The 144,179-nt window shown below is 33.8% G+C and overlaps 7 protein-coding genes and 1 non-coding gene across 8 annotated transcripts; 1 reads left to right on the forward strand and 7 right to left on the reverse strand.

Moving 5' to 3' along the window:
• Nucleotides 1-4,147: 4,147 nt before the first annotated feature.
• Nucleotides 4,148-38,264, reverse strand: LOC137925773 (organic cation transporter protein-like). Its single transcript, XM_068769242.1, has 13 exons — nt 38,244-38,264; nt 31,981-32,319; nt 20,641-20,828; nt 19,041-19,128; nt 14,852-14,947; nt 14,082-14,185; nt 13,296-13,489; nt 11,533-11,653; nt 10,530-10,665; nt 9,047-9,617; nt 8,098-8,229; nt 7,025-7,206; nt 4,148-4,321 (listed from the first exon to the last, which is right to left on the reverse strand). The coding sequence occupies exons 1-13, from the start codon at nt 38,262-38,264 to the stop codon at nt 4,148-4,150; spliced, it is 2,346 nt and encodes a 781-aa protein (XP_068625343.1).
• An 8,808-nt stretch (nt 38,265-47,072) lies between these two features.
• LOC137925774 (uncharacterized) lies at nt 47,073-50,414 on the reverse strand. Its single transcript, XM_068769243.1, has 2 exons — nt 49,614-50,414; nt 47,073-47,159 (listed from the first exon to the last, which is right to left on the reverse strand). Exons 1-2 carry the CDS (start codon nt 50,412-50,414, stop codon nt 47,073-47,075), a joined length of 888 nt encoding a protein of 295 aa, XP_068625344.1.
• A 2,253-nt stretch (nt 50,415-52,667) lies between these two features.
• On the reverse strand, nt 52,668-56,561 carry LOC137925775 (uncharacterized). The gene is made up of 3 exons (XM_068769244.1): nt 56,557-56,561; nt 55,193-55,326; nt 52,668-52,831 (listed from the first exon to the last, which is right to left on the reverse strand). The coding sequence occupies exons 1-3, from the start codon at nt 56,559-56,561 to the stop codon at nt 52,668-52,670; spliced, it is 303 nt and encodes a 100-aa protein (XP_068625345.1).
• Nucleotides 56,562-58,012: 1,451 nt separating this feature from the next.
• Nucleotides 58,013-64,243, reverse strand: LOC137925776 (uncharacterized). The gene is made up of 2 exons (XM_068769245.1): nt 64,093-64,243; nt 58,013-58,176 (listed from the first exon to the last, which is right to left on the reverse strand). The coding sequence occupies exons 1-2, from the start codon at nt 64,241-64,243 to the stop codon at nt 58,013-58,015; spliced, it is 315 nt and encodes a 104-aa protein (XP_068625346.1).
• Nucleotides 64,244-64,317: 74 nt separating this feature from the next.
• Nucleotides 64,318-67,173, reverse strand: LOC137925777 (uncharacterized). The gene is made up of 3 exons (XM_068769246.1): nt 66,454-67,173; nt 65,812-65,829; nt 64,318-64,347 (listed from the first exon to the last, which is right to left on the reverse strand). Exons 1-3 carry the CDS (start codon nt 67,171-67,173, stop codon nt 64,318-64,320), a joined length of 768 nt encoding a protein of 255 aa, XP_068625347.1.
• Nucleotides 67,174-70,443: 3,270 nt separating this feature from the next.
• LOC137925778 (uncharacterized) lies at nt 70,444-75,860 on the reverse strand. Its single transcript, XM_068769247.1, has 3 exons — nt 75,674-75,860; nt 75,226-75,316; nt 70,444-70,492 (listed from the first exon to the last, which is right to left on the reverse strand). Exons 1-3 carry the CDS (start codon nt 75,858-75,860, stop codon nt 70,444-70,446), a joined length of 327 nt encoding a protein of 108 aa, XP_068625348.1.
• A 994-nt stretch (nt 75,861-76,854) lies between these two features.
• TRNAV-AAC (transfer RNA valine (anticodon AAC)) lies at nt 76,855-76,927 on the forward strand. Its single transcript has one exon. It is a non-coding gene; the product is annotated as a tRNA-Val (tRNA).
• A 2,657-nt stretch (nt 76,928-79,584) lies between these two features.
• Nucleotides 79,585-96,274, reverse strand: LOC137925474 (oocyte zinc finger protein XlCOF6-like). The gene is made up of 14 exons (XM_068768921.1): nt 96,109-96,274; nt 95,060-95,191; nt 93,070-93,561; nt 92,247-92,374; nt 91,650-91,724; nt 90,317-90,449; nt 89,743-89,864; nt 88,871-88,934; nt 88,258-88,280; nt 87,717-87,804; nt 86,260-86,382; nt 84,173-84,283; nt 81,143-81,258; nt 79,585-79,831 (listed from the first exon to the last, which is right to left on the reverse strand). The coding sequence occupies exons 1-14, from the start codon at nt 96,214-96,216 to the stop codon at nt 79,585-79,587; spliced, it is 1,962 nt and encodes a 653-aa protein (XP_068625022.1). The 5' UTR covers nt 96,217-96,274.
• Nucleotides 96,275-144,179: the final 47,905 nt, after the last annotated feature.

The raw sequence follows: 144,179 nt of genomic DNA on the forward strand, positions 1-144,179 counted from the left end.
CACGTATACCCAGATGAGTTTTTTTGTTAATATTTTTCCTTGATATCTATAGTGGAGCAATTCATTCCATAGGTTTATCACTAAAATATACTTCATATTATAAATAGAATTTCCAAGCAAATTTTTATAAAATAACATTATTAAATTTAATAAATGATTAGGAATCGGTATCTTTAATTATTTCTATTATTTATTCAACGATATACTGCTTCGCTTACAACGAATTATTTATATATCTACATCATAAATGTCAAACCACAGTGACATGCCGCCATTTGTAAAAATTAAGTCGCGTTCACATTATAACATTACTTTTCCGTCAACTGTTATAACTCCACGAACAAAGTAAGTTCAATAACTTGGAATACATTAAACATATAAAACATATTTACAACTACTATGATATTTATGTAAAAAATAAAATTTTACCTTTTGTTATATAACCTTTTTAAACTTATTACATGATAATTTACAGACATAACATGAAGCGAATACTGGGTTTGAAGTTAAACGCCGTAGTTAATAATCACTGAACTAATGACATCATAGTATGTCTTAAGCTTTTAATACAAAAATTGCCGATGCGCCACGGTTTGTGAATCGGAAAGTTTTATTTTATGAGCAGCTGTCCATGTATTTCTTATTCAGTATTATTGAAAACAGGTGTTAAAATTTATAAATTGTACAGTTCAATTGTCAGCAAAAGGCGTTAACTTTTATACATATTAATTTTTTTATTGTTATGCGAAAAGTCAATTATTTCAGGCAGTACAGTCTGCAGATAATAAACAATAATTAATTTTAATACGTAGTATTTTATATATTATTATTATCATTATTATTTCTGAAACTATAGATTTTCAAACAGCGTGCAGCTTAAATTAAATTGACTTTACTTTCACCCCTTTAAAACTTTTGTACCTATTTCCAATCACCTGTATTTTCATGCAATACACCAACAAATTTATTTTAAAATAAATAAGAATAGTCAAAAAAGTAAAAATAACGCAAAAATCAATTTAAAAAAAAATTTACTTGTTTTAAAAAAATACAATAATTTTTTCTTATAAATAATGCAGCTTATGAAATAGCATATCGACCGCCATTTATAAGTTATGCTATTTCTGTTGCAACATATAAAGATTGTTGTTACGCTATTATTAAGTTATTTTATTTTTAAAATGGCGCTTCATCGGCATTCGCTCCGCTTACTCCCCCTGTCTATTTTTATTTTGCTTGAAATGGAAAGTTGCGGTTCAGTCTACCTTCAGTAAAATAGTTCGAAGTGTGAGCTACATTCGACAGAGGGCGTCACATTGAATGGTGTTGACATATGACAGGAGCCATCGTCAACTGTTGCGTTGACATTTCTATGTAAACAAACAAGAGTTTAAGTTTCTTTGTGGGTTTTCTTTAATAACTGGTAATTATTTTAGTAATTAATGTCGATGTTCCTTAATTCACGATGTGTGACGTCGAGTTAAACAAATACGGTAACTTCAAAGAAACTTACTCGTATCGATAAATCCGTCGATAAAATCTTTGCCTTGGTTTCTGTGTGAAAAAAAAGTTTGTGACTACATTCAAGGACTATGTAAATCTACTGTAAACTTGTCAATTTTTCAAAGCTTGCTGAAGATTCTGAAGAAGTTTCGTTGGTAGAAAACAAGTACTTGAATGTGGTTTCGAAATTAAACGTATGCATAAATTTGCAATCGCAAGAATCCACGTCCTGCTATTTTTCCACTATTTATTGTCGAGATCTTAATGCTTTAACTATTTATAATGTGTTTAACTTAGGTTTATATTATTTATTGTTCATGCTAGAAAATATATACATTATTGTATAATAGTAAAGAACAAAGCACAACGGGTGGTTGTAATGTGCAACAAATGTGCACAAAAAATGTGCATAAGTGCAATTTCTTTCCGACAATCATATTATGGAAACCGTAGAACTATAAATAACATTTACATAAAGATAAAACATATATGTAGAAACATACATACACATGTATATAGCATATACTTATAGTAAATATGGTATAGTAAATAATTATTAATACAATGATAATAAAATAAAATCAAACTGACTTGCCTCACTTGCCTCAGAAAAAATATAGAAACAGAGCATAGAAAAAAATATTAATTAAAGGATAAATAATCATTGTTCTTCTAAATATTTCTTAACCACTTCCCTAAAAATAGGTAGTGATTTAGCACATCTTATATCCTGTGATAAATTATTCCAAAATCAAATGGCATGCGTGATAAAAGATTTGGAATAAAGAAGAATACACGGGCATTTTATAATCCAGATTTTCTGATGATTTTAAAATCTCTCATGTATCATGAAGAAAATGTAATCTTAATTTCAGGTAGTAGAGAGCGAGCGGCCTTTGTTTGACTTACAAATATTTTATTTAAATTAAGGTTTCTATATTCAATGACATCTTAGCAGTTATTATTAATTTGCCTTTGAATAAGTCATGTTATAAGGCAATGAATTAATCAATGGCAATGAAATAATGTTATCAAATCAACCATAATATGAACAAAAAAGTCGGCGCCCTGTGACTCTCCTTTAGTTCAACTATCCAGTAATTTCTATGAGATTCACTGTAACACTACTATTTGATCTAAATGATGTTATGGCCATATCTTCTATCTGTTCTTCGTGCTATTTGGTCTCCAGTGGGCTTAACCTGTTGACTGTCTATGGACGTATCTGTCTTAACTCCCTGGGTGTATACGGGTCAGATCTGCTCAAAATAAAGTAAGGTACATTATATCCTATCATCTTAAAAATACAGTTTAAAATCGCTTGCTCTGGGTGTATTACAGATCTCAAGATCATAAACAATAATAGTTCATTTATCATTTAAAAAAATTCATCCCTGACACTGACAAGCGCCATGTTGCGGTAAACTAAGGGTAAAAGGAGTTCAATCTAATTCTAATTTCTCTCAAATTGGGTTTCTCTAACATTGTTTCTTTATACATATACAAGTCACTGTAAATGAAACTATATGGATTCTAGTATGAATAAAAAAATAAAAACAACATATTTGTTCTATTAAAATTTTATTTGGTTACACTCTTAAAGCGGAACGCATCGATTTCCTTCACAAAATTCTAGATAACTTACTATCGAAACATAGTTAATATAAATAAATTTAGTTTTAATTTTTGTTATCATTGAGTTGTTAGTCTGTTTTTGTAATTAAAATAATACATTTTTATTTTCGTTTAGTTTTAACGTAAAATAAAAAAGCACTACACTTTTATTACAAATCTCATTAATCACAAGTAAGAATACACATTTTTTTTAAATTACGTTTAAATTATATCTAAATATGACAGATAGAAAAAAAAATTGTTTTTTTAATTTCTTTTCGGCCTTTACGTGAAATGGAATACCCCAATATTTTCTTAACAAAATTTATTGCTTAAAACAACCGAATTATATTTTAGAATAATAAATTAAAAAAAATTTTCGTTTAATTAAATTACAAGTAGGAATTGACATGCGCTTTTGAAACGTCAATTATTTTTAAATTACATACAGTAAGCAACACTGGCTCGGAATGCTGATTTGTTGAGAAGGCCAGAAATACAACAGATGCTCTTTTTAAATGAATTTTTACAATTATGTGCACACTATAATATCAGTCATGTAAATGAGTCAACAGAGTTCCACACATTTCGAACTAAAAACTCTTGAATGCTATAATAAGAATTATTTAATAATCCACTTTTAATTTTATGTAAAAAGTGTATTATGCTAAAAAGGAATAAATATAATTCTTAGCGTAAAACGGAACGTATCAAAGTTCCATTTATAAAAACATAGCACGTATTTGACATTTATGACTAAACGAACACACGTAACTGCAATTAACTACTCTATGAACTAATATCAGATCTTTATAGTAATAAAGTTAAACTAAGAAAAACATCAATTAAATCAAAGATTCATTGAAGTGATTAAATATAAAACCAGTTTGTTTTACTATCCTTTTGTCATTGGATAAGCAACGGTTAATATCTATTAGTCTTTGTTAGAGAGACATGAATATGAAACTCTATACACGTAATATAGTATTAATCAAAAAATATCACAGTTAATTTTAATAGTATATAAGTTTTAACGCCAAACCACCCAGCCGAATACTTTGATTTTCTTTCCAAATTTCTCTCCGTCTATGATAGTCTGTGGCAATGGTTGGTTAAGAGTCTCTGGGACGAATAAAGGCATCAGTCCGGCCATTACACCAAGCACGCCCATTGTGACCAGCGGAAGTGTCTGTACATACACAGCCTGGAAAAGAAATAATACAAATATTTTCTTTACATACACTTCTTGGACACAAAAATATTTGTACATTATTATTGGTGTATTTCATGTGACAAATAAAAGATAATTAATATTTAAAAATTGTAAAATTAGACATAGCTTTCCGCCAAAGATATCTATCGAGCAGTGGTATCCTAGCGCTAAAGAAATGAGACTTGCCGGAATCCGGAATACAATCGTATAATTCACACTTTGTACATTAATTATATATGATTACTACTGCTCACAAAAGAAGTATCCAGATAATGGGTAGCAGCGCCCTCTGCATATTAAACCACACTGCGATCAAAAACCCGTCTATCAAGCGTGACGATTGTGGTATATCCCTTCATAAATAAATATATGTACTACGTAATACGCAATAAGAGATTTATATCGAATTTTTCGTCTGTTGGAGCTGCATTACGTCATCGTCGGCGCATCGAAAAGGGGAATCCCACAGAAATATAATTGTTTATATACATCGGCCAAAGGAGGGCGCTCTACAATATTTCTCTACTTGTGATTGGCTGATGATTTTTATTAATTGAAAATTGTTTTCATAGTATTAAATTGCTATAAATATGGACTAAGCTTGATGAATATACACTTCTATTACGGACTTCGTTTTGTTATTTTCTCCAAGATATACAAAGCTGGGAAGAATCCCACACTGTCATTTGTTAAGTTGAACTGACAGTGGGAAAGCTTTAAGTTTCTGAAGTGGAAACTACAGATCGATAAACACAGCGCAGTACTTCCGCCCACAAAGTGAACAGACGACCTTATATTAGGGGCACCCAAAGTAATGTCGTTTTAGTTAAATTCACACGACTGCATTTTTAACAAGTTCTATTTCTAATCAACAATATATCCATCTTCTTTATCAACCTTTTGCCATCTAGTATACAAATCAATGCTGGAGTGGTAAAAACCAATCGGTTTTTCCGTGAAATATGTCGACAAAAACGATATTACTTTCCGTTCTCCCTAATAGTTGGAAGACGCTGAATGCAGGCTGTTTTTAGCCGACCTTTACGGAAGGCTAGTAGCTTGTGGAGGTTCTACAACTGACATGTTGAATGTATTGTAAACAGTAAACTTATATATGAATACTATAGCATCTATTTTTAAACGGTTTTATTTAGTTCGACCCGTACGGAATTTATTTAGATCAAAATTAGAAATTGAAATTTAAGCACCTTCCCGTTGTCAGATTGATCTGAAATTTGGTACACACATTTAATTTAGATGACAATACAATATAATAAAATCAATAACATTATAAATCTAAGATGGCCGCCGATACCAAATGGCGGATTACATATTTTTCCTTAACCCCCTCAATATGGGTATCAAATGAAAGGGCTACACTAGTAAAACACGATGATTATGTCAAAATTTAAAATTCAAGATGGACGCCGTTCCAATATGGCGGACTAGGTACATATTTTTCCACAACCACCACAATATGGGTATCATAAAACCGTTTAACTTATAAGTTTTTTAAATGTATTTATTTATCACATACGTCGCTTTGTTTCTGTTTACGTATGCAAGCCCCGTAGTTAAATGATTACTCTAACAGCTATTAAATCTCAATAGACTATCTGTGATATATAATTACATATACAAATAAAATATATGGTTATAGTAGAAATCCTTCGAGAGGATATATAATTATTTATTAGATCGACTGCCTGTTCTAATGTCGTTAATCGCGTCACATATTTTATAAGAACAATGAAGAATCTATTTAAAACACACACACACACACATATGTATATATATATATATATAAAGTCAAATGGTTTCGGAAATAATAAATAAAGAAATATTAATAAAAAAAAGTGTTTACAAAATTCGGCCTGTCATACTCTAGCAGAAAAATAAACTAATGTTACATATTTAAGAGTGATACAGTATACAGTATGATTAAAATTTAGTGTTAAAATTTTTCCTGATGAATGAGCATACATCTACTTATTTAAATCTTTTAAACCCATAACCAATTACTCTTCATAATTTATGATATGTTTCTAATGTATATGCTATAAAAATTATGTCAAAGTTTAGAGTGGATGCACAAAGAGCAGTAGCTCAGCGGTGCAGGTCTGGGATTCGAATACCGGGATAAAATCTTATATAATTCTCAAGTAACATTCCAGAGGATGGTCAGAGGCGTCCTCTGCGTAATATAATACCAAACTGTCATCGACCTGCCTGCTAAGCATGGTGATTATGCTATATCCCCTATAGATATCTTCCGAAATGATGAGAGACAATGGAAATACAGTGTAAAATTTTTGTAAGCATTATTAACTTACAATAATCACTTCCGCACATGCAGTAGTAGTCGTGCAACAAAGTGCACCGCCCGCCAGCCCGATGATAAATGCGTATGCGGCAAACAATGCGAATCACACAACTGCCACCGCCAAATCACTCAACACGTGTTTCACCCCTCCACGGGGTATCTTCAGGAGTTATGTTTTACACCGATTAGTGACTCTATGTTTGGACTCTCTGTGTTGCACGACTACTACTGCATGTGCGGAAGTGGCTAAATATTGGTCCTTTTCTTACTTACAATTATCCTATCACACCTTTGAAGCCTTTTCTGTCTATTTCTAATCACCCTATAGAATTTAAAACGTGGTAAAAATTGTATTTTTTTTTTAAACTTACCAAATGTGCTATGTAAGGGCAGGCTAGAAGACCTAATCCGGTTATGAAGGAAGACAAGCCAATGGCCTGTGCCCTCAGCACTGTCGGTAGAAGTTCTCCTATCAGCACGTATGAGACGACAAGAGAGGCAGCTGCACATAACTTCCCAAGCATGGCGAACGCAACAACCACCCATGGTAAATCTGAAACAGTTACATTTACATTTTTAGTGTGTAAATCACACACACCCACACATACACACGCACACACACACCGTACGGTGCCGTGGGAACCAGGGATACCGAAGAGAGAGGATTGTTTTTAGTCTTTAGATCGAGTCCGTCATACGGGGCACCCCCATCAGGCCCTATGATACGTAAACGTTTTTTTAAACCCCTTCGAGAAACACACAGACACATATATGTATGTATATATATATATATATATATATATATATATATATATATATATATATATATAGTTACTAGGATCTATATTCCACAGGGGCGCACGTCCCATAGGAGGGCAATCCGAAAATGAATTCAACACTAGTTTAACCCTTTCGCTTTAAAAAGTTATGTATATATATAACTAATAAACCTATATACCAGGGATGGCCAAGCTCCTTGCTAGTTCACTCCATTCCGAATTTGATTAGATTGTTCCAAATTTGAAATTTTTTACGAGCGGCAATTTAATACGCATTTAAAACACACAAACGAATATTTTTTTTTAATAAAAATTATATTTATTAAACTTACATGACAAAAGTACAAAATATGTATGAGGTTAGATATAATGTTACACATATATGACAGCACTCCTAATGATACTTAAGATGCCGGTTAGTAGTTATGATCGGTGTTTGGATTTCGCTAACTTTATAATGGAATAATAATAATAATAATAATTATTCACACCAGTAATTTTTTAAGATTTCCCAGCAGCTGACATGGGTTATATAAATTCAAATATTGAAATAATTCGACAATCAATCGGAGCCAAAAACAGTCGTATAAAAAGCCGCACGTGGTTTGCAAGCCGCAGTTGGCCACCTCTGATATACCATTTGGATAAAAATAAAATCAAGTTACCTTCCGGAACCAGTCCACAGCATAGACACGAAATACCACCGATTAGCATAGAGAAGCAAAGTACGTATCTCCTACCGAAGCGTTCCATGCAACGCCCGACCAGCAGATATGATGGTATTTCTACAACCCCACCTGAAAATTTATTTTATTTATTTAATAACATTTAATACCAAAAGTATACCAATATAGCCAAGGTAGGCTAATTGAAGAGGCAATGGGTAAAGATAAAGGATAAAATACGTTTATTCAATATAAGAACTTTTAACAGAACTCTTATCGACCAAAATTATTATCTACAACAAAATGTAACATACAGTTGAAATTTAGACGCTCTTGTCAAGATTGTTGGGAGATGCCGGGGACACCATTGGAAATCTAAAAGTGGGCCTAAATCCAACAACACTGTTAAATATAGGCCTACATACATGTCCTTTTGATGAAATGACGAAGAAACTAAAGATATATGAAGTACATGAAACAAAACTAGGCGCATGTCTTCCTAGAACTAAACATAACATGTAATATAAAGTAATATAGGAAATAATTATTTATGTATAATTATTCAGAGCTTCTTTAATTAACATATATTAATATTAACAATATCTGTTTGTTGGTACATAATATTGTAAGGTTTACACCTACGCAACAACGGCAATTCGTATCTATAACTGGTTCGCCGTGAAGGCAAGTTGAGAGTCATACTGTAATGCAGACGGCTCTTGGAGCAAGGTACATCAAAGTTTTATCATCTTATCGATGCTATAAATCATTAACTATTACTAGAAATTATCTGTGACAATGACCAAGATATTGTGATATGTGATCAAGATATTGAACCGTAAAAGGAGAATCGATTCTCTACCGCGTCGGACAAAGCATAGGCCAAGATAACGCTTGACTATAAGAAATTATGTGAAAACAAAGCAAAAATAGCAAACAATATACTAACTAATAAAGAAGGCCATGTAATCATCAACTCCGAGGTTAGATGTATTGTAACTTAAACTGTTGTAAATAACACCAATCGATAAACAGTTGAAAGTTGAAATCAAAAAGTTCCTTCTTATAATCGGATATCTGAAAATATCTAAAATTGATGCAACATTGTTTTCTGCACTTTCATCTTTAACTGCATTTCTTGTGTTCTCATCTTGATTTTTTTTACAGAATAATCTGGATAGCATTTTATTTGATACACTTTTAATACTTCCAACTGTAGAATTATTTGAGTTTTCCATCTCTTTTTGCCTCAATTCTGTAATTCGTTGTATATCTTCGTCTATATTACAATCTTCTCTTAAATCATCTTTTCTTACATCTCTAATGTTATTTTTGAATACTTTTCCATTACTCGGAAGAAGTTTTTCTAGCGTTTCAATTTTATTTTCAGTCTCAGATACCATGGTCATATTTGATTTTAAGTTAACCATAGTATTCATTGCATTCACATCTTTAATACCTTTTGGAGATGTCGAATTTTCGTCATTACATTCGAATAATTCTTTATCTGCAATGTTATTCTGAAATGGTAGAATAAAAATTAAACATGGCGTTTTTTTTAATATGAAAATAATAATTTTTTGGAAGTAATTTTAAGGCTCACTTTTCACTCGAAATATCGAAACTCATCTATTTAGCCTTAATGCAACTTCTACTCACGTCATTAAAAAATTGTTTTTTATAATGGATTTTATCATGGTATAATTTTAAATTCTGGACGCAAATTGGACACAACAGACCAATGCAAATATTGCCCGAAGGTTCTGGAGTAATGATTATAAACAAGTACACGGGAGGTCATCTATCTGATGGGTGGACCATCTCTCCTTGAGGTCGTCAGAAAAAGGTTGGATGTAACCACTTACTACCGGCCTTTTTGAAAATATAACATCTATGGAGGAGACCTAGGTCCAGTAGTGGATGTCTTATGGCTAAAATAATGATGATGAAACGGATAGAAATAGATAACATGCATACACTGACAAACATGCACACACACGGGTACTATTCCGTTGGAACGATTTAAAACTTTTTTTGGTGTGTGCCTATTTTGTATTAGTATAGTGTTTGTATATTTGTGTTTTCCTAAGTAAAATTACTAAAAATATTGTGTAATAAATATATATTTTGTATTTATAATATAGTTTCATATATTTATTACATTAAGCATATGTATTTAGTTCGTCAGAAACATATACTCTTATATCAATATAATCAAAGTATTCTTCTAGAACTAATTTTCTCACGAACCTTACTTGATAAGGTGACGATTTAATTTTTCGAACATTGTTTTCATAGTTTTAAAACTATATAAATATGTAATATGCTTGATGAATATATACACTTTTACTTCAGACTTCGTGTTGTTATTTCTTCCAAGATCTAACAGCACTAGGAGTAATCAAACATATTCAAAACTATGATTTAGTTACCTGTATATCTAAAAGGAATCCTGGATATAGTTTAATGCCATTCTTTCTTGCGATTGTTCTAATTACTTTTTCAGCTTGACCCACTCTATTGTTTCCAGCCAACCAGCGCGGTGATTCTGGTATTAACCAGTAGTAACTGAAATCAAAAATTTATATTTATTTATTTATTTATTTATATGGAAAACTAATATCAATAGGCTGTAGTAAAATAACAACAGATATGTTTGTATTATCTGTGATAATTAATGTAAAAAACTGTGATCTAGAAACGTAAATGAAGGAAGGAGATACAAAAAAGAATATCTGCAAGCGAAGAATGACAGATCTAGTGTAGCATAAAAGGAAAGAATAAAAGATAACATGAATGACAAAAGAGAATGTAGAATAGAAATTGACAAACTCGTTTTGCCTGGATTTGTAACTTCTCTCCCCCACATAAGGCAGAAGGAGATGCCTCCAAAAATAGGGATCATTTGATAAACAAATATGTATAGGATATAAAGAGATGAAAAAAGCTATATATTTGCCGTCAATTAATATATGAATCACTCTAAATTGGTAAACTTCAAAAGTCAATGGTTTCAGAAATAATAAACAACGTAATAATAATAAAGCAAGAAGAAGCAAGAAAAAGCGTAAAATTCGGTGTTTGGCAGAGTTCCTCTTATTGGATCGCTTGCCTTCCAAAAGGGGAGTTGATAGTTACCACACGTCTTAAAAATTGAGGATTCATATTTGCGCAATCTATTTCCGAAGAAATTCGGATCGCTTCATGTTAAAATTAAACTGTTTCAAAAATATCTCTGCAGTATTTACACCGCCAGATGTTACCAGCCAGTTGCATTCCAATAGAAAAAATTAACCAATGTAATATACTTCAGAGTTATCACTATACAAAGTGATCGGAAATAGTTGTAAAAGCTTTAAAACTTTTTGCTGACAAATTAAGTAAACATTCACCCCTGTCATTTTTTGTAGTGATAAAACATCAACTTGTATTTACCTAAATAAAAGTATAAACGGAACACTTGTAGCTAAGGAGAGGAGAAACCAGTCTCGGATTCCGTAAGCGATGAGGGATAGAAGACTCGTTCCCACAGAATATAGCACGCCGGCTGCAATCCCTGTGAAGAAAAAACTTTATTAAGAACTAGAGAGACAACCATGTATCTTGGATAAACTACTCGTAGTAGGTGGATGTTGATAGTAAAAGACCATGTGGGAGATTACCTATCCGATGGTCTGATCAATTAATATCTGGACTCTCCTCTGACTTCGTTTAAAGCACAGATGATATATTTTAAAACAGACAGGACCTTTAGAGATGATGAGACGAATAAGGAGGATAATAAACCAGGCAATGACGTACAATTATAATTTATGTCAGATTTCATTATCATCGTCGCCATTTCTGTTATATAATATCCGTTGCTGAATTCATCTAAAAATCAGATGAATTCAGCAACGTTATAGACTCTGTGTTTGGCACTAATCGGTGTAACATAACTCCTCAAGATGCCCCGTGGAGGGGTGAAACACGTGTTGAGTAATTTGGCGGTGGCGGTTGTGTGATTCGCATTGTTTGCCGCATACGCATTTATCAGCGGGCTGGCGGGCGGGAGCACTTTATTGCACGACTACCACTGCATGTGCGGAAGTGGCCAAATATTGGTCCTTTTCTTACTTAGGATGGACTTCCGCGAGGTAACGCCTGATTCCATTAAATATATAGATTTTTAATAAGAACCAAGAAGAGAAAGTGGGCTGGATCTTCCAATGGTATTAATAAGATTCATATCTTTGGTATACACGGACGTTCTAAGCATGTTGTTTCTACTGCTATTTGTTACGCGGGCTGTGTGACTCCCAACCACATCTTCTATTTTCCAATCCGCTAGACAGTATGGATTACTTATATTCATCTTGGATCTTCTGATCCCCAATATAGCACGTGAAGCGACCTTGGCAATGAAGCTCTAAGCGAAAGGTCGTGTCTGACTACCGTATACCATCACAGATGCAAGTCCTATTGGAAATATATGGGGAATGTAAAAAGTCTTGCAGTGGACGGAAAGCAGAAGTGATGATTACAAATGTATCATGTTAAAGTCAAAAAGGGAATAAGTTCTCAAAGCTGAGACACTTCTTCATAGATAAACACTATGTATCTTTCATTTTTTTCTAGAAATTTCCAGATTTCTAATGGTGTAATAGATGTAATGTTAACTACCTTTTCATTTCATCCAGTTAAAGGTGGTTGATAGATAAAATCACTTAGAATAGAACTTTTGTTTGGATATTATGAAAATTACAATCCAATTCTAACACAAATGATGAAGTTATTAGTGGAAAACTTGGTGACTTTTTCAGATATGTACATGTTTTTTATATGTATTCACATTTAGCTGTGGTAGTCCAGTTGAGACTTGCATTCGTAGATCAAACTCGAATCTAGGAATACGATTTATAAAAAAGTTATTATTTGCGCATTAAATATACAGGACTGCCACTGCTCACAAGAAAGTTTTCAGAGGATGAGCAGCAGCGTCCTGTGTATACCATACCACCACACTAGGATCTCCAACCTACCTACCAAGCGTCGCGATTATGGTATATCTCTCCCAAGATATGTTAGGAGGGAGCTTATGTTTTGCAGTGGTCGTCTATGGGCTAAAACGACGATTTTCTTTTATGCCGTCTCTATTCAACGCACAAAAACAGGTTTGAATGCATTTAAGTTTGAAAAACCTCAAGGAATATACTTACCAACATCAGTTCTTCGAGATGGTGGCATCAATTCCATGGCCAATACAAACGGCTGTTGATATAAAGCTGGGAAAAATAGTCCACTGAATAATCTCAAGACAGTGTAGGTTGTGTATGAATTGGAAAAGGCTGTTCCTATAGCCAATGGAACCACGAGGTATATCATGAACAGTATTGTAAATCTTCGACCGCATCTGAAACGTTTTCAATGACTCTTATAACACTGAATTTTTTTTTTTACTTTTTTCAGAATCATTATTTCGCATTTCTGCATGTTAATGTTTACTAGGTCTCTTAAAGTATATCTTAACTTAAATAACTAATGCCTATCCTTCAACACTAACGGGTTCGCCAGTGCGGATGAGCTGAGGTCTTAAATATTTAATGGAATCAGGCGTTACCTCGCGGAAGTCCATCCTTATTTAGAAAAGGACCACTATTTAGCCACTTCCGCACATGCAGTGGTAGTCGTGCAACAAAGTGCACCGAGCTGAGGTCTGATTCATCTGGTTGAGATGATCTCGTTAAAGAAGACTCTAGACGTTGGTCGCTTCGAACTAGTCTTATTGGAAGTCTATCGAAGGAATCTATGTCAAGTAGTGAACTTACTAGGACTATTTTTACTTTTTTTCACTGCTTTGCGTGGAGTTTGCTTTTGAGCTCATTCCATATAAATTATTGAATGTCAAGATAACAATTTATAACAAGTAATTATGTTTTAAAAAAGTAAAAAATAGAACAGAACTAGAAAGAATGTGATATGTTTTGTTAAATTTAAAAATCTACCTGTCTGACATACATCCGAATAAGACATTCCCGAACATGGATCCAAACCAGAAGAGTGTGTAGCAGAACGGAGTCAACCATTCCTTTTCACATACCAAGTTGAACTGAAAGAGATATTTCAATTGTAATATATTGTATTTAAGGCTTTATAACATGGTATTACAATACACTCATGTATCTAAATTATCATGTAATACATTTAAGAAAAATCATTAAATAAATCAAAGAATGATTTTAAAGTGACATTAAAGCTTTGGAATGAATTGTTTCACAATTATAAAATGAATGTTTACTTCCATTTCTGTCAATTAATATACATTACAAGTACACAATATACAGTAATATACCGTCGAAAAGTCAAAAGTTTCAAAAAAAAATTATATAACTTAATGATATACATATATATATATATATATATATATATATATATATATATATATATACTCGGTGTTTGGCACTAATCGGTATAGCATAACTCCTGAGGATGCCCCGAAGATATATATATATAAATAAATATATATATATATAAATACATATTTATATATAAATAAATGTATACTACTCGCAGGCTTTGTGCTAACAAGTTATTAACTTGACGCCTATAAAGGATATAATAAAATTTCTTAATGTTTATTTGGAATTCAAGACATATTTTTTAATGTACTGGTTTGTTAGTTATACAATGGTTAGATATATCATACGGTATTTAATTACTGTTACTACAATTGTGTGTCAAAGTTATATATGTGTAAAAAAATATCTTTACTAACCTCCGTTACCAGAGTGTTCTTATATTGCTGCCGACTGTATGTCCAACCATTGGCACAAGATTCCTTTCTCCTTTGTAATACGATATCATTTATTATCTGTTAAATAAACAAATTATTAAAACGTTTAATTTAATGTATAACATAACTTGTGAGTTAACATATAAGTTTACTAAAAATTGGTGTTACTGTCATTTGAAGGTACATGTATCACCCCATTTGTTAACCCTGGAATTCCTGCAGAACACTTTCTACCATTGTAATACAACCTTTTTCGTATCATGCCGCATCTTAAAATTTTTACGCCTCACCTATGTAACATATATAACTTATATCTAATGGATTCAGGCGTTATTTTTTGGAAGTCCATCCTAAGTAAGAAAAGGACCAATATATAGCTACTTCCGCCATGCAGCAGTAGTCGTGCAATAAAATGCACCGTAATGCGCATGCGGCAATGCGAATTACATAACTACCACCGTTAAATGTAAACACGTGTTTGATCCCTCCACGGGGCATTTTCGGGAGTAATGTTATACTGATTAGTGCCGACTCTGTGTTTGGCACTAATCGGGCTGGCGGGCGGTGCATTTTATTGCACGACTACTGCATTGGCGAAAGTAGCTATATATTAGTCCTTTTCTTACATATATAACTTTTATTAACAATAAAATTGCCTCACTGTGATGTATGGGTCTTACTTTGAGAAACACTACCTTAAAAGAAGACAAAATAATCGTCTTGTGGTAGTGGTAAATTAAAATGTAAAATGAAAAAGTATTTATAATATTAACCATGTCGCTAAAATAAGATTGGACAAGGAGAGGCGCCCATTGGCTGCATTCAAATCCTAAAATATAAAACTTAATAATACAAGGGTCGTGCAAAACCCTAAGTCAAGTAAATTAAACTAAATTGTAAATATCGTAAGAAATAAAAATAAAAATAGTGCTATTTAAAAATTGTAAAAATGATAAGTTAAAAAATAGGAATAAATGTTCATAAAAATGAGTCAATACTGTGATATCAAAATAAATCTGTTATTCAAACTGTGATCTAAGAGCGAAGATAAGTTAGGAATAGAAGGAGAAAGAGAAATGAAAATTTTAAATAAAAAATTATTGTCCCAAATATGTAAGTCCCTGTCCCACGTATTTTAGAGGAAACAAGAGGTCTCCAAAAACATGGTCGATAAAAATATAAGAAAATATTCAAAAAAAATCGATGTAAGAAAAACCACATATGAGGTAAAGAAATTGACGATTCATACTACCAACATTAGATTTAAATATCGCGGCATGTGGTAACGGAATTGTGGTTTGGAATTCCAATTTTAAATTTAAATCAAAACAAAAACAATTCTATTCAGAAATAATTTATTCATTTATTTTTCCGTCGCATCTTTTTATTCTGAATAGGGCATTGTTTCGATATTAGTGATTCATTTGTTTTTTGTTTTGAAATTGATCTGTTTGTACGTAGGTATACATTAAAATCTTGCGTCATGTTTATATATATGATACACCATAAAGCTAGTATATTTATATAGCATTCACCCTTATAGACAAACATTCTCTATTAGTTAATATATGTTAACGCATAGATAGTTATAAGGGAGGAGTATAAAAGATATAAACTTTATTAATTATATTAACATATACTATTATGCTACATATACATGATAAATGCTACACTTAGTTTCAGCTTATAGACATCTACAGAAAAGCATAGGATTTCCAAAGATATCTATAGAAGGATATACACCAATACATCACTTTGCGTCGTGGTCACGTTCCAAAAAAACACGACGCAAATTGAAATGCCGCAAAGTGAATTAAGATTTTCTATACCAAACCATGTAAAGATCGAAGATAAGTTCCAGAGTCACGAAAATATTACCATTTAAAAAGAAAATCGAACAAAGTAAACATTTAAAAAACTAAAATAATATAACTCTGCCAATAAATGAATTGGAAAAATATTTACCTTTTTTGTAACCAGAAACAACACGTAAAAATTTATATAAATTTATTATTCTCTTTTTAATAAAGCACAACACACTACGTAATTGAAACTGAACTCTAAAATTAGCAAAACAAAGTGAAAATAAAACTGTATTCAAATTGCGTTGTTTTTAGTTAGAAAGGGAATCCCCGAGTTTTGATGGCATGGCGCAATTAGAAACAAAAGTGTTGCCATTTTTTAAAAAATAAAAAAAAATAGACTCGATTCCAAAACAACGCAACCTCGAAAATCTAACGACGCACAGTGAAAATTAGTACTTACTAAGCAGCGACGCAACTTCGAAAAAAACGCAAACCGAAACGACGCAAAGCGAGGTATTGGTGTAACATAATCACCATGCTTGGTATTATAGTACGCAGAAGACGCTGCTGCCCATCCTCTAGAAACTTGTTAGTGCAGTGACAATACTATATTATTAAAGCACAAAGTGTGAGTTATAAAAGATTTTATCTAAGAAATCGAATCCGTGACCTACGATCGCAAGTATCTTTCCTCTACCGCCCGGCTACCACAACTCAATGAAGTTTTTAATGGAATCAGGCGTTACCTTGCGGAAGTCCATCCTAAGTAAGAAAAGGACCAATATTTAGCCACTTCCGCACATGCAGTAGTAGTCGTGCAACAAAGTGCACCGCCCACCAGCCCGCTGATAAATGCGCATTCGGCAACCAATGCGAACTACAGAACTGCCACCGTCAAATTACTCAACACGTGTTTCACCCCCCCACGGGGCATCTTCAGGAGTTATGTTACACCGATTAGTGCCAAACGCAGAGTGTTTCTCACTAATCTCTCTCACTTGTTGCACGACTACCACTGCATGTGCGGAAGTGGCTAAATATTGGTCCTTTTCTTACTTCAATGAAGTTTGAATCACAGGCCTAGAATGGAGTTCTGTGGAACATCCATTTTTGGATTAAAACCAGACGATTTCAAATTGTTTACATCAAAAAGTCTGTAGTTCTATCTATCTATCTGTCTCTGTAGTTCTATCCTTCTCTGGGCTATGCAAGTTCCATAGCACGGAATGAGAGATCACGTTTCAACTTTATAAATCATTATTGTTAATTATCCTATGTGGAAATTAATAAATATGCTGATCGAATTGTAATTCCATTTTCAAATATACTTTGATCATAGTTAAACCTTTTGATGTCGATGACCTTTCAATTTTTTTTATACTAATACAGGTTTCGTGTATGTTTTCCTTTACGGTGAGGCGATGTTATACATACTAAGTATATATGTCTGTAATTGGACCCTAAAATGAGCGGAGTGTGTAATTATTGTCGGTCACTGTATCTTTTATACGATAATTTAAAGCAGTGTTTCCAAACATAGGGCCCACGCTCCATAGGGCAGTTCGATTGTTAAAGGAGAGTCTATACGACAGCGAACTCGATAAGAGTAATCCTTTTGCTTTAATATAAAAAGTACATATATATAAAATAAGACGTGTGAATTTGAAAATAGAATCTTGAAAATTATTACTAAGTAGTGAGCTTTTTTGGTTGCATTTGCTTCCTAATAAGCATTTTATGTCTTTGTCATGAAGCACAAAAAAAGCTAAACGCCCGCGCGTGTGATGTCGTCCCAAAAAACCGCAGCTTACATCCGTCTCTCTCTTTTACATGTAAATTGATTGCTATATAAGCCCATCTCTTTCTCTCTAACTCTGAAAGAGCCGTAACACATCATGAAAATTGAGTCTTAAGTTTAAAAGTATAGAGTTACAATTGCAACACACGAGCGCTGGAGAGTGATTATATCTTTTGAAAAGATATACATCTTTCTTTTCTTTAGCTCGCGAGGTACCTATCTCTAATACTACAAGCTAGATGTCTGGCGGTCATCCAGAGAGCTATGATAATGGTTTAGCTAAGAAATAGAAAAAGAAAATAAGGATATAAGCAGAAGAACTTAGATCACCGAGGTAGCTCGAAAAATTTCTATAGCCGTTGGAGACGAAATATTCTAGACTCACACAAGGTGTATCGAAAACAATCCAAGTTCAAGGGCAAGACTGGTGGTCATGGCGTTGTTAGGTGAACGCTTATACCTGACAGTGGACATTTATCGATTCACATGATAGTGATTATATAATCTCTGTGCAATTTCTTAATCGACTCTAGTTAAACTAGGTAGGTACTAGTTATATGCACTATACCTGTTCCTCGCTATCCACTAGTTCATCTGACTGTACACTTGAACGATCGAATATCCTTAGCGCGTCTCCTTCATGGCGTATTTCAGTCCTGAAAAAATTCACTCATGTATATAAATATAATATTTTCAAACTGCATTTTTATAGATGTCTAAATTTAACCGTGGAATGATGGTAAAAATTACAAAATAGAATGCCTGAAAGTAAAACTTACAAAATAGCCTGAAAGAAGATGGTTACAAGGAAGTGACGAAGAAGAAAGCCAATCGTAAGCAAAAGGTTTATAAATGTAAATTGATTTTGGTCCAAAAAATTGCCGATTTTAGCTATAATTGTCTTTCGCCCTTTATGTTATATCTCCTAATGTTGTGATCTACTTTTACTCTACTCTAACTACTAAGCCTTAACCTAAGTCCTACTTAATTCTTTAGAATCTAAGTCCTAAGCTAACCTTGATGTACTAAGTCGTAGACGGGTAACATTTTTTCAAAATAAGGTTTATAACATAGAAAACACGTCATAATTTGTTTTTTTTTTTAAATATGTCTAAAATAATTTGAGACCTATCTAAACGTACACACAATTTTATTCTAGACCGCAGTTTCGTAAAAACTCTTTGGCATATTACTAGTTGGATCGTGAACATTTCTGGAACTGGTCTTTGAGCTGAGTATTCTTCTTTGGTTTATTTACATATACATGGCTCTTGTGGTACCGAAAGGTAAAAGAAAACTAATGTCATGAGCTCGAGGGAGGCCACAGAAAGTTCATTAGATTTTTTAGAAAAAGAAATATTTAATATAAGGTTTTTCAAAAATTACTTTGTTTATATGGATGTCACTTGGCCACCGAATTTAATCATTTAACAAGTGTCATTGACCGCTTAGATAACGCATTTAAACACAACTGGATTTTCTTGTTAGGCCACGTAAATATATAATAGTAAAAGTCTTTATACTTTTAACAAATTTTTTTGTAACAAAACCTAGGAAAGTTGTAAATAGAAAAAAAATTGGGATCCGACCTGATCGAATTGACAATCAGGCGATTCGTAAAATAGAGACAGTAAACAACAACATAGCAGAGGTGAGCAACAAGCGGCCTGGAGGGAGTTTTTGTCCCATAATTAAATTATTATAAAATGCTATTCTAGACCGAAACTTTTTTTATTTATTTGTGACATGTTATTCACTCGTCGGCATTATTTTCAAACATACAATATAAACGCGCTACATGTGCGCAATTTTCTTTGTATCAAATTTGTATACGAAATGTTTACTTTTAAGTAAAATTATAAAATTTAAAACGCCCTTTAATAAAAAGGTTGCTCACCCCTGGCTTAGCGGATTGGGAAGTTGAAATTGCAATAGCTAAGCCGCATAACGCGCGGAACAGATAATCGCAGGGTCAGGTTTTGGAGGTTTGCCAAGAACTTCAGATTGACTTTCGGTTTTATGTCAACGTAACATTGAATATGGAACCTTCAGAACCTCCAGCTGCAAGGTGGACTGAGTCTGCTAAGATCATCAAGTCCTTGTTGGAAATCTATGAGAGGCCTACGTCCAGCACTAGACATGATGATGACAATGAGATATTTAATCACCTTCCATTAGAATAGTTTTGAAGAGCTGCTAAGAGAGCATTCGTATCGTATACGTATGTTGAACACTTGTCATAGTGCCCGTTTTCCTCTGGAACTGTCAGATTCTTGAGCAGATCTGCGGGTAGTCCAATATCTTGTATCTCTGGTGGTAGCGCGCACCAGTGATCTGGTGTATCATTTGTAAATACCTGCAAGATAACATTAATTATGTATATTTAGTTTATTACATTAGACGAAGTAATTCACACGGACCAGGACTGGCATATGTGCCATTTCTTTCGCGGAAAATTTCCAAAAAGGGTAACGATCATTAGTAAGGGATTTAGGGTATCAAAATTTCTAAAAGATTCTTCTCCATTTTAGCCGATAGACGCCCATTTTTTTTAATGGCCCCCACTATTAGGGGCCTCTCGTACCCCTATCTTTGGTGGGACAGGGACTTTATTGGCAATTTAATATTTTCACATACTTTTTTAATTTTCTCTCTCTTTTTTCATACTTTACTTTCTCTTTCGGTCTGTTATCTTATTTTTAATGCTACATTTCTGCTTTCTTTCCCTTTTGCTCTGTTCCTCTGTTCATCTATCATTCATTCCCTTTTTCTTTTTACATTTTAAATTTACATTTTTATTACTTATATCCTATAATTATTTTCTATCACAATTTTATGTATCATTTTAGTTCTATTTTGTCTTTTTTTATCTATTTATCTATTTATTTACTGTGTTTGCGATTTTTTTGCAGAGGGATACGAATGACTGTTTATCTTTTCCGCCTATCAGGGAGGCTATTGTCTCTTCCCTGATTTTAACGCCAGGATAGACGCCCATTGCAAGGCATGGACTTCCTCGACTGTGACTTGTGGGGTGCCTATCCAAGTCGCGTCTACCGGCACGTGGTAGCCTCTCCAGAACCAACAGCCAAAGTTGCACAAATGTTCTCCGCACACTGTCATTTCAGGCGAGCTATTTTTTGAGTTACGTTGGTGACATTTACATTGTTGTACTTTCCTTTACAAAGTGAATTATATAAGATTGTTCTCCGGGAACCGAACCCACGGTCTACGATCTTAATTCTTAGAACTCTACCACTGGACTCTATGTACGGTTTATAATGCATTCCCGTAAAATATCTTTTAGTTTTCGTGTTATGTGCGTGCTCTGTGTTTGGCACTAATCGGTGTAACATAACTCCTGAAGATGCCCCGTGGAGGGGTGGAACACGTGTTGAGTGATTTAACGGTGGCAGTTGTGTAATTCGCATTGTTTGTCCCATACGCATTTATCAGCGGGCTGGCGGGCGGTGCACTTTGTTGCAGGGCTACTACTGCATGTGCGAAAGTAGCTAAATATTGGTCCTTTTCTTACTTAGGATGGACTTCCGCAAGGTAACGCCTGATTCCATTAAATATTCGTGTTATAAATTTAAATATTTTTTTGAATATAGTGCAGCTTGGAAATGTATCGCTCTAACTGTAAAGGATGTATGTGAAAGTGGTAACAAAAAAACCCTTAAGAGTACGTTGTGGGTTTTTACAGATCAGAAAGTCTCGGTAAAGCAAATCCCGAGAATCGGCTCGACTGAATCTCCTAATTTTAATTCATGTTTTCCTTGTGATACTAGAAAAGTTTTTATTATGAGAAAAAATGGTTGACGAGGAAAATGAAACGAAATTAATTACCGATGCCTTTGCTGTCAAAATGGAATTAAAATAAAAAAAATATATAATACACCATAAAGTTTTACAATGAAAATATAAACAAGTTATCACTTAAATCTTTCAAGTAAACAATAGATAACTTAGTTTTGTACGTAATTGTAATTAGTTATTACGATATTAAATCAATTATTTATTTAAACACATATACAATGTATGAATAACGACGAACTTAATTCTGAAGGTATTCTCTACCAGTTAACCATTTAGACCTGTGGTTTTAAACCTTTTTGTACCATGCATACCTTAGCCTTTTTAAAATCTTTACTCTCCTCTATGTAATTCATATAATTTTTAAATTAAAGCTAAGGGGTTAAACCAGTGTTTCCCAAAGTGGTCTATATCGACCTCTAGGGGTCTATGACAACCTGCAAGGGGTCTACGTCAGCGAAAAATAATTTGGGGGTCCATGAAATGAAAATGGGGGTCCACGATAGTGAATCTCAACACATACACAGATAGTATATGTATAGTATATATGAATAGTACATATTTAATTACATCATACTATCTAATAATATTAAAACATTTACATTATTTATAAAAGTACCTAGAAGTAGTATTTTAAAAAGCTTAAATTTAAATTCAATTAATAAATATATAAATTAACATGTTTTTACTTTAAGTTTTTAAGTTTTTAAGACTAAACTTCACTACAGTTAGAAATTTACAGGAAATCAATATCAGGTAAGTAGGGGGTCTACCCAACATGGAAAAACTTGGCAAGGGGTCTACGACACAAAAAAAGTTTGGGGAACTCTGGGTTAAACTCATGTCGAGTAGACTTTATAATTGCAAACTGGATTAGGCAGAGCAGACAAGTTAATGAAGGTAGGTTAAACAAGTAAATGTCGTAAAAGGCAAAATAAAAAATTAAAAGAAAAATAAACATTAAGATTAAAAAAAATATATAAATATATTAATGGCTACTACTTACTGTAATTATATATAAATATAACTTAAAATATATAATTAAATATATATTATGGAATATTTATGTATAAAACGAACTAATGAAGTGATATTTCTGAATTGCGTTTTAATAATTTATTTGTAATCAACTCTCTCTATATATATAAAACACAAAATACATAAAATAGACATATTGACATATAAATTAGCATTAGTTGTATGTACAGTAACGAAGTTTTTAACTATATTCAAAAAAAATTGTTTTGTACATTCGAATGTATCATTTAATTATTACGTTGTATAAGAAGGACATTCACGAATGTAATAGTTAAATATTATAAATATTTAATAAAAACATTTAAATGCGACAGACTTATAGAATTTTTGATTGCCATTATTTTAGAATTTAAATAAAACTTAATTGTTTTTGTTGTAAAACAACGATACAATATAAATAACTCTTTTTTAATATTACATCAGATTTCTTAACGTAAATGGATCAAATTTTATTAATTGAAAATATTTATATTAACACCTCGTCATAGAAATAAAAAAAATCATTAGAGAATTGCGTTTCAAAATTCCTTGTTAAGAAAAAAGAAAGGTTAAAAACGTTCATTAATAGTTATTTAGATTTTCAAAAGCACAAAGACGGTATGTCCAACGCAATAGCATATACCACTCCCAGAGATCACGACCATCAGCTCTTGGATTACCAGTAACCAGCGAATACCGGTAACCTTGCCTATGTCACAGGTCCACGGAATTAAAAAGGCTTACCTGTGCAAATACTATAATAGCGGTAGGAATGCCTGCCAGTCCACATAATAAATAAAATAGAATCATATGCCAGTATCCTTTAGCAGTGGACAAAACTGCGGCTTCGTCTAATTCTCGCGTCCATGACGTCATCTCTTTCTCTGTCCAAGTCCTTCTATTGCCAAACGGTAAATGTATTTCTCTTCTTCAATCTAAAACAAATTGATTATATTTACAAATTTAAAAAAATACAAATATATCTTCATTATTCTATCAGCCAATGTACAGCTGTACAGCCGTCTTCCTCAATCGATTTTCAATAGTATTGATAGAGAACAGCCTTTATCTAGCCTCTTCCGGCGACTTTAAGGTTGACTGTCCACCACGTGGATGAACATCTTACGCTACGCTTGCCGATATTATGTCCTCACTCCACAACTTACGGCATCAGCATTTTAGCTGACCTGATTGGATGAGTACGTGGAACAATATTGAAAAACCTTGAGGATATAGTTATAGTGTCTTCTAGAACATTGAAGAATGTAGTACAAATAGAACTTACTGTTAAGACCATATAAATATAACAAGTGGTACGACTTATTTTGTTACAATCCATAGAAGCACATTGCATGGCATAGACCTCCCATAAAGATATCTATAGGGGAAATACCACAGTCGTCATGCTTGGCAGACGGGTTGGCGATAGCAGTGTGATATTATGGTATACAAAGAATAACAGAAGCAGCAATCCTATATAATTAATGATCAAAGTATGAAATATTTAAGATTGTCTCTCCGGAATCGAATATGGGACCCCATTTGGGGTCGCGACCCATAGTTTAAGAAGCCCTGCTCTAAACTTTACGATTCCGGAGATATGTCATTAGTCAATATGTAGATGGAAATGTCTTTCATAGATAGATATACATAATAAATAATAAACTTATTATATAACTGATAAACATATATATATATACTCGTACATAAGAGGAAATTATACATATAAAATATACCACAGTTTTCTAGGTTTCATATAATTAGTAAATACTTTGTGGCGAACTGTTTCGTCGAAGTCTTCAGCCTGTAAAAGCCTACAGCAAGGTCCCCAAAGATATCTATGAGATGATATACCATAATCGCTTAGCAGGCGAGTTGACAATCGCAGTGTGATATTATGGTACGCAGAGGACGCTGTTGTCCATCCTCTGGAAACTTGGTTGTGATGAGTGGCAATTCTTTATACTTCCTGGATTCGAATCTGAGTCATAGGACGCAAGGCTCATTCTACCACTGAGCTATCACTGTTCAACTGTGTATAATATATTTTTAAAGTTTATTACACAAAATCTGGTAAAAATGCTACTAAAATGACAGTTTTTCTATATATAAAACTTGACATTAAATTAAACTCCTACTGAAGTTAGGATTTAGTAAAAGTGAACACAAAAAAAACTCATCTGAGTTGGCTGCGCGCTCTTCACGCGTTAGAAATCCACGTAGTTTAAGTAATTGGATTTCATCACAGTGGATTTCATTCAGATTCTAGCTTATATCAAATTAGAATCTTCTAGCATTATTCACGTGACGTAAATATTCCAAAGTATATAATAACACAAATAAGTCAATATACAAGTAAAGTTATAATAATTACACAATTTTTTCCGATAATTGTTCTCGAACTGTCTCTTTTGTACAAATGACGATTTGATGGCGCTTTAATTACTAGAAGGAGTTTATCATAAACTATGTCGCTTTGAACAGTAAAAAAAGATTGCATTATTTACACATACAAATGCATGGCGCAAAAGTAATGTCATAATGTGAACGCAGCTTAATTTTTATAAAAAGAGAAATTTTTTACTGTGCTTTAACATTTATGATGTAGATATATAAAGAATTAATTTTCAATAAGCGATGAAGTATATCTATATATTAAGATATCCATTCTATATATATATGTCAACAGTACATATATATATAGTAGTTAAAGAAGTGGTCGTTTTAGCCTATAGGCGGTCGCTATAAGGCATAGATCTCCCCCATATATTTTGATAAACCAAACTTACAAGTGCACATGACTTATGAGATATGGGAAAATTTATCCTCGGATTATCTACGAGATCCAATCATAAATAGGAAAATCCGTAGATGAACAAAAGTGACCGTTGTATCCCAGCAAATTGGTGAGTTGAATTGACGAAAGTTAGTTTATAGCGCGCGGAATTACCCGGTGAAATTTTAAGGTTCTGTGGTAGACCATAGTTGGTAAACTACCTTGATGCATGATGATGACCTCAAGGGCATCCTTGTATTACAGGTGAACCTAGGTCCTATCTTGGGGGCTAGTAACGCCATGAAACATTCACCGCGAAAGCCTTCCAGCAGTGACAGTCCAGACCAAAAAAAATTGATGACGTCATTATCTAAATTTAACATCAACGTTATCAACTTTTATATAAATAAACAGCTGATTAGCATAATTGTAAGCAAAACCTTCGTCCGGGGAATACCCATGACGGACAATGTCCCGTAACTTTTCGGATGCTGGGTCGTTCCCTTTGAACACAATGCTTTCACTTACCGTTCACCTAACGGTGATTATATAATTCACTCATACTGTACAAATGTTGAATATTGAACCGGCAACCTTAGATTATTATCCTATGTATTTAACCACTGCTAAAAACCGTCAAAAACAAAAACACACAACACTTCACTTTAATTTACTTACACATATATGTTTATATATATGTGTAATAATATATATATATGATGTCCACTTTTTTGTGTGTATATATACAAATATCATATGGGATTAATGTTAAAGAAATTCGGAAATTTCGTTGGAGAGAAACCGAACAGCATAATCGGGGCTGACGGCTCACAAAGCAAGTTCAGGGAGGCTTCCATGTAATGCATTGTTGTCCACCTTCAGTAAAAAGACCCTTCTGCCTATTTAACTAAACTATTATATGCTCCTAGCCATGATTGCTTTTAAGTCCCGTTTCAAAAATGTACTAATGTTCTATTTTGGCAATCATAATCCTTCACGGAAAATATAAATTGTGCAGTATGAGAGAGAAGACAGTAAAATATATGCTGAAAAAATTATTAGGAAATAAGTGCCCCAGCTATAGGGGTGAACGAAAGGTTCTCAAACGGAGGCCTTTAAAAGCCTTTAGCGAGTCGTATAGATTTCACTGTTACATCACAAGCTCTCATTAATATTTGATTTTATACATGGTGTTTGGTAATAGGCGTAAAATTTTTAAGCGTTGAATATATAGTAAGAATTTTTTTTTTCAGAACAGGTCATTAGACTCTTGCAATATAATAAAAAAAAGTTATATTTGATCGCTTTGTACAGAATGATTGTAAATAGGTAAAAATGCTTTGATCCTTCTTGTTGACAAATGTGATATACATTCACACTATACATCTTTTACATCCATAACCAATGACCTTATATGTTTATATTATAATAATAATAGATATTTGGGCAAAAATATAATGAGTGCGTTTTGAAATTCCCGAGGTTTTGTTTAAAATAAGAAATAACAATTCGTTCAGAAACAAGGTCCCAAAAAGTTTATTTATTTTTTTCACTTGTAATTTATAAACAATGCGATCACTGTGCGATATGTTGCATATATATATATATATAAATTCTACATGGCTTTTACTTACATTTCAACAAAGCCATTCGGGACAACTAGTATGCTTTAAAACTAATATATGTTTGTATATATATATATATGTATATATAACTAAAATATACACATTTCTTACTGAATATAACGCAAACGAAGCACAACTGTTACTATTTATAATTAAATTCACTTATATATGTAGTTTAGATAATGAAAAAAAAAATAATTGTAAATATATGTAAAACAATGCACAAATATTTAGACGTTTTTTTTATTTGGCAGTTCAATAAAGACATCCGTTGATAGATAAACCAAATATATTAACATATATATCGTACCTGAATAACTGAAGACTATTTAAATTTTGTAAAATTTGTTCCACGGCGTCTAATGAAGATATGCGATGGTGTTTAATTAGAATACACACACAAATACAGTACATTTAATACACAATGAAATAATGTTCACTCGACGGACGCAAGACACGAACTCCATTGATACAACACGCGGCGTCGTATTTTGAATAAACCTTGCGGAAAAAATCGCCAATAACTCCTCCTATGGGGGACGGAAGCACATACGTATGTTTCTCATTGATGCTTTTTCATTCTTCATCAAATTACCAGATTTCTTAAGGCATATATTCAGAACATTTTTACTGAAGTCAAACATAAATATCCACATAAATCCAGGCTGGATATGTCACTTAAGCTATATATTACGTATTACGTATTATATATATGCATATAAATGTATAGTAGTGTATATATTTGTATGTATATGCTCCCTAAACTGCCCTCTCCTTCATGTCTCTCATCTCTATCCAAAGGTTGTCTGGTAGAGATCGCCTCGAGCGATAAGATCGCCTCTTGTACCTCTATTTAAATTGTTTTTTTTTTAGTTATTATCTCTAGTGTACAAAAAAGGGTAAATAAAATAAATAAATACTAAATATCCCACCTAGAACGGAAGTTAATACGACTCGACTAGTAAATAAAAGTTATTTTATTAACATTTTGTGTAAATTAAAACTATATTTTTATTTTACAAAATAGTACGGTATGGAACGTAAAAGCTAGAGATTCCATGTTGTTTTTAAAAAAGTTTGTATGCCTTTGGTTGTCTCTCAATATTTTATAACATATTATTTATGCTCCATAATTTAAATTCTTATATATAAATTGTGACAAGCAGGTAATAAATATAAGAAAAAAAAAAATAAACTCGTAACGCAATACATCTTCCTCTTTTCAGCTGATGGATGCCCATTGCAAGATATCGACCTTTCTCAAAGATGACTGTTCTTTCGCTGTTCGTATCCAACAACATCCCGCGACTTACCTTTCATTTTTAACATTTTTAAACGGTTTTATTTAATTCAACCCGTACGGATTTTATTTGGGTCAAAATTAGAAATTGAAATTTAAGCACCTTCCCGTTGTCAGATTGATCTGAAATTTGGTACACACATTTAATTTAGATGACAATACAATATCATAAAATCAATAATATTATAAATCTAAGATGGCCGCCGATACAAAATGGCGGATTACGTATTTTTCCTTAACCCCCTCAATATGGGTATCAAATGAAAGGGCTACTCTAGTAAAACACGATGATTATGTCAAAATTTAAAATTCAAGATTGACGCCGTTCCAATATGGCGGACTAGGTACATATTTTTCCACAACCAGCACAATCATATCAATCCACCACAATCGTATCAAAAAATCTTTAACTTAAAAGTTTTTAAATGTTATTATTAACTTCCTTTTTAACGCAACACATAAATACAAAAGAATTAAAAATATATAACGTCTAAATTTCTTGTTTAAATCATAACAAATTCTTTATAAGTCTGAGTGTACATATGTTATATACAATAAAGTTCCACAACATATCTCAGACATTCCTTATCTTAGTTATTAATATAAAATTAAAAGTATACTGATTAAATTTTACTATAGAATTCAAGAGTTTTTAGTTGATCGAAGTGTAGAAATTCTCTTGTTGACTCATTTACATGATTGATATTATAATGTACACTCTAAAAAAAGTGTTAAATTTCATTTAAAAAGAAAACTATTTCCCATGTCTTGTTCTTCCCGACTCTTCTCAATAGATCAGAGTTCCGAATCGACGGTAGCTTACTACTTTTTATGTGGAAATAATAGACGATTCAAAAGCGCATGTAAATGACTTTAGTTTAGTAAATATACGTAATTTATGAAGTATTTAATGGAATAAGGCGTTACCTCGCGGAAGTCTATCCTAAGTAAGGAAAAGGCCAATATTTAGCCACTTCCGCACATGCAGTGGTAGTCGTGCAATAAAATGCACCGCCCGCCAGCCCGCTGATAAATGCGTATGCGGCAAACTATGCGAATTACACAACCGCTACCGCCAAATCACTCAACACGTGTTTCACCCCTCCACGGGGCATCTTCAGGAGTTATGTTACACCGATTAGTGCCAAACACAGAGTGAGCTCAGTCCGTCGCCGCTATTTATGAGGTGTTGTCATTTAAAAAAAAATTAACCGTTGCCCGTAAGGTTGCTAATGTCAAGGCCAACTTGAAAAAAATTCCAAATTTAAAATATCTTTATTCAAGTAGGCACTTACATGCGCTTTGGAATCATCGATTATTATACCATTGTAAAGAATAAGCTACCACCGGCTCCGAACGCTGATCTGCGGAGCCCGGATGAACATCAGCTCTTTCTTGGAACGGGCTTTTAAAAGCAATCATAGGTAAAAAGGCATTTAAAAATATTGTCCGAAAAGTCTAATTAGTATAGATGAACGCCAACTCATTAAATAGAGGGCTCGATTAACTTGTTACGTGAGCCGTCAGCCCTGAGAATCGTAATCAACTTCTTTCTAACTATACCTCTTATGTATATATATGTATATAGATAATAAAAAAAATATATAACTCATAGTATTTCGTCTTCAAAAACATAACAAATCCTTCATTGTTTTGAGTGTACACACACACACACACATATATATATATATATATATTAATAACTATATATATATATATATATATATATATATATATATATATATATATATATATATGATAAAAACGGTTGAAAATATGTTCAGGTACTTTATACTCGTAATATATGTAGACACTCAAAGTTAAGTAAGTAAGTTTTTGTAGACGAAATTCTATGACTTATATATTTTTTTAATATTTATATACATATATATAAGTAGTAAGCTACTATCGGCTAGAACAGATAATCTGTTGAGAAGAACCGGCTGGAAACTCAACAGTTGCTTTTTATAAATACCAACCATATAAATATATCAATACACCAAGATCAACATATTTCAATCAACTTAAAAAATAGTAAATTCTATAGCAAGATTGATGTAATAATATACTTTTATTTTAGATTTAAAGCAAAGAGACGGTAGGTCTAAGAAATATTGTGAAACTTTATTATAAAACAAATTAATAAAAGAAAAATTTTGCGGTAATTTATTACGGATGGATAGTGAAGAGTAGATACATGCAAATCTCATTTTACCGGTTCCATTGGAAATCTACAGAGAAGCCTTATTCAAGGTTACGCCATAAAAAATGAAATAGACTTAATGAAATATTTTTGTTTTAAGAAAAACTTCATTATGGATAAATAAACTATTATAAATGTATAAATTGATTCCTTGGATCTCTTATCTGTATATATAAAGATGAATATTTGTCTGTATGTAGTTTATAGAAACGAAAACTATGCATTCGTGTAATGATCTTTAACAAAGTTGTTTTACATGAGCGTACGAAGGTTTATAATTTGGTATGATCAATTTTCGACAGATGGCGCCACTGTCCAATGAATTTCATGTCACCGTGACAGTTCATGAATTGAATTTGAATATGAATTGAAACCAAAATAGCGAACAAACGATGACGTTCTGTTTTTTAATGGTGTCCGCTATCAGGTCCCCTCGTTCCCCTATCTATTATGGAACAGGCACTTTGTATCTAATATTTTTTTTCACGTAATATGTTTATTATCGCGCTTTTCTATCGTTACTCCTATGATCTTTAATTCCTTTATTTCTTTCTTTCTACAATTCGTGTTTCTTTCACTTTCTTGTCCATTTTTCCTTTTATTCGAATCATTCTTTCTTCTTCTCATACTATAACAATTGAAGTTTCTTTGTTTTTATATCGCATTTTTGATCTATTCTAGACTATTATTTTATTTACTTATTTATTTAATTATCGATTTTTGCACTTTTATTTACAATTTTAATGTTAACTTCTTGTTTCTTTTAATCACGTTTTTCGCGAGCGTTCTGCACACTTTTAGGAACGTTGGTCTTGCTTTCTCGTTGTTGATTAGCGAGGACATAGAGTCCTCTCTAACCTTACTGCCTAACCGGCATTCAGAGTCGACCCTGAGTCCTCCGAATGCGGGACAGTGGGCTACCAGGTGGACCACGATCTGGTCCACGCCCGGTTCACAGAAGCACGATGGGTCATCTTTGAGCTTGAACCTGTGAAGGTACTCAGTGAGGAGTTTGACCAAGACCGCGTTCACCTCGATACTGCGGAGCGAGTGATGACGTTTCAAGTTGTGGGTGACATAAGGATTTATGTGAATTATGGAATCAAGATCCTGATCACATAATTAAAATACTTTTTTTTTAAATTCCACGCGAAGACGGGGGGCACAGTTAGTTATATTATTTATGATAATGTATGTAGAACTCATTTTTCCGGTACTGTCGGAAATCTATGGGAAAGTGTTATGTCAAGCTTGCGTCATACGAATGAAACAATGATGAATTCTTTTCCCGACCGTATTCAAATAAATCGATTTGATTTTACACGCTGTCAGTTTCTAGTGAGTCAATAGTGATAATGTATCTTTAATACAGATCGGATATATAACTGGCATTTTCCTCGCTGACGATGAATATGCGCACGCGTGGTTTCCACTTACACCAGCAAAATGTGCTTAATATTATATAGGTGATTTGATAAGTCTACCATGATGCTGAATAATTATATATCTTTACTGCCAGTGTCTTAAACATGGTAGTCAGTTACAAGCCAAATTTTTCTTGTTTATTTGTTAAAAAACTATTCAAATATTGTTAATTAAGTATAATTTGCATATATAAGGTACACCAATACCTCACTTTGCGCCGTGGTTACGTTGCAAAAAAACACGACACAAATTATAACGCCGCAAAGTGAATTAAGATATTCTATAGCAAACCATGTAAATATCGAAGATAGGTTCCAGGGTTACGAAAATACAACTTTTTAAAAATAAAATAGAACAAAGTAAACATTTAAAAAACAAAAATAATATAATTCTGCCAATAAATAAATTGGAAAAATATTTACCTTTTTTGTAACCAGAAACAACACGATAAAATTTATAAAAAATTATTATTCTCTTTTTAAAAAAGCACAACACACTACATTACAACATACTACGTAATTGAAACTGAACTTTAATATTAGCAACACAAAGTGATAATAAAACTGTATTAAAATTGCGTTGATTTTTAGTTATAAAGGGAATCCCCGAGTTTTGATGGTATGGCGCAATTAGAAACAAAAGTGCTGCCATCTTTTAGAAAAAAAAAATTCAAAAAAAAAATTAAAGATTCCAACCCAAAACAACGCAACCTCTAAAATCTAACGACGCACAGTGAAAATTGGTACTAATTAAGCAGCGATGCGGCCCGCCGAGCTTTCCTAAAATTAAGTCTAATCGATTTTTTCCCGTCAACATATTTTTTTAAAAATTATTTAGTTTTCAAAAACTTAATTGACAGAAACTGACATGCAAATTATTTTGCTAAAATTAATATTGATTTAAAAATATATTAATCTCAGTTAACTTTGAAATTTTTTAAACTTATGTGAGCCCTGGGAAATTTTCGCTTTTAATGAAATATACCTTTAACTTTTTCTTCAGTTTTTTTACTACGCGCTTGCAGTGTCCAATTTTTAATTTTACAGTTCGTGCGACAACTTCCTCATCCCTCCATATTCCCCTTCCTCAGGTTGTGCGCCAGTATCTGTGCGGCGGTTGCCGTATTCACATGGATGAATCTTGCGATCGCATCTTGAGTCTTGTCCGTGTAATACACGCACGTGTGTGACGATGACATATAGAGGGTATTTTTTATTCGTATCTATAGCCCCTGAGCCTCGTAATGTAATGTCCTCCGATACAATGCACCCATAGGTCTACTTGATACATCAATTAACTATATGCAAAATATATAGTTATATGTTGCAATTAAGCAATTACTTTTAATTAACCTAAAGTTGTAAATGAAGGTTGGTAGTTTTACAACAACGTTACTATATATAATTAATAATAACTGTTGATCTTCCGTATGAATATATATATAAAATTCAAATACATTCAATTGTACTGTACTATACAACTGTAAAAAATGTACTACCTGACTTGTTAATATGTATAAATTTTAGCTTTATTTACCCATAAGAGAAAATTGTATAAAAAATATTGTAAATAATAATAAAACGCTGCCGAGTCTCACAGCTGGGAGAAGAAAGATCCGTATCAAATATGCCCAAACTTTCTCTGCTGTCATTCAATATACAGATGGAGTCCTTTCGTTCTGAACGTCGGATGGCTAGGTTCAGCGAGTGCTTTTTTGTTGAATAATTATAAATGATTTTTTTAGATTCACGTATAGACCATTTTTCTAGAAAAAGTTTCAAAGATTTTACACCTATTTACAATTATTCTGTATAGACTTTATATAGAATTATGGGAAATAATAACAGAAAATTCATTTGTTGTTTTCAACCCCTGTATATCTATGAGGAGATATACCATAATCGCCACACTGGGCAGGTTAGTTAGCGATCGCAGTGTGGTATTATGGTACGCAGAGGACGATGCTGTCCATCATCTGGAAACTTCTTTGTGAGTGTGACAATCCTATATAATTAATGCACAAAGTGCGAATTGTACAACTTTGTATCACGGGAATCGAACACGTTACCTACTATTGCATGAAAAGAAAGGAATTTATTATGATATATGTAACATTAATTTATTTTTTCTGTTCTAATTTTGAAAACGCTTTTTCTTACTATATCTTCATTACGTTTTAAATGTCTAAAGCAATTGATTTCTTGCAAATGACTAATACACGTTACATTACCGCGTTTAAACAGATTCACCCTGGAAGCTTTTACATCTAAAAGCAATCACCCTGTATACAGGATACACATTACAGGATACATTCAAATTGTGAAATAGATTTTTTAAGGAAACAGATGATGAATGTAGGAAATTACTCTAATTATATATACAGTATGACACAGGAAAAACACATATCATTTTGTACATGATACTGTTTAAGGATAAATGATTATCCTTGTAATTTCTATGCTATCCTCTGTCACTTGGTAATTTTGAAGCCTTCATATTCTCGCAAGAGGTATGTTTAATTTTTTATTATTGATCTCTTTATTATCTAAGAAAAAAATCTTCGAAATGTAAAGTTGATATAGATTTTAATTTCACTTACACATATTTAAAAAGATGAATAGCGATTTTATTTTGTATTGTACTGTAATATAAGTTGTATATGTATATATTTGTATATATATATATATATACACAAACAATATTTTGTATATATATATATAATACAAGATCGGTCATTGTGGAGACCTTCGGGGGAGGCTTATGCCTTGCAGTAGGCATCTATCATCAGATATGGTGATGAATATGATCATCGTTTATTATTTTCTTTTTAGATATATTTAGAGATTTAGCTTTATTACAATGAAGATTTGAGATTAATGCATCCTCTAGTAAATACCCATTGAGTTTAAATCTTAACCGGATTTTCCATTCTGACTAACTTGAGGAAATTGAGAAGCGCGCTAGGAAAGCCCGGTAAGATGGAAAACAGATTTAAGTTGTGCTTTCCTCTAGCGACATCTATGAGCTTTAAATAACACTACGTGGGTTCCAAGTGTGTTTTTAATCCTGTGCGGTATTGTCTCAAGTCCTTTATATGTATATATATCCAAATATACATAAATATATTTGTATATATATATGTGCTCACTGAACTCTAAGGGCCTATGGAACAGTAGAGCACCGCGGTCCGTCCATACTTCCAAGCTGAATAAAGAGACCAACATATACATATATTGATATATGTTATTACTATTATATAGTAAATGAAGCTTACATACAGTTGAGTATTTTAAGAGTTCTTGCTTTTGAAAAACATTTAAAGATGCAGTATACATGTAGTTTAGTAAATATATATATGTATGTTTGAAAATTAATTTATGTATTAGTATATATGTTCATGTGTATATATATGTGCAAGTGTACTTTTCTCTGAAATGTGTAGAATATTTTAAAATTTTTATTTTCTTATTATCTACACCTATACTACCCTCTCTCCTTCATGTCTCTTATCTCCATCCATAGGTTGTCTGGTAGAGATCGCCTCGAGAGATAAGACCATATCTTTTACCTGTAAATAAATAGTTTCTTTTCGTTTAGTTATAATTTCATTTAGCTTTTCATATAGAGTTTTAGTGCACAATAAAGTGTAATTAATAAATAAATAAAGGTGCTCATTAAAAAACAGATAGCTGATGATGACTTAAGCTTCTGGTGTGGAGAGACGACAGATAGTCAGACAGACAAGCGACAACAACAAACAACAACAACAACAAAAAAGGGCTTGACAAGGTTGACAGACCTTATTAAAGAAGGTGCTGGCCGGTACCAACCGGTCCTATTGGAAAGAGAGAGAAAGAGAGAGAGAGAGAGAGAGAGAGAGAGAGAGACCTATGTCCAGCAAACAAGACAAATGAACTTCATTTTGAGACAATACTGAAAAGTGAACGCATTAAGATGGCAACTTGACCAAACCATAGTTTTTGAGTAACAATTATATTTAATGTAAATAGTTTTACATAAATCAGTGTAAATTAAAAAAAAACTGTAACAAAACCTACTTGTAATCATTGAGACGACAAGCCTTGTTGACAACAAAGGCTTTAAACATAATTGTTAAGTCTTAATTTATGTTTCAATTATTGAATCATTTACATACTACGTCGCTTCTGACTTTGCACTGAGTTATTGGCCTGCCGCATTCCATAATAAAACACTAATTAGTTTAACATCATTCAGTACAACTGTTTTGTATATTCATTAAATTTACATTATCATTATGTCAGCGGATACATGCCTAGTGCAAAGTATAAACCTCTAGTATACAAATCAATGCCGGAGCGGTAAAAATCAATTGGTTTTTTCGTAAAATAAGTTCTTTATGTCTATATAAAACTAAAAATAAGTTCCCCTTAAAGATTTAAATAAGATCACTTAATTACACTAATACCTTATATTGCGTCGTGGTTACGTCCCAAAAAAACACGACGCAAATTGAAACGCCGCAAAGTGAATTAAGATTTTCTATAGCAAACCATGTAAAGATCGAAGATAAGTTCCAGGGTTAAAAAAATACTACTTTTTAAATAGAAAATTGAACAAAGTAAACATTTAAAAAACAAAAATAATATAACTCTGCCAATAAATAAATTGGAAAATATTTACCTTTTTTGTAACCAGAAACAACACGTAAACGTTATATAAATTTATTATTCTCTTTTAAAAAAGCACAACACACTACATTACAACACACTACGTAATTGAAACTGAACTTTAAAATTAGCAAAACAAAGTGAAAATAAAACTATTCAAATTGCGTTGTTTTTAGTTAAAAAAGGAATCCCCGAGTTTTGATGGCATGACGAAATTAAAAACAAAACTGTTGCCTACTTTAATAAAAAAAAGTAAATTTAAAAAAAATTAAAGACTCGAACTCAAAACAACGCAACTTCGAAATTCTAACGACGCACAGTGAAAATTAGTACTAATTAAGCAACGACGCAACTTCGAAAAAAACGCAAAACGAAACAACGCAAGGCGAGGTATTGGTGTAACTAAAAAAATAAATTATAAAAGCATTGTTAATCAATGTTAAATTTACTTTGAAAATGATAATTATAATCGTCACTGCTACGATAGATACAGAACCAATAATAACAGCTCTAAACTGTGCAGGGAGTGAAAGAAAGCTCTTTCAAATAGGAATTTACATGGGTTTTTTTTATAGTCAATTATTTTATAAGCAACAAGCTACCACCGGCATAGAACGCTGGTCTACTGAGTCGATAAGAAACTCAACAGTTGCTCTTTGTAAATGAAATTTAACAATTTTTGATGTATTAATTATAATATCAACTATTTAAATAAGTCATTAATCTAAGTTTCGCACATTACGATAATTAAACACTCTTTAATGATATTATAACATTTATTTTAATATTATTCTATTCATTTTATATTTAACCGTTTCACTGCTGCATGGTGCAATAGTACTTCGTTTTTATCTCGAAAAACACGACGCAGCGCTTTTGCGCTGTAAGTTCCAATGCGTCTTGCTCATTAATGTGCGACTTCAATGCTAAACCCATAACATACTTTAATTTATTATTTACCGTGTCTCTGCTTGAAACCATCGTAAAGCAAAATCTAATGAATACGATTATTTAAATTGATATATATTTGTCTAAATGAGAGTGTTTCATTTGACAAGTTAAAATATGTCCCGCAGTTTTGGTGTGTTCTTGCTAGAATTGCTCAGCAGTGAAACGGTTAGAATTGAAATTCAAATTGCAACTTTGTTATCTTTACTCTGTGATGATTGCTTGGTGATGAGTATACACCTGGCGGAAATGATGGATTATTAGTTGATCAGTTATCGAACATTGATATTTAAACATTGTTATAAAGTTAAGTGGTGATAGGTGGGTAAAAATTATATGTTATATTTTCAATGTCAAAACACAAGAGCAATAAAATTAAAATAAATTTACAATCGGTCATACTTATAACTTAGTCCAGGGGTGAGCAACACGCGGCCCGGTAAACATGTTTATGCAACCCGCCAAACATTTCTAAAACTGAATTTATTTTACCGACTTTCTCCCATCAATATATCCTTATAAAATTAATTATAATTAAATAGTGGTATATGATAAACCGAAACGATTACTTAGTAATATATACTATATATATAGACAGATACACATATATACTTATATGTTTATATATGTGTATCAATATATGTATAATATATATACATATAGCTGTGTACGTATTATATAGGCGCTAGTATAAAAAAAACAGTTGAAAAATTTGTCATTAAATATGTTAGTTTTTCCGTTCTTATCTTGTTAATTCTTATTTTGCAGTTTTGTAAGTGTAAGTTAAAAATTTAAAATTTAAATTACTTCCTTCATTATAAAGGTTACTCACCTCTGATTTATTATAAAAATAGTTTGTAGTCAACTCTCAGACCTACCGAATATGCAAGAAAAATTTCACAAAATTCGGTAAAACTGATTTGAAAATAATTAGTTTATTAACACGAGAATTTTGTATATTACACATTTTTATAACAAATTTTCCGAGTTGAGAGTTAAAAACTGAGTAATTTATAGCAATAGAATAATTTTTTTACAAAGTAACATCTTCGCATTTACGTTACGAGATAATGTTTCGCTGTAAAATGACTCACAGTCTTGCGTTTTTCCCTTAACTCCTCTCACAAATCGAGTTGGAATTCCCTAACCTTGGGCCGGTTAGATAATAAATACATTTGGTTGCCATGTTATGACACACATAATCAAAAATAACTGTATACATTTTTGTTTTCATGCAGCTATATATGGTGAAGTTTCTTTTATATTTAATGTCCTTATTCTTAATGATTCATTGTTTTTTGCACAATAATATACAATGTTATTTCACAATATTTTATAAACCATCGTTACCAATGGCTTGCATAGCGCTGGTCGTGTATACGAGTTACCCTATCCCGTGACGAGAGCTTCTTCAAAATGACCAGTTGGCGATCTCTTCCACCAGCACGCAGGCTTGAGTAGATTTAAATAGAGACTTGTGAAATGGAAAGAGATATCGAGACGGACAAAGTAAGAGTGATGAAATAATAAGATATTCAGTAAAAAACTGTCCCTGTGAACTCAAGACGGGATGTACGAGTGGTTTCAAATAGCGGAAGCCACAAAAAAGAAGAGACTCATGTACCGTATCGCCTCCCTTTCTTTCTCTCACTCTTAGATAAGTTACCTCATATAGCATAAATAGTTTGTATCAATTAGCTTTTGTTTGTATGTAAACTATTGTATATACTAGTTTTATTATGTATTCACAGTGTCAAGAATCGAGTTTCTTTTGATAGCTAACCATACGTGTCATGCTACAGTTGAAAAAAAATAAAAGTGGTCGCCTCTGTGCAGCACGGCAGATAGCGTTGGAACCATACTTTGTTTCCTTTGTTTAATTTTAGTTGACTATAGGAGTGTAGATATGAGTTCAGTGTGTTTGTGGCGTGCATATCGCGGGCCCTCAAACACCAAGCTCTTACCCACGTGACCGTCAATCGCATCGCGGCGGCAGTGAAACAGATAAATTACAGATGGCGCCACAGTAGACGCAACGAAAATCTGCATCGCGCTGTTGAGAGTCTCCGCGCTCATTATAAGGGCTAGCGGAGGTGCGGTCAACGCAGGAAGAAGCAACTGAAGATCAAGAAGCAACCGACGAACAAGAAGCGATCGACGAACAAGATACAACCGACGAACAGGAAGCTACAGTACTACGACCACTCCTACTCCATGTTTACTAGGACTGCACGACTATGGGAGAAGGAATGAAAGTTTTTGGAAATATTTTGAATTATCTTTAATTGCCACGCGAATATGTCACATAAGTACACGCGATGGGTGGGAACGACAGGCGACACAGTTCGTCTGCTGTTTACGCATGGTTAATATAAACCCGAGAGTATTTTAGGATTTCAACAAAAGAAATACTATACTTGATCGAATCAAATGTGGATATACATAAACTAGCGAATATATAGTGCAGCAATAGTATTCCACACAGGAGTTTTAATAATTAGTGGACTGCAGCATGGTCTAGATTCGCGAGAGCTTTGAGATCTTCGGCAGGAGTGCGACCAGGTTTAAGGCTTCTCAAAGAAAAAGGTTAAGATATGATTTTGGGAGTGGAAGGTTGGTTAGTCTTGTCGGGCAGAGAGGCTGATGTAGCCTGAGGCAGGGAAGAAGATTTCGAAACGTGCTTCGAAACTTGCTACGGGATGGTACGAAGCTTGCTTAATGACGCCCTTAGAAGAAGTCTGTGCGGTGCTTTTTGGCAACCCCTATAGCTGGAGGGGTGGCCCGAAGGTAGTTCCTCTATAATCGCGGGGCGGGAGTAGTTGGTAGAACCGTACTTCCCTAGTCACTTAGAAGCAATTACTAGCGGAGTTCCTTTACTCTTGGCTCCGATGGCATTTGGCCAAAGATACCCTTCCTGTGCGGAGCTTCAAAGGATATTCCCAAAAGGAAGCAGAACTCTTAGAGGTCGCGATAAAACTTCAGATCGGTCCAAATTACTTATGTAACCAGCTCTATACAAATGCCAGCACAATGTAAAATACAACTAGCGCCATCTAGAGTCAAATAGAGGAACTACACGTGTCGTAAGTAGACATTCTTTGTGACAATTCGTATTTTGCATTAAAATTTGAAAAATATCACTTTTAAAAAATATCACTTCGATCATTACTGTGAACATATATGCACAAAGAAGAATACTAACATATCAACAAAAAACACTTTTATATATATAAAACAGATGCATATAAAAACTAATAATAAAACATATATAAAATGAAACACCTAAAATTTATTTCACTTTTATATTAAGAAAAAAAGACGAATTACAAAAAAGCAAATTGGAGCAGTACAATAGAGTAAGTAGCTGTAACAGATATGACGGCCAGCGGTAAAGATGCGTTCACAGTGATAATCCCACCGTCAGCAGAAATCGACTTGCAAGCCTCCAGGGATGCACGGGACAAACTTTTGAACACCAATTTCTTGTCTTAAACAAAAAACAATCATATAAAGATTATTTTCATACTGTGGCCAAAATCCTAATTTTTTCAGCTGATAAACGCCCTTGTAAGGTATAAGTATACACCAAAAGTGGTGATGACTGATCTTGCGCTGAGTCCAGCGACTCCCGACAACTTTAGCTTTGTCTTCGACCTACTTGAGGGGTGGGGGGAAGGAGTGTCCACGCTGCATTCACCAGCTCGTGGTAGCCACTTGAGAGCTTTTCGGTAATAACAGCCATTAGTTGCCCGCGATATGCATCACCCACTGCTACTTCGAGCTGCTTCGGTGATCTTAGTTCTTCTACGTGTCTCCGTATTTGTGATTCGATCTCGCAGCGAAACTCCGAGTATAGGCCTCTCCATTGCTCTCTGGGTGACCTTGAGCCTTCTATGAAGCCTGATGTAAGAGATCACGTCACGGATTTGTATACACACTGGTTAAACTTGCGAACTTCGATCCCTATAGTCATCAGTTGCGTGAGCGATGTGCCCAGTTCTCTGTCACTTCATGGCTTCAGTGTTCTACATATGACCAGTCTTGTGCTATATACAGAATCAGTAGGTGTCTTTATACAATTTTATTTTTTAGAGTCATGTAAACAATTGATATAGCACTTTTTATTGTTCTATGCCTTTTAAACCCACATAATGTCATTTCATATACTTTCTTACGTAATTATAAAATTTATTAAGTTTTGCCAAGAATTTTCAAAAAGAGACAAACTTTTTACTATAGGAATTTTTATAACGAAATAAATCTTTGATATCTCAGAAACCATTGGTTTTTGAATAGGGTATGTAATACATTAATTGACAGCAAATGAGCTATATATTCTCTTCAATAAAGGTTTACATCAATTTGAAATCAACCTGTACCCAACATATATATGGAAATTTTAACTTAGTAACAATTGAATATCAACAATTGTAATTTTTTTATATGGTTGTAATGGAATAGGCGTTTGTCTTCCATCTCACCTTATGGAAAGTGTAGATGAAGACGAAGATGGTTCACGCCTATCCAAAAGAAACCTGTTCACTCTACTGTCAAAGGCTCCAGAGTTCAACTCATCAGGTAAAATAGACCCCGGCAGGTCGTTCCGAATCTTAGCGACACTCAACAAGCTGTCAAATCGTTTATTTCGTAAATCAGAAACCGCAATCTCATACGTTGGCTTTTAACAAATACAAAGGTTCATAAACGATTTATAAGGAATAGCGTGTATATTGCGATGACCTTTACAATATACACAAAACTGTAACAATTAACTTTGGTAAATGCTCGCGGTACGACTGATAATCAAATACTTGTTAATATGTATAAATTTTAGCTGTATTTACCAATAAGATAAAATTGTGTAAGAAAAATTGAAAAAAATTATAAAACGCTGTCGTGCCTCACAGCTGGGAGTAGAAAGATCCGTATCAAATAGCGGCAACCCTCTCCCAACTGTATGCGTTTAGTAAAAGCGAAAAAAAAATATTGTTAAAAAAACACTAGCGATACAAATTAGAATTAATAACAAAAGGTACGGGTTTTTTTTACACCTAACATTAAACAAAAATATATTTAATGTAACACATCGGACGAAAGACGACCATCTTCCAGATGGAGTTAAATACAACAGCTGAAATGTGAAAGACATTGAGGAAATGTAAAACGTTGAAAAAGATGAACGAAAATTCTCACCTGGACATCGTGTGCATGATTTCAGCATAAGAAACGTACAATGGCAATTCTTGAGTGTTATAATTAACTTCTCAGATCCAAAGCTCAGCAAAAACAGCAGTAACGTAAGTTTAAATGACCATAATGCTGCCATCACAACTAATATTTGTTCCGTTGTAATCTGAAAATCTCAATGAACGTATAAATAAAACGAGTAAGGAAATAAAATGGAAATTGGTAAAGAGTTTATGAATTTTACATACAGTAAAAGCGCCTTCATACGCGATTTCAATTTAAATATTTTCGCGGATTAAAAAATGTGACCCAATTTCTATATTCGTGGCTGAAAATTTCTTTAATCGCGGATCTAATAAGTACATAAATAACAATAATAAATAATTCCAATTGCTACCCAACCCAATATCCTTTGTAAATGCCGTCAAATGGACTAATATAAAAAGTTATGTAAAAAACTTAAATTCACAGCCCATTGAAAAAGAGGCTTCAGCAAACACTGAAAACGTGGCATATATTTTGTACAATTTTAGTGAAGATTTAAGAAAGGCGAATGAGCTAGGGATTTCTTTATGAACATTAACCAGATTGAAGCAACCTTATTATTGAGAGGCAAAATGCTAACGCGACTGTTACATATCAGAATAAATTAAAGAAACTTTTAAAAACTGCCAAGTTAGAGAAAATTCCAATTCTTCAAATCATTGTTTAAACTTTAACAAATCATTTTTAAACCTTAAGATAAAAATAAGAATCAAAAGAATGATCGAAAGCTTCAATTAAATCGATTTTCATATTTTTTTATTTTGTCACCTAGGAACGTATTCCCTATAATCCCATATAAATTATATTACTATTTCGTATTCACGGTTTCTGTATTCCGGCATATTTATGAAACATATATCCCGCGAATAAACAGCTTTTACTGTACTTTATCCCAGAATAATAATAAAAAAGACACCAGTTAGAAAATCAATTGAAATAATGCAAAAAATAAAGCAACAAATCTAGAATAAATTGTTAAATAATGAGATGAGTTTAAATACATCTACTACTGATACAGTAGAGCAGTGGATTCGTAAGTTGAAGTGGCAGTGAGAAGGCAGATAGCCTTTAGAGCCTTAAGGTTCTGTAGTGAAGACAGAATCAACAAACACAGTGAAGAATGTCCACCCACAAGGACAGATGTTCATAATAACGTCGTCGAAATACACTAAATGAAAGCAACCTTCGACCGGAAATCTGTACGGAAGGCCTGTGCCCAGCAGTGGAAGTCCAGCAGCTAAAATGATGATGACGATGATGAAAAATATTCAAATCATACTAACCACGAGCATTATTTGTAAGTTCGTTAAATAATTCAACAGTATGATGCAATTATAGCAGAAACTCTGAAAATTAACACACAATAACTAAAAGCATACTTATCGATCATGTCACTTTTACAATTTTAAATTTAGACCACATCTAAAAGTTTAAAATCAATAATACCACTATAATCATCATTTAAATTGAAATTTACCAGTTTCTCAATGAGTTCTCTGTAAATATTCGAAGTGTTTATAATTACGAGAAAAGTTTCGTTTAAGTCATTCCAACGTAACAAATGTTTATCATATTCAACATTGTTCCAACACTTTTCATTCAAACACTTCAGCTCCGTCATCCATTTTTCGATACTATACACCAACAGCTTATTGACTCGTATCATATATATTATATTTAAATCCAGAAGTAATAATATTATATAATAAAAGGACAGAGTAAATGAAAAATTTTCTAAATACACGAGAACTATACTCAGTGATATATAGAAACAATAGATGACGAAAATGTATATCCAATTGACGAAGACGAAATCTCTGTAGTTGATCTTTACTAGTTTAATGGACCTTTGCATTCGCTGGATATACAAGATAAGTTTAACATGGGATTCACTTTGCAGAACGTTAAGAATAGAGTTTACAATGCAGGCGAATATATAGATAGTGTGATTGATTAAGATAATGGAAAGAAGTGGTGTCTGTACGTTGCTATTATTTATAATTTCCAAATAAATAGCAATAATATACATAATAATGAAGCAAAAACAGAAGATAAAAGAAAAGCAACTAGTCTTTCGATTGTTAGGAGTAATAAAGTTACAACTAATGCTATATCTACATGAGAACGGAATATATCTGATAAGGGTAAACGGACGAAGAAACATTTGCAAGTTAATTTCTAGAAAATTCTCTTGATAAAGTTGATTTGGTATATTTTGTCTGTTGTAATTAACACCGAACATTGCGAACGAACGTGTATGCGTTCCCAAGTCACGTACAACATTGATTAAAATACATTAGTGTAATGAAAATTCTCCATTGCTAGCTTTTTCCAATCAATCTAAGTAGTAATTGTAAATATGAAATGTCTTAATTATATTTTTTAGCATTGAAACCTTGACAGCGTTGTAGATCAATAACGTGTAGTTACAAATTGAATGATTATAAGATATAACTATTGTTTCTGGACGCAATGGGTAAATATAATTGATTCTAAAATTGAAAATCTTGCATCAGATAAATACTTATCTAATAGATTGAGGCGTTACTTTGCGGAAGTCCATCCTAAGTAAGAAAAGGAATAATATATAGCTACTTCAGCTACGTAGCAGTATAAATGCGCGTGCGGCAAACAATGCGAATTACACAACTACCACCGTTAAATCACGAGTGATTTATCAGCGGCCTGGCGGGCGGTATACTTTATTGCACGACTACTGCTACATAGCTGAAGTAGCTATACATTAGTCCTTTTCTTACTTAGGATAAATACTTCTTTAAGCCAATAATGCCAACTACGATAAAATGCGAATTTGAAAAGAACTATAGTGTTGGTGACGACGATGGAGATGTAAAAGGTAAACAAGCAGGTCGATTATTCTTCTTTTTAGCAGATGGACGCCTACTGTAAGGTCTTCCTTAAAGATCAATACGATGTACAGTCCTTCGGTGCCTGTATTCAGTGACTTTGCAACTTAACTATGTCGTCAATCCACTTAATAGGGGACCAACCCACGCCGGTGATCGCCATTCGTGAACATTTCAGCCCCAACAGCTATCGATTGCACTACCGATGTTCCTCACCCGTTGTCATTCAGCGGATCTCCACTCTACACACCACAACTCTACTTCTGTACTATAAATACCCGAATTATTTTATCATTGAGTTACAGTAATTTTTTTTAAATTTAAATTATATTACATTTGCTTTTCTACATAATTTTACCATATATCATTAAATATTAAAACTGATAACTCACATAAGAAAAAGTAAATTAATATATATTTAAATTTTTTAGTGTCACTTCGATTGTGTACACATTTTTTTCAGCATACATACGAAAGTAAACCTTTTAAAATCGATAAAGTAAAAGTACATTTTGTATTAAATTGTTTAATCGAAACCTTTTTTGTGATCAAAACAATAGCGACTTTTGTATCCATACAAAGACTCTACCATATTCACAAAAAATACAATTGCAATCGTAGAGTAATTAGATTTAATTAAATTGATACTTTACATAAAAAATAAATTATAAAAAGGCAATTTGAAGCAGTACAACAGAGTAAGTAGCAATGACGGAAATGAGAGACAAAGGTAAAGATGCGTTCACAGCGAGGATACCAGAGTCGGTGGACATCGCGGTGCATGCGTCCCAGGATGCACGGGACAAGGTTTTGTACAGCGATCTCTTGCCTAAAACAAAAATATCAAGTCAAAATATTAATCAAAACCTTACTTATAAAACTTTGTATTAATATTTTAGACATATGTATGAAAGTTACGTAGTAATATGAAAACTGTTAAAAGAATTGGAAGAGGGAAAATTTTCATACAGAATGTTTCACAAAACTAATTTTTTAACGTCTAAAAAACTGGTCCAAACTAATTTATAACCTCAAACATAAAGTTAAATATACGCTGATATTGTATTATGTATACATTTAACTAGAACGTATCAGCAATTTCATTCACTAAAATATTTAAAAATGTATTTAAAATACCTGTAATATCTAACGAATGATTTATTTCGATGTCCTTATTCCAAGCAATCTTACTTGATGACAACGGATTAAAGTGGGTGGAAGGCTTTGAGAAAATCATATTACCAATTAAACAAGTTCTAACCTTGTACACTCGAAGACTTTCGTTTTGGCACATAAGAACATAGAAACGATTTTGTCCAAAATAAAGAAGCGTTTCACATGAACTTCTAGCAGCTACATTACGTCATCGTCAGTGTATCGAAAAGGGGAATCCCACAGAAATATAATTGTTTATATACAACGACCGAAAGAGAGCGCTCTACAATATTTCTCGACTTGTGATTGGCTGACAATTTTTGTTGGTTAATCATTGTTTTCGTAGTTTTAAATGGGTATAAATATGGGCGAATATAAATATTGTCCTATCCATAGCGTCTTTTCTTCCATTGTTTTGTTTGGTATGCGTAAAACTTTTAGCTCCGTGAGGTCATTGACTAGCTTGGCTTTAAGAAAAATATTACCAGCAATATGAAGAATATTTAAAATGATATTAAATAACAACACTCATTGGGACCTGAGATAAAAACAAAACACGCACCTAGACGTCCGGTAGATTCTTGCAACATAATGAATGTAGAATTGCAATTCTTGAGTGCTATAAGTAAGTTTTCAGATCCAAAACTCAGCATGAATAGTAGGAATGCCAGTTTAAGAGTCCAAATAATAGATATCAGTATGAATATGTTTCCAGCTGAATTCTGTAAATAATTTTACCCAGATTCTTACTATATTAACATACACATATAGATAACAATAGGTAAATGCGAATGAATTTATATTTTTTAATCTAATCCAAAAAATCCGAGATGAACCTTGTGTGTAGACATAGGTATAAAAGCCTTAAAGTTAACAAAAGCTCCATTATGATCAAAAAGCTTTGGACCTTTTATACCTATTTGAAATTAACTTACATAAAATAATTACTCTAATTAGAATGCCGGAGACTAAATACTTCTGGCAGTACAAAGATTGCAATAACAAATTGTAAGATATGATTAAAAAAAAATTTTGTTCTAAATTTTGAATTTTGAAAACGCTCTTTTATACTACATCATCATTACTGTATTAATTATTGCTGAAAAAATTAATTTATGAATAGGCTTTACCTTATATTATTTGACAGCAAATATTTTTACGTTTTTACACCTGTGATCAATCAAAGTTTATTGATAAAATTATTGAACGGATTAGTGTATTATTGAAAGTAAAATTGTATGTATAAATAGATATACAATGTCACTTTAAAAAAAAACAATTATAATAATAAATAACCGATAAAAACCCGTCTTAGTTATAATATGGCGGAAGTCTATGTAAAGCCTAACCTTTTTTTTTTCTTTTTTTTCGGTTGGGGAAATCTTCCGGTATTCAAGATGCCCTGCCTCTGGGGGGAGGACAGGGGTATGTGGGATTCCTACCCACTAAAAACCCCCCCGGTGATCGCCCTCTGCGCTAAACGACCGCGGTATTTCCCGGTTAGGGATCGCCACGCGGTCTTCCCTCGCGCTGTGCTATTTTTCGATAGCCCGTCCCGGGGTATGCGCGAATACGCTACCCCCGAAACCCTCGTGGTGCTATCGCGATGGTTCGAGACCACGTCGAACCTTCGTCCGCCTCAGAGTTGCCGAAGCTAGTGGGAATTTAGGGCCCTCACCCTAAACTCCCGCGACTCCGAAGGCCCCGTTTATGGTAGATGTAAAGCCTAACCTAACCTAACCTTAAAGTAACCGTCAAGTTAAATTCAAACCTGTGATCCACTTTCATATATCAAAGACATTTCTCACTAATAATATTAATAATAAATCTTTAATTCAGACCATATTTTCAGTCCATATTTATGTTAGTACAATATTCTTACACTATGTTAGTTGTTTAGTATACCACTAAACATATATTGACAATGGACAAATAACAATGGTCTAAACATTATTATGTACAAAAAAGTCACTAACCACGATCAGTATTTGCACATTTGTCAAACAGTTCAACAGTATGACGCAGTTGTAACAGAAATTCTGAAAGTTAAGCAACCATTACCAAAAACTTATCGTCCTGCGAAACGTATTTACAAACTTTGATTGTAACCTTTTAGTTTTAAAATTACCGGAATTTCAATAAGATTTCTGTAAATTATAGAACCTTCTAATATTTCAAGGAATGTTTTAACAACGTCATTGAATCGGACCAAATGTTGTTTGTATCCAACTGCGTCTTCGATGCCGTCGTTCCAGCACTTTCCATCCAAACGCTTTAGTTCCGACATCCATGAGTCTATGCTATAGACGAGCAGCTTATTGACTCGTATCAAATATATTATATTTGAATCCAGAAGCAACAGGGTTATGTAACTAAAGACGAGAGTAATCGAAATGTTTTTTAAATATATATGAAGTATACTTAGAAATATATAGAAAGAGCAAATACTGAGAATGTAAATCCAATTAACAAAGATTAGACCTTTGTAGTTGATTTTGTCGAGTTTAATAGATTTCTGGAGGCGTTGAATTTTCAATATGATATCGACATTGGCTTCACTTTTCGTAGCGTTCAGAATGGAATTCAAGATGCAGATAAAAATGTAAATAAAGTGGTTGATTAGATGAATAGCCGATAGAAGTGATTCTGTTGTGTTTTTATATATATTGTCAACATGAATTGCATATCCGTAAATGAAAACGTAACAGATAGAACAGATAAATGAACAGCAATTTGCTTTTCGATTGTTGGGTGTAATAAAATTACAACAAATGCTATATCTATTTGAAAACAGAATATAACGCGTGAAGTTTAACGGATAAAGGAACATTTGTAATTCGTTTTCTAGAAAGTTCTCTAGAGCAAGTTGATTTATATAGTTCAATGACAATCCGGGTCCAGTTCGCCTGTAGTTGTTAACACTCAACATTATAACCTCGAGAGCTACCACATGTACGGTTCACAACACGGTCACATCAATGATTGAACAATAGAACAATGAAAATGTTCTTTCCAATTTTCGTTCAAACACTTCAATTAATCTAAGTATCTTGATAGAATATTACATGTCGTTGTACATATATTTGATTTATTATTGTATATGTAATAACATTTTAAATTGAAAGCATATATATTGTCATTTGAAATAACATGTACAATCGGTAACACCACACAAATCAATGATAGAACTTCAATACAATAATTGAAACCTATTTAAAGTTTTAATTACTTTTATTGTTTTCACTCCAATAACAATTGTTATGCATAGTAATAAAACTTCAATGAAGAGTTATTATGATAATGAAATAGTGTTTTAAATGGACACCATATAATTATGTTACATAGAACGAGTTACAGAACCCTATAAACAATAAACACGGAACCCTACAATCAAGAAGCGCCGGAAACACACGTGACCTTGAAGTTATTTATAGAATTTTGTGTAAGTTTCTCGGAAATTCTAACCGAGTACTATCTCGAACTTACTATAACCTTCTCCGTAGTATAAATAGGTGTTCTCCCCATGTCGACAGTTCAGTGTTGTTTTTCGAGTTATAAGATTAAGATCTACGATCAGTGTTACAAAGTGATTACTTGGTAAGTTATTTGGACAGTGATTTCTCGAGCGATTTGGAAGCGAAGTTTGTACTAAGCGAAGGTATACTTTGTGTTAAAGTAGGATGACTATCTGATTTGTGAATAAAGGACTCCTTGTGAACCAGTAGTGTTCTATTCCGAGTCAGAACCCATAGTACGTAACAATTACATGGTGTCTTGATATTGGGATGCAGACTATATTCTTGAAGTCATTGACTCGAATGTATATCTGGAATGTAATTCAAATTAGGTAAGTCCAACGTTGAGAAAAATGCACGCAATAAAAATTTGTCCCGTATTCGCAAAAGAAAGATATGAGTATGAAGTTGAGCTGTAGGAAAGAGTGGAATATGGCACCAAGCCTCCCTTATGGCAGATAAAGAATTCCTAGATTATTACCGGAAAGTCATCGAGGATGTTATAACCAAAAATAAAGATTAAAAAAAATATCGGTCGGATATATTAATCGATGATATGTTAAGTTAAAATTAAAGTAAAAAACGTGAATAAGGAATTTAAAATTGTAAATTAAACGATTTGAAAGAATTTTGTGAAGTAAGAGAGGCAATGCATGTAAGGATTATAAATGAAAGGAAATAAACCAAAGAGAATGTAATGAATGAAAGAGCAACAGAAGTTATGAAGGATGAGAGAGAAGTACGAAAATGAATAGTGACAATGAAAGAAAACAATTTGTTAAATAAAGTCCCTGACCCAAGAGAAACCCCTAATAACGGAGGTAATTTAAAATACAAAAAAAGACGTCGAAAAAGAAGTTAACAGTCAAATCCAAAGCTGGGCAGCGTTCGGGAAATTACGAAACAAGCTTTCGTCTAACATCTCTCAGTACATTCAGATGAAAGTCTAAGACCAATGTATGTAAACTGAGATGACCTGTGGTACAGAAATTTGGCCTCCTGCTTATGGCTTCATTGAGAAAGCCATAGTAATGAGTATGCTCGCAATTTCTTTAAGAGATATATTCAGGGGGAAATTCGTAGAAGAACAAAAGTCACCGATGTACAATGGCTATGGGTGAGTAATATGGCGCGCAGAACAGATAGCCGTGGACGCTTTAAAATTATTTCTATATTTAAACATGTTAAAAAATAAAATGAGTTTGGGTATTTTTCGTTTTCTTTTCAGTCGATTGCCAATATGACCGGTTCTTTAACCTTAACTATACCTTCATTCCATTTAATAAGGGCTTACCCACGTCGCATATTCCTGCAGCCAACGCCCAATTTCCATGAGTAATATGTCCGTCCTTGACCTTCTGCGGATCGCCTAATTTCGCAGCAAAACTACAAACATAGTCCTGTCCATTGCTCTCTGAATGAACTTGAAACTTCCCAAGAGGCCCGTTGTCTCGTATCGAAAGCGATGGGTCTATTGGTGTAATGCAGCTACTCAATACAAAATACATTTAAGTTTCAACTGTTTAATTTATTTTCATCAACAGTACAATAACAACTTATATACTAATTAGAACACAGAGTTATTTACAAATCCAGATTTATATATATGATGGAGATATAAAACTTATGAAAATAAACTAAAATAACTCTTGGTAAAAAAACCTGAATTACAAAAAAGCAAATTGAAGAAGTACAATAGAGTAAGTAGCCACGACGGAAATTAGGGACAGAGGTAAAGTTGCGTCCACAGTGAAGATACCAGAGTCGGCGGAGATCACATTGGAAGCCACACGGGATGCACGGGACAGAGTTTTGTACACCGATCTCTTGTCTAAAATCAAAATTTAAAACTCATAATGCTTTATACATCAAAAAATATTTTTAAACATGAAGCTACGAAAGTAGGATCATAATACTAAATTCGTGTATCGAACAAAAGAGGGAATATTTTCATTTATTTGCTTCGAAAAAGTCAAAACAAACTAATTTATACTCCCAGTATTCAAGTATAGCTTTGAAATATTTTGTGCATTTCCGCTAATATTGTGTTAGTTTCGCGAAGTTTCGGAAGAACGCACGAAAACTGCGGGACTTATTTTGACTTTATGTTGTCAATTAAAATACTCACAATTGTAATAATTATTTTCGTACGATTTTCCCTACAGATGGTTTCAAGCAGTGATGTGGTAAAAGTATGTTAAAATATGTTATAAATGTAGCACAGGGAGAGGCACATATTTAGGTCAACTAATACACACTAAAACTTGCAGCGCAAAAGCGCTGTGTCGCAATTTTAGAGAGAAAAGTTCGGTCCGCTCGTGTTGTGACTTGAAATTAGTACCGGTGTAGCTCGAATACAAAATAGTTAATATTGTCAAACATCAAAACACTCGTTGAGATCCTAAGTTAAACTATAAACTCGTACCTGAACATCGGGTTGATTCTTTCAGCATAAGGAATGTAGAATGGCAATTCTTGAGTGTTTTAAATAAACTTTCACATCCAAAACTCAGCAAAAACAGTAGTAACGCCAGTTTGAACATCCAAATAACCGCTGCCATTACGCGTAATTTATCCGGTAATTTCTAAAATTGTTTTCGCAATGTTATTTTTTCTGAACTAACATACATACACATAAGCCATGGAATTTTTTAACTGATTGGTTTAATATTGAAACTAAAAACTTGTGTAACAAATTAAGACACAAAGTGTTTCTACTTTCGAAACAGAATTGTCCTCACGAAGAGAAGATTCATGTTTAGATTAAACAAAGATCCTGGAATATGTTTCTATTCACAAATTTTCCCAATTCAAATCTCATATAATTTACCTCAAAATCGTTTGCAATTTCAAACCTGTTCGCTTCCAGATCATCGCTTAAAGATCTTTGTCACTAGAGTACCATTACCATCATCATCATTATCATCATGTGAACTGATAGACGTCCACCGTAAGGCGAAATGATTACTCCACTAAGTGAGAATCTACCTATGCCGCGTATATACGTGCATACATATCTTCATCGGCAACACACATTGATCAAAGACCCTCTTTAGACTCTGCGGTTTTTTTGACGAGAAAATGTTTCAGAGCTTTGCGAGCGCTACCCATGCGAATGTAATTCGTCGAGTGATCTCTTTCTCGAAGTCCGATTTACGTACATCGATGGTTTGTACCAGATATATACATAACAACATATACATTAGCCATCAACTTCATCTTGTCCATGTTTACTTTAATACCTTATCGGAAGTAGAATAGATTACCTGACTTAAGACTTATTATGTTTTCTTTCTACCTACCTACTCTGGACAGTCCCAAGATACCTTAATATAACCTATTTAACCCCTTCTCCAATTGAAACAGCTTCTCGTCTGATCGCAATGTCTGCACGTGCATGGTTTCTGGGATTCTACCAGGAATTCTTAGCAGACTTTGCAAGTGTAATCAGGAACAGCATGGGATTAGGAGCTTATTTGCATGATGGTATATCATCTATGGGTGATATGCTATAGATTTACTGCTGTGGTGCGAAGACGCTGTTGCTCATTCTCTTGAAACTGATCCCTCTGTCATCGCTACCTCATGAAAAATCGGGGTGATCCTATCCTGCACCAGGTCCACACGAATATAGATCTATTATTATTGTATAAATGATGGTACTAACCGTGATCAACACTTGTACATTTGTCAAACAATTCAACAGTACGATTGAATTGTAACAAAAAATCTGAAAATATGCACACAAAAAACCAGTATCAAACTAGTTATCGTAAAAAATATGTTAAAAAACTTTTGATTGAGGTTATTGAAGTAATATTAGAATGAACATCGACTTTTTAGGTGACCATTAAAAAGAATTTTAAAATTACCGGAATTTCAATAAGTTTTCTGTAAATCACTGAACAATCTATTATTAGGGCAAAAGTTTTAATATCGTCATTCAAACGGACCAAACGTTGTTTGTATCCAACTGCGTTTTCGATGTTGTCGTTCCAGCACTTTTCATCCAAACGCTTCAGTTCCGACATCCATTTATCTATGCTATAGACGAACAGCTTATTGACTCGTATCAAATATATTATATTTAAATCCAGAAGTAACATAGTTATTAGATAAAGAGCCGAAGTAGTTGTAAAGGTTTTTAAATACACGTAAATGAGAATTATTAAAATATAGAGGAAAAGGTAACCGAGGACGTAAATCCAATTAACGAAGATGAGACCTCTGTAGCTGATCGTAACGAGTTTGAGGGACTTTTGCAGTCGCTGGATGTTCAAAATGATATTAACATGACTTTCACTTTGAAACGCGTTCGTGATTGAACTAGTGATATGCACAAAAATAAATATAAAGTGACTTATCAAGAAGAAAGTCCAAAGAAGGTTTGGCACAATATTTTTATTTGCAAAGTCCATATATATTGCTGACACATAGATGATAACAAAACAGAAAGAACAGATAAATGAATAGCAATTTGCTTTTCGGTTGTTAGGAGTAATAAAGTTGCAACTGATGCAATATCTTTTTGTAAAAAGGATATAACGTGTGAAGGTTAACGGACGAAGGAACATTTGTAAATCGTTTTCTAGAAAATTCTCTAGATCAAGTTGATTTATATAGTTCAATGACAGTACGGGTCCAGTTCGTCTGTATTTGTTAACACTCAACATTATGACCTTGAGAGCTACCACATGTACGGTTCACAACACGGTCACATCAATGATTGAAAAATAGAACAATGAAAATGTTCTTTCCAATTTTCATTCAAACACTTCAATTAATCTAAGTATCTTGATAGAATATTACATGTCGTTGTACATATATTTGATTTATTAACGACAAAATGTAATAACATTTTAAATCGAAAGCATATATATTGTCATTTGAAATAACATGTACAATCGGTAACACCACACAAATCAATGATAGAACTTCAATACAATAATTGAAACCTATTTAAAGTTTTAATTACTTTTATTGTTTTCACTCCATTAAGAATTGATATGCATTGTAATAAAACTTCAGTGAAGAGTTATTTTGATAATGAAATAGTGTTTTAAATGGACACCATATAATTATGTTATATAGCACTAGTTACAAAACCCTCTAATTAATAAATACGGAACCCTACGATCAAGAAGCGCCGGAAACACACGTGACCTTAAAGTTATTTATAGATTTTTGTGTACGGTTCTCGGAAATTCTAACCGAGTACTATCTCGAACTTACTATAACCTTCTCCGTAGTATAAATAGGTGTACTCCCCATGTCGACAGTTCAGTGTTGTTTTTCGAGTTATAAGATTAAGATCTACGATCAGTGTAACAAAGTGACTACTTGGTAAGTTATTTGACAGTGATATCTCGAGCGATTTGGAAGCGAAGTTTGTAATAAGCGAAAGTATACATTGTGTTAAAGTAAGGTAACTATCTGATTTGTGAATTAAATACTCCTTGTGAACCAGTGTTGTTTCATTCAGAGTCAGAACCAATAGTACGTAACAAATTGCATGGTGTCTTTATAATTTCTATGAAAGCTATGTCAAACGCTCACGACATGTCCACCGATATTGGGATGCAGGCTATATTCTTGAAGTCATTGACTCGTATGTATATCTGGAACGTAAATCAAATTAGGTAAGTCCAACGTTGAGAAAAATGCACGCAATAACAATTTGTCCCGTATTCGCAAAAGAATGATATGAGTATGAAGTTGAGCTGTAGGAAAGAGTGGAATATGGCACCAAGCCTCCCTTATGGCAGATAAAGAACGCCACCGCAAATTCGTAGATTATTACAGAAAAGTTGACAAGGATGTTATAACCAAAAATAAAGGTTAAAAAATATAAGGTCGGATATATTAATCGATGATATGTTAAGTTAAAATTAAAGTAAAAAACGTGAATAAGGAATTTAAAATTGTAAATTAAACGATATGAAAGAATTTAGTGAAGTAAGAGAGGCGATGCATGTAAGGATTATAAATGAAAGGAAGAGAAAAAAGAGAATGTGATGAATGAAAGAGGATGAAGCAATAGAAGTTATAAAGGATGAGAGAGAAGAACGAAAATGAATAGTAACAATGAAAAAAAAATAATTTGTTAAATAAAGTCCCTGTCCCAAGAGAAACCCCTAATAACGGAGGTAACTTAAAATACAAAAAAAGACGTCGAAAAAGAAGTTAACAGTCAAATCCAAAGCTGGGCAGCGTTCGGGAAACTACGAAACAAGCTTTCGTCTATAATCTCTCAGTACATTCAGATGAAAGTCTAAGACCAATGTATGTAAACTGAGATGACCTGTGGTACAGAAATTTGGCCTCCAGCTTATAGCTTCATTGAAAAAGCCATAGTGATGAGTATGCTCGCAATTTCTTTAAAAGATATATTCAGGAGAAAATTTGTAGAAGAACAAAAGTCACCGATGTACAAGTGGCTGTGGGTGAGTAATATAGCGCGCAGAACAGATGGCCGTTGACGGCTTAAAATTATTTCTATATTTAAACATGTTAAAAAATAAAATGAGTTCGGGTATTTTTCGTTTTCTTTTCAGTCGATTGCCAATATGACCGGTTCTTCAACCTTAACTATGTCGGCGTTCTATTTATTAGGGGCTTTTCTACTTCGCATATACCTGCTGCCTGCAACGCCCATCTATCATGAGTGATATGTCCGTCGTTGACCTTCTGCGGATCGCCTAATATCGCAGCAAAACTACATAGTCCTGCCCATTGCTCTCTGAATGAACTTGAAACTTCCCAAGAGGCCCGTTGTCTCGTATCGAAAGTGATACTTCTATCGGTGTAAAGCAGCTACCCAGGTTAAAAGGTCAATACAAAATACATTTAAGTTTAAACTGTTTAGTTAAAACTATTCATCAACAGTACAATAACAACTTTTATATACAAATTAGTACACAGAGTTATTTACAAATCACAAATTTATATATATGATGGAGATATAAAAGTAATGAAAATAAAATTAAAATAATTCTTTGTAAAAAAACGTTAATTACAAAAAAGCAAATTGAAGAAGTACAATAGAGTAAGTAGCCACGACGGAAATTAGGGACAGAGGTAAAGTTGCGTCCACAGTGAAGATACCAGAGTCGGCGGAGATCACATTGGAAGCCACACGGGATGCACGGGACAGAGTTTTGTACACCGATCTCTTGTCTAAAATCAAAATTTAAAACTCATAATGCTTTATACATCAAAAAATTATTTTTTTAAACATGAAGATACTAAAGTAGGATCATAATATTAAATTCGTGTAAAGAACAAAAGAGGGAATTTTTTAATTTTTTGCTTAAAAAAAGTCAAAACGAACTAACTTATACTCCCAATATTCAAGTATAGCTTCGAAATATTTTGTGCATCCCCGCCAATATTCTGTTAGTTTTGCGGACTCAGTTGTCCCTTGCAACTTTTTTTTAACATTACTTTCACAAACAATTCGTGTCATGAGTTCATTGATGAAAGGCAGTTAAAAATGACCATTGGTTGTTTCTATTCGTAATACTGTATATGTATATAGGTTGTACGTTTGACGATACTTCTTCATGCTCTTTTTCAATTTCAACTTTGCTTTCTCTGTATTATTCTCACTTTTTTGAGTCTCACACCTGTTACTTCATCACTGTCTTCTGCTCGTGGATCATCCGCTTCCTGACATAGGCTTTTGAAAATCAATGCTATTTCTTCATTAAAAGTGACAAAACTAAATTCTTCTGAACCAATCTGATCCTGATCTATGTTGGTGGGGCTTAAATGCTTTTAGTTGCAATATTCACTAAGACTTTTTACAGTGAATGCTATGCTGACATTAGCTATATTAAAAGAAGTCTAGGAGATGTATGTAAACCAAGAATAAAGTATTTCCAAGAGAAATTTCTTATCACATCTTCACTGTTTGTCTGCTAATTTTTGGAAGAATGCACGAAAAAAATCAATCAATTTTAATAATTATTTTCGTACGATTTTCCCTACCAATGTTTTCAAGCAGTGGTGTGTTGAAAGTAAGTTAAAATATGTTATAAATGTAGCACCGGGAGAGGCACACATTTAGGTCAACTAAGACACTCTAAAACTTAAAGCGCAAAAGCGCTGCGATACAGTTTTGGAGACAAAGCTTCGATCCGCACGAGTTGTGACTTTAAATTAGTACCGGTGTTGCTTGAATACAAAATAGTTAATATTGTCAAACATCAAAACACTCGTTGAGATTCTAAGTTAAACTATAAACTCTCACCTGGACATCGGGTTGATTCTTTCAGCATAAGGAATGTAGAATGGCAATTCTTGAGTGTTTTGAATAAACTTTCACATCCAAAACTCAGCAAAAACAGTAGTAACGCCAGTTTGAACATCCAAATAACCGCTGCCATTACGCGTAATTTATCCGGTAATTTCTAAAATTGTTTTCCCAATGTTATTTTTTCAGAACTAACATACATACACATAAGCGATGGAATTTTTAAACTGATTGGTTTAATATTGAAACTAAAAACTTTTGTGACAAATTAAGATACAAAGTGATCCTATACTTTGGAAATAGAATTGTCCTCATGAAGAGAAGATTCATGTTTAGATTAAACAAAGATCCTGGAACATGTTTCTATTCACAAATTTTCTCAATCCAAATCTCATATAATTTACCTAAAAAATCGTTTGCAATTTCAAACCTGTTACTCTTTATCGTCGCTTAAAGTTCTTTGTCACTAGAGTACCATTACCATCATCATCATTATCATCACGTGAACTTATAGACGTCCACCGTTTGGCGAAATGATTGCTCCTCTAAGTGAGAGTCTACCTATACCGCGGATACTGCCTCGTGGTTGATGTGCATACATATCTTCATCGACAACACACATTGATCAAAGACCCTCTTTAGACTCTGCGGTTTTTTTTTTGACGAGAAAATCTTTCAGAGCTTTGCGAACGCTACCCATGCGAATGTAATGCGGCGAGTGATCTCTTTCTCGAAGTCCGACTTACGTACATCGACGGTTTGTACCAGATATATACACCTTCGATGACTCATTGAGTATCACAACATAGACATTAGCCATCAACTTCCTCTTGTCCATGTTTACTTTAATGCCTTATCGGAAGTAGAATAGATTACCTGACTTAGGACTTATTATGTTTTCTTTCTATCTACCTACTCTGAACAGTATCAAGATACCTTAATTAACCTATTTAACTCCTTCTCCAATTGAAACAGCTTCTCGTCTGATCGCAATGTCTGCACGTGCATGGTTTCTGGTATTCTACCAGGAATTCTTAGCAGACTTTGCAAGTGTAATCAGGAACAGCATGGGATAAGGAGCTTATTTGCATGATGGTATATCATCTATGGGTGATATGCTATAGATTTACTGCTGTGGTGCGAAGACGCTGTTGCTCATTCTCTTGAAACTGATCCCTCTGTCATCGCTACCTCATGAAAAATCGGGGTGATCCTATCCTGCACCAGGTCCACACGAATATAGATCTATTATTATTGTATAAATGATGGTACTAACCGTGATCAACACTTGTACATTTGTCAAACAATTCAACAGTACGATTGAATTGTAACAAAAAATCTGAAAATATGCACACAAAAAACCAGTATCAAACTAGTTATCGTAAAAAATATGTTAAAAAACTTTTGATTGAGGTTATTGAAGTAATATTAGAATGAACATCGACTTTTTAGGTGACCATTAAAAAGAATTTTAAAATTACCGGAATTTCAATAAGTTTTCTGTAAATCACTGAACAATCTATTATTAGGGCAAAAGTTTTAATATCGTCATTCAAACGGACCAAACGTTGTTTGTATCCAACTGCGTTTTCGATGTTGTCGTTCCAGCACTTTTCATCCAAACGCTTCAGTTCCGACATCCATTTATCTATGCTATAGACGAACAGCTTATTGACTCGTATCAAATATATTATATTTAAATCCAGAAGTAACATAGTTATTAGATAAAGAGCCGAAGTAGTTGTAAAGGTTTTTAAATACACGTAAATGAGAATTATTAAAATATAGAGGAAAAGGTAACCGAGGACGTAAATCCAATTAACGAAGATGAGACCTCTGTAGCTGATCGTAACGAGTTTGAGGGACTTTTGCAGTCGCTGGATGTTCAAAATGATATTAACATGACTTTCACTTTGAAACGCGTTCGTGATTGAACTAGTGATATGCACAAAAATAAATATAAAGTGACTTATCAAGAAGAAAGTCCAAAGAAGGTTTGGCACAATATTTTTATTTGCAAAGTCCATATATATTGCTGACACATAGATGATAACAAAACAGAAAGAACAGATAAATGAATAGCAATTTGCTTTTCGGTTGTTAGGAGTAATAAAGTTGCAACTGATGCAATATCTTTTTGTAAAAAGGATATAACGTGTGAAGGTTAACGGACGAAGGAACATTTGTAAATCGTTTTCTAGAAAATTCTCTAGATCAAGTTGATTTATATAGTTCAATGACAGTACAGGTCTAGTTCGCCTGTAGTTGTTAACACTCAACATTATGACCTTGAGAGCTACCACATGTACAGTTCACAACACGACTCACATCAATGATTGAACGATAGAACAATGAAAATGTTCTTTCCAATTTTCATTCAAACACTTCAATTAATTTAAGTATCTTGATAGAATATTACATGTCGTTGTACATATATTTGATTTATTAACGACAAAATGTAATAACATTTTTAATCGAAAGCGTATAATCATATGATTTTATTATCATCAAACACAAATCGAAAAATTGATAACTTTCGACTCTTAGTCAAGTTTTCAATAAGTAAATTAACTTTAATAAATTTGTTGAAGGTAAAAAGATTAATATTGAAAGGTATTTGTTACACAAAGTCTCTGACGCCGTGAATTCGAAAGCTAGAAGAATGTGAACTCAAGATACACTAGAGTGTAAGTAACGGAGACGAAAACTAAAGTCGGGAACAAGTACGCAGGCTTACTGCACTTAAACGCTCGCATGATGCAATTGCAATAATCCTGCTCGCTTGTTTATAATTTTTTATAAAATTAGCTCTATGACCCGGTTACCAATCCTTATGAAATAGAAAACATGCAATAACAATAATAATTCAAAATTCTAAAACCAATATTTAGAATGTTTACGAGGAAATTTTTAAAGGCCCAAACTAATAAATCTGAAGACAAATGTTTATAAAACAATTTTAATCCAAATAGATATTTTTTAAAATCTAATAAAAATACAGATAAGATTAAAACGCAAATATATATTTTACATTTTTTGATTAGAAAGATAAAAACGTAAATTACAAAAAAGCAAACTGAAGTAGTACAACAGAGTAAGTAGCTACTACGGATATGAGGGACAGAGGTAAAGATGCGTTCACAGTGAGAATACCAGCGTCTTCAGAGACCGCCTTGGAAGCCACCCAGGATGCACGGGACAAGGTTTTGTACACCGATCTTTTTTCTGAAACAAAATTTTAAAGTAACTTTACTTTATTATTAAATGTTTATTTATATACAAATGATAAGTCCAAGATATGTTATTATGAAAGTGAATTCCTAATATGAAAGTTGCTTAAAGAACAGGAAGACAGGTATAGGATTTTTTTTCATTTATTTTGCTTCGAAAGCTTAGACGGAACTAATTTGATCTGCTAAAATTCAAGTTTAGTTTTGAAAACATGTTGTACATTTACACTAATAATGTATTTGCTAAATATTTACCAAATAACGTTACGTTTCCATCATAATTTCCGCCTATAGATGTCCAGTACAAGACATAAGCCTCTTTTAAAGACATCCATGGGTGGATATGCTATAATCGCTTAACTTGGTAGGCGGGTTGGCGTTCACGGTGTGATATCATGGCACTACGAGGAAGCTGTTGCCCATCCTCAGGAAACTTGTTTGTAAGTAGTGGCAATCCTATATAAATGCGCAAAGAGTGAATTGTATAAGATTGTGTCCGAGAAATCGAAAACGTGACCTATGATTGCAAGTTTCAGTCCTCTATTGCTAGGTTACCAATGCTCAGGCAGCATTAGAAGAGACAGAGAGACAGTAGAAAGAGAAGGAAGGAAATTCTGGTGGGTGAAGGTGAAAAACGCGGGCAAGCCTCGATCAACGTACCCAGCCCGTCTCCCTACAACGCGATTTATTTATTTATTTTAATCTACTTTATTTTATACATAAAACAAATACATAGTACGCATTACAAATTTGATTCGACACAAGTTGTTACAAATGAGTTTTAAATAGTTGAAATGATGGACGACGCGGTATTTGATCCTAAATCCAGATAGAAAGAATTCGTGGAAATAAGAGCTAGAACTAGGTGAACAGCATTGAGGAAAACATTACCAGCAATAGTAAGCGGTTTTAACCTTTTGCACTTGAAGCCTTTTCCGCTTGCGTCAACAAAGTAACACGAGATGATTTCCTTCAAATTACGGAAACATTTAACATGTAGTTTAATATTGCAGTATCGAGTTTGCAAATAGCGTCTTCTCTCCTAAATTTTGTTTCGCTTGTGTAGATATTTCACGGTTTATTCATTGTTATTTGTGAAGATCAGTTGAAGTCCATTGGTTGTTATATGTTGGCATTCGAATTTAGGAAGTATCTAGTTTGAAACGATTGCATCCACTGCAGTTTCAATTGCAGCTTCATTTTCATTCTTTGTAATTGTGGATTCTCTGGATGTCACGCTTCTTACTTCCTCATTATCTTTACTACGTGGACCATCTTTGTCTACGTTTCCTGGTTCAATCCGTCGGTGATCGATGCAATTTCTTCATTCAAAATTGAGAAATTTGATTCTTCCGATAAAACCTTTGCGAGCAAAGCTATGGTGGGACTCGCTAAATTGAGCTACTAATTAGCTATGCATGGATATGGTACCTAATTAACGAAAGTCTTTCCAAGAGAAATGTCTCATTACAAATATTAAATAAGCAAATAGAGTAACAGACGATCACCGTACCTGCGCCGGTCTAGTTACGACTTTCAGATTGGTGCCGCTCGAGTTAATATTGTCCAACATCAAAAATCTCGTCTAAATCAGAAAAAAAATCTCACCTGGACATCCGGTAGATTCTTTCAGCATTAGAATATCAGATTGGCAATTCTTGAGTGTTTTAAATAATTTTTCTGACCCAAAGCTCAGCATAAATAGCAGTAAGGCCAATTTAAAAGTCCCAATAACTGTTATCCATATGTATATGTTCATCGATGAAGTCTGAAAATAGGTTCTCCTATATTTTTGCTCTCCCTGAACAAATATTATCATCATCATCTTTTGATTCACTGGACGTAGACCTCCACTGTGGATCTCTAATAAGACCGTAAAGAATTTACATCTACCAATTTTCTATGACCTTAACAAGGTCCTCGATCCACATCATAGTTGGATGTTCGACCCTTGTCGGTCAGTAGAATTCACTCCATAACCTACAGGATCAAACAGCCATCTGTTTTGCGCGCTCTGGCATGCCCATTGCTACTTCGACTTATTAATTCACTGAGATATGTCAGTTGCTTTCGTTTGTCACCGGATATCCTCATTACTAATTCCATTTAACACTTAATAGCCTGATTTACGATAGTGATTTTTTTTAATATTACTGTTTGCTTGAGGGTCTAGATGAAGGGAAAAATAGATTTTTAGAAAGAATATTATACAACAGTAAAATTCGTACAGCCTATAAAAAAAACTGTAATGTGAACATTCGGTTTAAAATATTGGTATCAAAATTGAAACTCTACGCTATTAAGAGGTAACTAAAATATTTGAATGATGACTTCAACTTGTACAAATAAAAACAAATATATATACAAATAAAAACAAATATATAACAAATATATATATAAATATATATATAATATAGTTAACTTAGTGATTTGTTTCACTTGTGTATGTTCATTATTGATGAAATTCAAGCTTTTACCAAACAATTACCGATAGAATTATCGAATGACTTATTGTAGCATAGAAATCAAAAGCGTTCGTGTAATAAGACAACATATATTGTATTTAATGGAATCAGGCGTTACTTTGCGGAAGTCCATCCTAAGTAAGAAAAGGACCAATATTTAGCCACTTCCGCACATGCAGTGGTAGTCGTGCAACAAAGTGCACCGCCCGCCAGCCCGCTGACAAATGCGGCAAACAATGCGAACTACACAACTGCCACCGTCAAATCACTCAACACGTGCTTCACCCCCTCCACGGGGCATCTTCAGGAGTTATGTTACACCGATTAGCGCCAAACACAGACTTTGTGTTTGGCACTAATCGGTGTAACATATTGGTAGTGGTGCTAAATATTGGTCCTTATATTACTCAACATATATTGTTTCTACTTGTTAGCAAGCGTAAGGACTGTACAGATACAGATTAAATAAAAAAATGGTGGTGGTGATTTAGTTATAATTTTACAAAACTAGGTAACAGCAAAAAAATACGTAACAATACGACAGAACAAAAGAACGTGTGAAACTGGCAAGCGACTTAAACTGTCAAAATAAAAAGTATAAAAACAAATAAAAATATTAAAAGGTTTTAAATGATCCAGCCAACACTGCTTTTAGAGCAAAAGTATCTTCTACGGACACAGGCCATCGCTAATTTCTTACAAGGTTTTCATTTACAATTTGCATACAGTATCAATATAATTTATATTGAAATTAGTTTGCATCTAATCCTACAGCTTATTGGCTTAAATAACAGGCTTTCGTCAAAGCACCATTGTTTACACAATTATATAACTTTATTATCAATAAATAAATGATACTTACCGAGATCAATGCTTGCACCTGTGACAAACAGTTCACCATTATTATGCAATTGAAACAAAAACTCTGAAAATTAAAACATAAATTTATTTTATATTAGTATTATTTATCACGAATTGCCATATTGCAGAACTAATGCAATTTAAATTACAAGCAACAAAAATAATATAAATATCAAAATAATTACAAAATCAAAATCGAAAATTTCCATTTTCGAATTGACTATTACAAACACTTTTATAAAATGTCGTTATTGTTGTCCATACAGGAAGCTACCACCGGCTCGGAAGGCGGTTCAGCTGAAAGGCGGCGAGAAACTCAACAGTTGCTCTTTACAAATATAATTTCATAGATGCGCGACAATAATTAGCTTCACGAGTGAGCACCAACAACATTTAATTCCACGCATTAACATCAATATAGTATTCTTGGATACAATAATATACCTTTTTTAATATAGACATAAACATTTTACACATAAAAATCTCTTGACCATCTAGATTATTGAAAAAATCTTTAATACTAAGTTTTAAAGCGACAATCACATTAAAATACTAAAATTACCGGAATTTCAATAAGTTTTCTGTAAATTATTACACCATCTATTATTACGAAAAAAGGTTTAACAACATCATTGAAACGGACCAAATGTTGTTTGTATCCAACTGCGTCTTCGATGTTGTCGTTCCAGCACTTTTCATCCAAAAGCTTCAGTTCCGACATCCATGACTCTATACTATAGACGAGCAGCTTATTGACTCGTATCAAATATATTATATTTAAATCCAGAAGTAACAGAGTTATATAACAAAAGGCCGAAGTAGACGAAAAACTTTCTAAATACACGTAAGTTAGAGTCAACAGTACATAGATCAAGAGAAAACCGAGAACGTAAATCCAATTAACGAAGATGAGACCTCTGTAGCTGATCGTAACGAGTTTGAGGGACCTTTGCAGTCGCTGGATGTTCAATATGAAATTAACATGGTTTTCACTTTGCAGCGCGTTCACGATAGAATTAATAATATGAACAAAAATTAATATAATGTGACTCATCAAGAAAAATGCCCATAGAACTGTTTGCATACTATTTTCATATATGTAATCAATATATATTGCTATCCCATAGATGATAACAAAGCAAAAAGAACAGATGAATGAAAAACAATTTGTTTTTCGGTTGTTAGGGGTAATAAAGTTGCAACTGATGCGATATCTGTTTGTAAAAAGGATATAACGCGTGAAGGTAAAAGGTCGAAGGAACATTTGTAAATCGCTTTCTAGAAAGTTCTCTAGATCAAGTTGATTTATATAGTTCAATGACAATCCAGGTCCAGTTCGCCTGTAGTTGTTAACACTCAACATTATGACCTTACGAGGTATCACGTGTACGGTTTAAAATGCCCAAAACAACAACGATTGAACTACAGTAGAATAATGAAACAATCTTACATTTTTAATTATTCTAGAAGCTTCCACTTCAATCACTCTAAGTATTAATTTTAATAAAACAGTACACGTTATAGGTCAAATTGTTTACTTTTATTGCGTTGAAAATGAAACATTACATTTAAACATATACCCACGCATGATTACATGCGACACTGAGATAAGGTTTCAATTAGTAAATTAATTTCAATATCTTTGGTGAAGGTAAAGCTAAATAAAAGATGATAATAAATGTCGTGTCAACTATATGGCTTACGTTTTAATACTATTCGGGCGTTACATCTTAAGACTAATTGGAATATATGGCATTTGACCAACAGGCATTCCACCAACGCGGACATTTGGTTGGCAGATATATTCTCACGCATTGGACTTCGTGGAAGATAGACCTCTTCGAAATAATCCAAACATTTTTATTAAGATAGCTTTTGATTTTACTGATATCGTTTTTCTGGTATCTTGGGTAAATCTTCTGGACGGACAGAAGATACCTTACCCTCTAGTGGAAAGACAAGGTTATGTGGGATTCCTACTCACTACAACACTCTCGGAGGTCAACTTCTGTAACTTTGCAGAGGCCGCCGGATCTCCAAAGGACCTCACTGCAGCCCCTCAGTACTGTACCAACGCACATCCCGAGGAGGAAGCTGTTCTTCCTCGGCATGCTCTTTATGCCATAGTAACACGAGACCACTTCGCGTTGCTTCTCTTCGCAAGTTTGCACTGCGTGGACAATGAAGGCTTCTACTCTCAACAGGCAGGGGATACCTTAGCCCTATTTTAGTGAACCCAGACTAAAGGGTTAGGGTTTTCTGAAATACCTTACCCATATACATGATGATATTATAAGTGTTAAAGCTTAAAAAGGATGTAAGTAGAAATGTTTCATTCGTGCACCCTGTATAATCAAATGATTTATAAATTCCATCAATATAAGAAAAAACTTATAGTTACTTATAAAACATCAACAAAGTATCAGTTGGACCTCATGTCTTTAAGCGTCTTAAAGCATTATGTGTTTAAGTATAAGTAGTTTATTCGAAACTTTCGTGATAAGTACAATAGCAATTTATATGAATAAAGAAACATACAAACGTATTCATAAAACACTCTTTTATGTATGTAATGCAGATGCATATAAAACTAATCACAATACAGATATAAAATGAAACGCTTAAAATTTATTTGAAATTAAAAATACTTTTATTACAAAAAAGCAAATTGAAGAAGTACAACAGAGTAAGTAGCTACGACGGAAATGAGGGATGGTGGTAAAGATGCGTTCACAGTGATAATACCAGCGTTGGCTGAAGACACCATGAAAGCCGCCCAGGTTGCACGGGACAAGGTTTTGTACACCAATCTCTTGTCTAAAACGAAAAATGCTCTATTTATGAAAATGCTATTAAGGTATGTACACCTGAAATCACTTTGACTTGCAGTTATGAAAGATATACTGTCGTCTAGAAATTGTCTAAAAAAAGGAAGATAGACGAACTGATATGTACTCATATATACATGTATGTTAAACTGCGAAAAAATTGGACATATACGCTTACAATTAATTAGGTAAATATTAAACTCATCAAATAAAAGTTAGGTATCAGCAATAAGGTTCGATGCTATAGGCAGATATGTATTTGAATTAAGCAAAATATCGAAGTGGAGCAAGATTTTCTTGCAGATGAATAGACTACCTGAAAAGAACGGCCAAAATAGGAAAAGGTTTTAAGGGAAAACATTACCAGTATGATTCATAAATACACGTAAATACCTACTTTAATTAGGACATTCTTTATTTGAATTTGAAAAGAAAGCAGTTTTAAACCTTTGTACTAGTATGGAGCCTTTTCCCATTTACATCCTCTAAAGGCGAAGCATTTGACCTCTGTCTCGCCTTATTTTAAGCAATGACGAGGTCTATCATGGTAAATGCTTGACTAGAAGAAACCTTTTGTTTTGAAAACTACTAAGTTACAACTGATAACAATGACGCCGACATGTTGATCCACGCCTAGGCTGTTCGCATTATAAAAGAATTAGCAAAACACTCAATGAAACCATCTGTGCATCTTGTTACTCGAAGGAATAAAGGAAATGGGAAAATTATTTTTGTAACTATCGATGATTTGTATCAAATTACGGAAACACTTTACACGTGATTTAAATATCACGAATTTGCAGATAGCATTCTGCGCCTCCAATTTTTTTTCCATATGTACAGTTTCCTCAACCATTTGCAACTCAATGTAAAAATAGTTTAAAAAGTTACATATAAAAAACTATTATTGATTCTGTAAGTATATGTTGTGCACAAAGTATAAAATTTAAATCGCTTGCATCTCCCAGAGGTTTAATTTCAACTTCTCTTACACTCTCTACCAATCAAAAAAAATCAAAATATTCTATATTTGAATAGTTTGTTACAAGTACTTTCGAATAGTTTCGCCATACACGAAACTACCGCCGGCCCGGAAGGTAGTTGTGCTAAGAAGAGCCGGCGAAAAATTTAACATTTGCTATTTACAAGTACAGTTTTAAAAGGGTGCGCGACAAGCTTCCTAAGTGAGCTATAACAACATTTAATTCCACACATTAACATCAATATTCTCGGATATAATATACTGTTTCCAATAATATTTTTTAATATTACTTTTTCAATTTCTCCAGTGGCAGATCTGAAATTGTTTGTGGAATTTTATTGTGCATACGTATATAATTCTCTCTACTCCGAGTCTCACACCTCTAACCTTCTCACTATCATCACCACATAGATCATCTGAGTAAGAAAAGGACCAATATTTAGCAGAGTGAGCTCACTCAGTGTTTGGCACTAATCGGTGTTACATAACTCCTGAAGATGCCCCGTGGAGGGGTGAAACACGTGTTTAGTAATTTGGCGGTGGCGGTTGTGTGATTCGTATTGTTTGCCGCATACGTATTTATCAGCGAGCTGCCGGCGGTGCACTTTGTTGCACGACTACCCCTGCTTGTGCGGAAGTTGCTAAATATTAGTCCTTTTCTTATTTAGGATGGACTTCCGCAAGGTAACGCCTGATTCCATTAAATATAGATCATCTGATTCATTTCATTCGGAGATCGATGAAATTCTTCATCCAAAATATTGTATTCATCAGAACTTGAACTTACTTGATCTTGATTCATGTTATTGAAGTTCAAATGCTTTTAGTTGATTAATTCACTGGCAAGGCCATTGCAAGCGAAGCTATGATGAGACAAACTAAATTGGGCTACGATTTGGCCATGCGTGTAAGCAGATCCTAATGACATATATTAAATAGTTGCGACACTAGATAAACCGATCATATCGGTGCGACTCGATTGTAAAGGGTTTATATTGTCTAACATTAAAACACTCGGCGCGATTCTAATAAAGAAAAGAATCGCACCTGGACATCCGGTAGATTCTTTCAACATAAGAAATTTACAATTGCAGTTCTTGAGTGTCTTTAATAATTTTTCATATCCAAAGCTCAGCAGAAAGAGCAGCGACATCATTTTTGAAGTCCAAATAACCGATATGATTATGAATATGTTTTCCATTGAATTCTGAAAATATTTCGCTATGTTATTTTACCTAAACATATATCATCATCATCATCATTTCAAGTATAGGACGCTCAATGCCGAAGATCTCCTCCGTAGATTTTCAATAAGACACTTTTGTCGCCTTCTTCCCAGAATACTACAGATTTATATTGTGTTTTATTTTATCTTATTTTATTTTTCTTTGTTTTTACATTAACATTCTTTTCAAATTCATCATTATCATATTAATTATTGCTCTCCTATTTTTCTAAACAATGTATCACATGTTTTAGTAATTTATCTCAACTTGTTCTTTGAGGTTAGCTTGCTGATGGGTTCAGAAATAAGTTTCCAGGTTTCTGGACTGCAGGCGATCACTGCTGACACACGCTGGTTGTAGACTTTTGTTTTTGATTCTGAGAGCTGTTAGGATGATGATATGAAAATATATTTATTGACAAAAATAGATAAATGCGTAAAAGGCAGTAACCTTTTCGTCAAACCAAACAGGTCTTGGGTTCAATTCAACTAAAAGGTCCTTTGCTTCAATTCAAACCTACGACTTGTTATTATACCACACAGACTTCCGTCACCAAAGAATTATTGCTTTCATAATTATCTAACTAATCACTGTATAAATGATACTAACCGTGATCAATGCTTGTACATTTGTCAGACAATTCAACAGGATGATGAAGTTAAAACAAAAACTCTGAAATAGACATAACCTGTTTATAAACGTTAATTTAGATCATTGAAACATATTGGATATCAATGTTTTTAGCTATCATTAATGATAATTATTATTACAGTTACCGGAATTTCAATGAGTTTTCTGTAAATCATTGTACCGTCTAATATTTCAAGGAAAGTTTTAACAGCATCATTGAAATGGACCAAATGTTGTTTGTATCCAACTGCATCCTCTTCGATGTTGTCGTTCCAGCACTTTTCATCCAAACGCTTCAGTTCCGACATCCATGAATCTATACTATAGACGAGCAGCTTATTGACTCGTATCAAATATATTATATTTAAATCCAGATGTAACAGAGTTATGTAACAACAGGTCAAACTAATTGAAAAACTTCCCACGTACACATTTAATAGACATAGTAATACATAGATGAAGAAGAAACCGAGAACGTAAATCCAATTAACGAAGATAAGACCTCTGTAGTTGATCGCAACGGGTTTGAGGGACCTTTGCAGTCGCTGGATGTTCAAAATGATATAAACATGGTAGTCACTTTGCAGCGCGGTCACAATAGCGTTCGTAATATACACAAGGATAAATAAAATGTGATTGATTATAAAAACAGTCCAAATATTTGATTCCACGGTATTTTTGTATATATAATTCATATATATTGCTAACACGTAGATGATAATGAAACAGAAAGAACAGATAAATGAAAAGCAATTTGATTTTCGGTTGTTAGGGGTAATAAAGTTACAACTGATGCAATATCTGTTTGTACAAAGGATATAACGCGTGAAGGTAAAGGGTCGCAGGAACATTTGTAAATCGCTTTCTAGAAAATTCTCTAGATCAAGTTGATTTATATAATTCAATGACAATCCCGGTCCAGTTCGCCTGTAGTTGTTAACACTCAACATTATGACCTTAGAAGATATCACGTGTATGGTTCAATGGTTAATGATTAAAGTACAATAGAAAAATGAAAATGCTCTTTCCAATTTTTTATTTAAAAAATTCAATCAGTCTAAGTATCTTGATGGAATAGTACATGTCATTCAATATATAATTAATTTGTCAGAGTTGAAATGAAATAGTATTTTAAATCGATAGCTTATAATCATAAAGTTATTATTATACATAAAAATGATTACTTGCGATTTCGAGTTAAATTTTCAATAAGTAAATTAACTTTTATATCTTTGATAAAGATAAAGATAAGTATTACAGTTAGACTTGATAAAGTAAAAGTAACACATTATTCTTCTCTAAGACTATGTTGTAAGCTATAGGAATGCGAATTGAAGAAGAACTACAGTGTAAGTGACGAATACTGAGATGAAAGCCAGAGGTAAGGATGCGTTCACAGCGACCACACCTCCGGCCCTCAGAGAACTGCACTTCAAGTTCGTCGCACGGTACAGTTGTTTAAAGCACACTCGCTTATCTGTAAAGTTTAAATTCGCTGTATGATTTATATAATAAATATAAAGTAAAAATCCATTGCCCGATTAATATAAGCTCCTAAAATTAATCAAACGAATATATAAAACGACTAGATCTTCGGTATGGAGAAAATTTTCCAAATGGATTTTAAATTTTAAAACGATTATATCCTATAGAGATTAATTTCTTATTTTTAGCCGAGGGACGTTCACTGGGGGGGGGGGTTGCCCACGCCGCGTCTACCAGCTCGAGGTCGCCACTTGAGAAACTTCTGGCCTCTAGGGCAGTCAGTAGTATTCTTCGAGCTACGTCATAATCTTTGTTCTTCTACGGATCTCCTTACTTCTGATTCGATCTGGCAGCGAAACTTCTAGAATAGGCCTCGTCTTTGCTCTCTGATTGAGCTTCAGTCTTCTCATAAAGCCGGTGGTAAGAGACCGAGGGTTGCTAAGAGTTAGATGTTTTCAAAATGATAACTTGTCGGTCAGTTTAAGCATTCATCAACGGTCTACCTTAATATTATCAAATTAAAATTTCCGATACGGTTATCTTCTATTTTTTAAATTACTGTCAGCAACGTCATATTTTATCATGTGTTTTGTTTTATTACCTGTCACGTCATTTGACACTTTCGTAATGTTTTCATTTATTATTTAACTCAACGAACCATGGAAAGAGATCCGAGAATGATAAGATTTACGATATAAGAGAGAATCCATCCGGTAGTCTAATAAGGTTACTTTTTGTAACAAACAATCCAGCAGATTGAAAAGTAACAATGGGCGGACTAATAGCGCTCAGAACAGATGGACCCTGAAGCCTTAATACCCTAGAGTAGAAATAACGGACTGATGAGCGCTGCGTGAGACGCTCAACTGTAAAGCGGACAAGTGATTTCAAGTCAGGGTCATTCCAGAAAAGCTTCCAACAGACATTATTGGACATCTACGGAGAACATCTACATCTAGTGGACGACAAACAGAACTTGTCACCAACAAAAAAGTAAACATCGTCCAATACTAACCAGGGCATCCAAAACACTCCATTATTCGGAACATAACTAAAGTATTTTTCAACGTAATATAAATTCTTTCTGTTCTGATACTCAACAAATAGATCAGTATCGTGTTTTTAATAGTCGTTACAATTGCTATAACTATGACATACACCTTCCCGTGTCGTTGAATCTGTGAAAGGGTATAGAGGTATTAGTTTATCATCGTCATCACCTTTTTCATCGTCATGTCTGTCATAGACGCTCACTGCAAAACAAAGAACTCCCTTAAAGATCGCCATAATGACCTGTCTTGCGTTGCCTGCATTCAGCAACTTCCCAAGATCACAACTATGTCTTCGCTCCCCCTAAGGTAGGCAAGGTAGGCTCCCCACTACCCACGGTTTGTGATCGTCACTAGACCTGTCAGCTCCAATAGCTCATCTTTACACTGACAAGTTAATCTTTAAGCTATATCGGCGACCTTTAGTACTTTTGCGGATCTCATATCTGTTTCGAACTCGCATCGATGTTCCGTGAAAATCTCTCTCCGTTACTCTCATTAATATTTTAGTAATTTTAAATTTATCTCTATTCATAAAAGTAGGATAGAAAATATCTCTACTCCTGAATCTCTCGACTTCTAAACGGCCTTTATAAAAAAAGCTAAATATAATTAAGGAAGCAGTGATCGAAACTTTAACTAGGGCATTTGAGAGACTATATATATTCTTTTCTTCAGCAACACTAGGTGATGAAAACCTTATTTTTTTTATTTTATCATGAGATATATATGACTGATGTTGATGGCAATGACTTTTGTGAAATTTATAATAAAACACATCAGGATAATGCGGTTAAAACTTTAAATCAAATATTTAAAATATAAATCATTACTTATTCTCTGTTGAAGTGTTTGGTGTTATCTCGAAGACTTTTACAGCTTCGTCTGTGTTGAGTTCACGGAGCGGAAAGATACGCGAATTATTAAATTATGTACTATTTCCACTTACCATTATAAAAGCTTGCATGTTAGTTAGAGAAATAAAAAATGTATATGCAATGTAATAAAAAATCTGAAATCAAATGATATTTGTTAAATTATATTCGACAGAGTTAATATATCAAAGCTCATATAATATTACTTACAGGTGTTTCCACGATGTGTTTATTGCTATCCAAAGTTTTAAGTATCTTTAAGAAAACTTCTGTCATTATATCCGAATGCTCTCTAAGCTGGCACTTGTTTAGCGCTTCGAATCCGTTATCTATTTCGCTTAAACGTTTCATTTGTGACACCCACGTGTCGATGATGTGATTTATTAACTTTTGTAATCGAATGCCATAAATTAAATTCATGTCGGTAACAACTTGACAGAAGTAGGTCAAGACTAATAAAACTGACAATTCCTCTTGATACAGATGAAGGCAGAAGAACAATAAATGGAAGAAGATAACGATGATAAAGTACACCCAATTACCGATGATGAAACTATATAAGTTTATTTTGATGAATTTGAAAGAGTTGATTATTCTCTGTATAGACAAAATGAATTCGACGTGATCTTCGCTATGAAATGCGGTAATTACGAAATGGATCACACAGCCAATACAGTAAATGATATAGACAAACAACATTAGCGTTAACATAATAAAATCAAACTGCTTTAAGGTATTGTCATTAAAAACATTGTAAATGATAAGAAAAATAGAAAGGAATGCGTAACAGAAAGAAAAGAATTTAGCATAACGATCGTTGGATGTAATAAAATTATAACGAATGGAATACTTCTGTGAACATAACACCCACTGAGCTATATTCAAAGGAAAAAGAAAATTTCGAAGATCCTTATCAATGTAATTATCCAATAGAAATTCACTTCTACAATACTTCCTTTGGTACATACCCTTCATTTCTCACATTTAAATATAATCTATTTAAACAAATGTATATATTTGTCTATTAAATCATTTATTAATCTCTCTTATATATTTTATAGTAGATAACACTAGGCATATACACTTATAGTTAATTATAATGATAATTGTAATTTATAAATCTATCAAAAACTTGAAAACTTCTTTGTTATACATACATTAAAAAGTACAACAAAATGGATCATTTGAAATTATAAAAGTTTATGTTCTTCCAATGTCGTCGTAGTGTTGGTATAACAAGTAATACATTTGTCAAATGCGTTTGTTTTAGTTCTATTAACATAAGTAATGAGTAATGTTTTACAATAGTAACTTTATTGTTACCTTAATGAACGTGTACAGCCTTCTATAGATGATATGTGAATGATAAAATACTAAATAAGGTCGAGTTAATATTTTTAAAAGTTAAAACATACACTTTAATCTATTTTATTTTACTGTTTTTATTTACTTTGTTTTTATAATATTTATTGCAGGTTTTAATTATAATTTCACTTTTTCTGATAATATTTTAAAAATTTCATACATTTTTAGTCTGCGAATTTTGATATCACCCTGAACTATTGTAATTCAAATAAAATTGTTGCAGATTAGTCGCGACGTATATAAAAATGGTGACCGCAAAATAGTTTTGACACATTGAAAAGAGATACAAAATATATTCTAAACTCTTAACAAGTAGTGTTTTTTACAAAAAATCTTTACATGGATTATTGTAGGGTAGATATATATTTTGTTAACATGTGATGTTTAAAAATAACAAGTAATATTTGCTGGCGATAAGTAAACACATGGAGACCGGCGTGAAAATAGTTGTCTTTTGGTTTGCCGGAGCAATCGTGTCTTTCAAGACATGACGTTGTTACAAGAATGTAATAATGCATTGTATTGAAAGTCTGTAATAAAAATTAAAATTAAAATATATTTTGAAAGTAATATATATGAATTATTTTAATTAAGTCTTTCGTTGGTTTCCGTGGTGTAGCGGTTATCACATCTGCCTAACACGCAGAAGGTCCCCGGTTCGATCCCGGGCGGAAACATATTTTTGTTAACTTTTTTTTCTAGAACCAAACCAGAAATCAAATATTTGAATTAATATTTATTTTAAGAAAATATTTATAGGAAATTACGGAGGTGGCTTCTGTGAGTTAAAAGATTAATTTAAATGAACTATTTTTACACTGTCAAGTATGTTAGTTGTCTCACTTGACCATTCGTATTCCGAAATATATTTGATTTAAAATTGCAGTAGTAATAAATTTTCAACAAGACCGCAAACAACGTTAACAAGATACTCTCTACATTTTATGAGTGGATGTCCTTCGTTGCACTTGTCAGTTCATGGTATTCAAGACCCCAATCTTTAAGATATATTTTAGACCCCAGCATCCATCTGTTCTGTATACTATTTACGGCCCACTGCTGCTACTTCTTAATCCACTGGATTCTGTCAATTCTTTCGTCTACAAATCTCATTCCTGGTTTATTTTGTGGAGAAATTCCGAGCACAGCCCTCTCCACGGCTTGTTAAGCGACTATGAAATTGCCAATGAGACCCGAAGTGAAAAGTAAAGTTTCTAATTCAAAATATCATTTACGTGCACTTTAGAATCATCGTTTATTTTGAAACTATAAACTACCACCAGCTCGAAGCGTTTATCTGTTGAGAAGTTCCGGCCAGAAATTCAACAGTTGATCTTTTAAATCAGAGTTCCCCAAACTTTTTTCTGTCGTAGATCGCTTGCCATATTTTTTCGTATTGGGGGTCTACCCCTTACCTGATATTGATTACCTGTAAATTTCTAACTGTAGTGAAGTTTAGTGTTAAAAACTTAAAGTAAAAACACATGTTAATTTATACATTTATTAATTGAATTTAAATTAAAACTACTCAAAATAAAATTTTGTATCTGTTATATGAAATATATGTAACATTAAATAAACATATTTTTTTATTTCATAGGTACTTTTAGAAATAATGTAAATATTTTGATATTATAAGATAGTATGATGTAAGTAAATAGGTACTATCAGTGTATGAGTGTTGAGATCCACTATCGTGGGCCCCCAAATTTTTTTTCGCTGACGTAGACCCCTTGCCGGTTGTCATAGACCCCTGGGGGTCGATATAGACCACTTGGGGAATCACTGTTTTAAATTAACTTCAACAATTTCTGATGTGTACATTATAATATCAACCATGTAAATATGTCAACAAATCAAGTTTTACACATTTCGATCAACAAACTCTTGTGTGCAATTAGATTTATTTAATAATAAAGTTATATTTATAAATAAAGTTTTATTTATTTATTTCGTCGTTGTTTCAGCCCATAGATACATGATATATCGCTACGCAGGGCGGTGGCGGGTTGGCGATTGCACGGCTACCACTTTGTCTGAATATTAGGTATTGGTGTATTCTTTGTGTCGTTTCGTTTTGCGTTTCTTTCGAAGTTGCGTCGCAGTTTAATTAGTACTAATTTTCACTGTGCGTCGTTAGATTTTCGAGGTTACGTTGTTTTAGGTTCGAATATTTTTTTTTAATTTTCTTTTTTTTTCTAAAAGGTGGCTACACCTTTTTTTATAATTGCGCCATGCTATCAAAACTCGTAGATTTCTTTTCTTACTAAAAATCAACGCAATTTGAATACAGTTTTAGTTTCACTTTGTTTTGCACATTTTAAGAGAAGAGAATAATAAATTTTTACGTGTTGTTTCTGGTTACAAAAAAGGTAAATATTATTCCAATTTATTTATTGGCAGAGTTATATTATTTTTGTTTAATTTTCTTTTTAAAAAGTAGTATTTTCGTGATCCTGGAACCTATCTTTGATCTTTACATGGTTTGCTATAGAAAATATTAATTCACTTTGCAGCGTTTCAATTTGCGTCGTGTTGTTTTGGAACGTAACCACGACGCAAAGTGAGGTACGTATACAACTAGTTTTGTTTTCAACAATAGATGGCGCTGTGATGTATTTATTTATTAAATACTCTTTATTGTATATTTAAAAAAATAAATACGTAATAACTAACGAATAGTACGATGGACGGTTTTATTATTAAGATCGAATATCTTACAGGCAGAAATACAAGGACAAGTAGAGGGTATTCAGTGTTTATATATATATATATTATTAATAAATATATCATATTACATTAGCCAGTACGACGGTATCGCGCGAAGTAACACGCCAATGTGTCTCTACTACCATTGAACCTTCTAAATTCAACGGCGAAATCGGTTTTTAGTTAACCTTCATAATTGTATTTTTATTTCACATGCAATATGAGTACTAGAAATGGTCGGCCACATAACAAAAAACGCAAGACCCGGCACTGATAGAGAGAATTCCTTACACAGTGCCGATCTCGCGCCGGTGCGTGATGTTTTTATTTCTTATTTTAATGACCTTATATATGCAAATGGTACTTAATAACATTTGAATCTTTTTCAAACAAATAAACAACAAAAAAAGTTGACTTCTGACTGTTTCCTATATTCAAGACACAGTGAAGCTGTATAAGTTTAAAAAATTTAATAATAAAGTTGCTATCCACCCGTGATAGGAGTTAAATGAGAGGCCCTAAGTTCAATTACGACCATTTAACAGTGATCATCACCTGTGATGAAGTAACATCAATTGTTCTATAAGGATTATAAAAACTAGGGATAAATAAATAAATGACAATTTCACGCCAAAGTCAAATAATGTATATTTTCATCAGCTATATGTCTATCCGGTACGTCGTGTACCGCTTGCAGACCGTTCGAACTGGGAACTGGTATTTCCGTACCCAATCCCGTCTCCGAATCGGGTTCACGTGTGATGGCTAGTAAAGGATTTTCCAAGTCTTGTTCCGGTAGACTGCTGTCCGAGTCATCTGACGTTTCCTCAATCTCGACCGCGTCATCTTCTTTCTTCTTCTTCGTTCTTGTTCTATAAACCAATATTATTTTATTAAACGCGACTGCTTTATTTTTTCAATTTAAAAACCTTTTATAACTAAAGAAGAGCAGATATAGAATCAATATTTATCTACCAACTCAAGTGGTGAAAGGTTGTTTGTTAGGAGAAAGTTTTAAACCTTTTACACCTATTTTCAATCACCCTATATAAAGTTATCTCTCTGATATATATATATATATATTCACATTAAAGACTTTCTAATGCACTGTGTTAGGTGATACCTTTTAGAGTTTGGAGATTGTAGAGTGCTCCAATTAATATCAATAATATTCGCAAAACTCAATTATTTCAAACAATGCTTATTACGTCGTTGTCGCACTGGCGTTCTCATGTCATTTGTATTATTTATAAATTTATATGACATATGTAGAGTTGCCTACAACAGTAAGAGGTATCTAGAGCCAGCTTTATTCTTTATTGAACAGTTTTGAGGACCAAACTTCACATAACAATCATCATCATCACCATGTCAGCTGATAGACGACCACTGGTATAGACCTCGTCCAATGCTCGCCACGATGAACTGACATAAACCTCAACTACCTCCTGCGACATTAAATAAGACGTTGGACCTCCTAGTGTGGACTTACACATCAATCTTCGCACAACAGTCATCATCATCATCACCATGTCAGCTGATAGACGCCCGCTGGTATAAACCTCGTGCAGTGATCGCCACGATGACCTGACTTAAAACCCAACGACTTCCTGTGACCTTAAATAAGACGTTGGACCTCCTAGTGTGGAACTTACCCATCAATCTTCACACAACAATCATCATCATCATCATCATTATGTCAGCTGATAGACTGACATGGTGATGATGGCATGACTGGCATAGGCTTCACCCAAAAATCATCCTGATGGACAGACTTACGCTACTCCAGAGACTTTCCTCGACCTTAACTATGACGTCGGACCTCCTAATTGGGACCTCTCTTATCATACTTCACACAACGGTGACTAAGTTTAGACAACTATTATTTTATAGATAAGAGAAAAAAAGGGAAATGAACGGAACATATTAAGGAGGACTAGAGAGCAGCATGATAATAATAATAAATAAACTTTATTAATTGTATATATAGACCCAGATTTACCATATGGAAGAACGAGAGGTCCTCAAAAGGAGGGAGCGGGGGGGGGGAGGATAAAAATATTTTATATGAAATCAGTACACAACCGTAATGCAAAGAGGAAATAACTTTTCTTTAAGAAGAATGAAAGCCTTAGCCAAGTTTGGCAATAGCATCAATCTTCGATATTTTTATATATTCTTACCTTTTAGGGTAGGCTTGCTTGAGGTGGAAGGTCCTGTAGTGCAGCTTCATGCTGTTGCTCTGCGTGAACCGCTTGTCGCACAGCGGGCACGCGAAAGGCTTCTCGCCGGTGTGGGTCTGAAAGCGCGTGGGAGACGTGTGAGAGTGAGTCCTTGTACAATGCGATTAAAATAAGAATAGGGCCGGCCTAGCGCCATGTCGTGACGTCACAACGGGAACTTGGTATAGTGTGCAAAAAAAGCAATGTAAAAAAATAATAACCTTCGAAGCAGTTTCCAAATGCTTAATGAAACTTCCAAATACATCACGCGATATATGAATATTGCCATCTGGCCCTGGTACAATTCTTGCTTGTTTTAACTGGTCCAACAACATAATTCCTCGAAGTACTTATCAACATTGCTGATAATCTCTCGAGCTCGCCGATGTAAAACACTACCTCTTTTGCTCATTGTAGAACAAATTAAACAATCAACAAAAACAATTATTATTTTTTTATTATATATATTTAATGCTGACCGTGTACTTATATGAGTGAAGTTAGCCGAGAGCCCGTCCTATTCTTATTTTAATCGCATTGTATATTTGACTTCTTCATGTGTCTTCTCAGCAGAACTACCAAGAGGGTAATAGCTTCATATACGGCAACAGACTATTCAAATAAAAAATATTACGATTTCAATGTATGTGTTTGTGAATACCTATACGTTGTGCGAGTGTGTGCATGTTTGTATGTCTTTACGTGCGTATAACTATATGAATGCGTGTATATATATCTGCTAGTGCTAGTTAGTGTATGTATGTCTGTTTGAACTTGTGTATATCCTTGTTTGTATTTGTGCAAGGCCATGCATGTCTCGGTGAGTGCGTTTATGTTTTAGTGAGTGTGTATATGCATATGCGAGTGCGTGTATTCTATACGAGTGCGTTTATGTACACGCAATATATATATATATATATATATTTGGGAATATATGTCTAAACGTGACTTTATCTATTTGCGTGTAAACCTATGCAAGTGAGTGCACATATATCAGTGCATGCAAGTGTCTGCGTCTGTGCGAGTGCGTGTATGTATGTCTGTTTGAACGCATGTGTCTCTACATTAATATCGGTACGAAGTCATGTATATCTCGGCGAGTGATTCTGTATTATAGTGAGTATGTTTATGTATGTACGAGTGCGTTTATGTATGTCTGCGAGTATTGGTCTGTATATCTATATACACGCAATATATATCTTTGCGAGTGTGTATATCTAGGCGTGACTTCATATATTTGCGTGTAAGCGTATTCAACTGAGTGCATGTATATCTGCAAGTGCCTGTGTCTATGCGAGTGTATGTATATCTGTTTGAACGCGTGTATGTCCCGTTGTTTATATCTGTACGAGGCCATATATGTCTCGATAAGTACGGCTATGTTTTTGTGAATATGAGTGTATTCTGTACAAATACGTTTGTGTATTTGCGAGTGCTTATATTCTATTCGAGTGCGTTTATGTATGTCTGCGATTACTGGCCTATATATTTATATACACATAATATATATCTTTGCGAGTGCGTGTGTTTTAGTTGTGTGAATTTATATATTTGCGTGTTAGTATATGCAAGTGAGTACATATATATATATATTATATAAAATTCTCGTGTCACGGTGTTCGAACTTGAACTCCTCCGAAGCGGCTTGATCGATTTTTACCAAATTTTACATGCGTATTCAGTAGGTCTGAGAATCGGCTACTATCTATTTTCCATACCCCTAAGTGATAAGGGTGGTCCACCGCTAAATTTGAATTTTTATTTTTTAGACAATTTTTTTGGTTTTTATTTTATTATGATACAGCATACAAAAATAAACACAAACCTAAATTTTCACCCCTCTACGATCAACCCTTATCTAACATTTGTTAATTAAAAACTTTAATTTTTTTTGCAAAACAACGTTTGCGGGATCAACTAGTATATATATATATATATATATATATGTATATATATATATATATACTAGCACTATGTATATATATATATATATATGTGTGCGCGGCCACATAGGTTTGGTGAGTGCGGCCATGTTTTTGTTAATGTGCGTGTATTCTGTAACAGTTCGTTTATGTCTTTGCAGGTGCGTTTATGTATGTCTGCGATTCTATTAGTTTTTGTCTATAAAATTGCATTTATATTTGTACGTTTGTAAATGTGTGTAAATCTGTTAGAGTGCGTGTATGTTATGTATATTTCAAAAACACATACAGCTACTGAATACATATACATGTGTACATGTGTTGCAAATGTGTACGTTTGTATGAGTAAGCTTGTTCCAATCAATGCATATGTGTGATTACAGTGTATGTATTTGAAATATGAAGAATTTCGTGAATTGTAACGTTGCAAGTTAACGTCCCATAAATCTTAGTTAAAATTTTAACCAAAAAAATATAAACACAAGAAACATGTCATAAATCGCAATACAGCAAAAAATTGTTCAACCCTTGGCGGGAAACGGTACATATCAAATGGCGATCTTTGTTTTTATAACAAACTAGCTGATCCTGCAAACGTTGTTTTGCAAAAAAAATTAAAGTTTTAAATTAACAAATGTAAGATAAGGGTTGATCGTAGAGGGGGGAAAATTTAGGGTTGTATGTATTTTTGTTTGCTGTATCATAATAAAATAAAAACCAAAAAAATTGTCTAAAAAAATTAAAAATAAAATTTAGGGTTGGACCACCCTTATCACTTAGGGGTATGGAAAATAGATAGTAGCCGATGCTCAGACATACTGAATACGCATGTAAAATTTGGTAAAAATCGGTCAAGCCGTTTCGGAGGAGTTCAAGTTCGAACACCGTGACACGAGAATGTTATATATTAGATATTCCAATGCGCCCGCGCACCAGCCACAGCAGTTTACATCGGTGCTCGGGTGAAGGATCCTGGCCTTGGTCGCAATCACTAGCTAGGTGTCGTCTCACGACAGTATGTGAGGGCGTTAGTGTTTGTGTGTGAGGAAAGGTGATGGGTGATAGTCACCACGAGGTGCCGCTTGAGGCCCACGCTGGAGTAGAACTGCTTGCCGCACGTCGCGCACGGGTGGACCTTGGAGCGCGTGTGCATGTTCTGATGCGTGGCCACGCTGCCCGGCTGTGATAAAAGTTCCTTTTGGTTATACACTATCAAGTAGTAAAGAGTTAGTGGCTTATTAAAAGACGTTTGTAACACTTTATCAATTTATTTAACACACGAACAAATTTTTATTAGCGCTTGAGTGCGAGCAAAAAGGACGTGCATTCGTCGTAGGACTCTGGGGCGCAATGTGCTCCGCGACCGAGTGAAAGCGGGCAATAGAACAAAGGCGCAAAAGAAACAAAAGAAACAAAAGTAACAAAAGGTCTGCGCCCGCGTCGCCGGTGCGTGCATGTGCTCGCTGCACTAATTCGGCACACTAAGTTCGCCCGTCGGCTACGCTCGCCCACAAAATCTTACACCTATTATTCATTCAGACGTCACATCAGTGTATATACGACTCCCACAAGTAGTGGGAGACTGTAGATGATTGAGATTTACGATCGTAAGTAATATAGGTTTGGCACTGTGTATAAAATAGTTGGATCACTTTAGAGCAGTGATTCCCAATCCCCAAGGTCTATATCGACCCCTAGGGGTCTATGACAACCTGCAAGGGGTCTACGTCAGCGAAAAAAAATTTGGGGGTCCACAGACTGGACATCATTAGCCGAGGAGATTTAAGATTAACCCTTACAAAATTGACGCCAAATGTTGATAATTTATTATTAAAGCATCAGGTTCATCCTTCTCACTAAAAACATTAACTTATTGCATATGTTATTTTATTTATAGTTTATTTAATGTTACGTATATTTTACATAACAGATACAAAATTTTATTTTGAGAAGTTTTAATTTAAATTCAATTATTAAACGTATAAATTAACATGTGTTTTTACTTTAAGTTTTTAACACTAAACTTTACTACAGTTAGAAATTTACAGGAAATCAATATCAGGTAAGTAGGGGGTCTACCCAACACGGAAAAACATGGCAAGGGGTCTACGACACAAAAAAGTTTGGGGAACTCTGAACTCTTTTAAAGGATAGGCAGTGATCACCTACTCGTCTGCCAATCATGTTGATTATGGTATATCTCCCCATAGACATCTTTAAAGTAGGTCTATATCTTCAAGCGAAAGTCTATCTGCTGAGAAAAGAGAGAGATAGAGATTCACTATCATCAATTATAGCCATGGGACACCCCACTGCTGGAGAAACATTACTCCGGATATTTCTAATAGGACAATAAAGGTGAGCTCTTCTGCATTCAGGTAACCTTCCTGAACATCCTAAACTGTGGTCTCCAATCCAGAACTTTAAAAGTCCCAGCGACCACCTGTTCTGTTCACTACGTGACTTTCCCAATACCACTCCAACTTACGAATCCTCTTTTGTTTTTTTTTCTTTGACTCCCTCCCCCTCCTTGTCAGGGACCTCTTTTACTAGAATTAAAGCTAAGACATCGTTACAACTAATTTCAATGGTTAGCGACCGCGATTCGAGTATACAATATTTAATGGAATCAGGCGTTACCTTTCGGAAGTCCATCCTAAGTAAGAAAAGGACCAACACTTAGCCACTTCGAGTATACAATTTCGACTAATAGTAAATTGTAAAGAGTAATTACTTATAATTTATAAGTAATTACTCATATCATAAATAAAAAAATCATTGTTGTGATAACATAGTAAAAAAATCATAGATATTAAAGTTAATTATTGTTTACTATCAGTCTCTGCAGACTTTGTACTGCCAGATGTTATTGACCTAATGCATTCCAATTAAAAAAATCAAAGTGATCACTCTATACCGAGTGACTCGAAACAGATGTATAAGTTTTAAACGTCTTTGTTGACAAATGAGTTATGCATTCACTTTTTTCACCATTCAGATTGAGTAGTGTTACTTTTCTAAGTCACTAATATTTGAGTGATCACACTTTCAATACAAATATATTCGATATGGTGGTGAATAGTTATTTATACCCCTCACTAAAACTTTAACACCTATAACAAATCATCCTGTAGATAAAAAGAGCAAGTGTGTTACCGCTAGAGAGGCGCCGCAGATCTCACAGATGTGTCTCTCGTTGGGAGGGAAGAAAGAGGTCCGAGGGTGCTCCGTCTGATGGTGCTTCATGCAAGCTGTCTGCGTGTCGAAGTGCTTTCCACACTGTGGACCAATGCGAGCTTCATATCACTTTAAATTGTGTCGTTACAAGCAAAAACAGCAAGGTAATGTGAACATTTGGTTACAGTCGCTTACTGTTGAGCAGTGGTAGAAGACTCCGACTTGTGATTACAATCTTATGTAATTCACATTTTGTGCATTAATTATAAAAGATTGTCACTCTGCTCACTTCTAGGGGATGGATGCAACGTCCTGGTGTACCAATACACCAGTCTGCATCGCCAACTCGCCTGCCAAGAGTGGCGATTATGGTACATCCTCCCACAGATATCTTGGGACAGCCAAAGTGAAGTGGTGAATGAAAGGGTTAGGAAAAAATGACATTGAGAAGAAAAAAAGATTTGTATATATATATGTGTGTGTGTGTGTATAAAACTGAGAAACTGTGTAACCAAGACAGAAGAAGGGTAAAAGGGTGCCAAAGTCAGGGTTCATAAAAAATAAATATTTTTAGTGGAAGTCTATGCCTTGCAGTGGTCGTCTACGGGTTGAACGAGTGCGTGTATGTGAAAGACACGTATATTGTTCGTAACATACATTTATATTAGATTTAAATATTGAACGCAAATACATGAAAGTTATTTATACAACGCGTTATAGGAGGTGAGGTAAACGCTTTATACAAGAATGAAATACATCGCCTATCCTTACAACGTGGAACATTTTCATATCAACCGAAACACTTCGACTGTAAGGCATATATTTGGTTAGAATTTATAACAAGATAGGAAGTCCAGGATTAACATCAGCTTATGTTTGAAAGAAACTTCTTAACCAGCACTGGATGGATCACTTAAAACATGGTTAGATATGGAGTCGGTTAAGGTGCAATAAGGCTTTGAAAGGAGGTTGATCTCGAGTTCTATACCCGACCCTCTTACAACGCGGTTGTGACAACCACACTGTTAATTTATGAACTAAATAATGTATCTTAAAAAAATTATTCAAATAAATAAAAATAGAATCGCATTAATGGATCACCTATTAATAAATTGTCCATCTTAAAGCTACAAGCTACTTTCATCATCATCATCTAACAAAGGTATATCTCCACGACGACCGGTCCTGCGCTGCCTGTATACTACCTCCCACAACCTTGACTATTTCGATGGTACTCCTAGTGGGAGGGTTACCCAGCTCGTGACGAAAGAAGAGAACGAGAATAAATTGGTAATAATGAAGAAATAATTGCTAAATAAGGTATTGCTATATGATAGGGGGAACAAGTAGCCTCTTATAACCTTAAAATAAAACATAGAGATACACAGCAGGGTGCCAGATGCGGTATTTCTTTACGTGAAATATGGGAGACTGACCTGGTGACACGTGGTGGGTTTCCGATGCTTCCTCTTTAATCTCCTTCTCTTCTTTATGTCCAGCATTAAAGGATTATCGTCTGCTTTTCTAGAATAATATTAATTATAATTCATTACTAATGAACATAGAGGTCCGTATGTTATACATCCTAATATATATTGTAAAATTACATATACAGGATGTTCCATAGGATTTTATTACCGCATACAGCATATTTTTTACCGTTAGGCAGTAGAGCGTGGGAGGGTGGAGGGGGACCACTAACTTCGTTATCCATGCAAGTGTTTTAGTGACGATGTAACATTGGACGAGAGAAGACGTGTTTGTAATAGAAACGTATTTTAGGGAATAATATTTGACGGTTACGCAATGTTCTAAGTGAAGGTCTACGTGGGTGCGGAGGTCCCAAGCAACAGCGGCGAGGGTCTAGCCGTCAAGGACTAATTAAAATGTGGACCTCTTATATATATATATATATATATATATATATACATATACATACATAGTTAAAGAGGAGGTAGTTCGAAGTAATATACATACCTGCGTCTTAGTTCCTTGGTTATCTGTAAAGAGATTTATTACTATTAATTTTGATTATATAGTAAGTATATATGTAGATCTATATGGATAGCTGTCGGGAAGGATGTCCACTAGTGGTGTTCTTACTCATTATTAGTCGATAGGCCCACACCGCAAGGTTTTGACTACCCCCAAAGATCACCAAAATGACAGGTCATCGATGCCCGTTTCGATTTCCCGCGATCGTATCTATGTCGCCGAACTACCAATGGGGGGAGGGGGGGGTTTGGTATACTATAGGTCTCAACTGCCACAGATTACACGAGATATATGCCTGCTGACTCTGCTACTTCATAAGAGCAACTCTTCGAGCAACTTCAACTTCAATTTTAAATATCCTCATTTCTCTGAGAACTTTCTTCATTTCTCTTTTAGTAACCATTTCTCAAATCTCTAAATCATCACCGGCAACACATATAAGTTAAAAAATTTTTCACTTAGACATTACGGTGTTTAGGATGAGAAGATATTTCAGAGCTTCCGGAACGCTGCCCATATGAGTTGGAATCGGGAGTGATCTAGAAGACTTGATAAGTTAAAATGTAAAGTAAGTTAAGTAAATAAAAAGCCTTACTTTAGCCTGCATTTTCTTGCCTAGAACCTTTCTGGGTGCACTCTCCTGGTTTTCACTGTCTACTCTGAAAGCCATGATAATTATATATAATTAGTATATAAATAATTGTAGTTTAATTCTGTTTGTTGTGCTTACATAGCGTGTTTGAAAATTAATATATATGCATTATAGTGGTTTTACTTGAGTTTTGGGGTGGTTTTAATTTCTAGATGCTTTTTAAATGCTTACATATATATGAAGTGCGATCAAAAAATATGATCAATGAATTTTTATACCAGGAACTACACCATTCTTATTGTTCTTTTTCTGTTCATTCTTTCTGAGGCAAGTGCGACCCAAGTTAGTTCGATATTTTTTTGTTATTGTATATATATACACACATATACATTATGCTCTATACGTGTATTAAACTGGAGATATTATAAGCATACATCTATTCATATATCCATGCTTGTGTATGCTTTATACATATATATAAATATATTTTGTCTACATCCACACGTTAACTGCCTGTTATTTATCCATCTATTGTTTCAAAATTATGGCTGTTTAAAAGAAATTGCCTCTTGTGATAAGACCGCCCATTGTACTTCTTACTATATGTATATAAATATATACATATCTATATACAAACAGATACATACTTATACACGTCTATTTGAATGAATACATACATATGAATAATTAGATATTTTTCCTATGAATAATCGTATATGCTATATTTATTGTTAGCAAAAAAAAATGTCGATTTAAAAAAATTAGAAATCGTTATTTTTTACCATATCGAGTCAAAAGGTTGCCGACCTCTGGTTAGGTTTAATATATATGTGTTAACTAAGTGTCAGTTGCAAAGTAATAAAATAAAAACTCACTCAATGTCCTTGGAATGCATCGCGGAATGAAACAAGTGTCCTTCGTAGGCCTTCCTCGTTTCGAAACGAATGTCGCATTTGACGCAGTAGGTGTTCACCTCTTCGTCGTCGTCGGGACTGTCCTGGATTTATTTAAAACGTATTGCATCTATGTTTCCTAACCAAAAACTTTCATACGAAGTATATAATGAATTTGTGAGATTCTTCCTAGGGCCGGTAGGTCTTTGAGCTAATAACAACACGAAGTCAAGAGTATAAATGATTGGTTTTTTGAGTTATCTGAACAGCCAGAAGTCACACGGTGCCTAATCAGGCGAACACTGTGGTTGCGGAACGACATGAGTCGAGTCGCCGGCAAAAAAGTAGACCAATGCACACATATTTAACATCTCGAGTAATTTGTTCCACATGGAACACGTCACACGAGGGGCATGTAGAACGTATTCCACGAAGGGCCATGTGGAACATATTCCACGAAGGGCCATGTGGAACATAGTCCACAGGGGGCATGTGGAACATGTTCCACGGGAGTCATGTGGAACATACTTCACGAAGGTCTTTAGTATATACTTACAATATCATTGTTGACATGCTTGACTCTCTTGTGCTGATGCAGACCAGCTTCGCTTACGAAGGAGGCTCCGCATGAGCTGCACACGAATTCACTGCGATGTGTACGCAAGTGTGTGTAGTATGTAGACGAGTGTCTGGAGGGAGAACAAAGAGTATACATAGGGATATTGAAGATTGAAATCGAAAGGCAAGCATAAAAATTGTAGGTATTTGTCTTTGATTATAGTTTATCTGTATTTTGTAAACTCAACAAATAAACACAGATCTAACTTTTTTAAATATAAAACTATATATTCGTTATACATTGAAGTAGCCAAGATGTGAACAGGACATCTCCAAAGCGTGCTTTTTCCTGAAATCATTTAGTGTTTACGTAACTTCTCAGAATGATTCAACGTAAGGAGCCATCGCTTTAGGTTTAAAGAGGCCTGTATAGTAAGACAGCGTTCACATTCACCGACCAGCTGTCTATATGCTGCCTTAGAAGTCTGTTTCAAAAAAGAGGTGATATTCGATATTGACAGGTATATATTCTTCCGCAAGATAAAGAGCTAGAGATAGATAAAGAGCTAGAGATACAGCTGTTATATCTCTCGCCTCCTACAAATTGATTTCTTTTTTTATACTCAATCTTTCGAATACAAACTTGTCTCTATTTTTCATCTATGTTTTATAGAATACTATGTCCAACTATCACTGTCCAGTGATAGCATTTTCTTTTCTAAAAAGAACAAGGAAAAAATCTAGATAAGAACGTGTATCTGGATTTTTTTCTTTACTTTATCCATTCACAACTCATTTCATTCTTTCACCTATTTAATTGCATTAAAACAGAGAATAATAAATTAATAAAGGTAAAAAATATTTAACATTGCAACTCTTAACACAGCTCTATTTATCGACCACTTTTTTAATTAATTTTTATTTTTGACCCTACTCTGCTTCGCATGATGTTATAGTTGTGAAGAAGAAGCAGGAGAGCAAAATTAATCAGGCGACATCACTGCCAAGGATTCTTGTTATTTAAATATTCGTTTATTTAAATAATAAGCCTTTTATTTCAATATACTTTTAATATTACGTTTTGAATTTTATAAATGGTAGTCAAATTTGCGGAATTTCATTAAATGATCAGATTTCGTTTATTACAAATGAATCAGACTTGCAGTCGAATCTTTGTTACAGTTAGTTTTGCATAGTGTCTTGTAAATACACTATATTAACTTCAACATATATTTATATTACATACTTATATTTATTATTAATATTATAAATGCACACAACATTACGTATATGAATCAGATAAAGGTAAACAAATACTTGAAATCACTCACCTAAACTGTTGTCCGCAGTGATTGCATGTCTTTGTTACTCCGCTGTGATATTCCTCATGTAGTATCGCTGTGTTTCTGTTGAATTGGGTTCAGTCATGTAGTTTACATTTATGTGCCTATTTATCTTGATTATATATTATATATGTTATAATCAATATATGTATATATATATATATACACATATTTATATATTTGCGCTTTTGAATCGTCGGAAAGCTGATCTTTAGAGAAGTTCAGGTCAGAAACTCAACAGTTGCTCTTTTTAATAAAATAACAATGTAGAGGAGTCAACAAAATACTTTCACACATTTCGAAACAAAATTCTTGAGTGCTATAATTAAATTTATATAATAACTTGTTAGATTTTAAAATTAATAGGTGTCCATTGCAATAGATAGGCCGGCCTCCCCCAAAGATAAATAAAAGCGGATATAATGTTATAGCCGCAGAAATACTTATAGTCTAACATATTTCATATTTTATTTTTTATATTCTTTTTCCTTCCTACATACCTTTGTATTTTCACCCTCTTTCTCTCGTCCTTCACAATTTCTCTCTTTATATTAAATATATACATATTTCATATTACATACTCACTCCAAAGGGCAGATGAGATGGCACCTCAGACATTCATACTTGGTGTAATGCTGGCGCATATGCCTTCGGAGATGACAGTCCCACTTGAAACGCATCCGACAGAACCGGCACTCGAAGCAGCCCAACTCCTGGTGGGTTTTAACTTAATTTATTTCTAATAGACGAACACACTCACATATCTTGATATATATGACAGGGCTAGCCGATCTCCTTGATAGTTGGTGCTTTTGTTCGAAATTTAAAATTTTTCGCAAGCCACAATGTAATACGCATTTAAAATCATATTTATTGTAATCATATGATAAAAGTACAAAATATGTGCATTGCTTTTTCTTTTCAGCCAATGGACGCCTTCAACAAAGCATCGGCTTTCCCTAAAGATATCCATGAGAGGAAATACCATAGTCTGGCATAAGTTTGGGCTTGGCAGGCGGGTTGTCAATCAGTATGGTATTATGGTACACAGAGGATACTGCTGCCCATCCTCTGGAATCTCCTTTTTGTGAACAGTGACAGTCCTATATAATTAACACAGTGCGAGTTATATAAGATTGTATCTTTATAATCGAACTCTCAACATACAATCACAAGAATTAGTGCTTATCGCTGGTATACCACTTTCTTCCACTTAAAGAAACCTAATAGAAGACAAATGGTAAACTTTGCCTTCTGAGAAATATACAGGAGGTCCCGTAAATGTAAACCCAAAATCGTTTAGAAAGGTTTATGATTGCTACCAGATTTTGGTTTAGCAATTATTTATGAAACATCCTGTATATTACATAAAGCTACTCGGGCAATATTTTAGGTGTAAATAACATACCTCACTGTGCCGTAACTGTATATGTCGTTTCAACATGTCTTCTTTCGAGAAACCCTTGAAGCAGTCTTGACATTTGAAAGAAGCTGATAAATACTTCTGTTCTTCGGCTCTCAGTCTAAATTCTTTCACAGCATCTTCTTCAGACAGTGTATACACTTTCCAACTGCCTGCGTCTAGCAGTCTCTTCTTTGTATTTCCCTCATCTCCGCTTTTACTCTTTCTTCTGCTTTGTATATACTCATTTTCTAATTGAATGCATTCCTTTTTAATATCAATAAATACTGTTTTTGGACTATTAGGTTCTTTATTGTCTATAGAATTATCACTTATATAATTGTCATCTAATTCTTCTTTATCATTCTCTGTTACTTCTTGTATCTTACTGTCTATAGTTTTGTATGTCTTTACTCTGTTTGTAACAGCGATAATAGAAACATCAGATTGCAAGCCATTACTCAGTCTATCTACTTTGTATAATGTTTCATATGTGACCTGAAAAAAATGATATGATTGCTTAATAAAGATTAAAGGGCTAAGGTATTATGGAGGAGGCTTCAATGTGCTATGACTTGATAAATTTTGATAATTACTACTTTTGGAGTTGGGTCTATATTTATCTTGTTACGGTTGGCTTAATATGGAAAATGCTTTTAGTGAAAAGAATCTATATTTGTATGAATGTTGTTATAAGCTGTACCCCCTAGTGCTATGGTAGTAACTGCATATTTTCAGCTTTTGCCTGCAGTATTTTTAATCATATAATATAATCTATTAATAGCCTTTTGAAGCTGTCTACTTTCATTTCTCAAAAGCGTAGGTAAATATGCCAAAAATTTAATTCACATGCACAATATACAAGATGATAATGTAATGATATTGTAGTAAGAAAGTGTTTCCAAAATTCGGATTACTACATATTATTGTTCGAAAGGTCCTCCAAAAGGAGTTGCGACCACGAGCTGGTAGGCGTGGGGCAGGTCCCCCACTAGGTGGATCGACGACATAGTTAATTTCACAAGTCGCTGGATGCAGACAATGCAGCACCGATCATCCTGATGATCATTGGGAGAAGTCTATGCGTTGCAGTAAGTGTCCATTGGCTAAGAAGAGGACATATTAAAGTTAATTAATAAAACTATGCTAATAGAAATTATTTGCCTATCATGCTCTAATAGAAAAAAAAAATATTAATGTGACATATTTCAAATTGATCACTTTATACAGGGTTTTAAAGTTTTTTTTTCTGATAAATAGGCTATACATTCACCATTTTAAAGCTTCTTCACCTATGACCAATCACCCAGTATGTCTATTATTAAAATATGATACTAGTATTTGTATAAAACATATAAATCTTCCGATCTAGTTAAATAAACTGCCGAGATATGCTTAAATATGCCCATGCTAAGTTATTTTGAAAAAATTTAGACACTTTCAGAAATATTCAGCTAATCCAGTGAATGCTATAAATGTAAGTAGACATACATCATTTGTGTATGTTATAGCTTTGGCAGTATATCTACTAAAATTCAGATGTGAGAGATTAGCATTCTACATTTAATGTTAATCAAGTGAAATTGTATTTAGCCACATGAGCATGATCTATCCAGGTAGCTCTTAAGCTTTTATTTTTCAAGGACTTGTATTTCTTAATACATTTTCCATTTTTTTTTGTTTATTTTGCATTCTTCTCTTATCCATTTCAATCTCTTCCACTCTCTTCTTAGATCCTTCGTAATTTCTTTCACTCTTGCAGCTTTTATCTACAATCCCTTCATACATACACCTTCCATACTTTGCCACATTTCTCACTATTTTAGATTTCACATATTTATTTCTTCCTTTCTATTAAAATTTAAATACAGGCTTTGTGACATTAAACGAGGCCAGGCTAAGCATCCTCAGTACCCTGCATCTTTACATCTATGGAATGTGCAACCCCCCCTTAGGCACAGTGCAAGTGGGGTCTAAAAAGAATGTAAATACTCACAGGACCTCTCCAAAGCAATTCTTTGAACACCTTTTGCCCTCTGTAACATTTCTCCTTGAACTTGTGAAATTTGTGCAATATTGTTGAGCATTCATAGCAAAAGTATTGTGGCAAACCGTCACTTTCATTCACCTGTAAACAGTACAGTTATAATCCAACTTAAACCAATGTACCACATATTCAGTACAACTAACTACCTGTCATGCAGTATAGCAATTCTGGTCGGATTATCATCTTCATTTCAGCCATAGGACTTCCACATAGCATCCTATCTTCTAGCAACCATTACAAAATTTTTAGTCTATCTTGTGGGCAGATGTACCACACAGTGCTTGCTGGTCCGTGATCTCCGTTCCAGGAACCTCATGTCCTGGTAGTCATTTGTACTGCGTGCCACATTGCCTACCTACTACCACTTTAATTTGCCTATCCGCTGGGCTGTTTATTTACACTAGCCAAGCTCAGACAATCCAAAAATATTACTAATTAACCATCATTAGGACTCTGGGTTTGTTTGGCCTGGTATATTTGCACTATAGGATATTCTGGAAAAACTAACAGAATATTTTCTCCTTATACTATTTAAACTAAGGGTTTAAAATGAAGTTAAGTAGTATTTTGCCAATTTGTTTGTCAATACTGTTAAGTATATGACCATATTAGCCTTGCTTATCAATATACAATTAATCAAAATTGATAAACAATTTTGTTTAACTATGTCTGTCTACAAAAAACATCTATTTTTCTATAATGGATCTGGTGAATAATTGGAGCCGTTTGCCTGAAGATCAGAACTATTAATTATCGTGAAGATAGTAATTACTGGAATAAATGATTTAATCACAAGGGTTGTCATAAATTTTACTATGTTTTTCGGTTTCGGTAAATAAAATGTACTGTTCGTTCATCTAAAGTACTAAATTAAATATTTTATTAGGTTTATAATGAACTACTATTACATTAAATTATTCCTAATATTACACGATTGCTGAGTTCGCAGTTCATTTGACTAATTTTGTTTTATAAATATTATTGTTGCAACCGTTTACCTTTAAAGCCATAACTTCTTCGTAATATGACTTTAGTTGAAACTGATCATATTTGTACACTTTAGCTTCTGTCCGCAAACATATCCTGCATATCTTTAAATTAGACATAATTAAAATATACTAATTTGGCGAGCTAAAATTTAAAGTTGTGTTAAGTTAAAATAACGTAAACATTTTTATTTACAATGCAATGTATCAAAATTTGAAAGCGTCAAGATTTTAGGGATGTACCATTGATTAATAATGCTACGGTTAATTTTATATGAACGGTTTCCCGATTATTACTATTGACTAAATATAATTAAACCATTTTTAAAATTTTATTATTTATAATATTATCACACATAAAATGAGCATATTAATAATTTTTACAATGTATTTCTAATTCGTTTTATCTATTAATTGATTACATTTGTTAAAATTACTATAGAAACATTAATCACATAGGAGACAATTTTTAATTTTATAGGTACAAATAAACTAAATGAGAAGAATATTGTTGTAACTTACAATAAGTTGCAAGCAAATAAAAATTTTAAGAATTTCATTTATGATACGTTGATATGATATTAGGTAATTATTAATTTTTGAGGCATAATTTATGTTTCGAATAAATAAGAATATTTATATTTCTTACAAAAAGAAGTAGTTTTATTATGTTTGTTTACTGAATATGTTTACTAAAGTTATATAAATCCTTAACCCTACATAGAAAATTTTTATTGTCGGATTTAACGCCATCTATGCGCATGCAAATGTCTCCCTATTTACCAATAGCTTAGAGGAACTATACTGACCAATATTCATTAATTCGGAAGTAGACAATAGTACCAGCTATAAGAAAAGTAGATACACTTTTTTAAAACAACTGCGCAATGAAAGTATTTTACAATGTGGCAGTCGCTTGTTTTTTTTTTCTTTATAGGTTTATCGGAGACAGAATAAAATACATGTATACAATGACATAATAATATGATTTTAGTCACTATGTTACATTATATGTTAAATGGTATAATAGTATTTTTAATACTTACAGTACTTTTAAAAAATAAATAAATAAGTGTTTCAGAAATCTTTCAGCAAGCGCGGGGTTGACACCAATGATCTACTGTATTAGACTTTTTGACAGTGGATTAATACGATTAAAAAGTATTGCCAGTTCACCTGTTGGTGAAAAATCTTATCATCTAGTTGGTATATTTTTTTTTTAATTTAAAACCATTATTACGCAATAGATAAGACTAATTAATGCAAATCCGCGACGTAGTTGCTTACGATGGGCGTCATGAAAGGCTCAAGTTCACCCAGAGAGCAATGGAGAGGGTTATGCTCGGAGTTTCACTTCGAGATCGAATCTGAAGTACGAAGAGAACCAAACTGATGGACGTAGCTCGAAGCATTACTCGTCGGAAAGTGGCAGCGGGCGAGGTGGGCATATCGCTTGAGCAGCTAATGGCCGTTGGCTAAGACTTAAGACTTTTCAGAAACAATAGTAGTAACTAAGTAAGAAAAGGACTGTGTTTGGCACTAATCGGTGTAACATAACTCCTGAAGATGCCCCGTGGAGGGGTGAAACACGTGTTGAGTAATTTGGTGGTGGCGGTTGTGTGATTCGCATTGTTTGCTGCATACGCATTTATCAGCAGGCTGGCGGGCGGTGCATTTCATTGCACGACTACCACTGCATGTGCGGAAGTGGCTAAATATTGGTCCTTTTCTTACTTAAGATGGACTTCCGCGAGGTAACGCCTGATTCTATTAAATAGTAGTAACTTTGTAGCACGCAGTAATCTATACAGCCAGTTGTTGTCGCTACATACCTCAGCGACAATTTCCTAAATTCGTTACAATGCCGAGTCGGCCACTCAAACTTCCCCGCCCTTTGTAAAGAAACCACTCCGTCACGTCAAAGAAGCTCTCCAACGAAATACGACATTCTTATTTTATTGATAGGCAACGTAGTTTTATCCAATAAATTGTTTTTCATATATGATTCAACTTTAAGAAAATATTGTAGTACTCCGTAATGTTAACCTTTTATATACACAATATAATTTCAATATACATAATTATTAAATGCCGGTTAATATACAACTATACTAAAGGTGTCCCCAAAGTTTCCTCTTTTTTGAATGCGAAATGAATTTATGATAATTGTTAAAGGCAGATAATAATTCATTATATACTTAGTCTGGCCATAAACACTGTTATAATTAGAAATAAACAAAACAATACTTTTGAATTTAGAATCTGTCATTTTTATATGATCGTTTTTTGTGGTTTATTTTCGCGCCAATATATTATAAAATATTTTGCGATATTAAAATGGATTGTGAAGTTAAAGAGACCCAAATAGCTGCGATTGCATTACATGCAGTAGGTATGGCGTCAAGTACAATTTTTAATATCCTTCATACGCTTGGTATTAGTCAAATGTTGATGTGCCGGCCTATTGATAGATACAATGAAACTTCTTTTGTTTGTGACACAAAAATAATCCTTAACAACCCCGTGTTCACTTGCCGGTAAAAGACTAAGATTTGCGATAGTAGGTCGTGGTGTCGATTCCTCGAATATAAATTCTATATATCTCGATGTAATTAACATTTTATGCATTAATTATAAAGGATTGTAACTGTTTACAATCAAGTTTTCAGGGGATACGCACCAGCGCCCTCTGTGTACCATAGTACCACAGCGTGATCGCTAACTCGCTTCCTAAACATGGCGATTACTATATATCTCCCCATAGATCTTTAAAACGAGAATATAAATATATCATAATCTATCTTTTAATTACCATGCTGATGAAGAATAGATTGTGCTTGGCCATCCGTGTTTGATGATGTAATGAGAAATATTACTGGCAGTTTGTAGAAGTTATTTGACGATCATTAACTTGTCGCTTGTTTCTCTTACAGACCGCGTTGGGGTCCGCTTAGGAAGTTATTTCATTAGAGCAAATCATGACGTCGGCTTTCTTTTGATTACTTATGTTCTCTTACGTACGAAACATATATTTTGTTGGGAAAAGTTAATTGGGAATTTGACAGATGGACGTATCTTAATAAAGAAGAAATTGTTCTTATATGACTACATATACTGTATTCGTCGGATAAAGTCACGAAGAAAATATATAACTTATATCATTGGCGTGAGAACGCTGTAAGTCGGCGTTCACATGGGCGCAAAATTTCTTAAAAAATGTTTAGCTCAAGTTTTATGTGGGTTTCAAATAATATCTTCTCAAATACTCTTGCGAGTGGAATTTCGTCGAATTTGACAAAACTTTCAGGACAGCAAGTTATAATAATCGAGGCTTTTACGGTGGGCGCACAGTGTCATCAATGGAAAATTTAAAAATATTGATGAATTCCCATAAACACTGAACAAATTTAAGAAATTAAAAAATATATTTCTTTGGTAACGTATTCAAGAAATTCAGTAGTTTTATTAATGAGTCAAAACCATATATATTATATATTTTTTTTAAATTATGTTTAAACAATTAAAAATTATGGAATCGTATGAAAATTAGCGAGCCCCCAAAAAATAAGCGACTTAAAAATGACCTGTTAGTAATCATTGTTTTTTTTTTTTAAATTAGTTATTGAATCTTAAAGGAATACCTACGTGAACGAGTACTGATTTATAAATGAAACCTGATATAGTTATCCTTTTACTGGCAAAGTAGTGCGGTCGTAGAGGATAACTTGTATTACCGCGGTCTCGGACCTCACTTCATTAGTTAGTTGATGAGGCCGCTTTGACGGAGCAAATCTTATTTATTAACACTAATATACGTAAGCAAACGGTACTTTGACCGAAGCCGGGTAACAGATACGGAAAGTTTTACTATATTAAAAATAGTTTTTATAGATGACGTATAAAAACCGATGAAAATATCGGTTTTTATTTCTTAAGTTCACATCACTAATTAACGTTTGACGTACATGTCATATTGTACATGGTTATTTCATAATTATTTAAATACAGTATATATCAAATACGGCTTTGAAATACAACCGTCTTTTCAACACCAATAATGAAACTGCGTTTTTGTGCCTTTCTCAAAACATGATCTAACTTACTATGTTGATGTAGCATTATTTTAAGTATGCATCGCATCTCGTAATTCTGGCGCGTTCGAATTTAAATTTGGCAGAAAAATCCAATATAACATAATCATTATATAAGATTACACATACAATATCTTGTATTTTCCTTGAATAATTAAATAATTGAGGCAAAGAAGTAATAATGTTTTTTAATATATACCTTTTATTTCGTTACGAAAATATGTCATATTGAAATTTTAATATATTTGTAGCAAGCGTACGATCCAATATAATTTCAGTTGGATGGTTTCTTAAGAGGTTTTGCCGGGGTCGAAGCTTTCTACGCGCCCCATTTCTTTCTCAAGATGTCACAAATAAGACGCGAAGGGAACCATATTATCAATTTCAATAGATTTTAGTGCGACGACTATAATTGTTGATGTATGAAAGAATCACTTGTGTGTTTTTTTCGAATGTATTATTAAGGAAAATTATTTTTACTTCCATTTTTTTATTTTACTTTTACAATAGATTAAAAAAAATCGTCGCTTTTAATTCGGACTGTCATTGTTGTCCAAGTGGCAGTTCGCGCCTAGCCTGAGATATCCTTTATAAGCGAAGCTAGAGCTTCAGGAAGAGACCAGCTTAGGTCTCTACAAACTACTATTTTACCTAATTTGGAGATTTGGTAAACTCTTAGATCGCTTCGGAGGTTCTTAAGGCTCGACTAAGTAAAAGGTAACAAAAATACATGTTTTAAAATATAACTGAATAATTATAAATTATAGAGATATTGAAGAAAAAGAAAAAAAATTTTTTACATGTTGCCTGTCGTCGTTCAAAGATATATATGGAGAAATCGATCGCCGTGGGGTATTATGGTATGCAGGGACATTGCTACCCATCCTATGGAAACTTGTCTCTTCGCAATCTTACATAAATACAGCACAAAAGTAAGAAAAGGACCAATATTTAACCACTTCTGCACATGCAGTGGTAGTCGTGCAACAAAATGCACGATTCGATTTTCTTACTTAGGATGGACTTCCGCAAAATAACGCCCGATTCCATTAAATTATGCACAAAATGTGAATTACATAAGATTATCTCCTGGGAATCGAATCCGCGACCTACGATTGGAAGTTAGCTCTCAATCGCTGGGCTACCACAGCTCGATGTTGTAAACTCAATTGACTTAAACTTGGATAAAAAACTCGCCAAGGAAAAATTAAAAAACAAGCCGTACACGTCGGAACGGACAGAGAGGAAGATTGTAAAGGGAGACAATCTCCGATCATCCTAGATAGAAGCAAGGGTGTTCCGTGAAGCACTTCTTCTACGAGCATTAGCGCTTTCAGAAATTATAGAAAAGTTATCCATATAAAGAACCGTCTCTCAATGTTATATAGTATTATGAAGTTACCTTTCCAAGTAAGTTACATAAAAAGGTTTAAACTAAGCGCATTCTATGATCTGCACACTGATTACCATAGAATCCAGTAAAAATGTACTAGTTACTTTGTGAAGTTACTCAATTCAACAGCACAGTACGAAGTAAGAATTTTGAAAGAAAATTTTACGAAAACTGACAAAAGCAATTTGTAAAGAACCCAACGCTCGGCTTCTGAATTTAAAATGTGTTCCTTCCTTTGTATTCTGAATACGTTTCTCTTTCTCATTTATTTACCTACATTTACAGATGTAACGTTTCAGAGAGAAATGTTATTATTGCTAATTATGTCAACGCTTCATATAAACCTTTCTATTATTTTGTTTTGCACGCTTGTTCTCGAAAATTCTAAAATTTAATCTATATACAGGATGCTTGATTATAATTGTAAAAGATTTAAAGAGCTAAATGAAGAGCACTTAGCACTTAGCTTAGTACAATGTATAAAGTGATCACTCTGAAATGTTTAATGTTATTTATTTTTTATATGGCAATACAGAGTCTGCTAGGACAGATAGTAAATGATAATTAATTTTAATATGTCGTAGTTTCAGGCAATAGACACCCACTGAAAGGCATAGACTGCTCTGTCAGATATATACATGGAAAGATATACAGTAATACCCCGCTTTACGCGAGGGATACGTTCCAAAAAAAAATCGCGTTAACTGAAATTCGCGTATAACGAGGTTTATGATTAAACATAGTCCATAATTATTACAAAAAAATACAAATCATTTTAATCAATCACTTTAATTCTAGGAACACTTTATGCAATACATACTCTTATTTTTTACGGAAAAATACATTTATTATCTTTTGGGTAACGTTTTGTTTACGTTCTTGTAAAATACGTTCATAACACCCAACACTGTTTTTAATTGTTTGACAGATGGTCAAGACACCATAGAGAAGTTGATGACTACATTATATTTATACGCACTCTTTCGCGTAATTCGAGGCATTTGAGCGCGAAATTTGCAATTCGCGTTATAGTGAAACCGCGTATAACGGGGTCGCGTAAAGCGGGGTATTACTGTACCATAATCGCCATATTTAGCAGGCGGGTTGGTGGTCGCAGTGTGGTATTATGGTACGCAGAGGGCGCTGCTGTCCATCCTCTGGAAACTTGTGCATAAGCAGTGGAAGTCTTATAGTAAGATTGATTGAGATATATAGTAAGATTGTGTCCCAGGAGCTTTGGTCGCAAGTCTCAGTGCATTGGGCTACTATTCTTTTTATTACTTACAAAGCCACTGATTTTTGGATAGGGTGTTCCATATATTAATTAACAGCAAACGAAATAAAAGTTCACACGTTTAAAGTTTTTTACACCTGTAACTAAACACTCTGTATATTTTAAATAGTGCGCACACGGAATTCCGCAAAGTATCTTGAATAATTTTATTCGTACAATAAAACCGAAAGAGGAGCTACAATAGTTTTTATTAAGCCTGTCTACCTTGTTATAAGTAAACACTAGAAAGATATACAATTTTTATTTTTCTTTTCTCAACAAAAAGTTTTGATAGCGCGTCTCTAAATATTTCTTGTATTGTCTCCCTACATCATGCCAAACAAAAGATGGCGTCGTTTCATTGTTGTCACAGTTCAGAAACGCGTGATTGCTGACGGCATGGAGTAGTACAAACCCACAATTTTTCTCGTATATTTCTGAACGTTGCCTTGCTTCGTATTATTAGCTACCTATTTTCGGAGATAAGGCTGAAATGAAAGTTCGGCACACAAATACATGCTTGTATAAAATTCTATAGTTATTGGTTATAGATGTAAAAGTTTTAAATTTATAGCCCATATATTAGCAAAAAGCTATTTCCAATAACTATGTATAAGTGAATATGAAATCTTATTTCAATACAACGATCCAGTAACTTCTGACTGTAAAGTCTGAAGAGAAATATAGAGTATAATGATTAAATATGTACTAATTCGAAATTTAAAAACGTTTTTCTACTTACGTCATTTATTATTCCTGAATCCATTGATTTTTTGATAGGCTGTACCATAAAGACATTGACCGCAAATATACATACATGTAACATTCACCTTTATAAGGCTTTCATATCTATTATCTCGCTTAGATTTTTAGTTATTTAATAAATTCCAAAACCATTTATTGCGATTGAGGTTAGAAAAATCTCGTGTAATAGTCTAGCACTACCTTTCTCTTTTACGATCTTCCCTTTCATTTTCTTTGCTGGTATAGTCAACGGTTCTTCATAGCGTGTTGTGTAACACTTCTGCCCTCTTGGGCGCCCTTGATTCCGCCCTTGAAGGCTAAAGGGGTATCATCAAGTGACATCCTAAGCCTAAGTACACTAGTGGGGGCCTTGAAACCAGTAATTCTATGGAGAGTTGAAGTGATCTATCAACTAAACGGCTTCCAATTCGGTGGAATTCGAGCTTCGCTGCCTTAAAAGCGTGAGGCGAAGCTTCCGAGGTAGTGTTTACGTTTATTTACATCATCTCTGTCACTCTCTAATCTTAAAAATAGCATTTGAGTTGACAAAACAAGTTATATGTCTTATAATAAAATAATGTAGACCAATATCCATAATATAAACATTGATTATAATTTTAAATTAGGAATAAAATCTGATTTACGCCAACAACGTATAATGGAATATTCCCGTCATAATCTCGTCTTAATGGCTACCATTTATTACACGAATTTAATGAATCGTTGCAATTATTTATAATGATTTATAGCGTACCTTATAATGATTGTAGAACAGTGAGATGTAAGAGGACGGTGGTTTAAATCAAAATTTATTTACTTGTCACTTCATCAAATAATACAGATTATATAAGTATAAAATTTCACGTCAAGTTTAGTCAATTAATTACTACATTCAACTTCACGAGATTGCTGTTCTGTGTTAATATTTAATGGTGTTTTATTTCGGTAATTCTATTAAAGTTTTTCTGCTCTTTGATATCTGTGACGGAAGGGCATTGTTCCTCTTATTGGAAATGGTTTCCATAAATAAAAAATCAAGGGCGCTATGGCCTCTCAGGTAAGACAACTTCAATTTAAAAAAAAAACCGAGCGAGTCCGTTATGAATATTGCAAGCGACGATAGCCTGCTCTTCAAGGTCCAAGAAGACAGAGACAACATTTTTTACATATAATAATTTGATTCTTGGTGCATCTATTACATACAAAGTGGTTTAAAAGAGAACAAAACGTCGGTAAATCAGTACTACGTTTACATCCTACCGACTAGCGCCATCTAGTAAGTGTCTAGAGAAAATATGATAAAACAGTTCTGTGTATTTACTAGATACTTAATTTTTTTAAGATACGTACATTGGCGATATACATATTTTTTCCATATTTTTAAAAATGTTTATAAATATAAGAAACATTTATTATGTATATAAGGTTAGACGGAGAAGGTAGGCACTTCATGTAGTGGATCGATATAGTCAAGGTCGTAAGGCGTCACTGGAGCAGCATAACTGGTCATCATCACAATTCTTGCTGAAGGCCTATACAGTGTCAATAACATCATCATCAGCTTTTTATAAGCGTATCTTTCTCTAGGCTTCACTGCCTTCACATAAATAAATCATGTGTGTAACTATATACGGTATCACATTTATGCACATTTTCATAGAAATATCTCGAAATAAATTTAACAAGTTTTTTTATATAACTCTTAAAACTTATATAAGTCTAAAAGTATCTTTAAGTAAATTTCTCTAATTATTGTATTAAGTGTACTTGTAACAGTGATGACAAAAAGAGAACCTGTCTGAGTTTGTTGTCGGCTGTTCTAAGGGCGTTTTTGTGGCCTCTCGTTCAATCTTTATCAAGGTCGCAGGGTCTTTATTTACATTGTAATTTTTCACAGAATTCTAAGCAATTACTTACTAAGTAACTCATCTTTCGTCCTTCTCAATGTCTTATAATCTATGCTATAATTTCCTTAAAAAAGTATTTAATTCCTTTCCATACATCGCCGCACTTGTTGCAAGTTTATTTATTATTATTATTTTCTTACTATTTATACCGCATTCAATGTACATCTCTGAAATCACAGCTATTATGTCACTCTTGTTCTTTTTATTGATTTATTTATTTTATAGTTTTTTCTGTTACCTTTTTGCAGAACTTCAAAAAGGTCTGACAACACTCCTCCTTGCTTTCAACAATAAGGCGATGTCCTCCTTCTCTATTCTCTTTTAACCCTTACTGCGCTAAATACGGGAGAGCCGGTGATCAGGTGCACTACTGTCTAATCCACAACTGGATCAGTTACACAAAAAACTCGGGGAATCACCCGTGCCATGTCATCATTTAGACCAGAACCGTGGCCAGCACAAGTTGACGAAGCACGAGATAGGCCATGAAGGCTTCTGGGAGAACTTTCCACATTACCGAAGCCTTTGTGCTTTCCATAAATCGCGCGTTTGAAAAGCGCGTTGCATCGTGTTTTAGGTTAAAGTATGCCATTTTGATTCTAGTTTACATCATCTTCACATGTGATCAATATGATATGATCCAAATTGAATAAATGAAAACATTGTAATAATAATAGTATAAATAAAAGTATATCTCAATAAATGTCGTCTCAAGGTACTTCTACTATTTTGTTTCGGTTGAAGTTGATGCTGTTAGTCCGGGGGCTTTTAGAGCTTTTACAGAAGGGTCCATGAACTTAAGTCTCAAGGTGACACGTTGTAAATTGTAAGGCTTAAAATTATTTTCATTTATTATATCAAAACGTATTACATCTTATTTTTCACTTAAGTATACTTAATGAAATTACGTTCTAGATTTATTCAAAGGATTATTAAACTATGTGAGTTTAAATGCGGATTTATGGCGCGAGGTGATCCCGGATTATATGTCGGCGCCGTCTCCTTCAGCTTCGCACCTGCCGGGGAACGAATTAATATATTTACTTCTTTTATCACACGATGTACATCACGGGACATGCGAAATAAATAATTATTTACTTGTAGTGTTAGCTTAATATAGAAAGCACTTGTAAATGAAATTAAACGTTATATATAAAAATGAATGTTTGTCTGTATGTCCTTTATGGAATCATAAAATTTGCATTTGATCATGTGATGATGTTTGACAAAGTTGTTTCTGATGAAGCCGCAAAGGTTTCTAAGTTAATTTGATCAATTTTCGACAGATGGCGCCACTGAAATCTCAAAGAATTTAATATGTCACCGTGACAGTTCATACTGATTTGAATTGAAACAATTTTTTTTTCTTGTTTTTAATCTGTTGTCCTTATTTTTGCAGACAAACATTTGATGTCAATCGAAACCTTAAAAAGCTTCATAGGAATTAATTAAACAAAACAACGTAGACTATAAAGTCATGCAGTGTTCGAAAACAAAAACTTTTTCATGTAGGACTACTTCTGGCAAATATCTTTTTATACTACGAAGTTTGTCAGGGAAGCTAGTAAACAAGATATATTAAATTAAAAGTATATTAAAGTAAAGGATATACTATAATTTCTGTAATAGAATTAATAAATTTATTAATAGTTTTCAGCTCAAGTGAGCCAAGTTTATTGCAACTCCGTTTTGAATAGTGTGTACGAGGGCCAAACTGAAAGTTTTTAGAACTGGCAACTTAAAAGCATTATATTAAAAAAATAAGTTTAAATTTTGAAAATAGAACTCTTTACCAATAATATTGAGTATACATTTCATTCATTTGTCATTTGTTTTACGATTTTGCGGCAAATTGAAAATTGTCTGTGCACGTCAGAATGAATTTAAGCCGAGAAAATTTTCGTGCAATGATTTTTTATGACTTTCGATGTCATATAAGTCAACAAGAAAGTTATGATAGACTTCGATTGGCTTTTCACGATGAAGCCCCATCTCGTGCCACAGTTTACAACTGGTTTAATGAATTCAAACGTGGTCGAACTAATCTCACCGATGATTTGCGTGAGGGACGGCCTTCTACAGCGACGACTGAAGACAATATCAGTGTTGTGCGGCGTATGATAGAGACTGACAAAAGAGTGACCTATCAGCAGATTCGGACAAGTCTAGGCATAGGTATGAGTCAAGTGCACAAAATCCTCCATGAACATTTAGCGGTCAGGAAGCTTTGTGCCCGCTGGATACCGCATAATTTGACCGAGGCTCAAAAACTCCGCCGTGTTGATTGGTGCCGAGAAATGATCCAAAAATTTAACGGAGGTGACTCAAATGCTGTGTTCGACATACTAACGGGTGACGAAAGCTGGATTTACTGTTATGATCCGGAAACCAAAAGACAGTCTGCTCAGTGGGTGTTTCCTTCCGAAGAGTTGCCAACTAAAGTGAAGAGAGGTCGAAGTGTTGGAAAAAAGATGGTGGCCTCGTTCTTCGGAAAGACAGGTCATTACGCGACAGTTGTCTTAGAGGATTAGAAAACGGTTAATGCAGAGTGGTACACTAACAACTGTTTGCCACTTGTCGTGGAAAAAGTTCGAGAGAAACGACCTCGCAGCAGGATCCTCCTTCATCACGACAATGCCTCGTCGCACACCGCCAGGCAAACGATCGACTATTTGGCGACCTCAGACGTGGAATTACTGGGTCACCCGCCGTATAGCCCCGACCTCGCACCCTGCGATTTTTATTTATTCCCGAAAATAAAAGAAAAACTTCGAGGAAAACATTTTATGGACGCCGAAGAAGCAGTGGCTGCGTTTCAAAACGCCGTCGAAGAGACCCCTAAGGCCGAGTGGGCAAGGTGCTTTTCTCAATGGTTCCATCGAATGCAGCGATGTATTGATGTAAATGGACGCTATTTTGAAAAGTTATAATAAAACTAATAACTTGCTAGAATGCTTAGTTTTTGATTTTCTAAGAACTTTCAGTTTGACCCTCGTACAACTCGTTAGAAAACATTTACACGTTATACTGTTACAAAAATAAGATTCGCATTTCTATTATATCGTTCAATAATTTTTTTAAAAGTGTAAATAAAATTTTACATTTTTTAATTGAGTTTAAAAACATGAATCTGCTACCAGACACCCTGTACTGTATACGATTTTTATGTATTGAAATACATAACTAAGTAATTTTAAAATAAGTATTATTGTATAAAGTTAGCGATATAGCTAAGCAGATTGGCAGGTTCAAATGGCAGTGGGCCAGCCACTTAATGCACTAATAATGATGGCTGTTGAGGCCTTAAGGTTTTAGAGTGGAGTGGATCTGTGGTCCACCTGCAAAGTGGACGGATGACCTCCCTAAGGTCGTCGGAAGATGCTGATGAAGATGGAAGGCCTATTTCCGGCTGTAGATGTCCTATATATTAACCCCTAGTCTTGTCATTTAACTAGACGTAACTCGGGCCCAAGTCCAAGATAGGTCACAATACGAGGCGAAATATACTCTTGTACCATACTGCTGTTGTGATAATAAATTGTAATACCTTTTGTATTTTTTATTTATTTGTAATCGTGATGTTTATGTTTGGCCATATTATCTATTCACGAGTCTGGGGTTATATTCATCTTATGCAAATTTTCATCATGAGTTAGACTCGATAAAGCAGTGAAAGAGGTTAAATATGTTACGTATGCTGGAACAATTAATAAAATAATGATTTATATAAATAACTTTTTATTTGTACACGAACAAGTATAATCAAAAACGTGATTTATTTACGTCGACCGCAGCGAATCCCTTTAATTCTTTTAATTAATTTCCTTATCTCTGCTACGCGAAAGAAATTTATCCGGCAAAAATATCTTCGGTGCCTTTATCAATATATTTTGTTCGGATTAATTTGTTTTGATTAAAACGGGGACGCTACGAACTGAACTTTTGTTTTATGTACGTGGTTTTGAAGTTTTTATGTTAATCTTTATGTTATGTCGTTTTACGGGATGTTGAATAACTGCACCTGTATCATCACTATTTCAGCCGTAAAACCTCCACTGATGGACATAGATCTCCTGTAGAAAATTCCAACGGGATCAGTTGGATGATTTATACGGTAACATAATTTTATAATGATTTTTTTAATAACAATAAATAATATAATATTATGTACATGACAAGTCATAGAAATTGCGCGGGAGTATACAGTAGAAGTGTACACAGTTGCTCACGAAAAAATTCATAATTTTATGAAAGTTAATGGCTAATTTAAATGTTGTCTACAAATTATAAAAGATCATAAAAATACGCATACTGATATCATAATATATATATATATATATATGATGTAGTCCATGATTTGATCGGTATTTGTCGTCACAGGTCTTCCGCCGGCTGGCTTATCCATGGTGTCGTTTTCGCCGGCTCTAAATCGTCGAAACCATTCCTTCGCGGTTCGAAGTGATAGAGTACCATCTCCCAAAACACCATTAATCTCACGGAACGTTTCTCTAGCGGATTTGCCTTTAACGAAGGAAAACTTTAAAATAGCGCGAATTTCGGCGTTAGTGAACTCCATGTTTACACGTCTATAACTGTTGAACGCAATATCCAAACTAATCATGCATAGCGTCGTTTTGTAGGTTATGTCAAGACCTTTCAAATTATGTAAAGTATTGCCAGATACGAGCTCTGTGGCGCTTTGTACATAGCCGCGAAATTCAAAAGACAAAAAGGCGGAAAGGAGATATTTGACAACCTGTTATATATATATATATATACATACGAGTATTTATATATTGTAAAATACATGTGTACCCAAGGCAGTGGCAGTACGAGAGGCTCCTAAATACGATATACTATTAGTAAAAACTTTAGGTAAAAATGAACTTTTACGTATCTAATTGAACGTAAATAATAATTTTTGTGAAAAAAATTACTTTATAAAAATAGTCCCTTGTGTATCCAAGGCAGTGGCAGTACGAGGGGCTCCTAAATATGATAAACTATAAGTAAAAAAAATTAGTTAAAAATGAACTTTTACGTATCTCATTGAACGTAAATAATAATTTTTATGAAATAAATTACTTTATGAAAATAGTTCCTGTATACCCAAGGCAGTGGCAGTACGAGAGGCCACCCAAAACGGGGGCCATAAAGAAACATAAACCCTTAACCATGTCCTCGGTCGATTCTCTGCGCCTACTTGGTCTCTTGAGAAGCTGTGATATAATTATTTTAACACGTGAATACATAATTTTAATTAAAAATGTCCCTTTCATTTTAGACCACCTCTTATTACAGTTTTTGTAGAAAATAATTAATCCTATCTAAATGCAAATCGAGAAAACTTTATTTTTGAAACCTTGATGACGCACGGGAGTTGGAGACGCAATTTTAGTTTTCAAGCTAGCCACGCGATATGCGTCGTGGAATAATTTCCTTTATACACTAACGGCTTTAAATACTTATATTATTAGCAGCTTAAATAAACATACTTTAATAATGAACAGCTGTGTCTGATAAAGTGTATATGTATAAATCTGTGTTGATAAACAATTAAAAGTTGTGTTGTTGTGGAGATTCTTCCTGCTTCTTCTCCACAACTATAACAACTTGCGAAGCAGAGTGAAATGTTACAATGTTGAATAAATTAACTTTATATTAAATGGTATTTTTTTTATTTTTAGCGTTCTATTTTTAAATTTTATTTTAGTGTTTTGGCGCTAAAGAAGAAGAGTGGATCTAAAGCCCCATGACCAATCACATAACAATGACAGATTCCAAATTTAAAAGATAGTTTTTTTTTTTTAGTTTTGATTATATAGTATTTATGGCCAGATTAAGTACATTATTGTCTACAATTGTGCTGCTAATTTTATAAAGCATAGAGACGGTTATAACGTATTTAAAAAAATGACTGAAAATTTCTGGTTTAACTTGATTGAAATACAAAGATGCATAAACAATACCAATCTGCGTTCACAAACAGAACATAACTTATTCTATCAAGTCTAATTGTTCGTGATGTATTAGTGCTAGAGTGTCTGCAGACGGGGCTAATTACAGTTTAAGCCTTACGTAATACGTCACGTGAAGGTTTCAATTGACTCTATGCGAATCCAGCTGAATTAATTAACTAGTTCTAGCACACGGCTTCACGTTCGTTGAATTTTTAAACACGCCCACTAGTTGCCCTAACGACTTTCAGTTTTCTTCTTCTTCTTTTCAGCCGGTGGATGTTCACCGCAAGGCATAGGCCTTCCTCGAAGATTTCCACGATGACGGATTCTGCGTTGCCTGCATCCAGGTGTTTCGATGGTAATGCAGGCAGCTTTCCGTGATCGCCACTCAAAAACCTTTCGTCCCCAACGACTATCTTTTGCTCCAGCGATGTACGAGCTACGTCAGTAATCTAAGTTCTTCTGAATATCTCCTTATTTGTGATTCGATCTGGCATCGAAACTCCGAATAAACCGGGACTTTTACTATCAAATGGTATTAATCTCTCGTTGTCCAACAAAAAAAGATTCTTAGCAATAAACAATGTATTTCTCCTCGATATTAAAAGAGGAATGAGTAGATCAGTAGACGAATGAAAGTAAGTTATATATCCCAGCGGATTGGAAAGTTGAAATAGCGGAAGGCAGGATTAAACACGAGACGCACACAGAACCGAAGAGATATCAGTAACAATGAAAAATAGAACTTCTAACTTTTTGGATAATATACGATTGTGAAGGAATACTAAGCGGGTATTATGGACTAAGCCGAGGTCCCTTTACTGAGCTGTATGAGCGCAATCACTCCATGTGGCATCCAATGAAGCCATCTATGAGCCGAGCGGCTTCCAGGTCCAGATCTTCGCCATTTTAAAAGAGCCTCGCCCTCAACGCGTTACTACCTCAAACCTGCGGAATTTGCATATGACATTTGGGCAGCGGAAACACTCCGGTCCAAAAACAAAAAAATTATTATGTCGTTTTTTGGTTTCTATTGACAGTTAGTTTGATAGCTAGTGACAGGTACATTACTTTATGGTTTGTAAGGTAAAATGGAAGTGTAGTTTTTATTGTATTTAAGAAAGTGCACCGCCCGCCAGCCCGCTGATAAATGCGTATGCGGCAAACAATGCGAATCACACAACCGCCACCGCCAAATTACTCAACACGTGTTTCACCCCTCCACGGGGCATCTTCAGGAGTTATGTTACACCGATTAGTGCCAAACACAGAGTCACTCGATACCACAACAAATTGCACGACTACCACTGCATGTGCGGAAGTGGCTAAATATTGGTCCTTTTCTTACTTAGGATGGAATTCCGCGAGGTAACGCCTGATTCCATTAAATATTTATTGTATTTAACGCCATTTTATTTTTTTTTTGTCATAAGAAGGAAGGTTGTAATAATATCAAAAAACTAACCAAAATGAAGGAATTAAAAACTGTATAGCATCAATGAAAATATTTCTGAGAATAATTCAGACAAAAATATTCAGAATTTTTTAAATTATGTATGACTTGTACAGTGTAATAAAACAATGTATGTATTTTTGTAAATGTGTATATATAATAAGATATAAATGTACTACCATTAAAAACGGACTTTTTTAATTTATTTTATTTAATATCTTTATTGTTCACGCTAGGAATCATTTAATTAGTTTCATAATAATAAACAAAAAGGTACAATGGGCGGTCTTATCACACGAGGCAATCTTTTACTGGCAACCATAGTATGGAAACAGTAGAAGTATAAAAAATAGGTAGCTAACGTGTACAAATAAATACAAACACACATAAATACAAACATACATACATAAACTTACATAAATATGTATATAACGTAATACTTTAAAATATTAAACTTTTTTAGATAGCACTTGCATCAGAAGTAATAAAGAAACAGATGAAGAAAAATACATTTAAAAAACTTTTAAGTTAAACGGTTTTTTGATACCCATATTGTGGTGGTTGTGGAAAAATATGTACCTAGTCCGCCATATTGGAACGGCGTCCATCTTGAATTTTAAATATTGACATAATCAGCGTGTTTTACTAGTGTAGCCCTTTCATTTGATACCCATATTGAGGGGGTTAAGGAAAAATATGTAATCCGCCATTTTGTATCGGCGGCCATCTTAGATTTATAATGTTATTGATTTTATTATATTGTAATGTCATCTAAATTAAATGCGTGTACCAAATTTCAGATCAATCTGACAACGGGAAGGTGCTTAAATTTCAATTTCTAATTTTGACCCAAATAAATTCTGTACGGGTCGAACTAAATAAAACCGTTTAAAAAGAAGTAAATGAACACATAAATAATCATAGGTCTGGTGAATAGTTTTAACTATTTTCTCATAAATAGGCAGTGAGTTAGCACGTGTTATATTCAGTAGTAAATCATTCCACATTTATTTGTATACAAACCACATACATTTCGTTTAAATATTCCAATACGCGTTATTATGTCGAAACAATTCATCCTTAATTTAATAATAATAGTAATAGCGATTGAGTAATTGTCGTCAGTGTTCACGTTTATAATTGTTAATTAAAATCGTTGTCAACAGTCAGGTGTTGGATAAATTAATTACATATTAATTAATAATATTTCCGAAAATAAATTTACATTCAAAAATTTATGTATCAACGAGTTTTAATTTTTAACATATATATACTCCATCGCTTATTGTCAACTAATTCTTTATATATCTAAATGATAAATGTCAAAGTGACAGTGACATATGGCGCCATTTGTAAAAATAAAAGTGCGTTCACGTTATGACATTACTTTTGCGCCACCTGTTACTTAGATATTAAACTAGATTTTTTTAGTATGCTCTCTTGTCTGCGTTCGATCACCAACTCGCCTGATGGAAAGCGACGATATGGTTCTAGATGAAACATGTAGACTTGGCAGGATTTGGCGGTAGCAGTTGTGCGATTCGCATTGTTTGCCGCATACGCATTTATCAGCGGGCTGGCGGGCGGTGCACTTTGTTGCACGACTACTAGTGCATGTGCGGAAGTGGCTTTATATTGGTCCTTTTCTTACATGCAGACTTAGTAGGTACATACTCTGACTCTGAAATTACCTGGAGATTTAAGAAAATGTTTTATTCATACGAGATAGTATAATTAATACCGAAAAATGTACACGAACGAAAAACTAACAAAATATATTCCTAAATAACTAGTGATTTGATATTATTTCAATTTACTTGACGTGTTAGTTAAGTATGGATAGCACTTGTAAATAAATAAATGATCGATGTACACTCTTCAGCAGTAATGTCACAGGGAAATTAATAAACAATGTAACAAAGTCTCGCAGCTGAGTTTACTCGAATAGGTATTTATATATACTTTCCGATATCACACACTTCGTAAGAATTCTATAGAAAACATTAACAAGTAATACGTGACGACATTCTTAGTTCATTAGACGATGTGAAAGCCTTAGGACAAGATGCTTTTGTGTTCAGTATGTTCATTCGTTGTTCCCAATATTATATTTTGTCTCTTTAATTACTAAAGAAAACTAACAGAATAAACTGAAGAAATAAATTGTGATTGGTTTGATTTCCTGAGAATGAAAACGAGAAACGAAAGGTTATGTTTGGAACGAACACTAAAAATATTTAGAAGAAAAGATTTCGTGAGAAAAGATAGAAGAATAATAAAAGAACTTAAAAAGTATGAAAGAAGTATAACAAAAAAAAGATAACTCTTCTGCGATAGCGGTTTTTCTGATAGCGCACTGTTGGCTACTATTAAACACATATATATTTCATAAGCATAATATCAATAATAAGAAAATGACCAGGCTGGAATTTACATCCAGTGTTTTATAAGTGCACTATATAAAAAATGTCTAGATGGAAAAATCTATATTAATTACGAGCTGATCCCGCAAAAGTTGTTTTGCAAAAAAAAAATTGATATTTTAATTTACAAATTAAAAATAAGGGTTGATCGTAGCGGGGTGAACATTTATGGTTGTATGTATTCTTGTATGCTGTATCATAAAAAAATAAAAACAAAAAATTTCGTTAAAATTTTTTTTTTTTAAGTGTGAACAACCTTTATCACTTAGGGGTATAGAAAATAGATAGTAGCCGATTCTCAGACCTACTGAATACGCATATTAAATTTGTTAAAAATCAGTCAAGCCGTTTCAGAGGAGTTCAAGTTCGAACACCGTGACACGAGAAATTAATATATTAGATATATTTCGTCGATACCGACTTCTGGCTTGGAAAAATTGCCAGGACGGAAGGATTTACGACGATGTGTGGTATGCAGATCCAATATGATTTCCTCCACGTGTAAAAAAGGAATGCACGGTGTCTTCGTATAAAAACATATTAGTAAATATCAATAATCTTGTCCATTTTCCATATGCTTTCTGTTATTTTCTAGATAATATATATATGTAGTATACAATTTTAGTGTTTTACTATCATATTATAAAATCTCCTGAAGAAAGCTATGATAAAAATATAAATATTGGTGTATTGTAACGGAAATAGTGCTTATTTCTCTTGTACATATTAACTATCTATTAAAATACACTTTTTTCTGTCATTTTTATTATATATTGGTAAAATATGCATAGCATTAAAAGCAAACAAAGTGCCTATCCCTCATGTATTCCTCTACACAAGAGGTCTCCAAAAACGGAGGCCATAAAAAACATTAGGGTATTGGTATTTGAGAAGTGCAAGGGTGGTGCGAAAGTAATGTCACAATTTTAACCGGCAGCCATTTTGTTATAAATTAAAAAAGCGACAAAGTCAATTTGTCTCATTATAGTGCAGTAAACAAATTTTTGCTATATTTAGATTTTTGACCACAACGGTGTACATAAATTACTTCTATTAGATCATCTGTGAAGATCAACCTCAAAGAAGAAAATCAACAAATTAATCTAATTTTAGTGTTGAAATGGTAAAATAATATTTAAATATAGAATGCTAAAAGTTTATAAAGAAATCAAAGCTACAGGAATCTGATACTGAAGACAAAGTAACCAAATCTTTCAGATACCGATCTGATATCATTACGCGAAGTCCAAACAAAGCAACGAGACCGCTTCTTAATGGATTATTAATGATTACTTAGTTGTAACTTAAACGAATTGCTTAAATTTGACTTTGTGACCCTCGTAGATTGATCTAAAAAGTTAAATTAACTTAAATGGTTTATAAATAAACTGGTAATGATAATAAAACCATACTAAGCATTATAAATTGTTTTAGTATTATAGTACAAATATACATATATATCCTTACATGTATTTATTTCAAACAGGCATGCCTACAGCTATACATAATATAGGTTGAAATTAGTTACGAACAGTTGGAATTGACCAGATGGTGATCTCTCCATACTAAGCCCGAGAATAGATCAAAAATGTGATATAAAATAAAAACAAAGAAACTGTAATTGTTAAGGTATGAGATGAAGAAAGAGTGGTAACGCAGAAAAGGAAAAATGGACACGAAAGAGAAAGAAAGAAGAATTGTAGAAAGAAAGAAAATAAAGGAATGAAAAATCATAGGAGGAACGATAGAAGAGAGCGATAATAAAAAAATTACATGAAAACAAAGTCACTGTCCCACAATAGATAGAGGTGAGAGGGATTCCCATAGCGAATGATATTAAAAAAACCTGAGCCTGAATAGACAATATCTATATAATTTATAATTAACCAGTTGTATTATATATACCAACCAGTTACACTATTAATTTATTAACCTTTAACTGTGGACGCGCGGTCTCACAGACCGCTTGCAGTTTGTAATTTTTTTGTTTACCCCTTTCCCCTTGCTCCCCGCGTTTAATGCTCTCAGTAGCTTTAGTTTTAGCGCCCAAACGTATATTGAGATGAGAAGTTGTGTCGGCGGCCCCAAATTAGCTGAATTATTTTACTTTATACTTTAACCGCGGTCTGTCGGACCGCACGTCCACGTTTCCTGCGTAAATAATATAAACGGTGATTTTGTTTAATTTCATTGTTTTATGTTATTTTCATTCAAAATGTCAATGAATATTAAACGAGAAGATGGCCTATGCTCATTTTATATCGCATTCTTGACTTGTGTGGTATAAATGCTCATGTACTACACAATGAGCACCAGAGCAAAAAAATTGAAAGTGGAGTATTCCTAAAAAAAATAGCACGATCTTTAGTGATGATCTGCCGCATATGCAAAGACGAGCAATAAAACCAAATATTTCAAAAGAATTGAAAGTGTCAATGAGGCGAGTTTTATTAGGGGCAGATATGCTATGCCTATAGATAGATATGCCTAGATGAACCCCCTAGCCAGGAGAGTGATTCATTAAAGCAAAAAACATGTCGTCTTTGTCCAGCAAAACTAAAGAGAAAGCCCAATTACACTTGTATAAGTTGTAGGCAGGTCATATGCTTACAGTGTTCCAAACCCTTGTGCAAGGACTGCCAATAATTTTAAACAATTGGACCAATGTCAAAAATTTTGTATTTTAATTTGAGAAGATTTTTAATCGTTTTTATATTAGGGTAAACCTTAGATTTATAGTTTTCATTGTTATTTTTTCTAAAAAGTTTAATTCATTTGAGTTTTTCGTCCTAAAATTGATCTCTAGTAAATGTATGCGAAAAAGTGCCTTTAATTGTTAGTATGCTTTATTTTATTTACAAATAAAGAAATATTGATTTAAAGCCTCGAAATTATTTAATCTTAATATACCTAAAAAATAATAAACACAAAAGTGTACAAATAAAATTAATATTTACGTAATATTTGGACTTCAGAACATAGCGGTCCGAGAGACCGCGCGTCCATGGTAGTGTGACAAAAAAATGACGTCCATAGTTAAAGGTTAAGTAAGAAAAGGACCAATATTTAGTCACTTCCGCATATGCAGTGGTAGTTGTGCAACAAAGTGCACCGCTCGCCAGCTCGCTGATAAATGCGCATGCGGCAAACAATGCGAATCACACAACCGCCACCGCCAAATCACTCAACACGTGTTTCACCCCTCCACGGGGCATCTTCAGGAGTTATGTTACACCGATTAGTGGCAAACACAGAGTAGGCAATGGGAGTGGTTAAATATTAGTTCTTTTCTTACTTAGGATGGACTTCCGCAAAATAACGCCAGATTCCAATAAATGTTAATATATTTTTATGATAACGTTCAGTGAAGAATAAAACTTACTTTTATTTAGTATTTATTTAACCCTTAAATATATATTTTTCTTGCATTGTAGTGTACTTATCTGCAATATACACACACATATACACTATATATATATATATATATATATATATATATGTGTGTGTGTGTGTGTATTGCAGATAAGTACACTACAATGCAAGAAAAATTTACATATATAATATTTTTATGTTTTCCTAGTACTCATTTTATGCTGTAAAGTTATTCTTATCAAAAGACTAAACGCTAACAAATGAAACTAACTTTTATTGTGTATTTTATACTTTTATCATATTGTTGCAGACGACTGACATTGCGCACCTAGAAGGCTTGCGCTGAGCATGCATACAAAGAACCCCACTCCGCGTCCCACGCCCCGATACCACTCCCACCAGCGCGCAGGCTCGAGTAAATGAAAGTAGAGACCGGAGTACCATAACCAACCGCCCTCCCTGACAGGCGAAAAGGAAACTAGGAAAGAATTTCTCTCATGCTGCAAGAAAATAATTAAAAAGGTTATACAAAAAAATAAAAATTTAAATAGACAATAAGAAAAAAGGTGATATAATGTAACATAAATGTGATATAAAGTGTGATAAAAATGTAAATGAAAGAAAAAAGATAAAATGTAACAAGTAATGAGGGAGGAATGAAAGGATACAGAGCAAAAGTGAAAGAAAGCAGAATTGTGGCATAAAAGAATAGAATGAAAGATTATATGAAGAATGAAAATAAAAAATTATGTGAAAAAAATTAAATTGCCAATAAAGACCCTGTCCCAACTAAGATAGGGGTACGAGAGGCCATCAATAGCGGGGGCCATAAAAAAAAAAACCAACCACACTCTCTCTCGGTCACGGTACCTCATAACATAGTATAGTTAGCTTGTACTCATTAATATAGTATGTGTATAGTGTAAATATTTAGTTAGTTGTTTTATTCTTGCGTGTATATTTGTTACTAATAAACGTGTTCGTTTACTTCATCGTCCTGCGTGTTTCATTTCGCAGTAACCCTCTCTTGACACGCTACTGTTTACTAAATGTCAACGTGAAACGCGCCTCTGTGGAAAGAAAACGGTGCCGCAATACATATATTTCAGGCTATATGTAAAAATAATTATCGGTTTCATTTTATTAAGGTTTTATAGGTTACAAGAGATTATTACATAAGGCTATAGTTCCACATTTACAATTGCCTAAATATAAACCTGCTGGTCGCAATAGACGCATTTAAGCAACAACAGAATAGTCGTCTTGTTGAAAGATCCAGAACCCTTTATGACAACAGGAACAGGTGGTGCGTACCATAATACCACACGCCTACCAAGCGTGATTATGGTATATCCTATAGCTTTCGGAAGGCATCTTGCAGATGAGTGTAAGGGCTGAAACGAAGACAGGCAAAACATAATTTTTTTTTTTTAAATATCATTATAGATAGCCAGTTATATTATCTATACCAAAAAGGTACATTATAAATATAACCAAACATTTATTTAAAAAAAAAAACTATTTTCATTATAACACTCACTGAACAATTAAACTTATGTTTTATTAATTATATTTTTAAACTTACGGTATATAACCATAGATATCTATGCCTTGCATTAGGCGTCTATAGGCTGAAACGAATGAGGAACAGGTAGTAATCTGAACTTTGAAAATATTTTTTTTCATTAAAAATTATTTCTGAAGTCATTGATATCTGAATAGGATATACTATGGGTAGATTGACGGCAAATGACCAATACATTCACCAATTTAAAGCCTTTACACTTATAATCAATCATCCTGTATATATGTAATTATCATCAACACCCGCTTTCAGTCAAGCCTCAAATAAACATATATATAAACATAATAATGGGTTAATTACATAGCGTTTACAATAAACACTCGCTTCACAATCAGCCGGTTAAACATTAACCACGACTGTAATTAACTGTTGTCCATTAGCTGGGCATTGTGAATATATAAAGGATACTTTGAGGCAGCGCTTTGACGTACTACTGCATGGTTGCACAGACTTATTAAGGCTAGGGGCCACTCGGGCAAATCATGAACTGATGGCGGGCCGGCCGCCAGAAGTATAGGTGATTAAAGACAATAAACAATTGATAATAATTTATCTAAATTTAAAAAGAATTTATTAATTTGAAGCGTGGCACTGAATAGTGCTTACAATCTTTTTATATTTGGCTCAAATTTATTTGTAGCAACACGTAAAAAGGCCTCCAAACTTTCATTTGCAAGGTTTCGATTTTTTGTTTTATTATTATTTAGTATTGAAAAAGTTTTTTCACAAAGGTAGAACCAAATAAGCCGGCACATTTCAGTGCGTTTATGGCCAACTCTTCGTATATATTTTTATCAATACAGCGTTAAAAGTTCAGCAAGTCTCCTTCGTTGAATTTGTTGCGTAAATCTTGGTCGTTTTAAATGTCGATCATTTCTAACTTGACTCTGGCACATTTTCAACTGAAATTGTGAAAGGATTGCTGAATATGTCCAACAGAGGTTTCACTTTTTTAAACTCCGAAAATCTGTCTTGAAAATAATGAATCAAAATATTTAGATTTTCTACATAACTGAAACTAATCGCAGTTTAGTTGAATTTTTCAGCCAATTTCTTATAATTCGAAAATTGATTGTAATTTCCAGAATTTAATTGTGATCTGAAAAGTATGTCAGCTTGCATTGAAAGAATGATATATGAGCGTAGAGCTGGGATATCAGTTGATTTTTGCCTTGAAGTGTGAGACATTTAAATGATTTGTAATGTCAACTAAAAAAGTCAAATGCTGCTGCAGAAATATTCCAATTTCTTCTATTAAATTTAGAAATCGTTCTAGTGTCAATCCAAGACTTAGCCACCTTTCTTCTGTATAATACAGTAAATCTCCGTATTCGCTTTCGATGTCATCAAGGAATTGTTTGAATTGTCTGTGATTGAGTCCTCGTGATTTTATGAAATTTACAGTTGAAACTACCACTTTCATGACATTTTTAAATTCAATTTTTTTAAAACAGAGGGCTTCTTGGTGTATAATGCAGTGAAACTGCATGAGATCTTCAACGTTTATGTTTTTTTCTTGCAGATGCTTTTTCAGCAAAGTAACTAGCCCGGAATTGACACCAATCATCGAAGGAGCACCGTCAGTCACAACTCCCGATAATTTTGATAAGTCCAAATCAGTTTTTGAACACTCATCCAAAAGTACATTGAGTATATCAACTCCTTTGGTTTGACCTTTCAATGAACACATTCCTAATAACTCTTCTAAGACTTCAAAATTTTATGTAACATCTCGTATGAATATGAGAAGTTGAGCCGTGGAACTAATATCAGTAGATTCGTCGACTGCTAATGAAAAAAATTCAATGATCTTAGTTTTTTCAATGAATTGTTCTGCAATATTACCTGACAAAGACATAATTCGTCTTTGGATAGTCATACGATTCAGTTCAATTTTCTCAAACTTTTTTGCTGCTTCTGGACACATTTTCTTAGCGGCAATTTCTATGCATTCTTTTACAAAATCGCCATCATTGAAGGGGCGACTTCGCTTCGCTATCATTCGAGAAATTTCATAACTAACTTCTGTAGCTGTTTCTGAATCTTGAATGGGTTTTTTAAACATAGCTTATTGACCAATAAGCTACCGTTTTAAAGACAACATTTTTTGCTTTCTTAATTCGCCTGTAAACTTGGTATAAGAATGATGCTGCGTTTCATAGTCCCTTTCTACATTATATTCCTTTGCAATCGCAACAGAATTCTTGCAAATTAAACAAACGACTTTGTTATGCGACCATACAAAAAAGTATTTCTCGTTGGAAATTTCTTGAAACTGCCGATTTTCTTTTTTAACCTTACGATTTTTACTAGGTCCTGGCTTCTTCACGTTGCGTTCTAATCCTGGCTAGGATTAACACAGCATCTAAAAACAATTACAGTACCTACTTAAATTACCCATCCTTTTTAAATTATCAAAAATAATTGATTAAATATTACTCCTCAATGATTTTATATCTGAAATAATGACGTAATTATTACAATTAGAGAAATACTGATAAAAAATAGTAATATATTCGTTTTATTTTAATATTTGGCGAACATTAAAGCTAAATTTGATTTAAATTGATTTAATAAGCAGGGAAAATTATTAATACCAGAGTTTTACTTAGGATTTCACAACACAATTATACACGGCACTTGACGGGTTAACACTGCAACAGGAAATCTACGTTGAATGTGGATCAAAGTATATGACACGGGCTAGTCGAGTTAAAATCTACACTAGAACTATTGCCTCTCCAAAACACTATTAAACTGCACTTATTCTCAGATACTTATCACTTCGCTTTGTATTTTCGCGCTTATTTCTTTCTGTTGACACTTCATTCAAATTAAAACCGAACTGCCGGTCGCTGTACTGTACTGTACTGTTTCTGTTGAAGTAATTGCTGTTAACCTTGCGGCTTTTACAGCTTCATCGGTATGAGTTCACGGAACGGAGGGATCCGTGAACTTTTAAAACTTAACAAGTTTGGGTGTCGTGACTCGTATCAGGGACGGTGGTGAGACTTATGGAGAGCGACGAAGATGATGCTCAGGAACACAGGAACAACCTAGGAACAACCTGGTCGGCCCCTCGAAGACACAGTCGGTCGCGGTCTTGCTGGCCGGTAGAACGCACGGTTAGTGCGCGTGTATGATCGATGTTGCTGAAGTGTGATGCATGAAGAGTTGTGTAATATCGGCAGCGTGGGCCACTCGGCAATCTAAGGTAGGATACTGATCCTATCTCGGATCACCCACGCTGTTCGCGGCGGCGACGCCGGAAGGCCGGCGCCGTTTCTTTTTCGGACGGTGGCCGGTCGCTGCGGTTAGCGTGGCTTTTATACCGCGCATCCGACTCTGGAAGCTTCGTGTATCTACGCGAGCAATCGGGAATTCGGGACTATTGCTATCTCGCTTGCTCACACCGCGCTAGAAAATTCTTGATTTCTCTTCTATTTTGAACTTTATATAAAGGCGGCAAGCGATGTTACTTGACAGCAATTTTGGGCGCCAGATTCAAATAGCGCGAGATTCAAATTACTTTTCGAACATATTTTTTTTGGTTTTATTCTGGAATAGAATTCAATATTTTTCGAATGTACGAGATAATTTAGCTGTCGGCGAGCCGCGGTCTGTGTATTCATGTTCTAATGCGTATCTAAACTGCAATGTTTGATAAAGCGATAAAATTTAATTAATTTTATATTCAATTGAGTAAAATCCAACACTGAACGTATAATAATATAAGGCTTTTATAAGGCTTTTTACTGATAACGACTGGTGACTTAGAGTACTATAGTAAAATCTATACAACTCACGAGATAAACAGATGACCCTGTCAAGATTTGCTTCCAACGTGTCCGCATAGAAATGTATGGGAGAGTTCTTTCTTTCCTCTGCGAAGTCGTTGAGTGAGGTATGTTACAAGAACTTTAAGAATATCGAAACACGTTGTAACAATTTAGTTAACTGTAACATTACCAATTAAAAGATACAATAAAGTAAATTTGCTAGTACGTGCAACGGAATACGGACGTGGGGGTAATGGAGCATGCGTGGGTTTGCCCCCCATTTCCGGAGTAAGGGGGCGTGCGTGCAGAGTCCTTTATACTTCGTATAGAAAACTAAAAGCATTCCATCATACAGACGTGCATTCATTCGTTCTATATAAGTTTAATTCTTTTGTGATTTGTTTTATACATAAATAGAAAGATGAAATCCACCGAGACAGGTCAGCGAACTGGCAGGCTGAAGAAGCAGTGACGTGACATTTATTATTTAGATGTTTTTTATATTCATTAAAAAAAAGCAAATTGAAACAACGCAAAGTGAATTCAGATTTTCTATAGAAAACTATGTAAAGATAGAAGATAGGTTAAAACATTTGAAAAACAAAAAATATCAGATTTTATTACATATAGGTACATAAAAAAAACGAAAACAAAATGAACTACTCAATAAATTTATGAAAAACAAAATCAAAATGAATCATTGTCTGATGAGTCCATAGCTGGTGTAAGTTGGCTTTCTTTGTCAAATAATTGTTTTCTAACAGCTTTTTATTTAAATGTAAAATAAATTCCCTTATAGCAATTGATATTCGGAGCTACCGTCTGAGACACTAGAAATTCCTTCTGCTGTCAGGATTGCTTTTTTTAAATCTCCGTAGTCTTATTAATCAAACACATCCTTTTGGAAATTTGTTTAAACGTTTAATTTTGTTCTTTAGAGATTTCTATTGCACGATCACTGTTAACTTCTTTATTAGTAAACTTCAAACTTCACAAAAAAAATTCCAAAAAACATTAAATATCTGAACCCAAAAACAACGCAACAACGAAAATCTACCCACGGAACTTCGAAAAAATGCAAAACGAAAATACGCAAAGCGAGGTATTAGTGTATATTTATTGTAGTGTATAAATCAGATCTAATACGGGTGGGTAGCGTTCGGTAAACTACGAAATATCTTTACTTAATATCAATGTCTAAAGTTGTGGCTCGTGCAATCGTTGGAGCCGAAAAGTTCTTAGGTGGACCAATTCATTCATTTCGGTCATTCTTTGCAGCCATCTTTGAGGGAGTCTTATACCTTGCAGTGGGCTTCTCCCTGTTGATATGAAGAAGTACTATATATTTAAAAGTAATTCGGAATTAGAATATCTCACTGTCATATTCTCAGAAATTTCATATTGCTTCTTGCACGTATCCACCGATGTCCTATCTCGAATTGCCTCTGCAACTTGTAAAGCATTTTGATTTTTGAGTCTCATTTATTATAATTATTGAGTTTTATTTATTTTCTGTGACTTACTAAGTAACTACCAAATATAGTAGGTAGGCCCTCTATTACGTTGGTCGTGGTGATTTTTGAAGAAGGCCTAGGTCTTGCAGAGGGCGTTTGCTAAAAAGAAGAAGAAGAAATATATAAGTTATGCAATGTAAGTTTGCGACTTATGCAAACGCATGCTTTCTCTTCAAGCTTTGTTGGCGAGCTCACTTTCACTGAACGTGCCATGAAGGTAGACACCATACTGGGATTTTAGATTTATATGTCTCTATACGAAATTGAATCACGTAAGATCAAAGAAAGAATTTTTCAGTTTATCGTCTTAAGAGTCTTATCACTCTCCTCTTCCGTTCTTCTGTTCTTTTACTATTCTTGTTCTATTTTTAACATTTTATTTATTTCAGAGGCTAATTGTCTCCCTCTAGGAGGGCGTTGGTGCTACTTTTCAACCTTCTTCCTAACTCTAGCTCAGTCTACTCTTACAGATGCGAATATGGGACAGCAAGTTCTTTCGTGCACCTACGCTTGGAATTTAAGGTGCAAGTGAGAAGTCCACAGACCAGAAGGCGCAAAGTGGGTTACCCAAACACAAAGTGAAGAGATGATCTTATTAAGTCATCGGAAGACGCGTGATGCAGGCCACTTATAACCGGTCTTATTAGAAATATAAAGGAGGCTTTTGAGGGTGGGGGATTGAATTGCTAATGATTTAGCCGCAGGACGTATTTTGCTATGGGTTTTAAGGTAAACAGATGGTCGCAGGTTTTAGTTTTGGGGAAGAGGCGGATCAATACGGCTTAATATATCTACCAAAACTTGTAGCGTGTGTTTTCCGGCTTTTACGAACTTTCCGGTTTCGTATAGGACCCGCGGTTCCGGAATAATATAAAAGTTGCCACTGAACGATCCATTAGCGATGTAAATATTTAAAGCCTTTAAACACAAGTAATTATTCATTCTGAATAAACTAAAACAACTGAGATACGGTTGAAATATTTGCGTGCGATAGATAAACTTTGTAAATATACAATATGTTATTAATGTTTTAGCTTTGTTTTTTTAAACAAAATGTAACTTTTGAAATTACATGAATATCATAAATTTTATTTATTCATAGTATTGGAGAGATTATGGTTTAAAAACCATGAAAAAAGTGAACGACCACACTTTCAGAAATTTATAAAAATGAAATGTTAATGAAAAAGGAGGTCGTTTTTAAAAAATCATGTTATGGTTAATTTCCCCTGGTCATGTCATAATGAAAGCGACTATCATTTGGATTTAAAAAACTAAAATTGATAAAGAATATGGGAGGCCCCAAAAAACTGGTCTGTAAAAAATTTGACATGATCGTACAATAAAAACTATGAAAGACCAGCGCAGCGAGGCTTCGCGTTTCATGCTAAATAGAACTGTTAACATATACACTAAATATAACGTGATACACATACTCAAAAAAACATACACACACGGATGTCATTCCGTTCCGCACAATTGAAAAATGTTATTATGTATATCTTTTTATCACTAGTATATTTTTATGTGTGTTAGTGTTTAGTGTTTTCATAAGTTAAATTACTTTAACAATTGTAAGCAAGAAATATGTTTCTTTATTTGTTTTTTATTACGAACCTTACAGTGTTAGATATATAGAAATATATATTCGTAACCATTGATTACAATTAAAACAATCAATAAGTTACAGTAATCACGACAGCTGTAGGTGAAGATCGCCACGACGACGAATCTTACACTGCATGCATCCAGCTATTTCACCCGATATATCAATAAATAGTAATTTAATTCGAAATATCTATCAGAGCAGCAATAAATATAGAGTTTGTAATTATGTTTAATTTCACGGAGCGATTCGTATAATCAGGAGAAGCTGATAGTTCTTGGTTATGTGGAGGGTAAACGGGACAAAGGACAATTACCTTCTCGCTGGACGCTATTTCAAAAGCGTGCAACACCATCGTGTACAGGCCACAAACTATCCTGAAAAAAGATGGTAGCAGAAGCTAACATGCATGGCCACAAGCCTCAGTCGTGAGAAACCGAAGAAGGGGAAGATAATTGTACAAAATAGGATTCAAGTTCATAAAAAACATTTCATTAGGATTCGAAATAATTTTTTTAAGTTATCATAAATAAGAAGCCATATTGCTTCTAATTTCGAGTTAAAAGAAAGAGTTAATACGAGAAGAAGAGACCAAAATAGGGTATATGACTGTTTATGATATTTTTCAATTAATTTATCCAATTAAATCAATATATACATATACACATATACATATATATATAAATAAATATATATATATATATATATATATGTATATATATATATATATTTTTATACATATGTATACATATAGGCAAAAATTAAATTCTTGGCAATATATTCGACACTTTAAAGCTTTTACACCTGTAATCAATCATCCTGTATATATGTATGTATATATATATGTATGTATGTATTTTTAATATTTTGCTGCGACAGTTGACATGTTATTTTTTATATTATCATTTATTTAAATTTATCAAAAAAGATTTTATTGTAAATCGTGTAGACAATTTGGATACACTATTAACTTAAATAATAATGACACCTATTAAAAATTATTTTAAGTAGTCCATTTAAAACATTACATATTCATTGTAAAAAGTCTGTGTTTTAAAAATGTTTTCATAATTGGACTAAAATTTGAGGCGACTTCTTTGTTTAATCATCAATAGCGCTCATTAGTTATAATTGGAATAAAATTTCACTTTGTTTAAAAATTATTACAAGCATTTAAATTTTTGTGTAAAAAACTTTGAAAGGTTAAATTATTTTATATTCGCGACGAATTCAGTGATGTATGATGAAATTTTCAATTAAACTTTAATTACACGAATGAGAGTAATGGTCGTTTTACTGCGTTCAGTTTGGCAACATAGCTATGGACATATATATATATATATATATATATATATATATATATATATATATATATATATATATATATATATATATATGTGTGTATATATTTATATTTTTATACACATACTATACTGGATGATTCAAATAAAAGCAATAAACTGGTGAATGAATAGCTTATTTTCTATCAATTGAAAATAAATGATGTAAGAAATAATGATATCTAATGATAATAAAATTAGAAAAAGCGTGTTCAAAATTCTTATTAGTACATATTATAATTAATTATTATCTTCTGTCTATCTCTGTTGATCGCTACCTGAAGTTAAAGGCGAGTCGTGTTACATTAGAATAAATACATTTAAAAAACTTATAAGTTAAACGTTTTTTTGATACCCATATTGTGGTGGTTGTGGAGAATATGTACCTAGTCCGCCATATTGGAACGGCGTCCATCTTGAATTTTAAATTTTGACATAATCATCGTGTTTTACTAGGGTAGCCCTTTCATTTGATACCCATATTGAGGGGGTAAAGGAAAAATATGTAATCCGCAATTTTTGTATCGGCGGCCATCTTAGGTTTATAATGTTATTGATTTTATTATATTCTATTGTCATTTAATTAAATGTGTGTACCAAATTTCGGATCAATCTGACACCGGGAAGGTACTTAATTTCTTATTGTGACCCAAATAAACAAATTCCGTACGAATCGAACTAAATAAAACCGTTTAAAAATATATAATAATGTAACATATTAAAGAGTAATCATTCTATCGCGATGCAAATGCGTTTAATGAACTTCTCTTTAAATATGAAGAAAGACAGAGATCATTAAGGATGAAAGGAGATAGTGAAATGAAAGAGTTATATGAAAAATAACTTCACTAGAGTTGTAACGCGCCTGTCTCACTCATGGCGGGGATAACGAAAGATCCTCTAAAAGAAGGGGGAGGCTTAAAAATAAACTTCTTCATCACTTGGATCTTGACATGTTTAACACGTTGAGTGCCATGCCAGTCACCGGTGACTGACAGTATAAAATATGATAATAAATCCCAAAATTGAACATTTTACAGAAAAGCTTAATGGATTATATTGAAACAAGGTAAACATAACAATGGTTGTCCATCTCAGGTGTCACAAAATGTTATAACCTCTTTGGTGAAATTTACGCGGCACAGTGTGGCACGAATTTGAACAGGAATACACGAAAGGCATGTGTATAGCCCAATTCGCAGCATAATTTAGATATCTCCGTATATATGACGCTTCTATTTTAAGTATTCTATTTTAAATTTGTTTTCACTGCATCTAGAAATGGTTAGATTTTGAACAAGCGGTTGGATCCATTATTATTTGCACTGTCGGTAAAGTGCAACACTCTATGTTTTTTTTTTTTATTAGTGACCCCCGCTATTGGGGACCTCTCGTACCTCTATTTATGGTGGGACAGGGACTTTATTTGCAATTTAATTTTTCACATGATTTTTTATTTTCTCTCTCTTCTTTCATATTTTACTTTCTCTTTCGGTCTATTATCTATCTTTCATGCTACATTTCTACTTTCTTACCCTTTTGCTCTGTTCATCTATCATTCTTTCCTCTTTTCTTATTACATTTTTCATTTTACATTTTTACTTATTTTCTATAATACATTATATATCACATTTGAGTTTTATTTTATCACATTTCTTATTGTATATTTGGATTTTTATTTTTTTTTGTATAACGTTTTTAACTATTTCCTTGCAAGAAGCGAGGAATTCTTTCCTAGTTTCTTTTTCGCCTATCAGGTAGGCTATTGTCTCCTCCCTGATTTCAACGCCAGACCGGCACTCGAAGCCGTAACACTCTATGTAACTGTTCGAACCTGTTCCTCGACGTGACAATTTTAAGCTGGATTATGTGATCAATATAAATGTATGGCGCGGCCTGACGGGGAAATCGATAGAAAACATCGTAGCACTCAACGTGTTAATACTGGACCACAAGATCAGGCGACTGTTAGCAAAATAGTTAAAAATGACTTATTCAGTAAGTGGCGCTGTTTTGATACGTGGAGTTGTGATTTTTGGACTTTTTTGTTTTTTACTTCTAAATGTTTGACTAGTTTTATTATATTTATATTATACACATGTGAGTTTAGTGCGTAAATAATAACTAAGTAAGAAAAGGATCAATATTTATCCACTTCCGCACATGCAGTGGTAGTCGTGCAACAAAGTGTACCGCCCGCATCCCGCTGATAAATGTGCATGCGGCAAACAATGCGAATTACACAACTGCTACTGTTAATTCATTCAACACGTGTTTCACCCCTCCACGGGGCATCTTCAGGAGTTATGTTACACCGATTAGTGCCAAACACAGAGTGAGCCTCAGAGTGAATAATAACTGTGGAAGCTTTTTGTTAATTTTTTTAAAGTCACATTAGTAGTCTGTTACATATGTAATAATTCTATAAAAGGTAGTTTTATTTTTCAGGCAGCACTACTAGACATTTGTGACTACTTCCGGTAAAAGGATTGACAGTGGTGGGGTTGAAACTACGTTTTGATTATTGAGTCGGGAGCTCGGTCACTCGTTCGATAACCATCGAAGTGATAAGTTGTCTAGAGGAAACTATGCTAGTTGGCCTATAAGAGTATTAAAAGTGAAATAAAAAGTATTTACTGGGCAGTGAATTGGTTTTTCTGATACATACGTATCGTATAAGGAATCTGTTTACGTAGCATCAACATGCCATGAAAACCGATAACAATGTTCAAGGTTCGGGAAAGTAGGCGCTAGCTGCAGCTGCAGCACCATCTGACCAGATGCATTGTTATAAGAAATAGACTGTTGATTAATTAACATATAAATTTAATTTTTAATTTATTCTTACAATAAATAATTACAACTAAATGTTTTTTTTTCAATCCTTCGGCTATATAAATTGTAACTAATCTGTAAGCTTATTTAGTATAATAGTTTATTGGAAATAAGAAAAGGACCAATATTTAGCTACTTCCGCACATGCAGTGGTAGTCGTGCAACAAAGTGTACCGCCCGCCAGCCTGCTGATAAATGCGTATGCGGCAAACAATGCGAATCACACAACCGCCACCGCCAAACCACTCAACACGTGTTTCACCCCTCCACGGGGCATCTTCAGGAGTTAGTTATGTTACACCGATTAGTGCCAAACACAGAGTAGGAAATTTCAAAGGCTTTTACTGAGAAATGAGCTGTATTTCACTCCTTTAAAGTTTTACACCAAAAACTAAACACCCTGTAAAGTATTGTTATAGATTACATTTCATATATAAAAGTTTAATCATCTATGCCATACGAAATGTGACAGTATTCGAAATGACTCTATACGAAAGCAAAAAAATAGATGTTTATATGAGTGTGTTGATTGATAATATTGATTTTATCAATTTATTTTATTTTTGACTCTACTCTGCTTCACAAGGTGTTATAGTTGTAGAGAAAAAACAGGAAGAAACTCCACAACAACACAACTTTTAATTGTTTATGAACACAGATTTATCCAAATACACTTTATCAGACACAGCTGTTTATTATTAAAGTATGTTTATTTAAGCTGCTAATAATATAAGTATTTAAAGTCGATACAATATGAAGGAAGTTATTCCGCGACGCATATTGGAACGTGACGTCGCGTGGCTAGCTTGAAAACTGAAATCGCGTCTCCAACTTCCGTTCGTAATCAGTCGACATCTCTGCCAAGGATTCTAGTCATTTAAATATTCGTTTATTGAATAATAAGCTTGTTCCGTCAACTTATTTTAAATTTTTGTTACGAATTTTGTTAATGGTGGTATAATAATGTTTTGCGGCATTTTATTAAACATAAATATCTAATCAGAGGTTATCTGACGGAATAAAGGACGAATGTTTCAGCGCGAATCCCATAAGAGCCTAATTCCGAGATATATCATATGGATATATAAAGGTAATTGAATTTCGCTAAGTAGCATAACAAACATTCCACAATTGACACAGCGGGGACTGGAACGAGAAAAAAATAATGGCTGAAAATGAATGTACGAACGAGGAAAAAACGTGCTGATTAGGTTATTTTTCCTGCATGGTTTCGTATATTAAAGTACTCAAATAATTTTGAACAGATTTTTATTATAATTATAAAAAAAAACAATTATATATCAAAAAACAATTATATATCATTATGACTATGAGACGTCCACTGTTGGAAAACTGCGCCTCACATATTTTGTATGGCCCCCTTTTTTAGGGAACTTTCATTCATTCCCACGTGTGGGATATGGACTTTATTTACAAGGGATTTTTACAGTTTTGATATTTATTTTTTCTTCTTTCGTATATCATATTTTCTTTTGTTCATCATCCTTCGTTATTCACAATAATGTGCTATGCTTTACGTCCAGGCTTCCTCATACATCCTCCTCCTGCATGCCCAAGATATCCCTGACATCCACACTTCCATAGATTTTCAATAGAGCCAGCTAGAAGTGACCTCTGTCAAGAGTCGTTTGGAGTAACGACCTTTTTAAGGTTGTCAGTTCCACTTGTGGGTGGACGTACTTGGCTGCACTTGTCGCTCCGTGTCCTGAAAAACCTTAAAGTTGCACCGGCCAAGATATTTCCACGCTTCTTCAAATTCAAAATTCAAAATATTGAACTTAAATACTTTTCCAGTAGGCAATTACATGCGTTTTTGATTACTTGAATTATCGATTATTTTAACATTACAAGCAGTTAGCTACCACCGGCTCGGAACGCTGATCTGCTGAGAACCGGTCAGAAATTCAACAGTTGCTATTTTAAATGTAATTTAACAATTTTACCATGTTTACATAAAAAAATCAACCAGGTATATGAGTAAAAAAAACAAAGTTCTACACATTATGATCAACTCATTACTTTCTCTTCTTTCTTTTCAGCTGAAAAACACCCTCTGCAAGGCAAGGGACTTCACCGAAGATTTTTTTTTCAATGGCCTATTCTATGGTCTAATGGTCTATTGGGAGCCTCTCGTACCCCTATCTTTTGTGGGACAGGGACTTTACGGGCAAATTTAATTATTCACATAATTTTTATTATTTACTTTCTCTTCTTTCATACTTCACATTGTCTTTCGGTCTTCATGCCACATTGTCTTTCCCTTTTGCTCTGTATCACCTTTCATTCGTTCCTCTTTTCTTTTTACATTTTCATAATTACATTGTTACTTTATATCACATTTTTATTACTTAAATTCTATAATTATTTTATATCACAGTACTGTATATTATTTTGCTCTTATTTTGTCTTCATTATTTATTCATTTGCAATATTTACGTTTTATTTCTTTCTATAGCATTTTTTAAGATTTTTTTGCAGAGGGTGATGAATGACTGTTTGGTGTCTTTTTCGCTTATCAGGGAGGCTATTGACTCCTCCCCGATCTTAACGCCAGTCCTCGAAGATTTCAGCGATGACCGGTTTTGCACTGCCCTCGTCACGCGAATTCCGTTGATCTTAACTATGTCATTAGTGTGCCTAGTGAGGGCGTAGCTGTGCCGCGGCTACTCGCACGTGATCGCCACTCGGCAACCTTTGTGCACCAACGGCCGTCACCCACTGCCACTTGAGACGTGCAATTATTCGAGCTACGTCGGTGATATGTACCAGTGATCTTACTAGATCATTATTGATTCAGGGGAGTGTAATTTGAAAGAAACTTTCAGATTAAACTCCTTTATACTAGCATCACTCTAATGCTACAATATCTAAGTAAGAAAAGGACCAATATTTAGCCACTTCCGCACATGCAGTGGTTGTCGCATACGCATTTATGAGCGGGCTGGCGGGCGGTGCACTTTAATGCACGACAACCACTGCATGTGCGGAAGTGGCTAAATATTGGTCCTTTTCTTACTTAGGATGGACTTCCGCAATGTAATGCCTGATTCCATTAAATATGATACAATATCTTCTACAATATCCTTAATTTATTATAGCAATACAAACCAAGGTCTATTAAATCATTTCATAGATAACAATATAATTTAAATATATTTCACGGAAGTGTATTATAACATCGTACACAGTTGCCCACAAAACATTAACTAATTATGTAAATTACTTCTTTGGAAGACAGGGATTAATGTATTCACATCTGGAATATTTTTTGTTTTATCTGTCTTGTGACGGCGGATATTATGAGATCTGTGACGTTTATTATTAGTTTATATCTATTAATTGGAATTAATAATTAATAAAAAAGGTTTTCACTGGATCATGCGTCGGCGGTGTGGGTAGGCTTGATTAGGAGGGCCGGTGATATAGTTAAGTTCGCAGGTAGTTGCGGGTAGCGCAACATTAGTCATCACGACAATACTTGGGAGCTTAATGGAATCAGGCGTTACCTTGCGGAAGTCCATCCTAAGTAAGAAAAGGAGCAATATTTAGCCACTTCCGCACATGCAGTGGTAGTCGTGCAACAAAGTGCACCGCCTGCAAGCCCGCTGATAAATGCGTATGCGGCAAACAATGCGAATCACACAACCGCCACCGCCAAATTACTCAACACGTGTTTCATGGGGCATTTTCAGGAGTTATGTTACATCGATTAGTGCCAAACAATGAGTAAATATTGGTCCTTTTCTTACTTAATACTTGGGAGTGTTATTATTTTATTATCCTTACAACCTGGGTTGCCAGTGTTGTATTTAAAATTCTCCTCGCACTCGCATCCAAAGGAAATAATAAAACGAATATCTCCCGCAATGTTTCAGCTCAAGTCGTTAACCGAACCGGATTACAGTAAATAAAAAGAATGTAAACGGGAATTTATCGCGTTTTTGTCGCCTCTTTTTTTACAATTCGCTTTATATTTTTTTTTCCTTCGCTATTCTTGTAACGAGAAAGCTATAAATCCTCAGTTACGGACTCCGAAATAACTTTATAACGTTGCTCGATGTTTTAGTTACGAATTGGTTCACAAATGATATCGGTCTCGACCCGGAAGAATTTGTCATACCAATTAATTCCAAAGGATGTGTTCACATTAATATTACGTATTTGTTTCAACGATTTAAATTATTTTCTCTTCTGGATCACACATAGATATCATTTACGTACGAAATTACTTCATAAAGTGATACAGGTAAACCCATAAGGGTCCACGAGAGACTCAAAAGGGGCCTAAGTTGGCGTTATAAAAAAAATGGAGGTTCACTCGTTGCAAGAGCTACAAAGTGAAAAATTAAAATGTTGTCTTGACTCCTATCAAAAACAAATATTATTTTAAAAAGCACAGCTACTGTTATATGTAATAACTTGTATATTCCCACCGGACTGGTATGGTCTAAATGGCACTTGTAGATTCCGCGCGTTTGAAATGGCAGTGAGCAGAGGGCCTAAGACCTGTTTTAAAGTAACGAAACTCGAGGATTGCTAGGGACCCTCGACTCGGGCCGCTATTGCACTAGTATGGAAATCTGTGAAAGTCCTGGATTGCTTCAGTGAAAGTTCTACGGAGTGACCATAAGGGAAGAGTCAGGTTAGATTGTCACTAATCGTTATTTCAGTGGAACGTGTCGATACTTATAAACCGCAGCCGAACTGAAGAAGAATTAAAAAAGAATCCAATTCGAAAGAAACTAAAATCAAAGTGAGGTCTCTTATTAAGACAACCTTTTTATTATTTATTGAATCTGTATTCCACAGATATTAGCGGCCAGTATCATTGTTATTTAAATATTAAACCATTTTAAACTAAAATGAAGTGGATTGAAATAACAATGTGCAGTTTTTACCATCAGGTTGAACGCCGGTATCTGTGCGGTGGTTGCCTATTTCGCTACATCGATGAATCCCGAGGATTGAACCTGCTATCTACGAAGATGTATTATCAAAAAAGAAAATACTGTAACGAATTTATCAGATTTTATATCACTCTGTGTTTGGCACTAATCGGTGTAATATTACTCCTGAAGATGCCCCGTGGAGGGGTGAAACACGTGTTGAGTGATTTAACGGTGGCAGTTGTGTAATTCGCATTGTTTGCCGCATGCGCATTTATCAGCGGGTTGGCGGGCGGTGCACTTTGTTGCACGACTACCATTGCTTGTGCGGAAGTGGCTAAATCTTGGTCCTTTTCTTATTTAGGATGGACTTCCGCAAAATAACGCCTGATTCCATTAAAGATTTTATATGATAGACGACAAGATGGACGACAAGATGCCTCCAACAGTTCCTGTTGAAAATCTTTGGGGGTGGCTTATGTCCTGCAGTGGAGGTAATATTGTTGAAGTGTTGATGACAACGACTAAGAAAATTATATGATAATGTTTCTTAATTTGTCTGAACGTGAAAACAGTATGGTATTAAAATATATCTCGTCAGTAAACACGTGTAGAAGAGAATGCCTACAATTAATTCATGGGCTCGCCTCTTGAATTAATTGAGGAAAACTGAAGGAATTTATTCAAGGCTTTTACAACGGGACTTATATAACCTTCTATATTTAGATATTTAAATAGTCTATCACGAAATATAAATGTATCTCTCTCACTCTATATACACTTAAACACACACACAAATAAACTCTACACATACTAACATAGACACACGAAAAATAAAATTTATTGGCGAAAGTAATAAGCAGTGATTCGTTTAAGGTAGCTCCGATCCCCAGCAAATTACAGGAAAAAAGATTACGATGGTATGGCCACATTCAACGAACACCAGATGACCACGTAGTAAAAACTGCCTTAAGCCTCCCAGAATTCCCAAGAGGTAAAGGGCGTCCAAAAGCTACGTGGTGGTCTAATATCAGAAAGGAACTGGAAACCCTTCAACTTGATGCAGGGACAACCCAGGATAGAGTGGCCTGGCGCAAATTGATAAGGAGACCCGACCTCAAATAAAGGGAAGGAAGAAGAAGAAGAAGTAATAAGCAGTGATAACCCAGCTAGACTAGACTAAGACTTGCAATCATAGGTTGCGTGTTCGATTCCCAATATACAATCTTATATAATTCAAACTTCGTGCATTGATTATATAGTATTGCCTCTTCTCACAAAAAAGTTTAAAGAGAATAGGCAATCGTCCTATGCGTAACATATTACTAAATACATTGTGATCGCCAAACTGCCTGCCAATCGAGGGGATTATGACATATTACCCCCTAGGGACTTATTATTACTTATATGTAATAAAGAGTAACTAAGGCTATTTTCATTTTAGAAAAACTATTCAACGAAAAAACATATTGTCCTCACTTTGCAAACACTATACTATACAGTCACAACACTATACACCTGCACAGGTCAAGTCCTTCTTCAGCCATTGTAAAGTTTTTTTCAGTTTAAGGACTTCTGTTTCCGCGAGCTTAATATCGATAAAGCTGCATAAAGCCTAAACAGGCTAGCGGCATAACATCGATGAAATGTAACTAAATTAAATTTATTATGCTAATACAGTCTTCTAAATAACTTTAGATCAATGGTGAGTTCGGTCTATTATATATATTTACACACATATATATATATATATATGTATATATATATATATATATATATACATATATATATCATAGATCACTTTTATTTGATCAACCCGACAAGGCGCTGACTGTACTTGCTGCCGAGCGTTGAACAAAGAACCGCTTTTCTTCCACCAGGTTCATTTGGTTCGTTACGGCCCTATAGCAGTACTTCCAATTTCAAATATTGTATTGTTTTGTCCTTTTTATTGTATACGTGATATAAAGTATATAGCTAAATATTGCTAAATATATAGTGATCTTTGTATGTTTAAATACGAGTAAAAGTGTAATAAGAAATAGTACTTATAGATGAAACATATTAATGGATAACCATTTCAATGTTTGTTTATAAAATTTCTTATTTATGTAGATATTTTATTACTGTGCAAAATATAAAAATTATAAACGATCCAGGCAAGGTTTTATAAATTGCTTCAGTTATTTTTTTAGTAGAAATTTAATTCATAAGTTGAATACAAGTTTTGTGTATTAAAACAAAGTTATATTTTATCACCGAAGGAGAACTTTCTGAGAAAACTGCGTAACATATGAACAATAATCTGAAAGGCATGTGACACGGACTAATCCGGATTAGACCACTTGGATTATGGGCCGTACTATCTCTGCCTTATATTTCGGAAACATAAAAATGAAATTCTTGTAACAAAATTATTGTTTAGTATGTAGTTGTTTAATAGTTACATTCACACATCATTAAAAAATAAAGATAAAATAAATTTATTCAACTTTGGAATTTTAACATCACTTTATTAATCATCAATTTTTTAAAACTATTTTATTTTTTAATTCTGCTTCGTAAATTGTTATGGTTGTGGAGAAAAAGCAGGAAGAAACTCCACAACAACGCAACTTAAATTGTTTATCAACATAGATATATACATATACACTTTATAAGATATAACCTAAATGAAATCATAATAATCAAGCGACGCAATTGCCAAGGATTCTTATCATTCAAATATTTTTTTATTAAATAATAAGACTTTCCTGTCAATTTAATTTTAATATTCGTGTTGAATTGTGTAAATAGTTTAATAATTTTTTGCGGAATTTTATTAAAAAATCTGATTGAAAGAACAGTAAGAAAAGGACCAATATTTAGCCACTTCCGCACATGCAGTGGTAGTCGTGCAACAAAGTGCACCGCCCGCCAGCCCGCTGATAAATGCGTATGCGGCAAACAATGCGAATCACACAACCGTCACCGCCAAATCACTCAAAGAGTACTATGTAATTTCAATACATATTTTGTACTGTTGCAAGAAAAAATATATCCTTTTGCCTTCCTATCTAAATCTAAATACGTATTTATTTGCGGCTCACAACAAATGTCCAATTTTCATATATAGCTTGTACTACCAAGACGTATTAATGTAAATGGATTAATGGTTTAGTCTGAGGCATTTAGGCTAAAATAACTTAACATATATATATTGTTTAGTGTACAAATCGAGAGACCACAAATATGGCAAGTTGCTGCGTATTTAGGAAGCAAACTAATTACTCGCACGGATTTAATTAAATAATTTCCGTGTCACTTACCCGGCCGCGCCCGCGGCGGGGTCGCGCGAGATATTTTGACACAAATAGCTTTATGATATCGCAACTACAGACCCGTTTACAATTAATTCAAAGAAGTTTAGTTGGTCAGAAACTCAGGATATCATGAGTAATTCAATTATTTAATAATACAATAATTATTAATAATATTTAGATCGTATAACGATCATAACACAATTCATATATATATATATGTATATATAAATATATACATATACATATATACATATACATATATATATATATATATATATATATATAGGGTAGTTGGTTATACTTGCTTAGTTTCCTTTCGTCTTATCAGAACTGAGTTCACGTAGCAGAAGGGTCCTTGGGCTGGTTTTAGATGGAAAAGGCTTTAGACAGTGGCGTAGGCCTAGGGCACCACGGGCAAGGGGGGCACCCAAATTGAAAATATTTTTTTTGATGAGCAAAAAAATGTTAAAAGAAAAATGAAAACCACGATTTTAACTAGCGATGTCAGAGTTCAGATCTTCAGTGGGGCCTTTTTTGCCAAAAATGACATATTCAACAGATTAGTGGGGCCCTAAGAACATTTACAAATTTAATATATGCCGAAACTGGTTCGGTTCGTTAGTCAGAGATTTTTATTATTTATTTTTTTTTGGGAGTTGGTATCTTTTGTGGCCCCAAAATTAAAAATCAAGAATTTAATGAAATAGGCCAAGAATTTATTAAAATAGGAAACTAGCCGCATATTTTTATTGAAAACGAAACAGTTTGCAGCTATTTCAATAGACCTTTGGTTTTAACGCAAACAGTCTTGAAGACTTTCCATAAACATTCGATATTTTGTGTATGAATTATTAAATCGCTAGGATCAACAAAGTGACTACAACAAGAATGTGGTGACTGTTTCGTGACGTAAACGTTTGAACTTAATTGGTTGTATCACCTCTAATAATAAGTCACTATTTGGATACCGAATTAACATGTACTTTAAAATTTCGGCTAATTTCTTTTTACAAGGTAAATTTTTCGTTTTATTTTTGGGACCCTCTCCCCAAAGCTACCAACGCCCGTTTTTTTAATCCTTTAAGATAACTAAATTTGTGTTTGTTAAAAGTTTTTCCTTCAAGATAGCACCTTATATTTTTTTGTAAATTTTGACCTTCAAGATGGCACCATATGGCGTTTTCAAAAAAAAAAAGATTCATTTGAAGAGAACACCATATGAAGTTTTAAAAAAACACCCCAAGAGAACACCATATGGTCTTATGTGCGTGAAAAGATAAGGCCATTGGTTTCTGAAATCTAAAAATTTTTAAACTCAGTAAAAAAATGGGGAGGGGGGGGGCGCCTGACCACAATTTTGCCAGGGGCCCCAAATATTCTAGCTACGCCACTGGCTTTAGAGTTTATTTTTTCATTGCTCATTGTGAGCAAAAAGGTTTAAATATTTATAAGTACTTTTAATTACCATAGCGGGAGAATCTGCACAGACAGATAGTAAACAATAATTGATTTTGTATGTATTATTATCATTACTGTATTTCATATTTCTGAAATCATTATTGAATTTTTTTTTATTTAATGAAATTAGGCGTTACCTTGCGGAGGTCCATCCTAAGTAAGAAAAGGACCAATATTTAGCCACTTCCGCACATGCAGTGGTAGTCGTGCATCTTCAGGAGTTATGTTACACCGATTAGTGCCGATCACTCTGTGTTTGATGCCCCGTGGAGGGGTGAAACACGTGTTGAGTGGTTTGGCGGTGGCGATTGTGTGATTCGCATTGTTTGCCGCATACGCATTTATCAGCGGTCTGGCGGGCGGTGCGTTTGTTACACGACTACCACTGCATGTGCGGAAGTGGCTAAATATTGGTCCTTTTCTTACTCATTATTGAAAGTCATGCCACTAAACCTGTACATAAGAAAACATTTAATGTACTAATATTGTAGGAAATTTTCTGCTTCAAAATATTTCTGTTTTAAACGAAGCTACAATGTTTCTATTATAATGACAAGGGTGCACTATAGATACCGCGCTAATTAGGCGGCCTCGTAATTACAGGAATGAAATATGTTCAAGGGAATTACAGGTGTTACAGTAAAGCCTACGAATGGTCCATGCCGTGTTCAGATAACATATTAACGCCAAATTAATGATACTATCATTTATTTGCATTGAACTTAATATAATTATTTTTACGGCGCCTACATCTGTGTTCTACGGAGGCGCTTTCAATTTAATATTTAGTGGATTACAGTTATACTCAGGACGTTACAGTAAAGAAACTAATTTATTAACACTAAATACACAAAAACTAATATAAAATAACTTCGCTATGCTGCAAGTTACGTTATATGTGAGAAACAACGCATAAATACAGTACATAAGTCTATTTAACACACTCGCTGCATCATTTTCAAAGAACAATGAGTTTGTTGTTTCAAAAAGAAAACAAAATACTAAGCTTTCCTGTACTGTGTATGAGATGCAATAAGTCTTATATTACTTTACACAAGGTACTTAAAACACGGCTTCTGCTCCAGAGTGCGTCATGATTTTGTTTGCATAAAATAAAAATCGAGGGGTCTTTTAGACCTCCTAACGTAATTAACGCGTTAAATCTACTAGGGCCTAGGTGCTGGTGGGAGAGATTGCGATCTGGTCATTTCTGCGAATCCCTCTAGTCGCTGGTCGCGGTGGCCTCTTGGTGCGTTGACTATTAAAAACACTAATGAGTACTTTATATTAGCTGCATCATGTTTTGTATACCTTATATTAGTCGACAACTTAGGAAACAGCTAATAGATGGCGCTAGTAGTCGATTGGCTCGCGTTCTCTCTGACGCGGGTAGTCGTATAAAAGGGTATCGCACGGTTGAGTCGGGAATATATTTACGTAAACAATACATTTACAATTTCATCCCTTTCAAAGTAAAATACGATAAAATGGACTTTGGTTACCGCTTTTTAGTCCTCGATGCAGTCGTTTTTGACACTTTTTTTCGCCAAAAAAACAGAAATTTCTGCACTATTCGAGACTTACGGCGTTTGTCAAAAAATAATTTACATTTTAATAGCAATTTCACCTTAAGTTTTGATCACGGTATGATATTCACCATTTCAATGCTTTTACACCTAAAAGTATTGAACCTGTATGCAGCTATTTTATTTTATAAATACAGATGTTAAGTGATGACTGAAACCTATTCACTCTTCACTTGGAGACTCCCAACTTATAGCTAGTTGGAAACAACGACGCTATATTTGTTCTATTCGATGACTGTTCGTGCTATAAAAGTTTTAATAAATGCTCAGTGCGGGTTGGAAGGATTTCAAACGCATTTTTTTTAGTTTAAGTTAAGAAAAAAAAATAAGTTAGAAGTTGTAGACGACAGTGTAAACGTAGGATAAACCGTTCAGTTTGATGGATCCAACATCTAGAAAGTGATCACTTACCGAATCCAACTCAGATGGGCAGCTTTCGAGAAGCTCCAAAGCCTCTCATCGTCGAAAATACCTTAATTTTTGAAGACGAAGGTCTTTAACCAATGTGTGTTGCCGGTGATGACATACTTGTAATAATTTTATAAAAGGTAGTTTTATTTTTCTTAAATGACAACACTCTTTTGTGACAACTTCCGGTAAAAGGATTGAGAGTGATGGGGTTGAAACAGCGTTTTGATTATTGAGTCGGGAGCTCGGTCATTAGTTCAATAAACATCGAAGTGATAAGTTGTCTAGTGGAAACTATGTTACGTTGGATTATAAGAGTATTAAAAGTGTAATAAAATGTATTTACTGTGCTGTGACTTGGATTTTTTCTGATATACTGATCCGAGTTTTGTCTCTTACGTAAGAAGGTACGGGTATGGACAGCGCAGGACCGGTCCTAGTGGAACTTTTTGAGGGAGTCCTATGCAAGAAAAGAACCAATATCTTGCCACTTCCGCACATACAGTGGTAGTTGTGCAACAAAGTGCACCGCCCGCCAGCCCGCTGATAAATGCGTATGCGGCAAACAATGCGAATCACACAACCGCCACCGTCAAATCACTCAACACGTGTTTAACCCCTCCACGGGGCATGTTCAGGAGTTATGTTACACCGATTAGTGCCAAACACAGAGTCATATGCCTTTCTGTGATCGTCTCTGTCGAAAAAATCTTTCTTGAACGCGATGATCATAATCATCAACCCATCCAGCAACGAACTATGTTCAATTAATACTTAACAAGCGCAAAGTATAACTTGATTTAAACTTTCCCTCATTTAGACTTTAAAACAACGAGGCTTTGTTATTTTATCGTGTGCAAAAGAGCTTTAATTCCACGAACTCTCGCTGCTGCGATTCGTGTCACTAATTTTGCGACACTTGCAAGTGTTCCGCACCCAAGGAGCTTTAAGTTACGGGAAGTTTAACAATTACACGTATCTACGGAGAAACGTATGATATGAAATTAGCGCACGTAATGTTTACATTAGTATGTGGAGGGGGAAACTTGTAGGTTTGGTTATATGCACATGTTTTGTTAAATTCCAGTGCAGCGGTAGAGAGCTAAGACTTTCGATCGTAGATCCCGGGTTCGAATTGGGGATACAA

Source organism: Battus philenor, unplaced genomic scaffold (assembly GCF_028537555.1).
Source record: "Battus philenor isolate CCGP_79_NKW_IND1 unplaced genomic scaffold, ilBatPhil1.0.hap1 SCAF_27, whole genome shotgun sequence".
NCBI classification, from domain to species: domain Eukaryota; kingdom Metazoa; phylum Arthropoda; class Insecta; order Lepidoptera; family Papilionidae; genus Battus; species Battus philenor.

Coding starts and splice junctions, on each gene's coding strand:
- LOC137925773 (XM_068769242.1), bottom strand. CDS start 38,264: ATGGTTTCAAGCAGAGACACG. Junction 10,666..11,532: donor CCGTTTATACTTTTATTTAG/GTAAATACAAGT, acceptor TTTTGATTTCAG/TTACTACTGGTTAATACCAG. Junction 7,207..8,097: donor CTGTGGACTGGTTCCGGAAG/GTAACTTGATTT, acceptor TAACTGTTTCAG/ATTTACCATGGGTGGTTGTT.
- LOC137925774 (XM_068769243.1), bottom strand. CDS start 50,414: ATGTTGAGTGTTAACAACTACAGGCGAACTGGACCCGGATTGTCATTG. Junction 47,160..49,613: donor GAAATCTTATTGAAATTCCG/GTAATTTTAAAA, acceptor TTTTTGTTTTAG/GCAAGAGATCGCTGTACAAA.
- LOC137925775 (XM_068769244.1), bottom strand. Junction 52,832..55,192: donor TAATTGGATTTACGTCCTCG/GTTACCTTTTCC, acceptor TTTTGATTTTAG/ACAAGAGATCGGTGTACAAA.
- LOC137925776 (XM_068769245.1), bottom strand. CDS start 64,243: ATGAACATATACATATGGATAACAGTTATTGGGACTTTTAAATTGGCC. Junction 58,177..64,092: donor AGAATCTACCGGATGTCCAG/GTGAGATTTTTT, acceptor TTTTGATTTTAG/ACAAGAGATCGGTGTACAAA.
- LOC137925777 (XM_068769246.1), bottom strand. CDS start 67,173: ATGTTGAGTGTTAACAACTACAGGCGAACTGGACCTGGATTGTCATTG.
- LOC137925778 (XM_068769247.1), bottom strand. CDS start 75,860: ATGAAGGGTATGTACCAAAGGAAGTATTGTAGAAGTGAATTTCTATTG. Junction 75,317..75,673: donor TGCTAAATTCTTTTCTTTCT/GTTACGCATTCC, acceptor ACTTCTGTCAAG/TTGTTACCGACATGAATTTA. Junction 70,493..75,225: donor GTGTCACAAATGAAACGTTT/AAGCGAAATAGA, acceptor ATTTAGTTTGTC/TCATCATAGCTTCGCTTGCA.
- LOC137925474 (XM_068768921.1), bottom strand. CDS start 96,216: ATGTCTAATTTAAAGATATGCAGGATATGTTTGCGGACAGAAGCTAAA. Junction 95,192..96,108: donor AAGAAGTTATGGCTTTAAAG/GTAAACGGTTGC, acceptor TACTGTTTACAG/GTGAATGAAAGTGACGGTTT. Junction 90,450..91,649: donor CACTGCGGACAACAGTTTAG/GTGAGTGATTTC, acceptor TTCTCCCTCCAG/ACACTCGTCTACATACTACA.